This window comes from Furipterus horrens, unplaced genomic scaffold (genome assembly GCF_987537825.1).
Source record: "Furipterus horrens unplaced genomic scaffold, mFurHor1.1.pri manual_scaffold_2, whole genome shotgun sequence".
Lineage (NCBI taxonomy): Eukaryota > Metazoa > Chordata > Mammalia > Chiroptera > Furipteridae > Furipterus > Furipterus horrens.
The window spans coordinates 119041320-119185498 of NW_028327172.1; the positions used below are offsets into that span (position 1 = coordinate 119041320).

The 144179-nt window shown below is 37.5% G+C and overlaps 1 protein-coding gene and 1 pseudogene across 2 annotated transcripts; one reads left to right on the plus strand and one right to left on the minus strand.

The window, feature by feature from the left end:
• Positions 1-13329: 13329 nt before the first annotated feature.
• Positions 13330-87668, minus strand: SLC39A8 (solute carrier family 39 member 8). Of its 2 annotated transcripts, XM_090266344.1 has the most exons (9): positions 87610-87668; positions 86715-87190; positions 65358-65520; positions 53922-54091; positions 51395-51517; positions 50748-50915; positions 15951-16158; positions 15579-15763; positions 13330-13538 (listed from the first exon to the last, which is right to left on the minus strand). In XM_090266344.1, the coding sequence occupies exons 2-9, from the start codon at positions 86931-86933 to the stop codon at positions 13389-13391; spliced, it is 1386 nt and encodes a 461-aa protein (XP_090122470.1). In that variant the 5' UTR covers positions 86934-87190; positions 87610-87668; the 3' UTR covers positions 13330-13388. The 2 variants fall into 2 exon arrangements, with proteins under 2 accessions (XP_090122470.1, XP_090122469.1); XM_090266343.1 differs by lacking the exon at positions 87610-87668 and having other exon boundaries at positions 86715-87556.
• Positions 63197-64882, plus strand: LOC150019364 (keratin, type II cytoskeletal 8 pseudogene; annotated as a pseudogene).
• Positions 87669-144179: the final 56511 nt, after the last annotated feature.

Sequence of the window (144179 nt, forward strand, 5' to 3'; positions counted from 1 at the left end):
ATGAGGAGACAGAGAAGTATGGCCCAAAAGAGGGAATGGATCAAGGTTCCAGTGGGAGAACTAAGTGATGAGGAGATAGCCAACCTAACAGATGCAGAATTCCAAACACTGGTTATAAAGATGCTCACATGCTTGACAGATATGCTTGAGTATGGCAAATGCATAAGAGAAGAAGTGAAGGCTATGCAAAGTGAAGTGAAGGAAAATCCACACAAAATCAATGGTGAAGGGAAGAAAACCGGGGTTCAAATCAATTATTTGGAACATAAGGAAGAAAAAAACAGTCAACCACTACAGAATGAGGAAACAATAATTGAAAAAAATAAGATGAGGTTTGGGAACCTCTGGGACAACTTTAAATGTCCCAACATCCAAATCATGGGGGTGCCAGAAGGAGAAGAGGACGAGCAAGAAATTGAGAACTTATGTGAAAAAATAATGGAAGGAAATCTTCCCAAATTTTGCAAAGGAAATAGACATAAAAGTACAGGAAACACAGAGGGTCCCGTGCGAGCTGGACCCAGAGGGGACCACGCCAAGACACATCATGATTAAAATGCCGAAGGTGAAAGATAAAAAGAGAATCCTAAAAGCAGCAAGAGAAAAGCAGAGAGTTGCCTACAAATGGGTCCTATAGACTATCAGCTAATTTCTCAAAAGACACTTTGCAGGCAAGAAGGAACTGGCAAGCAGTATTCAATGTGATTAAAATCAAGGAACAACCAAGATTACTCTATCTAGCAAAGCTATCATTTAGAATGGAAGGGCAAATGAAGTGCTTCCCAGATAAGGTAAAACTAAAAGAGTTCATCACCAAGCCATTATTATATGAAATGTCAAAGGGACCTACTTAAGACCAGAATAGGAACAGAATCATAGGTATGGGGATCATTTGGAGGGTTATCAGCTGGGAGGGGGACAGGGGGAAAATGGAGAAATGGTACAGGGACTAAGAAGCATAATTAGTTGGTACAAAATAGACAGCGGGATGTTCAGAATAATATAGGAAAGGGTGAAGCCAAAGAACTTACATGCAACGACCCATGGACATGAACTAAGGGGGGTGGGGTTGCTGGAGGGAAGAGGGGTACTAGGCCGAGGGGAGCAAAGGGGAAAAAATTGAAACTACTGTAACATAATCAATGAAATATACTTTAAAAAAAAAAAAAGAAATGTATTGTCTCACAATTCTCGAGGCTAGAAATCCAATATCAAGTTGTGCCTAGGGGAAGATAGAATCTGTTCCATGCCCCTTTCCCAGCTTCCGGTAGTTTTCTGGCAATCTTTGGCATTTCTTGGCATCTAGAAGCATCCCCACAATCTCTGCCTTCATCTTTTCATGGCATTCTTCTTGTGTGTATATTTGTGCTCAAATTTCACCTTTTTATAAGAACACCAATTATACTGGAATATGAATCCACTCTATTCCAGTACAGCCTTATTTTGTAACTAATTATATAACTGCAATGATCCTAGTTACAAATAAGGTACGAGGGGTTAAAGCTCCAATATATCTTTTGGGGGAAACACACAATTTGACCCATAACAATAGCAAGACAGCTGCTCCAGACATCATATCTAGATACAATGCCCCAAAGAAGTAGAGAATATCTCTTCCTTACTCCTTTTAACTTCTCAGCACACATACTGTCTTGTCTTAGTGGTCAAAATTTTGTCATATGCCTACTCCTAACCAATCACTGGTGAAGGGAATGGAATTGCTAGGATCTGGAGGTGAAATATTCCAGAGAGTGCAATTACAACCTAGACTGATAGACAAGGGGAAGGAACACAACAAGGTGTTATGCGTATCAGTTAGTATGCTCCCCTAAATTTTTCAGTCCTTCAAGTTGGGAGTTCTTTAAGTTTTCTCCTTTTTTCTAATTGCATTTGTTAGCTTTTTGTTTTTTTCTTTTGTTGTTGTTGTTGTTTAGGATAAATGTTCACTGAAGAGAATTGAGAAAATAAAATTTTTTGAATGATTTAAATCCCACCAACTGCAATTTTTTCTTTTAAAACACTGATATAAATATGTTTATTGAAGAAAATTGAAAACAAGTTAATATTTTACACAGAACCAATCTGAAGCAATTTACAACACCACAGATATAACCCTACTAACTAATGCATCATAAAATATGTTTCCCATCTGTATATTTTATACACACATACATCTAGAAGCAAAAGTTGGAATTACAGAATGCATACTCCTAAGTAGCCTTTTTTCAGTTAAATTGTTTACATTCTCTTTATTATTGTAGTAATAATAGTAATCTTATTACCTGGAACACTTCACCTCAAATATGTTTACACGCTACAGTATAAATGATACCAGTGTAATGACACCAAAAGTAACATTCTGGTGATACCAAAATATCATTTGCCATTAACTGCAAAAGTGTTCCATTTCAAGTTAAGTCACAAGAGTGATGTTCTTGGTTGCATCCATGGGAAGGAGAAAAGGTCTGGTCAGAAAGGAATTAAAAATTATTCACTGAAACCAAAGTCAAATTGTCAGATGTTATCTCCTCTGTTAAGTATTGCTTGACTGGTTATCATTTCACCCTAAGGAAAAGTCTTCCACTTGTGCCCAGTGACTATTCGTCTGTGTGTCTGCCCGTCTGCCTGACTGATTGCATGAGCCTCCTGAGGGCAGATGTGGGCTCTGATTGGTTTTTGTATTCTCTGGGCCAGGCTTTAGTTAACATCAAATATATGTTTTATTGAGTTAATTAATGAATTAATTCACAGGAGAACAAGCTCAGGGTTTTTTTCTCATTCCATGCAATTATTCCTTGCAACAGCTTAGTTTATTTTTAAAATAAGTAAAGTTTGAATTGTTAATTTTAAAGTATCATTTGGAATAAAGTGAAATGTAATCATTCCAACACTAACCTGAATATTATGCTTAAGCACTAGTGAAGTATGTGCCGAAAAAAGCCAGGTGTCTGTAAAAATCAAATAACTTGACAACCAGATGATAGTTGCTAAGAGACTGCATTTTTCTGGGAACACATGGTGAATGAAGTATGGCCTAGATTCCTATCCCACATAAAGCATCTTACTTGGAGTTATCTGAAAAGCCTGATTTTGTATGGTTTATCAAGGCATATAACTTACTCCCTTCATTATCCTGCTCCTACTATTTAAATCGTGGGTCTATACATAGAATAGAATATTAATCTCAACACCATTATCTGTTCTGAACAAGTTGTTCAGATTACAGACTGAGGTCCCTTTAGCTCCAAAGCATTTCAGTGGCGTTAAATACCACCCTCTCCCTAAGTCACCACTGAGAAACAACCATCACTCATGATGTACTAACAGAGCTAAACAAAAAATTTAAATATCTACAATGTTTCTGATTATAAAGTGAAATAAAATAAATTGGAAATCATTTGCAAGTTTTGAAAGACTTGTTCACCATTTGTGGAACGTAATGGAGATTTTGCTATACTCTGCCCAAAATAGAAAATTGATCCTAAACCTTGCCAATGGGAGATCCAAAAAGCACTAACTTCAAAAACTAGAAATTGCATTTAAAATGAAGATATCAGTATTTACCTACTGTATGAGTTAGAAAGTTTATTTCAAGTAACAGAGACTCAAATTAAATTATCTAAATCTAAAGAAGAAAGGACTTCAAGAGACATTAGAATAACTTTGATAACTTACAACATTGAAGGGATTTCAGAAAAATCAGAAGTGTACCAAGGAAGTCGGAGACTAGAACCACTGACAGCTGAATATGTCTCTCTCCACCTTATTCTTCAAGCAGATCTTCTACTTTTCCTTGTACCAGACGCGACCACCAGCAGCTCTGGAGTATGTCCAAAAGGCCAAAGCCAGCTCCTCATCTCCAATGTGGGAAGTTCGGTGGAAAGATTATAACTGGACTAGCCTGGGCGGCTTGTCCTGCTTGGGCACAGGAGTGGAGTAGGTGCCATGGGCGACAGGCCCGCCAGAATCACTGAAAGTAGGAGCAGCCAGTTTCTAAGAGGAAGACTGAAGCTGTTACAAAAAGAAGAATGGAAGTCAAAATGCACAGGAAAAATTCATCACTCTAGCCATGCTGGCAATTACTTAATATCACTTTCATCAGTTCGTCACTGCAGTTATAGGGCCACCTAACCCCTACCTTACACAATATCACCTCTGATATTCACTATTCTAAAATTTTTTAAACTTTTTTCACCTTCAAACACCAGGGGATTACTATGACAGTACAGTTGATTTTTCTCACACGTGTTCTATAAAAAGTTTTCACAAAATTCTGAGGTTTAGTTTTTACAACTTAAAAGAATGCATTATATTGAAAGACAGAAAACAAAGGTGGGAAAAAGAGAAAGATGCATATGATATACCTTCCCAAAGTTTCTAAGGTATCTAAAATCAGTGCTTACCAGTTCATAACAATCCCTCCTTCAATCAATAAGAACAACGTTAAGGCTAATAAGTATTTAAAAACCTCAAAGAAAGAACATTGTCTGTTCACAGGTGAGTACTGCAAATAGACTGAGGCTCTCACTCTGTGGTTGCAAGCTGGAGTCCCTGGTTTTCTCACTCAGATATGCCTCAAAATAATTCATAGTGCATTTTAAGTGGAGAAATATGATACATGTACAAGGAACTTTTTTCATAAGGCACAAATTGTTTATTCAGCATCATTTGTAGAAATATATTCACTCTTCCTCCCCTAGAAATCTGTCTTTATTTTTTAAGTGTGATGTTTAAGGAAGTGTTGCCTCACAGAGAGTTGGAATTTTTTATCTGTTCAAAAGATGCTTATCTGCCAGAAATATAATAAGTATACTTCATAGCTAGTCTTTCAAAACATCCTAGATCTTCTTCTCTGTTTGAATTATTACTCATACACATTAATCAAACTCAGCGATTTTGAACTTTTTTCATCTCATGGCGCACATACACTAATTACTAAAATTCTGCGGCACACCAAAAATATATTTTTGTCTATCTGACAAAAAACAGGTATATTTTTGTTTCATTCACACTGGGTAGCTATTGTTGTGTTGGTTGTTATCATTTTTTTATTTTGACATCTAAGGGAAAAGAGGTTCAGTGCCGCTGACTAAACAGTCAGGTATTGCATGTTTTAAAAATTCTTGCACCATGTTGGTTGAAAATCGCTGATCTAACTTAGTTTCATCCTGTTAACCTAAGAACACGTCATGTATGCCTTCTAATTATCTTTCACCCTGCCAACTTTCAGTTTGTTTTCAAATCATACTAATTCCACTCGCACTTACCCACTTTAGTGTCTTACTCTCTCCCCAACATTCACACTCAGTCACCTTCTCTTCCAGGATAAACATTTACTGCTGATCAGTCGCAATCACAGCTGGAAACAAATGCCCCACTCAAACTAGGATAACGTGAGGTATGTTTATTTATTTACAAAAGGTTTACATTAATGTACAGCATAACAATATTTTGGTCAATGACAGACTGCATATAGGACAGTGGTCCTGTAAGATTATAATGGAACTTAAAAACTCCTTTGGCCTAGTGACGCCGTAGCCATGGTAATGTGGTAGCACACCGCCTTTCTGTTTTGTGCAGGCGTCATTCTGTAGATAGTACTGCCTGGGCCCAGGTAAGCTTGTCACAGACATCTCGCCTTTCTGAACCAACGTGACAATTAAACCAATGACCCTTGTGGTTCTTATTACAGTTGCAAGAGGCCCTTTAGCAATAACCATTAGGAGACTTTGATGAAAAAAGGAAAAGTTTATTTCTTTTAAGCCCTGGAACATACAAGGCACACCAATGGACAGACATACAATAGGGCCACAGGTAGAGAGAGAGAGAGAGAGAGAGAGAGAGAGAGAGAGAGAGAACGAGCATGAGAGAGCAGGTCTGGGGTTCTGCTTTTATTTGGGTTGAGGGTGGGGACCTAGGGTTTCATGGGGCCCCTCTTTATCAGTGAATTTAAAATGTATGAGTGGGAATTTAAAGCATGGGAAGAGTTAAAAAAAAAAAAAAAAAAAAAAAGCACCCAAAAGGTCAATTATCAAAATCAAGTAAAAGCTCTAAAACAAAGGAGCCACAGTGAGGGAGGTGTCCTGGCTCTGGATCTAGTGTGTAGCTGGCAATGTGTTTATCTGAGATAAGCCGGCTTGAAAGTGGACACCGCAGCCACCGAAGCTTAAGTCACATGCCTGTACTACCAAAAAAAAAAGCTATCTGTCCCAGCTTACACTATGATTACTCACATGTTTGTGGTGATGCCGGTGTAGGCAAACCTACCGCACTGCTAGTCCTATGGAAGCATAGCTCATGCAAGGACAGTGGTTGGCTGTCCCATCTGGGTTTGTGTAAATGAACTCTGTGATGTTCGCACAACAGCAGTATTACCTATTGTCATATTTCTCAGACATATCCCGGACCAAAGTGGCACAGAACTGTAATTACAAATATGCACGTGGGATTTAGGGAAACCACAGTGTGAAACTAGGGCTAAGAGCAACAGAAATGCCACCACCCCTATGCCAAGGGGTCGGACAGAGTGATTGCCAAAAGCAAGGGAAGGAATCCACAGACCTGTGTTGGTCTAGTGTTTGTTAGACGAAAGATGAACTAGTTAATGAAATTGAGAGAAAGCATTAACAAAATTCAATGGCAATTGGACAGAATAATTGTAGGTCTTTAACGATAAAATGATTAGGATTAGCTGTGTCTTTATTTTTTTACTTCATTTTTCTAGTAATCCCTCTGCCTTCTATTTACTAAAGTTCCAACCTGTGACAGATTGGAAACATCCTTTACTACAAGTAGTGAAAGCCACTCTGCCTGGAAAGGCTTTCTGGAGAGGAGCTGCCCTTTACTTGTGCAACACGGACAGCCCAAGGACACCCAGGGGGAAGACAGTCCAGTGAGGAAACTGAAACCCTATCCTCACTCTCCCCTCTCCCCTGGTCTCCTTTTGAAGTCTCCCATTGGCTAAATCCTTTGATGTACCCACAGGTCAGTCCCCTGGGATAAAAAGCAGGAAATAGATGGGTGGAAAGTGGGTCTCCTTTCTGTACAATAGAAAAGCTCATGTTCCCAACCGCAAGTGCACGAAGTCCCATCATCACAGTCGTGTCATTCTGGTCATACTCCCTGTGCCACATATCACTTTATTGCCTCTGAGCTCCAGATTCGCCCTTCAACACATGCTCTGCCCTAATGAACAGAATTTGTTAAAGTAAGCATCTTGTTGAGCTTTCTCAGTAGAGGGCCCCTGGGACACTGCGGGAGGAAGAGTTTCTCCTGTTTGCAGCTGCTGCCTAGGGTCAGCAGCGTTGGGGCAGGACTACAGTCACACTCTGCCCGAACCATACACGCAAAGACCAGGGCCCCTTTACAAGCTCTCAGCTTCTCAGCTGCAGCCCGGCCTGGTATTAAAAATAGAACCCATTTCGAAGGGTTGTCCTGAGTATTGATTTTAAATTGCGTATCGAATCAGCACATTGCCATGCAGTACTTACATGATGAACCCAAAACAACTTTTGATTTCCTGCCTCACATGCTCGAGGCATGGAGCTGGATAAAACTTGGGCTGGCACAATGACTGTTCTGACACAGACTCTGGGGGAACATAAACTCCCACAATCGCTTTAAGACAAACACAGTCTCAGGTCAATTATTGAAAGTATCCAGTTCAATATATTGATCAGTACTTCAATGTATTTAAATGTAAGATTTTTCTTCCACCTCTCTTACTCGCCCTATGTGTTAACTGTGGCTTCAGGCCCCTGCAGGGTTAAGTGCTTGGATGGAGGAGGTAAAAGGAGGCAGAGAAAAGCTCTTACTTGACTGGTACAGTCAAAATATGGCTTCATGCTGTCTAAACCTTTCTCTTCATAGGGTATATAAATGTCTAATCACTCTGTGTTGTACACCTGAAACTAGTATAATACTGTATGTCAACTATAATGGGATATAAAGTAATTTTTAAATAGCTAATCTTATCAACACTTTTAGGGTTCTTCAGAGGATTTCCTCCCCAATAGTGTATTCTAGTTCTCCAGTTCCCTCACCTGGCTCCATCCTTGGTTTTCCACAAGTCTACTCAATATTGACCTTCTCTGTCCTCAAGATGGCACTCCTCTTACATATGATTTTAAAATTGTTCCAGACCAGATCTCTCACACCCCAAGTGGCTCACATTAGGCCAAAGGAATATTCATGTATCCTTTGTCCCAAGAAACTGAAGGCCAAGCCAAACACAGCAGCAAGTCTCCTCACTTGATCCTCAAAGCCACTTGCCAGCATCCTCCCAGCCTCTGTTTTCTGGAAAGGAGTCAGACCCCGGGCCACCACATCCAGCCCTAACTACAGCGAGGCCCTGCTGAGCACGCTGCGGGCCCACTGGTGGAGCCTGCCGCAAAGTTGAAAATGAGACAGGCTTTAAGAACAGCCTCAGCTTTCTGAGGGAGGAAAGCATTTCTGATCTAAATGCTTCCTGAGACTTTCCCCTATAATTTAAAATGTTATGTCTTTATTTTTCTTTCCCATGACCCTTGATCAGATATCTCTTTGGTGACCACAAGTACGGTCATAAATTATCCACATGTTCCCCTGCCAGGGTTTTGCCACAGACTGGTCTATGCAGTTGTGGGGATAATATGCACAATCACCGAAGTAGAAAGTCAACAGTTACTTAAAGGTTACAACCTCTACCCATTAAAATTGTCCTTTGGCAATCATGCTGTGTCTGGCCAAACTAAATGATGTTGATATTTGATGTCACCAGTAGTCACCATTTTAATTTTATACAAATACCAGATAACAAATATCATTTCTGACCCAAGTTTGCTTATGCTAAATAGCTGTAATGACCTATATTGGTGGACAGGGAATAAATAATTTTTAACATTTATTTTTGCCAACTTCTGCTGATAGTTATATAGTTCTGGATATGAGCCTGATAAGCAGAAGAGTTTTAAAAAGAAAGATCAGAGTCCATAGAAAATGAGGTTTGGATTTGGAGGGAGGGGGATTGTTTTATTTTTCACTTTTCTTAAAATTTAGACCATCCTGGTCATGTGGGTCAGTACAACTAAAATGGTCAAAGTGATACAGCATTAATCTGGAAAATCATGAGAATCCCTGAAAGAAGAGTTCCCTCACCTGGCTGTGTCAGAGCCAGCTAGGAAGTAATTCCCTCAAGTGAACCAGGCACAAACCTGTCTATACCTGAGGTGGCCACTGGTCTACACAATGTCCATTCTTCGCTTCTTAGTAATAGAGCCCTGATTTTACTGGAGCAGTGTAGCCAGATAAAACTATTTCCCAGCTTCTCTTGCAAGGTGGTATGGCCATGTAACTAATTCTGGCCAGTGAATATAACTGGAAATACTGTTTATTACTTCTGAGAAAGCTCCTTTAAGAGTGATGAAGAGTTGGCTGTGAATTTTTGTTTTTTCTATCCCATCTTCCTTCCTATTATGTATAATTTGGACTATAAGGCTAGATCCCTCCAGCAAACACCTTAGAACAAAAAATAATCTTGAAGTCAGAGCCCTAGATGACAGATCAAAGCATCCTGGGTCCCAGTGACCTTGAAACTGCCGGGGCAGCCCTGCTCTGCCTCTGCCATGCTCCTTTCATAGGAAGGAAAGTAAGCCTGATGTGCTTAAGTGCCTGTTATTGCGCAACATCAAATCCTAAACACAGTGATACTGGCATTTTTCTGGCCAGCTCAGACTCCAACAGATTATTTTAATTTTCACACGACTGTAACCACCTCAACAATGCCACCTGGTTGCCAGTGATTGTAGCACATCATTTGGAAATGTTAAAATCGGAGAAAATGCCTGTCATAGAATGAATAGAACAGGTATTTGGAGTTTTTGGTTTATCACATCACATTAGTTTCCCTGAAATTTTACTAGTAAAATCACTGATTATGAGACATGTAGAAGTTGGGGAACCTCCAATATAGGAAGTTAAATGGCCATGAAAGGATACTTTGTGCATATTCGGCACAGAAAGGAAGCTAAGGGAAATGAAATCTAATACAGGTGTTGCCACCCACAGCTGGGGGCAGACAAAGTGTCAGAGAGACAGTAGCTATAGCAACAGCAGTGTTAGGAAATTTATTATTTCGTTAAAAACCTCTTGTACTGTAACGGACCTTAACTGAACAAATTGCCTGGAAATCATGGTAGCCTATTGATAAAAATCAAAGGAAGACCCAAAGGAAGATACCTGTGTTAATTACCTGGTAAACTCATAGTGCTGTTTTGGTTATCTCAATTAATTCCTTTTTTTAAAAAAATTTAAGCTCCTAGTTAAAGAAACTTCTTTAGATATCTTAGATTGGAAACATCCAATTCAGTGAGGCTTTACTAAGCATCTAGAGATAATAAAATGCTATTCTGGAACTGTGAATGGGGAACTCTCTTGTTGGCTACACTAAGCAACTGCTATAGAAATGAACATGGCAGGTTAGACTTGCAAACTGAGCGAACACATATTATCCTGACTTAACTAGCAATGAACTTACACTGGTAAAGGAAAGAAAATAATATTCTAATAAAAGGGAATCCAAATAAATATTTGAGTTAGAATAAGGAACTGGTTCTGGAAGCTTCTGATGAATTATTACCAATGTTAGATATTTCTACCAAGTAAAATGAAATACTAGATAGCCTATAGACACCACTTAAAGTAGACTGAATCTTTTTGTACTTGCTCACTCTTCCCCTGTATTAGAATTACACATCTATGCCCTTTGCCACATGATTTACACACCTCCTACTACAGCGGCCCAGGCTAGAAGACCCCCAGCCTGAAGCTGAGCAACACAGCAAAATCCCAGGCTAGATCAGCTGAACTCTAATCAACAGACCTGTGAAAATGAGAATAACCTGGTGGGAGCCTCCAATTTTTCAGGTAGTAATAGGGGTCTTCTATGTTCTGAATGCTTGTATTCCCCTTACTTCATATGTTGAAATCCTAACCCCAAAGATGATGGTATGAGGTGGAAGCTTTGAGAAGTACCTAGGTCATTAGAGTGAAGCCCTTGTGAATAGGATTAGTGCTCTTAGGAAAGAGGCTCCAAAAAGCTCCCCTGCCCCTTCCACCATGTGCGGACACAGCAAAAAGGCACCATCTACGAACCAGAAAACAGGTTCTCACCAGACACCAAATCTGCTGGTGCCTTGGTTTTGAACATCCACTCTCCAGAGCTGTGAGAAATGAATATCCGTTGTTTATAAGCTTCTCAGCCTGTAGTATTTTGTTACAGCAGCCTGAACAGGCTTAGACAGGATCTAATACACAACTCAAAAAGTGCCAGCAACTATTAAGCATTTTAAAAAAGTTTAATAATGCAAAATAAAAGTATATAACCCAATATGTAATGTCTTAGAATCATTTTTTGGTTTGTCATAGCATATTTAAAGTCTAAAAATTAAAAACTGTTTAACTAGTATAATAAATGCTTCAGTATAAGACATGTTGACTGATAAGAGTTATCTAGAATAATTTAAATTTAATCATGGCTTTCCATTTCCTACCTATTGGAGACTGCAACCATAGTCTCCAATAAGTAGCAGTTTTCTTTCTGGGTTTTGGGCTTTCATGCTGTATTGCCTGTGTTCAACTCATAGTTGAAGAAAATGGCCAAAAGGTCAAAACAGGAGAAAATAACACAAAGTGCCCAGACAGTCCACATATACAATCATCTGTGGCAAATGAAAATTTGTTTTAATATCATGTTGTAAATACTTTCTTAGCCCAGACATACAATCTAAGCTTTGAAAAGCTAAATATTATTTCTTAAAATTGTGTAAACAGATGACATGATAAAAATAGATTCTATGCTTTGAATCTACGGTTTGAATGAACAATTATTATCTTTATAGTTTTTATTTGCTGAATATCCTTGAAAGAAACACAACACCAATTTCCTTTTCATCTCTGTCCCCCATAACACCAAATATATGGAAGTCACTTGAGATACATACTTAAAATTAATAATGAAAGACACAATACATGGTTTCAAAGGTGTTTACTATTTGGTCAAACAGTAATTTTTTCATTGTTAGCCATAAAATGAAATGTACATTCATATACATGTTAAATATTCATCAGATCTGCATTATAGATATGTCACACCATTTTATACTGTGGGAAAATGAAATTCCTGAGATCATTATTGGCTTTTTTAAGTCATTTTCTTCACTGTCAAATCATCTTTCTTAAATGACTTGGGAGTGTGAATTGAGGTTAGGATGTTCAATTTCAGACCAACTTTCTATATCAGTTAAATGAGAAAGCAGGTTCTATCTCTTATAAAAGGTAGAAAAATAACCATGGTGTACAGATTTTTCCCCCCAACATATACCACATAAGAAAAATGTAGACTGAACACAAAAGAAGTCTTTTCTGAATGACTCAATCCCATAAGGAACACGTTTTCCAGATAATCAGTCCTTGACATACAGCAGTAGTCCAGCTGTTGTTCTGCATTTATTCAAAATATCATTTGCTAAATAATTGTGTTCATCTTTAAAAGAAAATTACTTAAAATTATGTTCAATTTCTTTCTACAAACTAGCATAGTCTCCACCTTCACAAAGCAAACACATTGTACATGAAAACTGAGTTGTCAGTCACCAGCTTTACATACTAACCTGCCATTTGTTTGGGGCAAGCACAGCCCAAGTCATACAAAGCCAATCCCATCTCTTGTGAAACTGGGTAGAGTTTACCCTGAGAGATAAAGCATCAGATAAAGTCTAAACATACTAGGACTAGCAAAGCTTTAATGATTTCATAATTCATATTGAATGGTTTTCAAAACAATCCTATAAATACCTAACAAAAGTATAAAACAACAAAAGGTGTGAGCACTCTGTTTTTCCTGGGTTCATGAAGGCCTCGGAATCATTTGTATCTGTGCTGTATACATTTTGGTTTTCTCCTGCATTTTGATGTACTTGCTCATGAAAGCACTAGGACAAAGTAATTAAAAGAAAATCACCCTGAAACCACTTGGACTTCTGATCCTACCATCGAGGTTTAAAAGCTTATGAAACCTAGCTTGTATTTTTTTTCTTGGTTTGGGTATCCAAGTGATTATAGACTGCATGTTTCTTGCTCTGTGGTGATTTTCTAATATGTATGATACATGAAAACATGGGTATTCATCAAAGATCTTGTATATAAGGCTTTTCAGACTGGAACTGATAACCTTTTGAAACATTTTTAATAACAAATAATGGCCTATTTCACAGATCTGAAAGCAATAACAAGATTCATTAACCTATAGTTGAAAAAATTATCTTTTAACTAAACAGGATCAGCTTAAAATCCTTTGGAGATGTTTTTATTTATTAAATGCCTTCTTTAACAACACCATCTTTCATTTACTATTAATCCAATTCAATTTCTCCTGCATACAAAGTAATGAGCAGAATGGCTGTGAATCCAGTTAGCATTCCAGCATTCTGAATCATGAAGAAGGTGAAATCAATTTTTCTTCCAGTTACCTTTTCTCTCAGCATGTCGTTCATCTCTGGAAACTAGAAGGAAGATATATTGTTAGATAACTGTTGCCATCTTGTGGTAAAACATAAAATAGTAATTTACAGCTTTCTGAGGGGGTGGAGGATGGTTAATTTATTTCAAATATTTACATGTTTTAACATAGGTAGCACCATAAGAATACCTGACCTTGTTAGACATAAACAAGCATAAAAGTGTTAAAATAGTGTTCCCCAGGTGAGTTATTTAATTAAATGAGATATAGCTCATTTTATTCTCTCTCTCATTCTCTCTCTCTCTCTCTCTCTCTCTCTCTCTCTCTCTCTCTCTCTCTCTCTCTCTCTCTCTCCCCCCTCCACCTATACAATTCTCTCAGAACCTCAAATGTATCCAGCCTCTTTCCTTCCTCAAATCTTCACACGCACTAAAATTTCTATATGCACTCTTCTGCCTCCAATTTTTCAATGAGTTCAATCTTTCAGGTTTCAACTTAAATCATATTTTCCTAGAAAGACTTCTCTTAGCCCCTTCTAACTTAAATTAGATTCCTTTATTTACATCTCTCATCATATATATTGCTTTACTTTAATTTCACAGATTTTTTATTTGTAATTACTTAGTTGTGTGTGTGGTTTTGCTTGTTTGTTGAATTTTAAGTTCCCCTCTTTGTCAACAGAAAGCCTCTCTTTGTTCACTGTGGTTTCCCCAATTCCCTATCAATTTTCAGGCCTGGTACAGAAATATCAATCCATGGTATGTGAATATATAATTTTTTAGCAATCACTATATGTTTAATTTATGTTCTTTTCAACTTGTGTCCTTTTTCTTGCTCTACCCCTCACAAAATTACTAGGTTTTTAAATAAATTATGCTATGCTCTAGGATTGAAGACTAACAATCTCATTACAGTGAAAGCAATTAAAACCCCAAGTTCTGTACTAAGATCTACCCTTTCTCAGCAGGTAACTCCTACTGAAAAGGTCCCATGCAGAGATCTGTAAATACCACTTTTAAAAACATATTCCAAAATGCTTGCTGCGTATTCAGTGGTGCATTATACAATACCAGCATCCAAAAGGTCTCCACAGTCAACCATGTGCCCAATTTAAGAAAATTGTTACAAGGATGAAATGGGTGAAACCATTCAGAAAAGAGTGAAACTGCTGTTACATATATACAGCATCATTTATCAGTATTATTTCTGCCAACTAAACACTAATAGATTCTGTTCTTATGTCAGAGAAAGGAGAAGTGATGACCCAGCACAGACTAGGAGCCATTAATTCTGTGAAGAAAGATATAAATGCAGTGATGGTTCCAAGGGTCTGCACAGCACCATGAACAGAGCTAGACCGTTATCATTTGTGGCTAAGAATGCAGATAGAGGAAATTAATTTATTAAATTATGTCTGTAATACATATTCAGTTACAAATGCAAAGGAAATATTCTTTGATTTGCATACACTTAGCACCTCTTCATTTTCTAAAAAGCTATCAATGATTCATTTGAAAATGCATATGATCATTAACATTCTCTCTTAAACACACATGAAACACACACACACATGACACAAATAAATACATAGACACAGCCATAGCATAAATATTGATACAAATATATACTGACCCTTGTACATATTTTACAATTTTAATTCACCTATTTTCACTAAAAATATTCTCACTGTTTAGAATTTAGAAATAACAAAATTCTATTCTATTCACAAAACAAGCTCTTCCTCTTCTATTGTGATATCCTCACAAAAGGGAAGAAAAAAAATCCCAAGGGACATACTATAATAGAATACAAGACTTATCCACCACAAGACAAAAAACCTTGGGAAAATATCTCTACTTCAGCAAAAATAATTTCTTTCCTTTTCTATCAATAAGGTCATAGATTAAAGAACCAATGAGAATCCCTTTCAAATTAATATTATTACAAACTACTCAAAAGGAGTTATCTGTTAAACTAGCAATGTTTTAAATTACAACAAAACTTTCACTCTTAGTCAAATTGTAACCCAGGTGTTCATTTATAAGTTTTAAACTAAAACAAGATAAATTTAAAATTTTCTTACCATATCCGCAAGAGAAATATAGAGGAACATGCCTCCAGCAAGTGCAAATATAATATTTGGAGCAAAATTATTGCCCACCAAAATGCCAAAAGCTAGCCCAACATAGCAAGAACATGCAGAAAGGAAATTGAACAGCAAGGCTTGTCGAGTGCTCATTCCTGCATTGAGTAGGATCACAAAGTCTCCTAGAAGAGAAGAAATATCACATGAAGAGGCTTTTCAATTTGGGGATAAGATGAAAGATAATCATCAATGTCTAATAAGGGCTTCTTGACTTGGATGCCATAAGCAGACATTTTAAGTATGTCACCTGAAATGTCTCACTCCACTGAAACCATGAAGAAACTGACTTACATGAGCAGGGCTCCTTACCCAGCTCGTGAGGAAACTCCTCGCACAGGATTGCTATGGAAGTGCTGAGTCCCTGGAGAAGAGACAACGTGCAGGAAGCCCCAATTGCCAGGCCATCGATGAAATTGTGGAGGGCATCACTGAGCGTTATCATCCAGGCAATTGTACCTATTTCTGAGAGTTTGGGCCCCTTCAAACAGGTACATGAGCTTGACTCCTTTTTTTCATGCTGTAAAATAGCAGAAAATCAATCAACAGAATAACCAACATTTCTTGAAAGGCTTAAGAAACTCAGAAAAGCAGGTGTGTTATGTCTTGAGGAAGACGGACAAATGGTATAACAGAAAGTCTTTCATGTTGGATGGGAACCCCTGATCATATGTAACAGAATGAAAAAATTTATGGGAGGGAAAAAAGAAATGAATAGATTGACAGGCTATGAGCAAGACACTTAAAAGACATTTTATTTTACTTTCCTCTTAAAACAATCCTTTGATTTATTGAACAAATGCCTACTACCATCTTCCGGAAATATAGCAGATATTACCCTACAAATCTGATATATTCACACACATTAAAATAAAAAATATTTTTCAAAGACTAAATTTAAAGTCTTTTCCATGTTACAATTTAAATGTGAAATCCACATGTAAAGCATGACGACATCAAAGAACATTTCTCTAGTCTGGCCTACGCCACTATATGACTGTGAGCAAGTTACTGGGCCTCAATTTCTTCAACTGTAAACTGAGGAGAATATATTAAATGATTCATTTATTTTTCCATGACTTATTAAGTTTCCACAGTATTCCAGGTGCTATGCTGGGTGTTTAGGCTGTAACAACGTATTTCCTACCAGCTCTAATTTCAATGATTCTCTTAACAAATTTCATGAAGTGTAATTGAAACAGACTTGCCTTTACACTAACACTTCTTTCCAAATTGAAACAATAACAAAAGTATAAAATCTTATTGGGGCTCTTGGTGAGAACTTAAATTATCATGAAGTTTACAAAATTGTATAAAAATCAAATGACAAATGTCAACTAAAGTGTTTTCCAGAAACTGTAAAAAAATAAATGTAAAAAATAATAAAATGCAAATACATTTTAAGTAGGGAAGCAATTTGCTATTAACTAGAGAATATTTTATTCCTAATTCCCCTCCCGTCAAGCAGCTAATCAACATATTTATTGAACATCTGCAATTTGTGAAGCAGTGTGCTCAATGCTATAGGAAATGCATGGAAGCAGAAAATACAGCTTCTATCTTCAAGAAGTGTTTTTACCTTAGAGAAGCAAAATATAAAATACATGGCTGACTTTTTTAAAAATGTGCACTATATACCTGGCTGAGAGGGACTTTCTTCCAAGCAATCATCTGAGAGATTTTACATGTACTCCAACATCTCTTCATTACTGAAAACACTCTCGGAACTGTTCTTTAAGAATTGACTTCAGATCTTGCAGTACATCCTTTCACTGTTTCATTAATGGCAAATCTTGATCTTTGGGGGATGATTTTTGTAGACACAGCCAAAGTTATTTTGAGCCAATAACTTCTTAAATTTATAGGGAAGGAGGGAGGATTGTTAGTGCTAGTAATAGTAAAGGTAGTAGTAGTCGTCGTAGTAACAGTAGAAATAGTCATAGCAAAGCCATATAGTTTTATTATGTGCCTGACACTGTTCTAAGCACTTAGATATTTAATTCCTTTAGAACAATTCTATGAGTTAAGCACAGCTGTTATCATCATTTTATAGGTGGGGGAAACTAAAGCACAGAAAGGTTAGTTAACTTATCCACACACACAAAGAAAGTAATAGGCTGCTTTTTTTTTTTTTTTTTTTTTTTTTTTAGTAACTATTTCACTACTCAAAGGGATGGTGGACAGTGGGCAGGAATTTCTTGTTTGCAAAGGGACCTGAAAGCAGTTCACAAGGAGAACACCCTCTTCTCGTCAAAAACTATTCTTAAACACTTGAAGCAATGCTGGACTAAATGTTTAATCTAATTTTATTTTAAAAGACAAACCTCATCAGCATTAAAAAAATTCCATCTGGTCTTAAAATGTGGCCTTTTTAGTTTATAATGTAAATTGAGGCAAATTAAAAATTCTAAGAGTTTATTTGAACAAAAATCAATTCAAATATGGCAGCTTCAAACAGGAAGTGGGTAGAGCAATTCACCAACAGGAGCTCGGAAGAGTATTTTATAGAGAAGAGGCAAAAGCAAAGCAAAGCAATTATTGATTGGCTATAACTTACAGCCTAGGTGGTTGTTTGTGACTGTTTGCCCCTAGGTTTCAATTTTGTGCCCTTCAGGCATTTACAGGCTTAGATTTGGGTTTGCTTCCAAAGGCCACCATAGCATTAGAGACACCTCAGTCAAATGACCTTCTTTTTTAATTAATTTAGCCATTAATATATCTTGACTGGACAAACATAGAAACAATTGTGATTTAGTACATAGCTTAGAATAAATGCTCCAGGACAGGAAGCAATTACTATCAATTGAGAAACAAAGGTGGTCATGAAAAAAACATACAGAAAGAGACATTGGCTTTGCAAAAATTTACTGCCAAGAGACACTTAGTAGGACCAGTTGTTCTCATCTTCCAAACTTGGTTTACCTAATCACATATTTATAATTTTTTATTTATTTTCTTTTTCATTTTTCAATTACAGTTTATAATTTCTTTATTTACTTATAATGGCTTAGTCTTGAGTACCTGATATTATATACTATATACAAACTGTATACAAACGCCTTTAATTCTGAAAAATAAATTAATATATCAGGCATGATAATTTTACCTCTAAGTACAAATATTATTAACTCTTTTTACTATGCTTCCTTTTAGCTTTATAAGCTTAGGTCTCAATTGGCACTGTTGGGTAGGTTAACAGTTATACATTTTTAATAGTTTTGTAACAAACAAAAGTAGGCAAACATTCACAAATTGTTCTTTTTTAATTTCTTGGAACCAAGTTATTGAGCAGAGAGAACACTAAATTTAATTCCTTCTAATTAAGTTAGTGAGTATTCGTCTCTTTCCCTGTTTTTATTTTTGTTTGCTGTTGTTATTGTTTGCTAGCTTGCTTCTTTGTTTAGCTTGTATACTGAATGTGAGGCTATTTTTAACCTCAGCCATGATGAGGCAACTCAACTTAGTGAAAAGGCCAAAGGTCTGAAATCCAGAGCTGAATTCTAGCTTGGGTCTGGCAAAAATTACTATGTAATCATCAGCAAAGCTCTGAACATCTCTCACATTAGTTATTAATGAAAATGCAAATCAAAAAAGCTACAGAATAACCAGAATGGAGAGAGAAAGAATATCATGGACCACGGTTATAAGTAGAGGAGAGACTAAGAAGAATCCTAACATAGGTATGGAAGAAGCAAAAAGTGAAAGAAAGAAAATATACTAAGAAATCAAAATGAAGAAAGTAAGAGGGCTTTTTGCAGAACAGTTTATGTTTAAGTAAGGAGGGGAAGCTCAGAAAGAGAAAGAGGGCATGAGGAAAAGAAGAAGAGGAGGACAAGGAGAAAGAGGAGTAGCATGAGATGAGAGGAAGAAAGTAGAAATGGAAGGAGGAGAAAGATAAAAAGGATGACAAAAAGGAGAATAAGAAGGAGATGGTAGAGAAGAATGAGAAGGAGGCAGGGGTGGGAAGATGAGGAAAGAAAAAGAAGGACATGGCTATCCTTCAGTAGAATATAGAGCATATAAATATGGCTTACACCTGCACTAAAATAATATGCAGAGTAGTAGAGATGATGACTATATATTTCTACATGTAAAGATGTCCAAAACATAGTGTTGAGGTAAAAAAAAAAATTATAAAACAGCATGTATATTACCTTTTGGTAAAAAAAATTATTATTATAACTCCATAATGGTCTAAGTGAAAATCTTTTTGGAATGATATATACAAAAATGCTAAGCACAGTTCTCCCTGAGAGACAGTACTGTGGGTAACCCTTGTTTGTATGTTTTTCATCTTTTATTGGTGTCCTGGACTTTTTTCATTTATTACTTATTATTTTAATACTCAACAAAACATTAAAGCCATGGGGTGAGAACCATTAAGGGGAAAAAATGATTTAGTGATGATTCAGGAGTTATTGTCATCAACAAACAAAGTAAAGCTACAGAAGCAGGCTGCCTATAGGTTTGATCTAAATGGAAAAGAGGGTATATTGTCCCACTGAAATGAAGCTTTGTGCAGGGTTAATAGCTGCAAAGGGCACAGTCAGACCTCATTCTGCATTGGGGTAGGTAAGATGAGCCATGATTAATACAACTGTTTTTATGGTTTGTTGTTTATTTGCTTTATCAGTAAGAAGGTAAAAATCAAACAACCATTGCAGGTAAATATCAAATTCCATATTACATGCTAAAAGAACTTTGCAAAGTAACAGGTCTGAAAATGAGGAAAACAAGCCAAAAATGAAAGAAGCCACCCACCAAAAAACACAACCAATGACAGCAAAAGGAAGTTTAAATAACAACAAACAAAAGTAAATATTATATGCAAAAAAAAGTTTATGCCTGTAAAGGATAAATTAATGTCATATAAATACAAATAATTAAATATTTTAAGAGGCTGTAAATAAAGATGGGTGAATTTTAAGGAAAGGAGCACTGAATGCAAGATAGCTGAATGATTAAAGGGTATGGATGTGCTTTGGCATCAAATGTGTGTGATTTTGAGTATTGGCTCTGCTACTTAAGAGCTCTGTGCTCTTCAGAAAGCTACTTGGGTCCTAGCTAATGCACTTAGACAAGAAAAGGAAACAAAAAGTGTATACACACTGGGAAGAAAGAAATATAACCATCTTTGTTGGCAGGTGACAATCTATACAGAAAATCCAAAAGAACTGACAAAAAAGATCCTGGAACAAATAAGCAGTTATAACAAGGTAGTAGCATACAAAATACACAAAAGTTGATTTCTTTCCTATATACCAGCACAAGTGGAATTTGAAAATACCATTTATATTAGCTCCCTCAAAGACAAAATACTTAGGCATAAATTTAACAAAATATATACAAGATCTATATAAGGAAAAACATAAAATTATGAACAAATTAAACGAAAAGTAAATAAATGGAGAGGGATTCTATACTTATGACTTGGAAGACTCAATATCATCAACATGTCTAGTCTTCCTAATTTGATCTATAATTCAATGCAATCCCAATCAAAATCCCATCAAGTTATTTTATGGATATTTTATGATTCTAAAGTGTATACAGAAAGGCAAAAATTCTAGAAGAGCCAACACAACAAAGTAACAAAGTTGGAGAACCAACACTACCTGGTGTCAACCTATATATAGCTACAGTAATCAAGACAATGTGGTATTGGTGAATTGATAAACAAACAGATCAATGTAACAGAGAGCCCAGAAATAGACTCATATAAATATGGTTAACTGATCTTTGACAAAGAAACAAAGGTGATACACTGGAGAAAAGATAGTGTTTTCAACAACTGGTGTAGGAACAAGTGGACATCTATGCGCATGCACACACACATGCACAATCTAGACACAGACCTCACACCCTTCACAAAAATTAAGTCAGAATGGATCATAGACCTAAATGTAATGCAAAACTATAAAACTCCTGGAAGCTAGCACAAGAAAATCTAGATGACCTTGAGCATGGTGATAACCTTTTAGATACAACACCAAAGGCACAATCCATGGAAGAAACAATTGATAACCTGCACTTCATTAAAATTAAAAACTTCTGCTTTGTAAAATACAATAGCCATAGAATGAGAAGACAAGCCACAGACTGGGAAAAAATATTTGTGAAAGGCACATATGATAAAGGACTGTTAAACAATATATACTAATAACTCTTAAGCTAAACAATAAGAAAACAAACAACCTGATTGAAAAAAATGGGCCAGACATAAATAGACATCCCACAAAAGAAGATATACAAATGGCAAATAAGCATATGAAAATATGCTCCACATTATCATTATATGTCACCAGGACAATTCAAATTAAAACAACAATGTGATAATACCATATACCTATTAGAATGGCTAAAATTGGGAACAATGACAACACCAAATACTGGTGAGGATGTGAAGCACTAGGAACTCTCATTCACTGCTGGTGGGAATGCAGAATGGTACAGCCACTTTGGAATACAGTTTGGCATTTCTTATAAAACTAAATGTACTCTTACCATATGATTTAGTAATTACTCTTTTTGGTATTTAGCCAAAGAATGTGAAAACTTTTATGTAAACAGATGGTTACAGCAGCTTTATTCTTAATTTCCAAAACTTGGAAGCAACCAAGCTGTCCTTCAGTAGATGGATGAATAAGTAAATTATGGTATATCCAGAAAATGAACCATTATTAACCCATTTCTCTCCAAAAAAAGAACTGTCAAGCCATGAAAAGATATGGAGGAACCTTAAATGCATATCACTAAGTGAACAAATACAATCTGAAAGGCTACATACTGGGTGATTCCAACTATAGGACATTCTGAAAAGGCAAAACTGTGGAGACAGTAGAAAGATCAGTGGTCACCAGGAGTTGGGGGAAGAAAGGGATAGAGAGGTGGCACACACGAGAATTTTTAGTGTAGTGAAAATACTCTGTATCAGCAATTTTCAACACTTTTCATCCCATGGCACACATAAACTAATTACTAAAATCCTGCTGCTCACCAAAAAATATATTTTTTGCCGATCTGACAAAAAAATAGGTATAATTTTGATTCATTCACACCAAGCAACTACTGTTGTGTTGGCTGTTGTCATTTTTTTATCTGACAATCTAAGGGAAAAGAGGTCAGTGTCCATGACTAAATAGTCAGGTATTGAATGTTTTAAAAATTCTTGTGTCACACCAATCTGCTACGGCACACCAGCTGAAAATCGCTGCCCTATGTGACACTACAGTGACATGCATATCATTACAAATTTGTCCAAACCCATAGAATTTAAACACTAAGTGTGAACTATAAACTCTGGACTTTGGGTGATTGTGATGTGTCACTGTAGGTTTATCAGTTATATCAAACTCACTGCCGTGGTGGTAGATGTTGATAATGGAAGAGGCTATACACGTGTGAGGGCAAAGTTATATGGGAAATCTTTCTTCTCAATTTTGCTGTGAAACTAAAACTGCTCTTTAAAAAATAAAGTTCTTTAAAAAAAAAGTTACTTGGAATCTGACTTCAGGTTCCTTATCTGTAGAATGGTGAAAATAATACTACCAACTTCATAGAATTGTTGTGATGATTAAGTGAGATGTTTATAAACCAGTAAGTGCTTCATGAATGATAATTACTGTATCATAAAGGTCATGTTACCTAACAAGTACAGATGAACACAGCATTGCTATAAGGAAGAAAAACAAAACTGCCTAAGAGAAAAGTGTGCAAAACAAAAGCTTTCTCATGTATGATCCTTGAATATATATACTGATCAAGCTTATTGGAGGAAAAAAAGAAGAAAAGTATATCTACAGCAAAAAAGAGAGGGAGAGAGAGATTTAGGAAAATAAGAGGGTATAGACTTGTTACAAAGAAAAAGAGAAAAATTTTTAACAAGGATTCTCGAGCTTGGGCATAAATATAATCTTAAAGAAAGCTATTGACTTTCAACTACTGAAGTTCAAGGTGTGTGAAAGTCGGGGAATTAATTAGCCAGAAAGTAAGAAGCATGAAATCTGAGTTAATAAGTTTATATGAATCAGAGAGTTGACTGGATTTAGGAGGAAAGAAACCTTAAAGATGTAAAGTAATATCCTCAGCACTTCACAGTTTACAAAAGCACTTCAAAATGTCAGTGTCTTCGTTTTCTTTTGACCTTTACAACATCCTCATGAGTAAAACAGAACAGATACTGATGTTCTAATTTTAGAGATGAGGAAGATAACAATCCAAGATATGAATGACTTGCTCAAAGTCACAAAGAAGATGTTGGGATTAGGCTACTCATTTATTTACTGAGCACCTATTTTATAACAGGCAGAAGCTGTGCAACGAACTGATGACATAAATATAAATTAAAAAACCTCTATCTTGTTGGAATTCACAGTCCAGAAAGGAACATCCAGGATTCAAGCCTCGGGCCTATGAGAAATAGCTTTCATCTGCCTTCCCAGCACGACTCTCCACCCTGTCGCCTTGTTCTCGGTCCTGAAACTGTCCTGAATGGGCCACCACTACAGGCTCCTTGTCCTCTGGTTTCCATTTGATACTGACCAGTGGGGATCCCTACAGGAAGCTCAGGGGTTCAAAGGATGGAGAAATGACAGTATGTGTTTCTTTGAAATCCCTCTGTGGGATCACCTCAGGCTGTCCATGATTCTCAATTGAAGGCCATGGCTCTTTACAAGACAATTCCCTTCCCAGGTTCTAGCTCACTCACTTGGATCCAGGGGTGGTCCCCACTCTTCCATTATTGGTCGCGGCTTTATGCACTACCCCTGTGGTTCTCTCACACCCCACTCACGCCTTTAAATAAACCTTCTTAAAATTATTCTAATTTGAGTGTCCCATCTGTTTCCTATTAGGATGCTAACAGATATAATCGCTGGTGCTAGAAATAACCATAAGAAAGAGATCCCAAGAAAGTGACATTTAATTAGGCTTTTCATATATTTGAAGTATAGGGAAATAGGAAATTGATTCATCATAGGTGGACTGCATTTTTACTGAAGCCTGAAATATAAAAGGGCTCTGAAAGGTCCAGGCTGCATTGTGAGCTTTCCTGTGTCTTGGTCCTTATAACCCAGAAGACCTACTGGGATTGGAAGAATCTATGGCAGACAGAGATGCTGAAAGGAGGCTTCTGGCAAGCCCCAGCAGAGACTCACAGTGCAGATCCCTAGGATATCAGAGGAAAGCCATGTTTTCATTTGCCACTAACTGTTATTTTTCTCAAAAGCAGTTCCTCACTTGTTTCTGGGATCTTGTAGAGACTTACCTTGTGTCCATGAGGCAGTAAGAGGTTACAAGATCATGCTCGACATGAACTGGATTTTATCTGGTCCAGCAAGCCATAAAATCATTGTTCACAGCAGCATTCCATGATTAAATTGCATATTCCAGATTAGGCCCACACCAGTCGTGAAGACACAAACTGCAATGGCAGGTGTTTCAGGCTCTTGTGGTATCTAAACCTAATGCTTTATCTCTTTTCACTCAAAATGGCAAGACTTCATGGATAGGTCCATGGGGTTGAAATAATTGCCTTTCATTTTCAGTTGAGAGCATATCATTTTACTGTCTTGAAGAAATAATTTAGGAGAAAACTGGGGGGGTTTCAAAAATATGCTACTATTTTGTCAATGGAATTTAAAGTACATACTAATTATTTACAGTTATCTCAATGGACTATTTACATCACTCAAAAATGCCGCCTACTATTACCACAGATGAGAAGAACATGAATGTTCTTGAGCATTTAAGAAGCGAGTTATTGTTTTTTATGAAAAGCCTTTATAATGTACTCCCAGGCCCACACAACTCTCAATGTTACAGAGAAGTCTTAAAGGGAGTCAGGAGGCACCAGAAAATTAGTTAAATTTTAAGGTTAATTAAAGACATTGTTTGCTAGGTTCCTGGAAAGTAGTATTCCAGAAACACAGGAATATGTACATTGCTCAGCATGAAGGCTTTCCAAATGATTCAGAGGAGGAAACAGTGGTAGAGTGTGATGTGGTAGAGGAATGGACCCCAGGCAGCAGCTACTTGTTGTGTACTTACCATTTGACATGAATTATGTCAAAAGAACTTAAATAAAGAAGATCCCACCCATTGTACTACAAATGATTGGTTCACTAGCCCTGCAAGAGATGAGACTGCTCTCTGATTAGCAGAGAAGACCTACAAATGCAAGCCTCCTAAGGCAAGAAGCTTAGGAAAAGTGGTAAAAGGAATGACAGAGAGATGACAAGAGGGATGAGAGAAAGTGCTAACTGCAGCCAAGGTGACAGAACAGGCCATTAGGACAATGGTGAGGTGTTAAGAAATAAGCAATCTGCCAGTAGAGAAGAAAATGGGCAACAGAGAGTTAGAAATAAAAGAATCTCCTCTGTGAAAGGGCAACCAGAACCCCGGTCTATATTTCAATAGTTAAAAAGAAAAACAGAGGCCATCTTTCCTTTGTGTGAAGAGTGAGAGGTTGGAACTATAGGGGATAAGGGCACCAGGACCTCATTGTCTCTTAAAGATGTCACTGTGACTCACTGGAGATTTGATGACCAGCTTAAGAAAAGAAGTTCTATAGTGAGGAATTGAGTATCAGAGACACAGGATACACATGTTGACCACAGAACAGTAATAATGATAATCCCAGGAGTACAACTCATCAGCTATACAAGTCATTTAATCTTCACAACATCCCTGCGTGGTTATTATCCCCATTCTGCAGATGAGGGAACTGAGGCAGAAAGAGGTTTAAGTAACTTGTCCAAAACCATACTTCTAGAAAGGAGCAGAAACAGGATTTGACCTGTGACCTCTAGAGGATGTGGGACTTAATTTTCCTCCTTCTTCACTCCTCTTCACGCAGTATCTAGCACTGCAGGCATTCTGAATATTTGCTGACTGAATAAATGAAGATGTAGTAACAGTAAAAGTACATTTTTCTCTTGTGACACATTCACAAATTATTGTCAAATGAAACATCTATTCTAGTCTTTTCCAATAGCACACATATGGACATTTACACACAAGTTGGGAAGGCTGTGCATAGAAAAATGGTCATTAATCAGTTCCAAATTGTTCTACATCAAAAATACCTCAGAAGTGGTGAAGTGTTTTTGTTGGAGTTTGTTTGTTTGTTTTCTGGACCATTGTTTTGTGACTAAAAGTTGTAGAGCCAAATCAAAAGCTCCAGGAGCACAAGAATTTTTTTTTTCATTTCAGCCCAGAGTGTAACATTAGTAGGTGTTCAATTTTTTTTTTTAAATAAATGTTGAGGAGAGGGGCTTGTTTTGCTGAACTGAATGGAGAAATGGTATGCCAAAACTACATTCTAGTCAACAGAATTCAATAGCACATCAACAACATTTATTCCACTAACTACTAAAGGACAGAAGGTTTTGTTTTAAATGTATATGTATTGGTTTTAGAGAAAGAGGAAAGGAGAGAGAGAGAAACATCGATTTCTCCCATGCACACCCTGACCAAGGATCTAACCTGCAACCTTGGTATAAAGGGCAGAAGATTTTTATCAGCAGCCATCTTGCAATATAAGTTTATGAGGCTGACACATTTCTCAGAAGATTGTTGGAGGAAGAGGGCATAAAAATAAGAATAGAAGCAACAAAGGCAATGAACACTGTTGAGTGCTTACTGTTTGCAAAGCATTCTCCTAAATGCCATGAGATGACTACTTCCAACCTCAGAATCACAGATGAAGTAGTGAGGGCACTAGACGTAAGAACCTGACCAAAACCACACAGCTAGAAATTGAAAAACCAGGACTTGAAACCAGACAATTTGCCTCCTAAGCCCAGGCAATAATAAAAGGCAGAGAGACTGCACAAAAGAACTGACTGTTTTAAGTAAGAAATTCTGCTTTTAGCAGTTTATTGCTATAATAATGAATTATTTTATTGCTGTTGTCAGCCTCCATCTTGGAAGGCACCAGTGACTGAAGTATTAAGAATACACTAAGTTGATATTGTGAGATTTGCTAAAGAAGGGAAATTTTACCCTTTGCAACTGCCTGCAGGAATTTGGAGAGCATTATGTTAAGTGAAGTAAGCCAGTCAGAGAAAGACAAATATCATGTGATTTCACTTATGTGTGGAATCTAATGAACAAAATAAACTAACAAACAAAAGAGAAACAGACTCATAGAGAACAGACTGACAGATGTCATGGGGTGGGGGTGGATGAAAAAGGTAAAAGGATCAAAAAAAAATCTTACAGAGACAACAGTATGGTGATTACCAGAGAGAAATGGGGTGGGGGAAGTAGAAGAGGGTAAAGGAGGAATAAATGGTGATGGATGGAGACTTGAGTTGGGGTGGTGAACACACAGTACAATATACAGATGATGCATTATAGAATTGTACACCTGAAACCTATACAACTTTACCAACCAATGTCTCCCCAATAAATTCAATTTAAAAATAAAGATAAATTGCCCTGGCTAGTGTGGCTCATTTGGTTGGAGTGTCATCCCATAAATCAAAAGGTAGGTTCAGTCCTGGTCAGGGCACTTACGAGTAGTGATGAATCAATGTTTCTCTCACATCGATCTTTCTGTCCCTCTCTTTGTTCCTCCTTCCTCCTCTCTTTAGAATTAATAAGCATGTACTGGGGTGAGGATAAATTTATTTATTTATTTATTTATTTATTTATTTAATTAATTACTGATGGGTGAAAAACATCATTTGGGGGCTTTCAAATCTATTCTGTATAATGTGTTATTTACAGACCACAGCATGGGTAGAACAATAATGTTGTTTTCTTGACTATCCTTTCTTGAGTGTGTTACATTAAAAAAAATGTAATCTTAGAACCAGAGACTTATTTGAGGTTATTGATATTACCTAAATGTTAGATCACAGTAACACTAACTTTGAAGAAAGAGTTCTATCTAGAATTTTCTCCAATGTTATTTTATACCAGTCTGTATTGTGCCCAGCCTATGCTGACCTTCTATCCTAAAACCCACCAAACTCTTTCCCACCCTAAACTTCATGCTGGCTGTTACCTCAGCTGTGACCTTCTTCTCCCTGATCTGTGCATGGATAGCTGCTTCTTTCAGCTCAGATTTCTAGCTTAAATATGTCCCTGACCACCCAAACTAAAGTAGCCACCCAGACATCATCACATCACATTTTAATTCCCTGCACAGTACTTATAACCCTATGATGGTGAACTCTGTGTCCCACTGAAACGAAAAAGTGCCAGAGAGCAGAAAACATCTTCTGTCTAATTCACCACAATATCTCCAGGTTATAGAACAGGGTACCTGACAAGGGAGTGAATGATAGAATGAATAACTGAAAACCATGCTCCTGCCTGGTAATATAGCTTCACTGATTTGACCTATAGACTAGGACGTCATTCAGGACGTGAAATGTTACCACAAATACAAGGCCCAATTTAAGGTTGGCATTCCTGTTTAATTATACAAGTTGCATGACTCAGAAATTTCTGTCAATGTCACAAAAACTACAAAGAATCCAGAGATAATGTGAATTATTTCTGCAAAAGTGATGTCTTCCCAGTAAAGAATTTTTGCGAATTTACTTTCCAAATATAAAACAACTTTTAGATTTGGGTGTTTGTTTTGCAGTCTAGAAAACTATTAATGATGATCTCTCACTTCAGTTTTTCCAATATGTATTTTATAACCTAGTAATAAAAGTAGATGAACCAGAAAGCATCAGACCAGAGATCTGCATGGTTTATTGAACCTTCAAAGATAATCTGTATTGTGCCTTCTCAGCTATTGAATTTTTTCTTTAATCTGCCTTCACTGAGATGCTATAAAGCTTTAATATAGTTATGTTCAATAAGCAACTTGATATTTCTAAGTAGAAATTCAAGAAAATGAAGTTTGTTCTTTTTTTATTTTTAATACTCTTACACTTTATAACAAAAATAAAAAGCAATAATATCCCACCACTTTAAAAATAATTTGGGTGCACATATTAGGCTCCTGCCTTTCCGATAAGAATTCAAATTTTACAATACACCCAAATAAATTGGGCTACTGAGTAACATGGTGAACAAAGTTAAAGAGAGGAGAAAGTCACCACCTAATTAAAATTAATGAGGAATCATTAACTTTATTAGCTTGAGATCCTTAGAAAGGAGCTAAAATCCCCTACCTAAAAAGCAGGCATATAGTAAAATCAAATTTCACCACCCAATCAATGATCTGACCCTAACCTGATGGTACACTTATTAACAGTGAACACTTAATTTGGTCTTCAAATACCTTCAACTACTTTTTATATTTAGTAAGATTATCAGTGAAGTGTGACTAGCTATAAAAGTGATATTTGTGATCTGGACATTTGCTTCAAACATGAAACTGAATACATATGAATATAGAGAAAGATGAATAGGTAAATGTGTGTGTGTGTGTGTGTGTGTGTTACAATCTGCTAAAAGTCTACTACATAGTACAGCAGTGTCAAATTCAAAAAGCATTTTGGCAAGATCACACTTCATTTGCAAGATGTTTTAGCTTTGTGATTTTTCAAATTTAGGATCTTATTTTGAAGTATATAGAATAAATAGAACATATAATAATAGAATATAGTATAAATTCATTCTGCCCTTTCAAGGACTTCTCCTGGGGACCTAAAATTCATTTATTAGGATAAAATACATAATGCTTTGGACAATTTTCCATCATGCAATACACTGAGTAAAAGTTACTCACCAGTTCTTGCATCAGTATTCCCAAACTGCAAGATGTAGCATGTAAAAAATATAGCACCATATAAGTATTTCCAAATGAGCAAATTACATAAATCAAAGAAAAGAAAAAGGCATATTTTGGCAAGTCCAATATTTATGACATGGACATCCTTTATAATGTAACCTTTAAAAAAACTTTGAAAAAACTGATGTGAAAGACACACCAATCATAGAATATGTATTTTCTAATTCTGGTTTGCAACTGAGCTTTTTGCACAATAGAATTAAGCAACTCCTTCTGATATCTGGAATAATTTGCTTGAACCTCTTAATTTTTTCCTCATTTACCAAAGAAAAATGTGTTGGCATTCATTCTCGGTTTTTTTTTAATCAATCACCATGTATGGCACAGTAACACAGCAATTCTTCATTATGCTAATGGGGGAGATTAACTTGACATCAAACCTAATTGAGTAAAATCTCACTAATTCTTCTAAATAAGGATAAGTCCTGCTTGATTAGTGAAAGTAATTTAGTATAGAGTATATTTAGATAAATACACTTTTATTGCTTTTCAGAACTCACACTAACAAAGGGCTCCCACAGTCAGCTTGGGGTACAATGGAGAGCCTTAAGAGAACCTGCCACATTCCATAGATTAGATTAATGTAGCATATCAATTTTATAATAGCAATTTGGTGTTTCTTTAAATAACTTTAAAACTTTAGGTGCATTTTGCCTACCATTTACTTCAAAAGCAAATTTTATAGATGCTGCCAAGATACTCTACAGCTCAGCCTATAAGCAAAACATCATAACAAATTGTAATTTATCAGCTATGACTGGTTAGTAGAGTCAAAATTAACAAGGTTTCAACACATAGGCAACCTTCAACTCAGTACAAATTGTATTTCAAAAGTCATTTATAAGTTAATTGTTAAAAATCAGAACTGATCAGAGCAATGTTGCCCTTAGGAAGTGAGCGTCGCATATATATACGGAAGGGACATCGGCTTGGGACTCAGACCCCAAGAGGGATCTCATCGTAGCTTTGCCATTCATCATCTGTGTGAACTTGAGTGAGATACTTAACTTAATGGAGTCTTAATGTACTCATCTGTAGATTGAATACCTATCTCACAGGCTTTTGTAGGAATTAAACATAATAATAGCTGTATGGCATCTACTACAGTGTTCACTACTCTTACCCCCAGGCATTTCTTTTCTTTTTTCCAAGTATCTCTCTATATCAGAGAGCATTAGCTGGCAGATTGTAGAGGTGCTACAGTAGGTTCACGAATCCCTTTAAATTGTATGCACTCATTGGTTTGTCTGTATATTCTGTTGCAAAAGCCAATGAGCTTCATCAAACAGCTTCCTAAGGGAAGTGATGGAAAGCCAGTGCTCTACAGGGAAACATCCCAATATTTTTCAAAACTATAAAAGGCCAAATGTTTAAAAATAGGGTACTGTTCATCCAATCTTCTTTACCCAGCAATCCTTCAAGATGGGTACAAGTGCCATCTTCTCAAGAGAGCATCCGTGTCCATTCACTTGCATCTCTTCCAGTCCCAGCATGTGCCGCCTCTGTCTCAACCCAGCAACTTGTGTACTCCTCTACTATCAGTACTCTTCAACTATACGATGTTTACATGTTTGTAAGTATCTTTAAGGACTACCAGGTATATGGTAGATGCCTGTCAAATAGATAAGAATTTTTTCCCTCACAAAAATGTATTTATGTTTGGATTTCATTCAAAGTGGCCATGTGACTTGATGAGAAGCATACAAACCACGAAGCAACTTAGCTTTGTTTTAAAAATAATCGGGGGGGGGGTGGATTGATCTAAGTTTAAATAAATCCCCACCTCCCACTTTTCTCATCTGTGAAATGGAGATAATCACACCTCCAATCCAGATTATACATAAATCATTGAGAAGTATTGAGAGTAGTCCCTGCACATGATAGGTACAGCCACCATCATACCACCAACTACCACAATCACTATCATTGCTATTAATTATTCAGAAGTGACAGGTAATAAAAACCTGCCATACTTATTAACGGGTTCCTGTACCAGGCACTGAATATGGTTCAGAGACCAGAAAAAGGAGAATCTGTACAGAGACAGCCTTCCAGGAGGTGTAGTGCAAAATGATGTTTCTGGAACTTTGTACACAGGAGCAGGCTACTTTCATATGTGATCACCCGGCTCCATGAACTCTCCAAAGTTTGCAGACAGGCCAGTCTCTCTATCTGCAATAGTGTGGGACTCTGCCCAGATGGACTGTTGCTCTCTGTGCCTCACATCTGTGCAGACTGATGCCCAAATTCATGGGCTCCAGGCTGCATAGGTCAACATTTGTACCTCTGTAAGTAAGGATACAGGCTTAGAGCTGAGAATACTGTCTTTCTAGTAAGCTGATCTATTATTCTCATTCATCTTATCAAGGGTGGTCCCCTATGTACCGGAGGCCCATATGGTTTCTTCTATTCCAAGCTCAAAACATGATGCAATCTCTTTCCATCTCATCCTCTGGCCATTTTCTTCTGCTTTTCCTTTCTAATGTTCCTGAAGATGACATTGCCTAGTGCAAGGGATTTTGTCCCCCAAAATCTCTTCTAATAAAACTTGACACAGGAAATTTGTTCTGAATAATGAAGGGAAGGCAAATCAATATCAAAATTCAATCCAACTACCTTCCTATCTTTTATTCAAACTTGCCCTTTGGTTTTGTTCTCCCAGACTGTCATGAAAGCCCCTATTCTCCAATATTCTGCAAACCATTCTTTAATATAATTCTTGGCTATAAATTGCTTCTGTGCTGAAGTAATCCATCTATTTTTGAATCTTCAAAATATTCCCCCCACCATATCTTCATAGAAAACCTACTGCATAAAATGCTTTCCTCCTTCCAGTAGATATGTGCTTATAAACCTTACACATCATCCCACAGCTTGGCACCAAGTCTCCTACTTTTTCATGAGTTGTTCAATATGCTGCCATGAAATGTGGCTTTGCCTCCAAACACAGTGTTGCACGGTGATTCTCACTTAATCCCCACTGCTTCTCAGTAATGTAGTGTTTATAGTGTGGTAGTGGTGGTGTTAAGATTCAATATTTACTGTATACCTATGCTTACTCATTACTTTTGAAAGATTTTATTTAATCCTAGAAATAATCTTGACTGCTAGAGATTTTTGCCAACTTACAAAGACAGAGAAATGAGTTTTAGAAAAGTGAAGTAACCGATTACTTGTCAAAGTCAGAATTTAAACTAAGACCTGTGACTTGAGTTCTTTTGAAAAAGAGAATTTGTTCTAATTTTCACGCTACTAATCAATTAACACACTTAATGAATAATACTATAGTTCAGAAATGATGCAACGTTTGTGAGAAAATATATTTATGTATTCATTTAGTCTTTTGCCCTGCTTTAAGATTCCCAATCCTAAAAGTATAAAAATTGTGTATAGATTATCCATACTTGGCAATAGAATAGAAAAAGAAAAAACTCTAATGAAATTTAAAACTGTGAAAAACAGTAAATTCTGAATAATGAAGGTGGTTTCTTAAGCAAATTGAGTATCATTTTTTAAAAGAAAATTGAGGCAAACAACCTACTGAACTTAGAAGCATTCCCATCAAAGTCAGAAATAAGACAAACTCTCGGCTATCACTAATTCTAATCAGCATTATCCAATAAGTTCTTGTCAATGTAATGAGACAAAAAAAAAATAAGAGTTATAACAATTGGAGAAGAATAAAAATGTGCTTATTTGCTCTTTGATATCTACATAGAACATCTAAAAGACTAAGCAAACATAATACAGGAAACAGTAGGAGAGTTTGGCAAAACCGCAGGATACAAAATTTGTATACTAAAATCTGTGTATTCCCACATATCAGTAATAACCAATTAGAAAGTATAGTATGAAAAAATATATTATTTATAATACCTGCAAAGCTACAAAATAGGAATAAATCCAATGGAACAGTTTAAAGAGAGTTATATGGAAAATTAAAAAACAGAGAAAATCTGAAATATTATAAAGATGTCATCTGTCCCTCAATTGATTTGTAAGTTTTATTCAACATCAATAAAAATCCAGAAGATGATACTGATATGGAAGAACAAAGATAATTCTCAATCAAAAAAAAAAGTGAGAAGCCTTGTCTTAAAAGCTCAATGCTTAATTAAAATTATAATAATGAAGGTAGCATGGTTAAGAACACAAATGGCTGTGGCACAGGGCAGGAAGAAAAAAGAAAGCACTGATTCAGACACACTGATATATAGAAACTTGGTAAATGGCAGAGATACAATGATCCATCTAATATGCTTATCTATGCAGGAAAAAAATAAAGCCTTGATCTTTTTCTTATATCGTATTTAAAAATAATTCCACGTGGGAAGTTAAAACTTTAAATTCTGTTAAAAAAATGGAAGACTATCTTCTTTACTTTGGCAAAGGAGAGGTTTCTTAACTGTCAGAGAGTAGAAAGCCTGAAGAAAGATATTGCTATATTGTCTATATATAGTCTACATTAAAATCAAAACTTTTTAAAAACAAAATATATTAAAAACTAAGTGAAAAGAGAAGTCACCAACTCTAAAAATATATTTCAGTCCATTTACTAAGAAAATATTAGGATCCAGAATATATAAAAAAACTCCTACAAATGACAAGGATTCTGCTTGACCAAACTCCAGACAGGCTCCTCTGAGCTTTCCTCTCCTCTACATCTCAGTCTTGGTGCCTACATCCACCCCTTCAGATTCCAGTGATAGCAAGAATCCTGCTAAGGCACTTTAGTAAGAATCTCCTTATCCTTGATATCTGATCATCCTGGCATGCCTTCAGCAATAATCTTATTAAGTTAATTTAGCAAGAATACCCCCTAAACTTGATGTCTCTTCTTAGTAATTTTTTTATCCACTGACCTCCTTATTCTGCTTACTAACTATAAATCCTAAACAGTCTTGCTGTATCCTGAGTTAACTCTAATCTGTGTCCTCTAAAGAGTCAACCCATATTGTTACAGTCTTGATGAAAGTCTTCTTTACCATTTTAACAAGTGTCAGAATGATTTTCCTTTAATACAAATCAATTTAAAAGACAATTAAAAATATATGAAAAGAATTAATATAGAGATACTAAAGTATGCTAGTAATCAGAAATAGGCAAAGACAAATCACAAAAAGATGCTATTTCAAACATTAAAATGGCAATAAATTTTTGAAAGTCTGAAATTTTCAAGTATTGTCACATATGTGGAGATAATGTGAATCTATTCTGCTGTTGGTGAAAGTGTGAATAAACATAGAAAATGGAGTGCAATTTGTGGATATTCAGTATAATCATATATGTGCAGTCTCTATGACTTTTCTAGCTATATAGCGCAACCATTCTCACAGGTTCAGTAGCACCATTAAGTCTTAATGCCTTAAGATATCCATTATACGCTGTAAACTAATGAGTCTCTTGTGCACATAGAATGCATTATCTATTTGTACCATCCTTAAAAAGTAAGAGAAAATAGTCACTTACATTGTTTTCTGTGGGGCTTACTTGTCTCACAAAAATCCAGTTGAGAAAAGATCAATGGTTCCGAATCTGAAACTATCTAAATGTCACCCTCAGGCACTTAGAAATGGGAGGGTAATGGGGCCGTTTTTTGGTTGTCATTAATGACTGGAGTGCTGCTGCTGACAAATAGTACCCTGGGAGCCAGAAATGCTTAATAGACCACAATGCACAGGAAACTTTCACACAAAGAATTGTTCTGCTAGAAATGCCATTAGCACCCACCTTGGCCCCAGACAAACTCTCAAGCACAGGCATGAGGAGCCATGGATAAGAATGTGCACTGTAGCATTGTGACAGCATAAAGCTGGAAAGAAAACAATCATGATCGTCAGAGAAAATGGATAAACAAGTAGTAGTAAGATCACAAGTTAAAATGAATGAAATAGGAATAGAAGTACTCAAATCAAGTTGGAAACTGAGAAGTTTTTGGTAGGTTATCCTGATGTTTCACAAAAGGTTTTTTCCACTGTGAGTAGGGCTCTGTGTGTGGACTTTCAGAGGTTCTTTTTTTCTTTTTCTTTTTTTCTATTTTTTTATTGTTTTTCAATTACAGTTGTCCCATTTTTCGCACATTGCTCCCCTCCACCCAGCCCACCTCTTCTCCCACAATCATATCCCCCTTGTTGTCCATGTTCATGAGTCATTTATACACGTTCCTTGACTAAACCCTTCCCTTACTTATCCCCCTTCTCCCTCCCCCCTCCCCCCTATTGACTGCTATTCTGCTCTTTGTCCTATTTAGTTCGTTTGTTTATGTTCTTCGGGTTCCTGTATTAGGTGATATCATATGTTATTTTTCTTTCTTTGCCTGGCTTATTTCACTAAGCATAATTCTCTCTAGTTCCATCCATGTTGTCACAAATGGCAAGAGCTCCTTCTTTCTTTCTGCTGCATAATATTCCATTGTGTAAATGTACCACGATTTCTTAATCCACTCATCTACAGATGGGCACTTAGGCTGTTTCCAGCACTTAGCTATTGTAAACAGCGCTGCTATGAACATAGGGATGGATAAGTTCTTTTGAATTGGGGCTTCAGGACTTTTTGGGTATAATCCTAGTAGTGGAATCACTGGTTCAAAAGGCAGTTCCATTTTTATTTTTTCTGAGGTAATTCCATACTGTTTTCCATAGTGGCTGCAACAGTCTGCATTCCCACCAACAGTGCAGTAGGGTTCCTGTTTCTCCACATCCTTGCCAGCACTTGTTGTTTGTTGATTTGTTGATGATGGCCATTCTGACAGGTGTAAAGTGGTATCTCATTGTGGTTTTTATTTGCATCTCTCTGATGGCTAGTGATGTTGAGCATTCTTTCATATGCCTATGGACCCTCTGCATATCCTCCTTGGAGAAGTGTTTGTTCAGGTCTTTTGCTCATTTTTTAATTGGGTTGTCTGTCTTCTTGGTGTTGAGATGTGTAAGTTCTTTATATATTTTGGAGATTAGTCCCTTGTCTGAGATATCATTGGCAAATATGTTTTCCCATATGGTTGGTTTCCTTTTCATCTTGCTAATGTTTTCTTTTGTTGAGCAGAAGCTCTTTAGTTTGATGTAGTCCCATTTGTTTATTTTTTCCTTTATTTCCCTTGCCTTAGGAGATGTATCGGTGAAAATATTGCTACGTGGGATATCTGAAATTTTCCTGCCTATGTTTTCCTCTAGGGTTTTTATGGTGTCACATCTTACTTTTAAGTCTTTGATCCATCTTGAGTTTATTCTGGTGTGTGGTGTAAGTTGGTGGTCTAGTTTCATTTTTTTGCATGTCCCTGTCCAGTTCTCCCAGCACCATTTGTTGAAGAGGCTCTTCTCACTCCATTTTATGCTCCTTCCTGCTTTGTCAAATATTAGTTTACCATATAGGCCTGGGTTTATTTTTGGGCTCTCTATTCTGTTCCATTGATCTATATGTCTGTTCTTATGCCAGGACCAGACTGTTTTGATCACAGTGGCTTTGTAGTATAGTTTGATGTCTGGTATTGCAATTCCTCCTGCTGTGTCCTTCTGTCTCAGGATTGCTTTGGCTATTCAGGATCTTTTTTGGTTCCATATAAATTTTTGAAGTATTTGTTCTAGGTCTGTAAAATATGTCATTGGTATTTTAATAGGGATTGTGTTGAATCTCTAAATTGTTTTGGGTAGTATGGACATTTTAATGATGTTGATTCTTCCCATTCATGAACATGGTATTTGCTTCCATTTATTTGTACCTTCCTTAATTTCTTTCTTCAGTGTTACGTAGATTTCTGAGTACAGGTCTTTCATCTCTTTGGTTAAGTTTATTCATGGATACATTATTTTTCTTGTTGCTTTAGTAAGTGGGATTTTTTTTTTTTTTTAGTTTCTATCTCTGATATTTTATTGATGGTGTACAGAAATGCCTTATATTTCTCTATATTTATTTTGTACCCTGCTATTTTGCCATATTTGTTTATTATGTGGAGTAGTTTTTTAGTGGAGTCTATAGGGTTTTCTATGTATACTATCATGTCATCTGCAAATAATGATAGTTTTACTTCCTTTTTCCCAATATGGATGCCTTTTATTTCTTTTTCTTGTCTGATTGCTGTGGCTAGGACTTCCAACACTATGTTGAATAGGAGTGGAGAGAATGGACATCTTTGTCTTGTTCCTGATTTCAGGGGGAATGCTTTCAGTTTTTGTCCATTGAGTATGATATTGGCTTCAGGTCTCATATATAGCCTTAATTATGTTGAGGTATGCTCCCTTTATTCTCATTTTGCTGAGTGTTCTCATCATAAATGGGTGTTGCATTTTATCAAATGATTTTTCTGCATCTATTGATACGATCATGTGATTTTTGTCTTTAATTTTGTTTAGGTGGTGTATTATATTTATTGATTTGCGAATATTAAACCATCCTTGCATCCCTGGGATGAATCCCACTTGATTGTGGTGTATGATCTTTGTAATGTGTTGCTGGATCTGGTTTGCCAATATTTTGTTGAGGATTTTTAGCATCTATGTTCATCAGTGATATTGGCCTGCAGTTTTCTTTCTTTGTTGTGTCTTGACCTTCTTTTGGAATTAGGGTAATACTGGCTTCATAGAACGATATTGGGATTTTTCCCTCTTCTTGAATTTTTTGGAATAGTTTGAGAAAGGTAGGAGTTAGTTCTTCCCTACATGTTTTGTAAAATTCACCCGTGAAGCCATCCAGTCCAGGACTTTTGTTTGTCAGGAGATTTTTGATTACGGTTTCAATTTCATTCTTTGTTATTGGTCTGTTCGGGTTTTCTTCTTCTTGATTCAGTTTTAGAAGATTATACGTTTCTAGAAATTTGTCCATTTCATCTAGGTTGCCAAATTTCTTGCCATATGGTTGTTTGCATTAATTTCTTACAATCATTTGAATTTCTGTGGTATCAGTCATGATTTCTCCTCTTTCATTTCTGATTTTGTTTATTTGGGTCTTCTCTCTTTTTTTCTTGATGAGCCTGGTTAGAGGCTTGTCGATTTTGTTTATTTTTTTTAAGAACCAACTCCTACTTTTGTTGATCTTTTGAATTGTTTGTTTAGTCTCTATGTCATTTAATTCTGCTCTAATCTTCATTTCCTTCCTTCTACTAGCCCTGGGTTCTGTTTGTTGTTGTTGTTCTAGTTCTTGTAGCTGTAGGGTTAGATTTTTTTATTTGAGATTCTTCTATCATTTTAAGGTAGGCCTGTATTGCTATGAACTTTCCTCTCAACTTGTTTTGCTGTGTCCCATAGGTTTGGGGCTGTTATGTGTTCATTATCATTAGTGTCCAGAAAATTTTTGATTTCTTCCCTGATGTCATTGTTAACCCATTCATTATTTAATATCATGTTATTCATTCTCCATGCATTTGGATGTCTTTGATTTTTTCTCTTGAGGTTGATTTCTAGTTTCAAGGCATTATGGTCTGAAAAGATGCTTGATACAATTTCAATTTTCTTGAATTTGTTGAGGCTTGTTTTGTGTCCTATCATGTGGTCTATCTTTGAAAATGTCCCATATGCATTTGAAAAGAATGTCTATTTTGCTTCTTTCGGGTGGAAAGTTCTATATATATCGATTAAGTCCATGTGGTTTAGTGTGTTGTTCAATGCCTGTATATCCTTGGTGTTTCTTTGCTTCGATGATCTATCTATTGTTGATAATGGAGTGTTGAAGTCACCTACTATGAGTGTGTTGTTGTTAATATGCTTCTTGTGGTCTTCTAGTTTTGCTTTATGTATTTGGGTGCTCCTATGTTGGGTGCATATATGTTTATCAGTGTTATATCTTCTTGATGGATTGTTCCTTTAAGTATTATGAAATGTCCTTCTTTGTCTCTTTTTATTGCCCTTGCTTTGAAACCCATTTTGTCTGCTATGAGGACTGCTACCCCAGCTTTTTTTTCATGTCTGTTTGCTTGCAATACTTTTTCCATCCCTTCACTTTCAGTCTGTGTAAATCTTTTATTTTGAAGTGTGTTTCTTGTAGACAGCACATATGTGGGTCATGTTTTCATATTCATTCTGCTACTCTATGTCTTTTAATTGGAGCATTTAATCCATTTTCATTTAAGGTTATTACTGACAGGTATTTATTCATTTCCCTTTGTACCTGTGTTCCTCTCCATCTCTCTTTTTCTTCTTTTTCTTACAGCATTCCCTTTAGCATCTCTACAGTGCTGGTTTGGTGGAGATGTATTCTTTTAGTCTTCCTTTGTCTGAGAAACTCCTTATTTCACTTTCCATTTTGAATGAGAGCCTTGCTGGGTAGAGTAGTTTTGGTTGTAGGCTTTTGTTTTTCATTGCTTGAAATATTTTCGACCATTCCCTTCTGGCTTGTAGTGTTTCTGTTGAGAAATTGGTTGATAGCTTTCTCAGAGCTCCCTTGTGTGTTATTTGCTGTTTTTCTCTTGCTGCTTTTAGGATTCTCACTTTGTCTTTGAATGTTGCCATTTTAATTATGATGTGCCTTGGAGTGGGCCTCTTTGAGAGTTCATCTTCATTGGGCCCCTCTGTGCTTCCTGGACTTGCATGACTTTTTCTCTCAACAGGTTAGGAAAATTTTCTGTCATTACTTTTTCAAACAGGTCTTCTATCCCTTGCTCCTCCTCTTCTCCTTCTTGTATCCCTATGATTCTAATGTTGTTTAGTCTCATGTTGTCCTGCAGTTCTCTTAAACTATCTTCTTTCTTTTTCAATCTTTTTTCATTTTGTTGTATTGTCTGGGAATTTTTTTCTATATTGTCCTCCAACTTACTGATCTGATCCTCTGCTTCGTTTAGCCTGCTTTTGATTGATTCTACTGTGTTCTTCAATTCATAAATTGTATTCTTCATTTCTCCCTGGTTCGTGTTAGTAGTTTCTATGTCATTTTTTATGCTGGTGTAGTTCTCTGTAAGTTCCTTGTAGCTTCCCTGAAATTCTTTGTACTTTCCGTGGAATTCCTTGTAATCTCCCTGGAGTTTGTTGTAGTTTTCTTTGAGATTGTCAAGTACATAGAGCTTCTTTATCACCATTCTTTTGAATTCCATGTCTGATAGTTGGCTTATGTCTATTCCATCTATCTCTCTTTCTGGTGATTCCTTTCATTGGGAGGTTGTTTCTGTGTCTTCCCATGTTGGATTCTTTTTGTTTGTTTTTGTTTATTAGATTTGTCTGCTTTGATTTCCCACCTTTGTGGTGTGAAATTCTTTATAGAAGACCTGGGGGATTCAGTGGTGCAGTCTCTTTGATCTCCTGAACCTGACGCTCTTGGGATGCCCTTTATGCCATTTGTTTATGTTGTCTGGTTGTATTTCAGTTACTCTTTGGTGGATCCTTCCCTCTGGCTAGTTGATTGAGGGTCACTCTGCCCACCTTGTCTTGAGTTCTTTTGTGGAGATGCTGTTAAAACATAAACACACAACACAGGCAAGAAACCCATGCCCTCAAAAATATCCCCCACCCACAATCCCACTATCGGCAGCAAATGAACCAGTATTAATATAAATGTAGAGAGGTTAAGACTATTACACTATAGGAGAAACAGATAAGAGTTGTTTTAAATGAAAGAAAGATGATTTTTGAGAGGGGAGATGATAGAATAATAATAGTAGCAAGTAGGGTCAAGGCTATGTGAGACAGTAAGTAATATTTACATTGTACGTTAAAAAAGAGAGGGAAGAATGAAGAATAAAGTGAAAAGTGGAAGTGTATAGTATTAGGTTTAAATAGCAGTTATATGCTATATGTTTAGTGTGAAACGGAGGCTAAACAAAACAGACAAACAAACTAACAAACAAAAATTAAAGAAGAAGGATAGGAGGGAGAGAAGGTAGGAAACAGATTAAAGAAAGAGTTAAAAAAGAAAGAAAAAATACAATAAAATAAATAGGAAGAGTAAAAGGGGAAGAAAACAAAAGGGAAGAGAAATAAAAGAGAAGACAAAAAGAAAAAAGAAAAAAAGAAAGAGTTTTTAGTCAATTCACCCTTTGTGCAGTTTTTTTTTTCTGGATCCACACCTGGTCAAAATTCCATGAGTTTCAAATCTTTTCTGGCTGGCTGGCTGTGAGGAGATCTGTCTGGTTTCTGTGGCTGCTTTTCTCTCACTCATGGGCCTGCTGCTACTTTCTGCTGTGAGCCACACTGAGTTGGGTCTCTCCCCCACTTGTCCTGCGGCACCCTCCAGCAATCCTCAGGCTTCTCTAGCAATGTTGTTTTACTGGCAAACCAGTGCGCATGTCCCTAGTCCCTGCCTTGGGTCCTGTCTTCACTCCTGCTCCCAAGAAGTCTCTGTGCTCCAAGCCACAGCACCAGCTGCATCCATCCCTGGCTGGCAGTGTCTCACTGTTCGCCTGTGCGCACTGCTTGCCTGCCTGGGGTCCCCACTGAGTCTGCATTTCCACCACAGCTCTCCTGTATGGGTCCTTCTCCTCGGCTTAGTTCTGCTCCTTTTTGTTTAGTGGTGCCATGATGCATGTGCCTGGGGCACAGGGTTGCCAGCCCAGATTTTCCAGCCCATGGGGGTCCCCACCTAGAATCAGTTCATACAGCTTCCCACAGTCCAGGCCACTCACTGTCCTCCCGCACTTCCGGCTATTTCAAGGAAACCTTCCCATTGTCTCCTTCTGGGATTCCGCTGGTCCCAGTGCCTATGGCAAGCGGCAGTTTCCAAGCAGATACCAGCCAATGAGCCACTCTACAGCTTCCCCTTTGGGGTGCGGTGCAGCAGCATCACTGGGCTGGGGGGACCAGCGACAGGGCTGCGGGGCCCAGCGACTCCCCTTGAGAGCGCGGGCGAGCCTTCTGCCCTTTCCACTCCGCTCCCACACTTCCTTTCCTGTTCACACTATCCGAAATCCGCACTCACTCACTCATCTCCATGTTTGTACTCCAAGCCTTTCCACAATGGGAGCAAGCAGGTAACACTACTACCTAGTCCATTGCCATTTTGGGACCTCTTCAAAGGTTCTTTGACAAGCAATATGTGGGATAGGAAATGGTCAAGATTTCACTTCAGTTTCTAGGGAAACTGAGAGGATATCTCTTAGAATGTCTTGTCTTTAAATGTTTCTTCTTTATTTTTTATTTCAAGATATTCATTTATTCAACAGAAATTAGATTGAGGAGAGGGCTATATGCAGAAGGAAAAGAAAACCCTAAAAGTCTAGAAGTTATATCCAGAAGTCAAATTTAGTAACATTTCAATTATGTTTGCATGGTCCTGAAAGTACATATCAATGACTTAAAATTATAAACTCCGCAAAAATATTAAACATTTAAATGTTTACCAGACAGTTAATGAAAGTGATCCCTTTTCATTAGGATATCGTAGCAGTCCCTAACTGACCCTTAACAGATTAAATAGTACAGATTTGGGTATCTTTCAAAGCACTTTTATAAACATTATCATTTTTGATTCTCCCAGATAGCCTACTAATTGGTAGTAAAGACGTTCTTTCTTTATAAAGTTCTCTTGTCAATGGCAAAGCCACCAGCTTCACTACATAAGATCAGAAATGTCCCGGCTGGCCAAGTGATTGGCTAATTTAAGGAGTAACAACAGATAACCCTAGGTCCCTCCTCACATGGGGTATCAACTAAAATACTTTTGCCAAACTTACATACCTGTTACAGGGTTCATCTGGGAAAGCAAAAGTAGTTCTTAATGGAGGATTTCCCTTTTTTGGAAGTTGCTTTGACTACTTCAAACCTCTCCATTTTAATTATAACTTATTTAGATTGCATGTACTATCTTTAGTGCTGTGTCTTTATCCACTGGTGTTCTATCTTGTCTTTCAAATTATGATTTTTACATTTGTATCACTATATTTTTCATCTTTATAATAATCTATGTAAATTTCTATACCCAGGTTTAAAAATTAATGGCACTAACTACAACCTTTAGTTCAACATTAAGAGGTTACATGCACCCCAATTATTTCAATAATATGACAATCAAATGTCTTTCATTCATAATTGAAGTGTTATTATTTTAATGCCCTTTCCTAAAATGAACCAGATGTATCAAAGTGTGACAGATATGACTGGGCTTCCAAGTGCATAGCTGAACAACTGCGTTAGAGAATCTGTGGGGCAAAAACTGACGATATCATTCAAATGGCAAATTAAATTAGACTTTAAATTTTCATTCCATTAATTGGGAGTAAATCTTTCTAGTTCTCTTAGTCTGTCTGACAGAGATCATTGGCAGGCTTGCAAGTATTTATGCTCAGAAGATTTTTATTACCAAATGGCCTTTAAGTTTTAAGAATCAAACCTAGGAAAAGTACTCAAATTGTAAAAAAGATAAATAATGGAGATGAGAATGCATGAAATTCTATATGTTTTATCCTCTCATTGTGTTTCTCTTTTCCAGAAGAAAAATACAAATAGAGTCAAAAGCCTTTACGATTTAGTACAAAAAGCCTTCTTCTAAATAATGATCTGTAAGTAATTAAGCATGTTGATTTAGAAGTTATTCCCAGAGTAATGAAAGTTAAAGTGACAGGATTTGATAGATTACTGTGATTAAAAAACTAAGAAAAGAGAAAAATATTGGTGAACAGAAGAGGGAGGGAAATATATAGTTATCTTATACATACAATGGTTCAGACACATTGTTAGTTGACCCATAACAAGTTATTTAATTTTCACATAAATTCATTAATTTAAAGACTTTTTTCCTTGTCATTTAACAGATGAGCAAAGGTGAGGAGATGTTCATTAATTTTCCCCAAGTCACACAACAAATATTTTATTACCGAAATGTGAACTCCGAAGCCCTTCCTACCTCCTCTATACCCACCAGCCCAGCAAAGAAAAAGAAAAAGAACAAGAAAAAAAAAAATGGCAAGGAGATTCAGAGCAAGCACCAAGAAAGCTAAAATGGCAGTGGGAGGACAGCACTGCATCACAGAAACCAGCTAATGAGCAATTCCAAGAGGGAGGAAGTGGCTTTCTGTGACAAATCTGCCTTTAAATTCCTGGTATTTAGTCAATAATAGACAGACAAGTATGTTCTATACTACAGGAATGAGTCAGAAAAAAAATAATGAGTGCTAAGAATATAGTATGCTGCTTAGAAAAATCACTTGTATCATTCTAGAAAATAGGTAGGTTTTAAAAAATTATACACATTTAATATTGGAGGACATGATGAAGAGGAGAAAGCATGTAAAGACTAGTCAGTGAGTGGAAATAATAGGCAGTGTATTGCAGGGTAATGTTTAACCACATGGACCTTGGAACCAGGATGAGTTTAAATCTTAACTCTGTACGTGGGTGATCTTGGCTAAATTACTTAACTTCTCTATACATTAGCTTCCATATCTTTAAGATGGAAATAATAACTGTGCTTACCTCACAGGGCTGTATGATAGGAGTAAATGAGTTAATATATGCAGAGCAATTAAAACAATGTCTGACACATAGTCTTATTTCAGGATTAGCCAGTCTTTGGAAAGTTGGACCATAAAGAGTGTAGGGAAGGAGAAAGTTTGAGAAATCTTGGAGATTATAGAGTCCAGAAAAAAAGAATAAGGTAGAAAAGGCTAGAGCATGTTTGTAGACATGGGGAGAAGGAGAGATTCAGAAAAAATAAAGAAAAACCAAAAGAGGCCATGGGAAAGATGAGCTCATTTGGAGGAACTGGCCTTAAAAGAGAGGAAGGATGCAAGTTCTGACAAAAGGGAAGGTGGAGAGCAGATGAGGGCAGAGAGCAGGTTTGCAAGAAGTAACAGATGAGGTGAGACAGCAAAGGCTTGATTCCAAATAATGATCTCAGTCTCTTCATTAGAGGAGGAAAAGGGAGAAGGAAGAATTTGGGGGAATAATAAAAATTTTTAGAAAAATTATTCTTGAAAATATTGTACAGCTAAAATCCATGAAGTGTGGGCTAATTCAAGTGGACTCAAGTACTAAATTTTATGACTTTCGCAACATGCAGACCAGAGCCAGATAAAATGGCCTGTAACAAGCAAGGAAGCACAGCAGTGGATCTGGTGAGAGCAAATTTCACTGCCAACCAAGCTGTACCCAGAATTCCTCCTTCTGATTGTCTAGGAACACCGTCTGTTTCTAATTAAACCAGTTTTTCTGTGAGCAGTAGTCAATCAAAACCAACGAAAACCACTTCTTATATAATTTTATTACCTGTATAGTTTTCAATTTTAACTAATTGTTAAAGTAACTACATACCAGAAAATAACTGATTTTTGTTTTTAGATCTTGTGATGTTAAAAATCTATGTGATTTAAAATAATAAACAGCTTTTTGGTGAAATATGGCAAGCTAGACATGCATATTTTTCTCTAGTCCCTCCTGAAACTCCATGAAATAAAAGAATAAGAAAGCCATAAAGTCACAAGGACAGAAGAAATGGACGATGAAATGACAGCACTGAGATATATATTTTAGAAGATAAAAACAGAAGGGTGAGTTTTAACTGACTTCACAGAGGAAAAAATTCAACAAGAAGCAAAGTGATGCTGGCTCAGAACCCCCAAAACATTGAGGGATTGAAGGTACCAAGTCCCTCTGAAGTTGGCAGGTAAAGAGTAAAACTAAAAATAAGGGAATTACTTATAAACTTATTTAGGAAACAATTAGAATCCCAGACCCTGCTCGCAAGACAATGCAGCAAGGCAAACATCCCAAATGGTAATTAGAGATTTACCTTTTGGGGACATTGAGCCAGACAGATCCTCAATTCAAGGACAGAAAGCACAAATGAATGGGGAAGTGAAGTACAGTGCTGAAGTCAGATATCCATGCTGTTCCAGCCCCCTCTCCTTGCCCCCTACATCCCCATATGGGCAGCCAGGAATACTGCCACTGTTCCCAGCTGTAGGCAAGAATAAAAAAAAAATAAAACAACCACCCAAGAGAAAAGACTGAATCACAAGCCTCACACATATACACAGGGCTTCTGATCAGTTTTTTGTATCTCATACTTTTAAAAAAGTGCTTTACACTTTTCAGTATAATATTATATAATATTTCATTTATATTATGGAAGAGCCAGAAGTTTGTCTGTTCTGTCCCATTAATACATTCCCAGTACTTAGCATAGTGCCAAGTACACATTATATGCTCTGTAAATATTTGATGAATGAATTAAGAGACTCAAGAACATCAAAAATGTTATCTTTATATTTGTAGAGTATCACTATCACTTCCAGTCAGCTATGTCTTCCAAACATCACCATACTTTGTAGCTAAATTCCACTTCGTTGCACCTCAATTTTAAACATAAAATTTACAATGGTCAATTTCTTAAAATGATTGATATAATTTTTCTTCTATTAGGGAAAATAGGTGGTTTACATCACTTTATATTTATTTGCATCTATTCTTAAATGGAAGCACAAGAGGTTTTCATTTAGAAAATGAGACAGATTACAGAGGCCAGGAGAAATGAGGTAGGCCCGCCCTCTAGTGGGCTTGAAGAGCTGAAACACTCCCCGAAATATCTAACATTCCTAAGGAAATAACTAATAAATACTTATATGTGGAATACAAAGAACAAAATAAATGAACAAATGAAATAGAAACAGACTCATAGATACAGTTGGGAGTGGGGTAAAAAGGTGAAGGAATTAAGAAGCACAAATTGGTAGTTACAAAATAGTCACAGAGATGCAGAGTACAGCAGAGGAAATATAGTGAAAATATTGTATTAACTATGTATGGTGCCAGGTGGGTACATGAAATATCAGGGGAACACTCTGTAAAGTATATGATTGTCTCACCACTGTGCTGCACACCTGAAACTAATACAAAATAATATTGAATGTAAACAGTAATTGAAAAAACATTTTTAAGAAAACCACCAATAAACCGTCCTTCCAAAGCTGTAGATTCAGGGAAAAGACACCACCGGCTGCACAGATACTGAAATCACTTCTCCTAATGACTATACAGCAATAAGTCATAGAAAGAATGGAAAAAGCAGCAGGTGTCATAGGTTGAGATGTGAAATATTACTTAGTGGCAATAACTGAGTAACTGTGCTCCCTTCCTCCCTCATAACTGCCTTCTTATTTACCACCCCTCATTACCTCCACTGTTCCTGAAAATGTGCATGTTCCTGCATGTGTGTACCATGCCCCACATGGATTGCAGTGCCTAACATTCATTGGGTCTGCAGCTTGGGTTCTATGGAAGTTTCAGATTATTTGTAGAAACATTTGGAAGTTATAGTCCAGTTAACAAACTGTTCAATAAAATATTTTCTATCCTTATACTATGCTTGCATGGCAACAAAATTTTTTACAAATGTGTTTTAAGCTATAATTTTATATGATTGAATATAAAAAATACCATAGGCAACTAAATGTAAATATGATTGTATATCTGAGCATTTTGTGATGAACCAGAATTGTTTAAATTACTATTAATAGTGACATCCCTAAGTCACACATTTTAATCTTCTGCAACAATATTTTTGTTCTTCCTACATTTTAGCAAAATCAAGAACCATGCTGTTATAATCTAAATTGTCACACAATTTGTGTTCTATTGACAGCAATGTCTAATCAGACTACTTTTTGTAAGTACTTGTAGATAGTTTCATATTTTTTTTCAATTTGGAAAAACTTCATTGTGTTGAAGCAATAGCAACAGCAATCATAAAAGAAAATCTTAAGGCAATACTTGGACTCAGAAATTAACCATAATTTTTACATCTCATGTTCAATTATTGTAATTGGATCACCTGAGTTAAATTACTTGTATCATGTAAAATATTAGAAAATATTTGAGGCAGACATGCTACATCTGCCTCCACAACAAGAAGGAATACAACTACCTCAAAACTAGAAGCAACCAGAAGTTCCTAAAAATCAAACTGCATGGAAGTCCAGCAAACAAAGATATAAAGAAGAAATACTAATCCAGACAGGTAGGAGGGGCGGAGCTAGAGTAGAGAGGATGCGGTGTGGTGGCAGCAGCAGTGGCGGCAGCGGCAGACCGACAGAAAGAGCAGTCACACGTTTTAAAAAGTCAGGAGGGACACCTGAGAAGCATTCCCAGCTCCTCACCGGACCTCGCAGCTCACAGTCCCAGCACCAAGGAAAATCAAGCCTCATTGCTTCTGACTGTGCAGACCAGTGGGGGTTGGGGTGGAGACAGAAACTGCCAGTCTCCCAGCAGAGTCTGCTTGTTTAAAGGACCCCCATGGTCCTAGAACATCCACAGACCCACCCACTCTGGGAACGACAGCCAGCGCAGCAGCTAGAGGGGTGCCAGTCCAGTGTGGAAGTGGGAGAGGTGACTGGAAAAGGGGCGAGTGCTGGGCAGGCGGCATTGTCCCCTCTCGGACCCCTGCCCCACATACAGCACCACAACGTGGTGAAACAGGTTGCCCTGTATTGACGAATCCCTAAGGCTCCACCCCTCACAACATAATAGGAACAACAGTTCTTCCTGGGATGCAGAGGCAAACAAACACAGGAGCCTGTCAAGATGACAAGACAGAGGAGTATGGCCCAAAAGGTTCCAGTGGGAGAACTAAGTGACAAGGAGATAGCCAACCTAACAGATGAGGAGATACACAACTTAACAGATGAAGAATTCAAAACACTGGTGATAAAGATGCTCACAGGCTTGACAGATATGCTTAAGTATGGCAAACACATAAGAGAAGAAGTGAAGGCTATGCTAAGTGAAATGAAGGAAAATCCACACAAAACCAATGGTGAAGGGAAGGAAACCGGGGTTCAAATCAATGATTTGGAACATAAGGAAGAAAAAAACAGTCAACCAGTGCAGAATGAGGAAGCAAGAATTGACAAAAGCGAGGAAGAAACTGAAATATTTCTAGTACTAAGAAAACAAACCCTACTTGGAATAGTTGTTATAAAAAGTAAATGAGATAAAGTAGTTAAGTGCCTAGCATGTAACCTGGCAGATAGTACTTGTTCAAGCAATGATGCCTGTTAACAGTATTTAGAAAATGGGAGTACAATTCTAAGTCAGTTAATTAAGAAATGTAATTTTGATAGCTTACAAATCTTCTTCTTTTTTTACATTTTAAAAATCACTCAAAGGAATTATTTGGTGTTGGATTATGAAAGAATTGCAAAAGAAGGGAGGTGCTCTGATTAATTTTGCTACATATAATTGTATAAATCTAAATGACTCTTAATAGTTTAAACACCCTCAGAGAATAGTAAGGCGTCAGATACAGTAACCCACAATTTCTTGCTTAACTTACTTGGTTAGAGTAAACATAGAGAGAAAAAGTAGAAAAAAATGCAGATTTACATTTAACTTTTCCCACGTATATAGAAGTAAGTCTGACCCATTTAAGTGTACAAAATACTGACTTGGCAATCCTCAGATAGTGTAGCGTATCAAGTTAGTAAAAAAATGGAATTACCATACCTGTAGAGAGACCACACTGACATTATCAAAATGGATGTGTCCATTAGGCTCTGTGACAGCTGTGTTTGCATAGCATGTCACACCATTGATGGCAGGTAACGTTTTGGGTTGAGGAGTTTTTTCTTGAGAAGGACCAAAGTCATTATTACTAAAGTGGGTATGATCATTCTACATGGAAAAATTAAAAAAGCAAAAAGAGGTTATAAGAAGGAAAAAGATGACTCCTACAGACAAGTAAAACAGAGTTTAGTGCTTTTTATCTATGAGAAAAACATTATGCCTATTCTGTGTGTACTCTAATCATTTTAGATTTATAAATTTTTCTCCCTTTAAATGCATCCTCATTTATTATCTATTGTTTATGTTTATTCATGTCAGGGTACATATAACTTCTTATTTTGTTGAATATGAATGAAATACATCTGTTACTCAATGTTAAGTTGTTAGGACTTACTCCAAATTCTACAATATAAATCAAGTGTTTCCCTTATACTTAATGTATTGACTCTTTTCTTTGTCCTTGGATTCACAAATCTAACATATGAACAATTCATGGAATTCTAAAAATAAAATTCCTTCCTTTATTTGCCCATATAAAGTACCTTTGGCAAGTAAAATATCAAAAGCTTTAAATAAAGTCCATTTACCTGACCATATGTCTTTAATAACATCTTAAGTATTCTTTCAAAAAAAAAAAGCAGGTAAAAGCCACCAAACACAGCAACTGCCTTCTCAACATAGTTGTCAATTTTGGGATCAAATCCAAATGCCTGGAGAGAAAAAGAAAAAGGAAATTCAAGTAATATAACTTTATTTCTAGAAAATAATACTAAAATCTCTCCATATCCAATTTTCACTGAAGTTCTACATCCATCTTCATATCCAGGTAATATTGGGAACTTACCTGCCAAAATTACAAAACAAAAACTCTGAAATTCCAGTAAGCCAAATGTAAAAGATGTCTTAGAAATCTCCTAACCAGAGGATACCTGGTAAACGAAACTCCGAGGATCTTATTGTTACTGAACTATAACACCTACAGCAATAAAGACCTTGAAAGAGGAAACTTTAGTAGTAAAGAAGCAGCAGTGAATGCCACATTTGTAAGATAATATTAGATCTAAGTAATGAAGATAAATGAGACTATTTACTTTCTCTAAAAGTAATATATTTGTCTATCATATCCAGAGTCAGATTTTTAAAGCAAAATGGCAAGCCACTTGGATTACTGTTTGCCCAAGAGAGATTCTCTTGAACCTAGTGGATCCTGTTAAGTCCTAAAGAGATTAAGTAAGTGAAAAATGGGGCCCAAGAATAAACAAGAGAAGATTTAAGATACCAGGTCTTTGTGCACATACACACACACACACACACACACACACACACACACAATGATGAGAATGAGAATTCATTGTTTAGAGGACATATGATAATAGCTGGAGTTTGAAATTATAAAGAGTAAAGACATTCCTAACAGACAAGAAACAAAACTTAAAATAAACAAAATAAGAGGAGAAAGCTTTACAGCATTCTAGACATTGTAAATCTTCCCTCTGAACAGCAACCTAGAAGAAAGGGTGCCCAGATTTTTGTTCTGTGTCTGTCTCTGGGTAGAGAGAGCTTACAGCCCCATCTTCATTTAAGCGACTTCACTATGCTTTTTATCTGGAGAAAAAAAAATGGCACAAAAATACCTACTTTATATATGTATCACAGAGGTTATGAAAATAAAATGAAGTAACAAGACTTTTTCCAAGAAAAAGAAATAACTATCTATGGAAATTTAAGGTAATATTACAAAGACAGATTCTTTAGTTAGCACTTATATAATTCTGTGATCACATCCAAGATCCCTTAATTTTCACAGACAGGCAAAAGAAAATCCACTAGTGCTGTTGAGGAAATTTCTTATTTTCCTAAGAAATTTTTTATGTACCACTACATTTTCAATAAAATGGAAAACCTCAAAATCATAAATGTGAATCTCCAGTACACACACTATATTGGTTTTTAAAAATTTAATTTAACCCACAAATCAGCTGAGTTAACATATACACATATAATATAATGTTATATTAATGTTACATGTATAATATTACATATAAAATTTTTAAATCAGAAAATCTTTGCTGTCATCCTAGTTTTGTTAGTAGCTCATTGTATGACTATAATCAAGTCATGCAATCCCCCTGAATTTTTTTCATCTCTACAGCTGAGATGACCTTCCTAGTTTCTTTCTAGATATAATAATAACAACAACAATAATAAATCTATGGCTCTAAAAAGTTATGCCCCCAATTTCACATATAACTGTGAAAACTAAAAGATGCTTTAGGTATAATTTTCTAAAAATTATGAGATGAGGGTAATACCTTGAACTACTATTTTTCTCTTTGCTTGGGGCTCACCTGCCGACCTTTTTTGTATACATTGAGGATGAGGGGAAATACTATCCATATGTTTATATTTCTCCAGCTCCCCTTTGTGGCTTCTGCCCCTTTGTCTCTTTCTCTTTCCCCTCTCTTTCCTCTCAATTATTCTCCTTCTTCTTTCTCCCTCCCTTACATGGTCATAATATAGATTTAAAATAAAACATACACAATATTTGTTGATTAACTGAATAGTGTGCTATAGTCAATGTCAGATCAATAATACACTTTATTAAAGGAAACAAGAGCTGCCGTTTATTCATTGGCCCTCAACTGATCTTTTTCCAGAGTCAAAAAAAAGTGGGGGGATCTGTCAACCACACTCTTATCCTTTAGTCTGCAATGGCTATAGTAAATATGTAAGGGAATTTTGTGGTAGGCCTTCAGTAAAGTTGACATTGCATGCTCTTTAGAAATAAATAAATAAATAATAAAAGTATGTAGAGAAATGAAATTTTCCAAATGCAAGATAGAATGAATCTTTAAGGTCCTCAGAGGTATCCCAGAGCTGTCTGAGCATATCCTGGTGGCTGGCCCCCTGGAATATTAATTCTATCTCTGACACTGGCATTCCCTGAAGCTTGAGGCAAGCTTTTCATTCACTGTGATTCAGCTCTCTTTTATCCAAAACACTATACACCATACCATAAAATTCTGTGAGAATCATAGAGGTTTAAAATGTACAAAGTGCTAAAACATTTGAAAGAAAAAATTACTCAAAGAAACAGATAGCTAACACTCTTACCTCTGGAATTAGTTGGAAGACTGCATTTGAAAATAGAGTCCCAATAGCCAGCCCCACAAAATAGGTCAAAATCTTGGGGAAATAAGATTTCTTTATCAACGGAGTCAAAATCAATCCAAGGAGAGATGCCAGATTAATAATTGTCACTGACAGGAATCCATATCCCCAAACTGTGAATCAGAAGGAAAGAGGAGAGATTAATCAGAGAAAAGGAGCCAAATGAACTCTTAACTCTACATTAAACTCAAAAGAAATTTATTCTTTAAAAGCTTGAAACAGATATGTTCTTTTAAACAAAATCACCTCAATGAAAAGTATATAGAAAATTGGGACTACATAGCTAAGAAATACCAATAGAAACACTGTGTATGCTTTCATTAGTCCTAAGCTATCATTACAGGATGGAAGAATTGTGTAGCTTGCAGAGAATTTAAATATTAACTAGAATAGAGATAATCTGAGTTCCACAGGCTCTACACCACCTAGTTTTTGTTGTTGTTGTTGTTGTTGTTGGTTTCTTTTCATTATTTATTTGTTTGTTTGTTTGTTTGTAGAGAGAGGGGAAAGGAGAAAGAGAGGGAGAGAAACATCACTGTGTAGTTGCCTCTCACTCGTGCCCCCAACTGGGGACCTGATGTGCAACCTAGTCATGTGCCCTGAGTGGGAATCGAACCAGCGACACTTGGCTCTCAGGCTGACGCTCAATCCACTGAGCCACAGCAGCCAGGGCTTTACACCGCCTAGTTTTATCTATTGGTTCACAGCTTAGTTAAAACAGCCTTTCAGAAGAATATAGAGGCAGTGTGAGTTTCAAGCAAAAGGTATGGTAGGTGGGTGGTGGTGGGTTAACTTTAATGTAACCATAGCTGTTGACATCGAGCTTGTCCTAATCACTTGTCTGCAAGCACCAGTAGGTAGCCCCTCCTTGGGGAAGACAGTACTTCAGTCCTGCAGCTGAGGACTCAACTGGACTCAGCCCAGTGCAGGGAGCACTGGGGAAAGAAAGACACGGGGGAAGGAGAGAGCATCTGCATTGTGTAACGCCCTGCTGGGCCCAAATTATGGCAAGACTATCCTGTACAGTAGAGACCCTGGTAACAAAAGGCAGTGGTGCATCTTTCATCTTTTATACCCAGGGCCTGAAACCCAAAAGGTGCTTAATGAATGTTGCTTAGGATGAAATGAATGAATGTCATCCTAAGCTCTACAGCAAAAGGCAGGTGTGACCTATTGTCTTTGAGCCTCAATTTCCCCAGTTATCCTAAAGGACTGGTTTTTTCAAGACATAATGGGAATGCAAGTGAAACGTATTGTGAGCACAAGACAGTCACAATGGCAGTGCAGGCTGACATAAAAATGGTCCTGAACTACGCGACATGTGGCTTTGCCTGTGGCCCACACACACTGTGAACAAAGACAATGTGAAATCGATTAGAAAGCTGGCTCTACATTGTCTCTTTTTGTTCAGAAACCATTTTTAAAAGTTTGGCCACTTTTGTCATGGACACGATCAGCTGAGTACCAGAGTAACACGAAGTCTAGTGAGTATTGCCATGTCCCAGGCACTGTGCTGACTAACTAATTCATTTGCTCCTCACAAAACCTATGAGGTAATAAGTACTACTATTACCTCCTTCATACAGTTGAGGAAACCAAAGCATACAGAGTTCAAATGAGTTGCCCATGTCATGCAAATAGAAAGTCATGCAGATTTCAACCCTAGACAGTCTGTCTCCAGGGCCTGTAGTTTTTAACAATATGCTTCATTAGTCCTGCAGAGGTAAGTTAATTTTTAAAGAGTTCATGGGGCTGAACAAAACTAAAAATTTTATAATATGGTTTATTAATATAAGACTGTTCACCATTATTCTAGTTCAAGCAATTCCATCTACAAATAAACAATCTTAGCAAACGTTTATGGTGTCTAGGATGTGAACCACAATTCCTGCCAACAGACAGCTTGGATCTTTTGCTTGGGCAGCTGAGAAATGTGAGGACACACCCATACGCAAAGAAAGATAAGGCATCCTGTGCTGAGTACTGAATGAAAAGAACAAATAATAAATGTTACTACGTCACCACAAGAATCATCACAGACTAGCCATGACTTCATCTTCTCTACTTTCTATCAGTTCAAGACTCCTGATTATGCCCTACAAAGTCATCTCATTGGACTACAAAGATCCACATCATTCCCATTTATTATCTTATCACCTAAAACAACACTACTTACTCTCCTCAGACTTTTCATGTAGAGAAAGTTCTCAAACCCACATCTTCTCTATAATATATCAATGTGTAATTTCCCTTAACATAAATAGCCTTCTATCCCATCACTAGCCTACATGCACTCATTCATTCAACCAATATTTATAACCTCATTGGGTAGACAGGATACATATATGTTGAAACTAAACTAAAAATTCAAAAAAGTTTTTGAGTACTGAAGAGAGGCAAAGCCACATACACATGTTAAATTCATCACCTTCCCCTAAAAAGATCCTTCTCCACTACTCTTGTCCACTATCTTCATAAATAACAGAAATGTTAGGATCAATTTCAATTGCTCACTCTCCACCAGACAACACCATACATGGATGATGACCAACCGCCATCAATTCTGCTTGAGATCTCTCTCACTCCAGCTTCTCCATCCTCATTACCTATGCCTTGATTTCAGGCCCTCACATCTCTTGCTCCCTTCCTCCCCAATTGACATGGCCTTGTTATTCTAAAACACAACTCCGATCATCTCATGGCCTTATGTGAAATTGTCCTACATCACCTGACTCCCATACAGCCACACCAGTGTCATATAGCCCCCTTCTCAACATGGCCTTTATGCAGACACAGTATTTTCCAAAAACAGAATTACCTTTACTTGTGGTTCTCTATCTGGAAATATCTTTCCATCTTCTTCATGGCTCTCCAGGCCAACTCACAGATCTCCTCTATGAAGCTTTCCAAAGCTCTTTGATTGAAGGTAATTGGGCCACTTTACTATTTCTTGTGTGCTACGGTAATTTTATCACATATATATCTGTCTGTATCATATAACTTATGAGATTTTCAAGGAAGGGGCTACATTACATTCATCTTCAGTGCCTAGAATGTTGCTCAGCAAAGAGCACATATTTCTTGATAAATGAATTAATGAAGTTCATATTTCGAGGTGCAGCTCAGAACTCTGTCAAAAAATACCAATTCATCTGCTTATCCAATCTTTCTAACTTTCCTTAATATTGAGCACATTTATCAGAACCCCTTGGAGAACTTTGGAAGTGTGAATCATCACTTTTCTAGGCACACTGCTTCATTTTCCCTTCTTTCATTGTTAGGACATTATTCGACGGGGGTGGGAGGAATCAATCATCTATTCAGCTGAGGCATCAAAGGATAGGTTAGTATAAAACCATTCCTTGGACCTCTCCCTAGACATGTAGGATTTCCTCTAATAGTACGTTTCACAATTTCTCCTTCTTAGTGAACTCAGAAAATTTTTAATAAATTTTCAAGGAATAATGGTCAATAGTTACCATTTATTAAATGCCAACTGTGTTAAAATTCTTCTGAAAACCTCACCTGTTTTAAGTCATTTAACTCTCCTATTTCATAGATTTTTAACAGAAATAACAAGGAATAACAAAATCAGTTATCACAGTCCCTAGAATATAGTTAACTTTTCAATAAGTGTTATCATTATTTTCCAAAAACTAGTAAGTAGACCATCATATAAACTTTAGTTCATTTAATTCATTGCTATATAATGGAAGAACAACAGACTGGGAGTTAGAAGCCCTGGGCTTTCATCTTTCCTCGGGTATTGTACCTAGAGAAAGCCATTGACTCAGTGGAGCTTAAGGCATGTCATCGGTTGTACTGTGTAGTTGGACTATGTGATGTCCAGGGATGCTACAAGTAAAATTATATTACTCTTAACTAATATTTGAATCAAACAATATTCTGTGACCTCATCAGAAAATAAGGCAATTTTGGACCATTAGATTATTGCTAAAACTTAATTTATCTCCTAGAGAATTTAATTTACCATCCTTTTATTGCACTCATCAATATGAGTGAATAAAGCAACTGAAAGGCAATTTCAAATTCACAAAACATGTTGTCTCTAATAAATGAGACTGATATTTGACCACTGAAACATCAGTGTGATGTGTTCATAAAATCCTGTCTCATGACTCCTTTGGATTACTTTTGATTTTTTTCATTCTCCTGAATAAACTCGGTATTTACTCTATATTAAATGAACAGTTATATCAAGAATCCAGTGCATTTCATTATTTAAAAAATATGTATTTCTCTGTAGGAAAGGAATGGGCTTACACAGGCCAGGGAATAAGGTGAATCTTTGAAAACATGTATGAGAAGAGTGAAGACATATTCTTCCTGCTCTGTGCCAGGCATTGTTCTGGGCACTGGCATATGTTAACTCATTTGATACCCCCAACAATTCTATAAAGAAGGTACTATTTTTTATAGATGAGGTAATTGAGGCACAAAGACATTAAATTAGTTGCTCAACTTCACACAGCCTCACTAAAACAAAACAATTAAGATATTACACCAAAAACAGGCAATATATTACCAAATCAAATATCCTATATTAGTAATAACAAGTACTCTACTAATTTCCTTAATTCTCCAGAAATGGTTCTCTGTCTCCTCCACCCCATCCCACCCACTTTAGCCCCATTTCAATTAATAAGATAATGTGCACCCTAGGAAGTATCCTTCTCTTTGGGGAGTCCTCTGTCCAAATACCTGGTGCCTCTCTGATCTTGTAAGATGAAACTGTTCATTTTTCCATATTATGACTTTGCAGTGTTGACCCTCGAATTCTCACTTCCTGTTTCCGCTTCCCTGTTCCTACCTCCTCATTCCTGAGATGAGAGTAAACCTGAGAATTGCAGTTAAGAACACTTTTGAATATCAGTAATTAACCTGCACAGAGAAGACGATTTGCTTTTTCTGAAGCCTCACCTCTTGTACTCAGAATTATGCATGTTACATATATTTCATTGAACAGACATATAGAACCTAACTACATTCCAGATAGCATTTTAAATGCTTTATGAACATTAAGTTATTTAATACTCAGGGAAACCCTAGGAAAAAGGTACTATTTTAGATAAGAAAGCTGAAGCAAAAAGACATAAATCAAGTCATGTGCCCACCATACCTAAAAAATTACAGAGCTGAAATGTGAGCCCAGGGCTGATTTCAGAATCCATGCTTTTACTATGCTATCCTATTAGAAAATATTAGTACATAAAGCATTTACTGAACATACTATTGAATGTAAACTGCAAACTGCATTAAAGTTAAACAGACTTATAGAAATACAAACACACTCCCATTTAATATATATTCTATTAAAAATATCTGCTTGAACAATTAGCTCTAAAATCATTATTATTTACTAATATGATAATTATATTGACAAAGTATATTGGTAGTTTCCATCCTTTGCATATGTAAATATAGAAGATAAAGGAGAACATGGGTTCTGAAGCCAAGACAGCCTGGGTTTGAATCAGGCTCTATCACAGGGGAACAATTTTTAACATAGTTCCCTGTTGAGTCTGATTTTTCAGCTGTTTTAGACTTAAATAGGCATGTTGATTTCAAAACTGCATTTAGTTTTCTTCTATCACACCAAGTTTTTCCTGCCACTCTAGGCTGGATCAAGCCTGGCTCGAGGGAAGCACTAGTGCTCTCCTACTGGCTGAGAGCAAACCTCCCTCAAGTGGGGAGGGGTGGGGGGATGACCTTGGAGACCAGAGACAGGTTCATACTGGTCTAAGCTATTCAGTTACACATGAGACAGTGTGGTGAGAGGTTGTGTTCTGCTCTATAATAGTGAATCGTATTCCAAAGTGTAGTCCAAGTTCCTGTCTGTATACAAGGAGTTAGCAGAATTTATTTTTTTATTTACATACATACTTATTTCCTTTCCTTCAGATCATGTCTGCGTCTCCTACTTCTCGTCATAAGTGCCTAAAAACCCTGATTCATTTTGTTATATCTGTGGCAGTTTCACCATCCCCAAAGGATAAACATTAGCGTGTTTGTCAGGCAAGCCTATTTCACATATTTTAAAGTAAAACTTGGTGATCAAGATAAGTTTTGGGCCCCTCACAAGGTGTGCAAGCAGTGTGTCAAGAGTTTACGGATGTGGATGAAGGGAACACGTGATAAATTGCCATTTGGTATACCTATGGTTTGGCGAGAGCCCAGAGATCATTCAAGTGACTGCTACTTTAATATAGTGAAAATGTCAGGATAGAACAAGAGAAATAAATGTAAACTAGAGTATCCTAGCCTACCATCAGCTATATGCCCAGTGCCTCAGTCAGCTGAAATCCCAGTGCCAGTTTTCATTGAACTACCCTCTTTTGAAAAACAGGAGTCTGGTGAAGAACTAAGTGAGAGCAACGATGAAGATTTTGAAATTGAAGATGACTCAGTTTGTAAGGGATTTGATCAGTATGAGTTGAATGATTTGGCACGAGATTTGGGACTATCCAAAAAGGCTTCAGAACTCCTAGCATCAAGACTGCACGAGAAAAACTTGCTTGAAAAATGAGTGAAGGTATCCTACTTTCAATCAAGAGAAAGTGCATTTCTGCAGTACTTTCAAAGTGATGGTGGCTTTGTGTATTGCCATAACATACAGGGTTTAATGGAGGAATTGGAAATTCCAATCTATAATGCAACTGAATGGTGACTGTTCATTGATAGCTCAAAGCGGAGCTTGAAGTGTTCCTCCTCCACAATGGCAATTTATTTGGTGCAGTCCCAGTTGGCCATTCAGTTTGTTTTTGTGAAGAATAGGAAGATATAAAGAGAGTCATTGATCTGTTGCAATATCGCAAGCACAATTGGATCATCTGTGTTGACTTTAAAATGGTCTGCTTCCTTCTTAGTCAGCAATGCAGATACACCAAGTATCCCTGTTTTCTGCATATGTGGGACAGCAGAGCTCATGAGAAGCATTGGGTGGAGTCGAATTGGCCTCCAAGATCTGACCTCAAACCTGGCGATGCAAACATTCTACATGAGCCACTTGTTGACAGAAGGAACATTATATTCCCACCTCTGCACATAAAACTGGGTCTCATGAAGCAGTTTGTTAAAGCTTTGCCGACTAAAGGAGATTGTTTCAAGTATCTCATTTTGGCATTTCCTAGCCTGTCATTTGAAAAGATAAAATACCTTTATATATGTTTGGTAGCAGAACTTTACTACTTGCACACAATTTGACTTAAAGTAACAATATATAGCCTTTATGTGAATAAAATAACTCTAAATAAACAGTACATTCAGGTAATTTTTTCTTTATTTTCCTTTGTATGTACATTTTGTATGATTTGGGGGACAAAGGGAGGGTACTCTGTACCTTAAAAAGTTGATGTGATAGAAAAAAAACTGAGGTCATTTTTGGATTCAGATGCCAAAAGTTAGTTAAAAACAAGTGTCAGATCTAACTCAATGAAAACTGTGTTCCCCAGTGTTATGTTCAAGTTGTGTCCTCCTGAGCAAAGGACTTGAAACTCTCTGTGCCTCAGTTTCCTTAGCTATAAAATAGGAATAGCAATGCCTACATTATACAGGTATATGAAGATTAAATTAGTTAACCTGCATAAAGCACTTAGAACAATACCTGCAATATAGTAAGTGCTACATAAGAGTTGACTATTATTGTTACTTTTGTCATTGTTATTGTTATTCCTGTTATTCACATGAAGATATTAAAGTATTCATATATACAAAAGGAATCTAAAAGTAAGTACAACAAGCATTTTCTTTATCAAGATTTCCCTTTTATTCTTCTCTATTATACTTAGTTACGCTCATTCAGACCAGTGGCTTCAACTACCGTCTTTAAAATAAATGATGTATGTCCAGCCTTGACCTATTCTCTGAGCTCCACATGTGTGCATGCCGCTGCCTACTGGACACAACCGCTGTTGGTCTACATCCATGTCTCAAACTGACCATGTCAAAAATCATTCTCTTGATCCTCATCACTGGCTTCTTCTAATGACAAACTGCTCCTCCCCAGTCTTCTCCATCTCAGAAAATGGCTCAGCCATCTACCCACAAGGACTCAACCCTTGACTCATCGTTCCCTCCCCCACATCCAATCCAGAGGCACGCCACTTTAGCACAGCCTCTGAAATCCATCCTGAATCTCATTATTTCTCCTCACTCCTACTCCTTCCACCTTAGTCCGAGTCCCCATCATCCTGAACACCAACCCCTGGCAACAGCCTCCTAACCAACCAATCTCCATGTTTCTACTCTTCCTCCATTACTATCTATCGTTCAGACTACAGGGAGGATTGTCTTTTATGCATCCAAATAAAATCATGTTACTCTCCTGTTTAGAACCCCACAATGTCTTCATACCACATTCAAAATAAAATCCAGTCAGCTTACTGTCCACAACAAGGCCCCTGGCTCTTTCAGGATGTCATTCTTTCTGTCCTCCCTCTTGCTACTATGCTCCAGAAACACACAGGCATTCTTGCTGTTCCTTACACATTCCCAAACACTTGTCCAAGCCTATGATGATAGTTCCCTCGAGTTCGAATGCTCTTCCCCCAGAGAAGATCTTGCCATGGTCCTCTCCCTCATCCTTAGTCAGGACTCTGTGCAACAGTAATCTCATCAGAAAGGCCTCCCTTTATTCACCTAAATTCACACTCACTCACCCTGTCCTTCTATTGTAACCTGCTGAAACCTACTTTATTTTCTTCAAAGTATTTATCCCTCTGATTCCTCTTATTTATTTGCTTGTTTGTAAAAATGTTTGTTACGTTTCTTCTCCACTACCTCATAAACCCTAAGAGAGCCGGGGACTTTTGTTCTTGCTCACAAATGAATCTTTAGTACATAAAACAATGTTTCTCATGTCATTCAATAAAGATTTATTGCATGAACAAATAAACAATTAGAATATCCATGTGGGGCAGAAAAACAATTTAAGAAAACCAAGAAATGGCACATAGCTAACAAAAAGACCTCCTGAACAATTAATTGGTTTATCTCATTTGTGAAAGAAATCTTCAAGTTTAAGTATGTAAACTATATTATATAGTAAACAGATGTTTGTTCTCTTATTTTTAAAAAAAGTTTTTCAGTATCTATGGCGATAGAATTATAGGCACTTAAAACAGTTGCTGACGTTTTCTTTCACTTATAAAAATTACAATGGTAGCTTTTTGGCTCCTTCTTGAACCTCTGTCTGGTTTGGCCTTCTTGCCTCCACTCCGGCCTCCACCATGTCCACAAGGATGACCCAGAAGACCACCTACAAAGTGTCCACCTCTGGCCCCCGGGCCTTCAGCAGCCGCTCATACTCGAGTGGGCCCAGCATCAGCTCCTCGGCCTTTTCCCGGGTGGGCAGCGCCTACCGGGTTGGCCTGGGCGCCAACATGAATCTGGCTGGAGGTTTCGGCGGAGCGGGGAATATAGGGTCCATCAAAGCCGTCCAAGTGAACCAGAGCCTGCTCAGCCCCCTGAAGCTGGAGGTGGACCCCAACATCCAGGCTGTGCACAACCAGGAGAAGGAGCAGATCAAGACCCTCAACAACAAGTTTGCTTCCTTTATCGATAAGGTGCGGAGCCTGGAGCAGCAGAATAAGATTCTGGAGACCAAGTGGACTCTTCTGCAGCAGCAGAAGACGACTCGCAGTAACATGGACAATATGTTCGAGAACTACATCAACAACCTTAGGCGGCAGCTGGAAACACTGTCCCAGGAGAAACTGAGATTGGAGGCGGAGTTTGGCAACATGCAGGGCATGGTGGAGGACTTGAAGAATAAGTATGAGGATGAGATCAACAAGCGCACAGAGATGGAGAATGAATTTGTCCTCATCAAGAAGGATGTGGATGTAGCTTACATGAACAAGGTAGAGCTGGAGTCCCGCCTGGAAGGACTGACCGATGAGATCAACTTCTACAGGCAGCTGTATGAAGAGGAGATTCGTGAGCTGCAGTCCCAGATCTCCGACACGTCCGTGGTGCTGTCCATGGACAACAGCCGCTCCCTGGACCTGGACAGCATCATTGCCAAGGTCAAGGCCCAGTACGAGGAGATTGCCAACCGCAGCCGGGCTGAGGCTGAGACCATGTACCAGATCAAGTATGAAGAGCTGCAGACATTGGCTGGGAAGCATGGGGATGACCTGCGTCGCACCAAGACGGAGATTTCTGAGATGAATCGGACCATCAGCCGCATCCAGGCTGAGATTGATGGCCTCAAAGGCCAGAGGGCTGCCCTGGAGGCCTCCATTGCTGACGCCGAGCAGCGTGGTGAGCTGGCCGTCAAGGATGCTCAGGCCAAGGTGGCTGAGCTGGAAGCTGCTCTGAGAACCGCGAAGCAGGACATGGCCCGGCAGCTGCGTGAATACCAGGAGCTCATGAACATCAAGCTGGCCCTGGACGTGGAGATCGCCACCTACCGCAAGCTGCTGGAGGGCGAGGAGAGCCGGCTGGAGTCTGGGATGCAGAACATGAGTATCCATACCAAGACCACCAGTGGCTACTCAGGTGCGCTGAGCCCAGTTTATAGCAACCTCAACTACGGCATCGGCTTCCAGGCCAGCTTGGGCTCTGGCGGGAGCTCTGGCTCCTTCAGCCGCACCAGCTCCAGCTCCTCCAAGACGGTGGTTGTGAAGAAGATTGAGACCCGCGATGGAAAGCTGGTGTCTGAGTCATCTGATGTCCTGCCCAAGTGAATGAGTGCTGCTGACGAGCTCCGAGCTGCTGCTGTGCAGGGGGGCGGAGGGCACAGGAGGCCCACCTGAAGCTCAGCCCCACCCAGTCCTCAGCTCGCCCTTGGGGTGGGGGAGTTTACTGCCTTTTCCCCATGTCCCTGACTAGAGGCCAAATCAAGTGTTTTCCTTTTTCCCCAAAATAAAGTCTCACCTGGCTCTGCCAAAAAAAAAAAAAATTACAATGGTAATAACTCAGTACTTTAAGATTTAATCTAGAGACACACTAGTTTTCTTATTCCTTTACTGACACTTATAAATAAACTAACAGGCTTTTGAATAATATTGTAAGCACACTTTAATGGAAATTAACTGATCAATTTTGAACCAGATAGTTAATACATAATCCAATGTGCACAACATAAAACATGTGCTTAAAACCAGGAATTTGGTTTTATAAAGTTATTAAGTGGTACCAAGTGTAATTGACTCCCCAAATAGAAAAGCACAAATTAGGAAGCTCAAATGAGTTCTAATTATTCTTATTATAAATACGTCCAGAATATAAGTACTTTACCAAGAGATTCTACATAGATGAATCAAAGCAATAAAGCAGAAAAAGAAGCATGTTAACTTCATTTCAAACTAGCCCATGGTCTTTTCAAACAAATGGGAGAACAAGCTTCCAACATACCTTCGGAAAGACTTGGTCTGGTTTTGTGCGTGGACTGCTCATCACAAGGGTGAAAGTTCAGTTGCTGCAGGACTGCTGGGCAGATGATAGAGAAGTTCGAGCTACTTATCTGGGTAGCATTTGAAAAGCCATGAAGGGAAAAGATTTGTTCAGCTGACAAACACTGAAATAGAAGAAACAAAGGAAACATATATGTGTTAATATAGTAAAATCACTCAAGCGAAGACACTATAAAGTGACACAGAATATTTCATGTAGACACACAGCAATAACCCACTACAAAAATGTATAGACCCCTAAAATTGTACAATAGCCCATACTTCCTTAAGCCTAGAAACCAGGAAAATAGCGAAAAAACTTTCTTGATCAACAGTCTACCTATATCTAGCCAGCCTAAAAGGTAAAAACTGGTTCGGGGATTCCTAAGGAACAAAACCAAAAGGGCTTTAGATGATTCAATATTCTCCACCCTCCCTCTATTTTTTTTTCTTTAGCTTAAATGGATATTTTGTATGAGCTAGTAAAGTGGCTCTCTATAACATTTCTTGGAGACAAACACCAGGCTCCCTTACAGTTTCACGGTTAAGAGATTCATCCATCCTCCTAGAAAGGAATAAATAATCCCAACACATAAATGTTGTCTTAAAATATGTCTTTGGTACAAATGGTTGTTTACTAAAGCACGTATTATACTCAATAATAGCAGGTAGCTTTTCTATATTATACAAAGTTTTAAAAAGTGATGTACTGTTTAGAAATTTATTAACTATAAATGAGAAATAGAATTGTCATTAGAAAAGAATTCTCTGCAAAAAATAATAAATTTTTAAAGGTATCATTTTACTCTTGGGTAGAATTTAACTGTAAACTACTTTCCACATACATTATTAATAGGTATATAAAATAAATTAAATGTTTTACTATTGCTAATGAAAGTTATAAGAATTGCAGAGTATGAAAAACATCCACTGACTCAAATAGAAGAGTCTGTCTTTAATAAGTACAACTGAGAGCATTGCTTTGCGTATTTCAGCCAATATTTAAACCCCACTGAGACTTTAGCTTTGTATAATACAATGGACTCGATTGTGTCTTCCTAAAGTTCATATATTGAAGCCCAGACACCCAGTGTGATGATTTTTGGAGATTGAGCCTTTGTAAGATAATTAGGGTTAAATAAAATCATAAGAGTGGGTCCCTGCTCCAATCACTTTAGTGGAGTTATATGAAGAGACACCAGAGAGCTTGCTTGCTCTCTCCCTCTCTCCACCGCATGAGGACAAAGCAAGAAAACAGTCATCTACAATCCAAAAGATAGCCCTAATCTGATACCAATCCTCTACCAGTCTCCAGAACTGTGAGAATCTTCTGTTGTTTAAGCCATCCAGTCTATAGAATTTTGTTATAGCAGCCCATACCCACTGATACTCTATGAATGATATTGAAAACTCAAATAGTTTTTGCTAACTGTTTGACTATAAGTGCTATAATTTTCTTCACAACAAAAACAATGAACCTAAAAATGTAAGATTTTGATAATAGGAGATCATTACTGATTTTGAAGAAGAGATGTAAAAACGTCAAATACACTAAGATGTTTGGAGTTGTCAAAAGCTAAGAGTACAAATGACATAAAGAAAATACACATTTAGACCTCTTTTTTTTAAATGTCTAATGATGTGCCTGCATTGTTTCTTATTCAACTGATGCTCTCCTTTGGGTTATGGCAATGACAGCTGTGTGCTATTCCTAGAAAAGGGTACAGTACACTCAATGTTTTAACAGACTTTTTTTTGGTGAGAATAGGGGATAATAAACTAATGATGGAAGATGGTTGCTTGATAGCCAACTAGGGGAGGGAAAGTGGTTATTGCTTATTCATTACCATGAAACCACACTGGAGCATAATTGCAAGGTTCAAAAATTACAGAGTCCATGTGATCCAGCTGCCCACTGCATGATTCAAGGAATAAATGGGTGTAGTAGTACAAACACAAAGCAGCATTGTGTCCCTGCAAGGAAGTCTTAACCTACTTGGACTTCAAGTTCCTATAACTATAAAATAAGAGGAAAGGGGGAAGCTGCTGATAGGTACTTTACAAAGCCTTCTCAAAATTAATATTCTAAGATTTCCTAAAACTTGATATCTGTTAAACAGTTCTTTTCAGACTCCAATTGTGACCTGTTAGCAAGTCAGGAAGTTCGCTTACAGTCAGCATTTTGTAAGGAAGTAAAAAGCAATATAATAGAAATTACAGAATGTATCACACATAACTAGGATAAGTATTGCTTAATCAAATTTTATATAAGCCACACGTTACATATACCATGTACTTGTACACAGGGTCACAATGCAAGGTTTATCTTTTATGAGCTGGGTGAAAAGGGTGAAGGGATTAGGAAGTACAAATTAGCAAGTACAAAATAGTCAGAGGGATGTAAAGTACAGCACAGGGAATACAGTCAATAATATTGTCATAACTATGTATGGTGTCACAGGACACTGAGCCTCTTAGGGAGATCACTGTAAGTTATGTAAATGTCTAACCATTTTGCTGTATACCTGAAACTAATATACTATTGAATGTCAACTATAAGTGAAAATTTTAATTCTTTTAAATTTCAAAAAAAAATTTTTACTGTGAATGCTATAAAATGTTTGAAAGTCACTACCCTTAATGATGCCAAAATTGCCTGTTGTATATTCTTAAAGACACTCTCCTACATACAATTAGGAAAAGAAAGATAATCAAAGCAATGGATAATCAGGATTGTAAGATAGCTTACGGTCTTGATGAGCTGTGCAGCATCTGTGTGGAAATTTTGTTAGGGCAGGTACTCATGGATAAAAACACTTTTACAGTGGCAATAGCTCAATTCCAAGAAAAGACCAAGTAGGTGGAGAGATGACAAAACTCCAGACCTTGCCTTATGATATGAGAATGGGTATAGCTATCTACCAGCAAGTAGAATACAAAAAAATGTATACAGCAGTCAATTTTTGCTTTAGATAACTTTGATTTGATTTTATTGTTTTCTTTTTATCTTTTCACTCCCTTCACCTATTTCTCCTACTCTCTGATTCCTGCCTCTGGCAACCACCAGTCTGCTCTCTAGATATATGAAGTTGGTTTTGTTGTATTTGTTTTGTTTTAAAGTCTACATATTAGCAAGATCATATGGTATTTGTCATTTTCTGTCTTATTTCACTAAGCATAATGGATGTTAAATCTTACCATGTTATCACAAACGGTTAGATTTCAGTCTTCTTTATGACGGAGATTTATTCCATTGTATATATGTACCGCATCTTCTTTATCCATTCGTCCATCAGTGGACACTTAAGTTGCTTCCACATCTTGACTGCAGTGAACATGGAGGTGAATATATCTTTTCAAGTTAGTGTTTTTGCTTTCTTCAGATAAATATCCAGAAGTGGAATTGCTGGATAATATTGTAGTTGTATTCTTAATTTTTTGAGGAACCTCCATACTGTTTCTATAGTGGCTACACTAATTGACATTCCACAGTGCACAAGCATTCCCTTTCATCCACATCCTCACCAACACTTGTTATTTCTTGTCTTTCTGGTAATAGCCACTATGTGAGGTGACATCTCACTGTGGTTTTGATTTGCATTTCCTGATGGTTAAAGATTTGAATACCTTTCCATGTGCCTGTTAGCCGTGTGTATGTCTTCTTTGGAAAATATCTACTCAAATCTTCTGCCCATTTTTTAATCGGATTGTTTGGTTCTTTTTGTGGTCGACTTGTATGAGTTTTTCTCCCATTGAGTAGGTTGCTTTTTTATTTTGTTGATGGTGTCCTTTGCTGTGCAGAAGCTCTTTGGTTTGACGTAGTTTCTTTCTTTTCTTTTTCTTTTTTTTTAATTTTTTTTCTGTTGTTATTTTTGCTTTTGGTCTCATTAGATTCAAAAAATTATTGCCAAAACCTATGTCGAGGAGCTTACTACCTATGTTTTCTCCTAGGAGTTTTATGGTTTCAACTCTTAACATTAAATATGCAATCCATTTTGAGTTAATTTTTGTATATGGTGTATGATAGTGGTCAACTTTCACTCTTTTGCATATAGCTGTCCAGTTTTCCCAACACCGTTTATTAAAGAGAGTGTCCTATCCCCATTGTATATTCTTGGCTCCTTCATTATAAATTAATTGACTATATATCCATGGTTTTATTGCCAATGGAAGTGGGGTCATTGCGGTGTCACAAGGAAAGCATTCCAGGAGACCCACAAGGGAGGATGAGGTCCAGTGATAAGATTTATTTGTCGGCACCAGACACAAGATCAAAGAAGTTCCCCTGGGTTTCCATTGTCCCTCTCCGTCTTCCCAGCCATGAAAAAATTCTAATCTTGCCTTCATCAGGACAAAGATAGGACCAGTGTCCAGAGATTCTGTGCCATGCCAAGGCTAGTCCATATTAAAGTTTTGTCCAGCCCAGCCTTCATCATCATCCTGCTTGCTTAGCTTGTTTTCTGAGCTGCGCTTTGACTGGGGCCCATGTTTGGAGTCCACATGGCCACCGGGGCCACAGGCATCTACTGATCACACATGGCTGCTATAGAAAGAATGCACAAACAGCAAGGCAAGAGAGAAAGAAAAAGGGCTCTTTGTTAGCTGGGATTATGTTATCTCAGGCTTGGGAAGGACCAGGCACTTTTTCAAAATAACCAATCAACTTTCTGAGTTTTCACAGGCTTCTGAAGGGTCCAGCCCCTAACCAATCTATTCCTGAGATCCTCTGGAGTTTTGTCTCTCATCCAATCCAATCCCTTTCCCAAGCTAGAAGGACAGGCCTCAATGGTTGTCAGTTTGGCTCATACTGCTTATGTGCTTACCTCCCCCTTTAGTTTTCTATCCCTTCCCCCAGTCATCTGAGGGGAAGGATAAGTGGTTTCCAGGTAAGTGTGCAAAGCTGTAATTTCTTACAGAAGAAACTAGGCTTATGCTCCCTAGTTAATTCTGCTTAAGATCTGATTCCTTTTGTTCCCTTCCTTTAATAATATTTAGCTATCTATGCTAACAGTTCTATTTGTAGGCTATTTTTGTTCCATTGACACATGCATCTATTTTTATGCCAATATCATAATGTTTCAATTACTATAGCTTTGTAATATAGTCTGAAATCAGTGAGTGTGGTGCCTCCAGCTTTGTTCTTCTTTCTCAAAATTGTTTTGGCTACTCAATATTGTTAAAATGTTATGTTCATACTACCCAAAGCAATCTATAGATTCAATGCCCTATTAAAATTTTAATGGCATTTTCACTGAACTGTAAAAATTAATCCTAAAAGTTGTATGAAACCACAAAAAAAACTGATTCTTTCAAGCCACACACACGCAATATCTTTGCATTTATTTGTGTCTTCTTCAATTTCTTTCGTTAATGTCTTGTAGTTTTCAATATATGGATATTTCATCTCCTCGGTTAAATTTATTTCTAGGTATTTATTCTTTTTCATGTAATTGTAAATAGAATTGTTATTTTAACTTCTCTTTCTGATAGTTTGTTAGTAGTGCATAGAAATGCAACAGATTTTTGTGTACTGATATTTATTATGCTTTGATTTAACAAAGCTGAACCTGAAACAAAGAAAGCAGTTGTCTAAGAAAGGGCAGTGACTCCAAGAGGAGGGACAAACAGGATGAGGGCCTGAGTTGTGAGGGCAACAACAAAACCAGTAAAACCACTAAGGAAGTTCAAACATTCTCCCAAACATAGCCCTTCACCTCCAAAACAAACATGAATAAAATTTTAAGCTAGTAGGATCCACCAGACTCCTCTGAAAACAACTCAGAGTGATTGATTAGCCAGAATAGTGTGTGCCTTAAAAAAAAATTTTTTTTAACTTCATGAGCTTTCAACTTCTCCTTCCAATTTACATACTGAGCTTTTCTTCTCTCTGTTTTTATAACACTGCTATTCTCAAGAGGGCCCCTTGATGTTTGCTGTGGCATCTTGAGCTTTGTGCTATCAAGCAAACTCCAACTATCAGCTGCCCTAATGTTCAGTGGGTTGACTTTTTCTTAAAGACATTTTCTTAATTTTAAGTTAAATTACTATTTTTTTAGTTTCTTGCCACATTAAGGTGACTTAATTGGGCCATATATACACAACAACCAAAGTAAAGTAGTAGAAGAGGTGAGGGGGTTTATACACATATCATAAACAAGACTTCAAATTATATTCAAAATCATTTTAGCAAATAGTTCCGTAAATGTGTGTGTGTGTGTGTGTGTGTGTGTGTGTGTGTGTGTGTGTGCATGCTTCTTTCCATCCTCTTTCTTCCTCACCTATTCTGACTAGTCAAAAGTTGGGTTTGTGATTTTTTTGTTTGTTTGCTTTCTTCTTTTCCAGACATATTTTTGTGGGAATGAAGGAGGCTGGTACAGGGAGGGAAGGGAGGGATGAAAGTTGAATAATTAGGGCAAGTTCCTAACTCAACATTTTATACAGTTGAAATTTGCTTATAACAAATGCCAAGGAGATAAGCAAGGTTTAAAAGTGCATACCTTAGATAATGACACAGACTCTCTACCTGACTAAACTTTAGTCAGTCTCTCTAAGCCCTCTAAGCCTCAGCCTTGTATCTGTTCCTGCGGGGGGCCTACATTGCCCTGTTTTAGCAAGAATCCTGCTAGTCAGTTTAGAGAGAATCCCCCATCCTTGATATCTGATCAGCCTGGCCTGCTGTCAGCAAAAATCCTGTTAGGTCTGTTTAACCAAATTCCCCCTTACCTCTGAGGTTTCCTCTTAGTAATTTTCCATGCATTGCCTACACCCTGCTTCTGGGCTATAAATCTCTACTTGTCCTTGTTGTATTCAGAACTGAGCTTCATTCTATACTGAGGCCCCTTTCCCCTTATTGCAACATGTAGTTCTTAAATAAAATTTGTTTTTATTGCTTTAATTACTGTTAGGCTCTGGTTTTCTTTAACAATACCAAGCACAATAAGCATGGAATTATACTTCATATCACATAAATTCTTTCAACAAATATTCATTGAATCATAAAAGTCAGGGTATAATATTGAGGGGAGAAGTGGAAAGTGGGGGAAGCCAGAGGATGATACCAAGAACAAAATACAGTGGTCCTCCCTTATCCACAGGGGATACGCTCCAAGACCCCCGGCAGATGTCTAAATCCTCAGATAATACCGAACCCTATAGATACTATGTTTTTTTCATACATACACAACTATGATAAAGTTTAATTTATAAATTAGGCACAGTAGTAGATTAACAACTAATAATAAAATAGAACAATTTAAAACAGTACATTGCAATAAAAGTTATGTGAATGTGGTCTCTTCCAGCAAACTAGCATGAATTTCTTTTTTCTTCTTCACAGTTTTGCAGAGAAGAGATTCATTCTTACCATAGATCTTAGCAACCTCAGCATACAATTCTTTTTCTTCTCTTACTAAGTTGAAAATCTTTATCTTTTCATTTAAAGGAAGCTCTCTACAGCTCTTGGCATATCTGAACTGCTGGCATCACTGCTCTTGCACTTTGGGGCCATTAGTAAGTAAAATAGAAGTTACTTGGACACAGGTACATTGATACCATGCCAGTTGATCTGATAATCAAGAAGTCTACTAAGTGAATAATGGACAGGGAGCATATAAAGCATAGGTATGCTGGACAAAATGAAGTGAACCAAGGTTTTGCCATCTCCAAAACAGTGCCTTTCAGTATATTGATTTTATGCTGGTTATTAAGAAATAAAAGACTCAGAAAGAACCTTTGAGCCCCCCCCCCTTTTCCTGCCAAAGAGGTTCAGATAGAAAGGCCTGCTCCAGGAAGGGACTCAGGATGTTCACCTTAGCCATATTTGAATTGAGTCTGGTGCATGGCAGAGCTACCGGTAAAGTCTGATGGCTGCGTCAGCCCCTGGGTCCCAATGTCTCTGGGTGGCCTGGCAGGAATTTGCCTACTATGTGTGTGCCATTCTTCTTCAATTACCTGTGAATTAACCATTTTCACTTTTAACTTCTAAGATCTAGTTCCACCTTTTCTCTTTGTCCAAAATGACATACGTACCCAGCTTTTCCCCCACTGTCTTTTGAATTTTATGTTTATGTGAATTCCCTGTGTGTACATATGAAAATTTTATTTTCTCCTGTTAATCTGCTGTATGTTGTTTGAATTATTAGTCCAGCCAGACGAACTCAGAAAGTGGGAGTAAAAGTATATTTTTAGCCCCCACAAAAGGGATGATTCATGTCTACGGCAGGATGGAGTGGGATGGGAGAAGATTTCATTATGCTACTCAGAATGGCACACAATCCAAAACTTATAAATTGTTTATTTCTGGAATTTTCCATTTACCTTTTCTGGACCCCAGTTGACAATGGGTAACTGACACAGCAGTTAGGTGGGGACTGCTGTAGTACAAAGATAATACCTTCCATCAAGAAACCTAAATAATTGTGGCAGAAACAAATCAGATGCAACAACAGCTATAAAACCGGAGAGTAAGAGATGAATTCACAAAAGACATAATGATGAAGAACTTTGAGAGCTCATGTAAGGAAGACGCAGCATTCAGGGGAAATCATCAAAAACGACTCTGAGGTTAGAACTCTGGGAAAGTGGAAAGAGGATGTTGTTCCTGGTGTGATTACGGAACCCAGGAGGAGAAACACATGAAGAATGGTGGTCAGTTTAGTTTTAGACATTTTAGGTTGCAATGCCTGTGGGACACCAAATGAAAATGATGAGTGAAATTTCTCTGAGAAAGGTAGAGGCCAGGCATAAGGATGTGGCTTTCTTCTGTAAGGAGATAACAGCTGAGTGGGAGTGGAGGATATCGTCAGGATAGGATATAGAAAGAAGAGAAAAGATTTGGGAATACCTATACAGATGGGGAAAAAGGAAGTTTACAGTGTAAGTGAAACAGAGTTTATTCTTGTATTATTACTTATTAAGTATTGGATTATTTTTCGTATGAATAACTGTTAGCCCACATTTGCCGCATCCTGTATAATTTGTACAAAAGCAAGGAAAGGGAGCCAGAGAATGAGCCAGAGTGAGATAAGCCCAAAACATAAGAAATAACCTAAGCCGGTAAAATGTAGGCAATGATTATGGTTTTTGCCTGTCTGAGACCAATCCGCATCACCCACCAGCAGACCCCCTTAGTACATGGGAGCCTTGTATGTGATTTAATGGGGCTGCCCAAGGAACAAATGACCCAGACCTGTCCTCTCTCTGGTAGAGCTATTGAAGAAGTCTTTCCACTAGGATTGCTATGAGTCTGGGGTCTCCTTAGCCCATTTTTCTTTACCACGTCAGAGAAGGTGCACTGTAAGTAGAGGAAAGGCAGGTTTCCAATTCCATCACTAATTCCCTGGATACAGCTGTGCTTAAAGCTGGTTCTGCCCTTGAGTCTTCTGTTAGTTACTTGAGCCAATGAACTCCCTTTTTGACTTAAGCTAGCTAATTAAAGCTGTTTCCTTCACATTCAAATGAAAAAGTCTTGATTAATATATAACGTATTTAAGAGACATTTTAAAGCTAACAAATGCATCAAGCAGAACCCATGAAAAAACAAAAAGATAAATTTTTCCAATGTTTAAACCTTCTCCATTCTTCTTCCTTTTCTCAACACATGAGTTGTTTTCCCTACTTGGCTGTCTTGTCAAATGTCATCCATTAAATAATACAGAACAATAGGGCTATCTGATCCTGTGACCATTATGCCAATGTCTTCACACCACACCAGAAATGAAACATCATCCCATTCCAAAGTCACCCCAGAAGTGGTTTCAGATTCTGTTTTGCCATGTACTGTGCTGCTGTGGAAGTTAAGCAGTTCATGCTCCCAATAAGGACACTGCTGGGTGTGGCTGTGCTCTCTTCTGTGGAGGTACGAGGAAGGAGAAAATGCACCCTATGATGCATTTAGACTTGATAACAATCAAAATTGGAATAAAACAGCAAATCCAGTCAGTTTTCTAGGTTGCCAAGTAACTGAGCCACACATGAAATTATATTCCAAAGCCTATAGCCAGAGGAAGAAATGGGGTTGAAATCCAAGTCAGAAAGAGCCCCATCTACCCTCTTTCCTTTAGTGACTTCTCTACCCTGTTCTGTTACATCTGTTGTTTTTCAGCAAGGACCACAACTACCTTCTGGAATTTGCCATCCTTCCCCATACCTCAGGTAACTGATGGGCCTCCCATACTTTGAAGAAGAATCTATTCAAAGTCTTTATCTATTTTGCTGTCATAGAAGCCAGTTCCACTTCACCCTCACTCTCATTCATTTATTCATTCCTCAAACACAACTTGCTCACATCTTCTCTGGGCCAATAGTCTGATAGGTACAAGACTAAGACATAGTTCCATCTTCAATTAGCTCACCATTCAGTAGATAAAACATAGAGATACAAAACTGATAACTATAATATACAATGTGGTAAGTAAAATAATGAAAATATGTATAAGGTATTGTGAAGGAAAAGGGAAGAGGTCAAGGGAGGCTTTCTGAAGGAGGAGATACATGTGTTGGATCTTAACTAAAATGTTAGTTCAGTGCTTCTGATGGCTAAAGAGATGAAGCATAAGCCACAAAAACTAAGGCTGAAATCAGTAATGCAAGTACGTATGTGATTACTTGACAAATAAATTTTATAAAAAATAGTTAAAAGAATTCTGGGAAGCACACAAAAGCTATATGCTTAATACACACACACACACACACACACACACACACACACACACACACATATATAATCTCTTTTAATCCCCACATCAATTACTAAAGTACATTTTAGGAAAAAATTAGGATGAAGAAATCATATCTTATAAAAAGGTAAATTGTTCAAGATGAAACAACTTGTAAGTATTAAGGCAGAAATCAAAGCAGTGTCATCTTACGTTATCTGACTTCTAAGCCACTATACTTGCTGCTTTAGTCCTGTATTTTGATAGGTTGAACAATGAAAAGAACACAAATAGTGAAAGAGAGAACCATTTAGACCCTGGCAAGAAATGTAGTTGTTGCCCCTAATAGTGACTTGAGTCAGACAGTCAAATTACTCTTAGGCCATATTTATTAACCCACCCAAAGAGAAACCTCAAAAACAATCAAACATCAGTCAATTCAACCATCAGTCAAATTTCCTCACGATGGTGAGAATTAAAGAAATGCAAGATGGTTGTGATTCTTTGCCCCTCAATAAGCCCTCCTGTCCATCACCAGACAGAAATAGTAGACAGACACAACCACCACATTCAAGCAGCAGACAGCCTGACACGACCTTGCGCAACACCCTCTGCCACAAGCCCATGGCCGCTGACATTGCTGTGAAGAAGCCCAAAACAGGATCATCAGACTTACAGTATTTGAGTGTGTGCCATCTCGAATACTTTTCTTCCCTATTACTGTTTTAACCCCAGTGTTTTTGAAGCTCAAGCAGAAAAGCCAGCTTGTTGATTGATCCACCTGAGCTACTATCACATGAGATCAGTATGACTGGCCATGGATTGTTAGGGATGTATTAAGGAGAGGAAAAGGTAAAAATCCAAAATAATTATTTAATGAGAAAGAAACCTCTGTAATCCTGGAGAGCATATCTACCTTAGAATTTACTAATGCTAATACTAATAATATAATACCGTGTGCCTGGCACACAGTAAGACTCAGTAAATACTTATTAGATGAATTGATGAGTAAATGAATGAATGAACCCTTCAACTGGTCTTGAAAGTATTTTTCAAAATCAATTGCAAAACCAGTTTAAGATCATAGTAGTAACCTAAACAAAATTATGAAAAAGTAAAAGTAGTTAAGTGCAAAAAGTGAAGTCTGTACACATAAATAAGAGTGTTTCAAACATGGAATTGGCCAAAGATCACAAGAGAACAATTTAAATATTTAAATTTTAGAAGTTTAACATTTGAGAGGCCACTTCTGACCCTGAGACAGGTGAGTAGTCCCATTAATTCACCCATTTGGGGGTGCGTGAACAATGTCATGAAACTGGGGCTTTAAATGCTTCACACTGGCAACAGGCGCATACAAAGCAGGAGTGACTGAAGACATCACTTTGAGGTTTATACAAAATGGAATCTCCTAAACTCAGTAACAAGGAAATACAAATCTCCTTGATATTGCTCAATATACCTATACACCGAGTCACCTTCTGTTTTACCAAACTTCCCTTGAACGTTTTCACTCTTAACTTTCTCTTCAAAGTTTACTCATTATTACTTTACCAAGATAAAGCATAATTTTCTAAGGTTTGAGCAAAGAACATTCTGAAAAGATGATCTCCATACTTAACAGGTGGCTAATCACGTGATCCCAACACCATTTCCCGAGACTCATTTTTCCTTTAGGTTTCTAATGCTGTTTACTGAAGTCACTATGGTACTGGTCAATTTTTACCCACAAGGCACAGACGCACAGGTGCGCGTGCACACACACACATGCACACACACATTCACTCTCAAAACTCTTCCTTAAGAGCAGACAAAAGTGCCTTCCCAAGATATTATTTAAAGAGAAAGATGCCATTGTTAAGAGAAAAGGGATTATTATGAAACAATATGGACAGAATGACACCACTACTATAAGTAAGGTTAAATAAAATCTGGAGATCTGTGCTTTAAAATGTTAATGGTATTCATCTCTGGGTGATAAAATTATGGGTGACTTCTATTTTTTCCATTCTGTTCCTCTATATTTGCCAAAGTTTTAGAGAGTACATACATATTCTTGTTTCAATTAGAAAAATAAAGTTAAATAATCAGAAGGGAGGGTTAAATATCATGGAGGAAGGGTTAAATCTCTTATCTTGGTTCATCCAAACACAATAAAGACAAGTTGAAATTACTGTTTAATTTTACTAAAGAAAACAAAAAAATTTAAACTATTATACACTTTTTAAAAGAGGTGTACAAAGCTTTGTGACTTTACCATAGCTGTTGACAAGTTTCTCAGCCTTATTCCATTCCACATTCAGTTTCTCAAGGCCCTCTCACCCCTAAAAGCATGACATGGTGTCAGAGCGCCACAGTCTGGACTCTTGATTTCCCAACCCTGACCTGCCCCCAGGTGGCAAAGGCCACCCTCCTTTCTGTCACCTTGTCCTGTTTGTTGCCAAGACCAAAAGGCCTTTTCAGTCTTGCTGCTCACTGAGGGGCCCAACTCAGTGCCACTGGGGATAGGTGTGGAAGGCGTGCCACTTCAATGCAGGGCGGGGGCAGATGCCACCAGAAGTGAGCTCATCCTTCAGAGCCATCTCATCCCTGCACACAAGGAACTGCCTGTCCATCACAGGCCCAGCTTCTAAATGACTGTACAATTCTGTGGCTTCAAAAAACTGGTATCACTTCTACCTTGACATGTAGGCACTTGGACAACAGAGGAGGCATTTGGCTTTTTGGAAAATAGACCAGCCCCTCCATGGGATGATAGTCTTAAGTATGAGGAGCAACAGCGTAAAGAACATAGGTTTTGTTTCACTCTGTTTAATTTTTTTTAAGTTTTTTAATTTTTAAGTTGCATTTTCAATTACAGTTTACATTCAATAGTATTTTGAATTAGTTTCAGGTGTACAGCATAGTGATTAGACAATCACATACTTTACAAAGTGCTACCTCACCCTCAATAAATCTAGTACCCATCTTACACTATACATAGTTGTTACAATATTATTGACTATATTTCCTGGGCTGTACTTGGCATCCCCGTGATTATTTTGTAACTACCAACCTGTACTTCTTAAACCCTTAACCTTTTCCACCAGACTGCCAAATCCCTCTCCCCTCTGGCAACCACTAGTCTGTTCTCTGTCTCTGTCTCTATGAGTTTGTTTCTTTGTTTTGTTTTTTTCCTAAGGCTCCAAATTCAAGCCCTGCTTTCTCAAAAGGAGCATAGGTTTTGAAGTCCTGTCACCCTGGAGTGGAATCCTCACTCTGCTGCTTCTGAGCTACGACTTTGCATGAGGTCTGTAACCTAGCTGAGACTGGGTTTCCCCATGGGAAATCTGTGAGGTCAGAAGTGTTCATTGGGGTGGTGTATAAGAAAGCACTGAGCACAATGCCTGGCACATGATCAGTACACCATCAACGTTAGCTATCATTCCTGTCAGGCCAGGACCGGCTTCCTCTGCTAATGTTAAGGCCCTTCCCAGAACATTTACTTATAAGGCATTCATCCCAAGATTAGAAACAGAACCAGTGTTTAGTTTTTCTCATTAATATGTGTAGGTATAGAATATACCTAGATTCCGAGGTGCCTGCTCCTAAAGAAAACTGTAGTGCAACATGATTTGATATACAAACTCAATTACCTGGGTCAATAACATACATCCATTAACAAATGGGTCTGTGTGTCTCCTTGCAAGTATATGTACACTCTCTCCAGTGTTACACAGTCAGCAATTGAGCTCTTCACAGGCATGTTAAAGGAAGATGTACACCCTACACTGCCAGAAGAGAGAGAATTTCATTGGCAGAACCCTTTTAGAATAATAGTGAGAACAGGACTAAATGTTATAACACTAGACATGGTGTTTCTCTCATATCTGAAGTCTATGCATAGATGCAAGAACAAGTTGATTAATATGCCTTTCTCCAGGAAAACTTCAGGAGCTCAGAATTAGGAAAGCTATTGTTGCCAAAATATTTTCTCTGAAAAAAAATTCTTCGTATGAAAAAGAATAAAAGAAAAATTTATTCTATAAAAGAGAATTCATGTAATTCACAGGAAAATCCATCTTGTCACTAGTAGTAGAAATACATTTGGAACAGGCAAATGTTCAATCAATAAATATTTTTAAAACTGAACCAGAAAGGCAGAATTCTACAAAAGGAGGATTGACTGATTTGTCACTCTTCCATGAGGCATTTCCCAAACAGATCCCTTAACCTTCTAAACTAGCAGCACCTACTATCAATAGTATTCATTGAACAATTTATCACATACAGCCTCGTGAGATGTTTTATAGTATTTGTTTCCGTGACTATTTAACTACAGCAGTTATGCGCTGCATACTTTTCTCAAATTACCATTTTATTTTTTAATTAAATTATAAGCTCTCTGAGCACAAGGACCCATCATCATCAGTGTATTTTCTATAGTCAGCACTGTTTCCTTAATGTGACTAAGCAACGGAACTGGATAAACAGCTGATGATTAGTAACCTCTACCCATATTTCAAAATCTGAGATAATAGTTGTTCTGGCTACAGAGAGTGTAATTTTCTAGCCTGTAATTCAAAAAATCCACTATAGTACATGTTTGGGATTGCCTGAGGTTCTACCACTTGTTGTGTGACTGTAGTCAAGTTAGTTAACCTCTTCGTATCTCATTTTTCTCAGGTGCAAAATGAAGGTAATTATGGTACAATTATCATAACATTGTTTTTGAGTATCCAATATGATAATACAAATAAACTGGCTTAAAAAGTTATTTTACATAGAAAAAGACCAATAATCTCTTGCTATAATTATTTATGTTATGTATGAAGAGACCAGGTGACTCCTAGGTAGTAGGTAAAGGTGTAAGCTTGGAAGTTAGATGTGGCAAGAATGAAGAACATTTTCCTATACAGATCCCAATCATCCTGACATGGAGGCAAACTGAGCTTCTGACATCTGTTTAGATATAGGTTGGAACAAAACCAGCTCCATCTATGGATCCCAGATTTCATTTAATTTTTAAGTTCCATGCTGAGACCTTTGACCAACCACACTATCCTTAGCAAGCATATCAAAGCTTTCTGGTTGATGATGTTCTGTGTTCCTTAAAATGCAGCCATACATATTTTTGTTAGTAACACCTGAAATGGCATAACAACCAAAATAATATCAAACTGGTAATAGTGTCGATTATAAGCAATCATCTATCATAATACCACCAAGAGGTACTGGCCCTGGCACTATAGCATTCTTGTCAATTATTCGTACCCCAGTTATACTGTTAAAAAAAAAAAAGTACTGTAGCAGGTGTCTGTTAGTGAAAAATAATTTGCACAGACTATTGGGTCATCTTTGCTGCTCCAACTCAATCTTCCCCTAAGTAAATTGCCCTATAATAAATTCTGTTATATTCCATGGAGTGGCCTGCTTTGTTTTTTTTTTGTTTGAAGGTACCTTCTCCTTATGGTGGCCGTTACACCTTTTCTCCACCATCAGACAACATCCTAGTCAAATGATTTACGAGTATCCCTCGTTTTCCCAAAACATCTTGGAATCAATGATTGCACTGTGCACAGTCAACTTAAATGAGAATGATATAAGATCAGAACAGAGCCATTGTTTTTGAAGGAAAAGTGATGGAGACCTAAGGGCAACCTCACCTTTATGTCCCACCTTTATGTCCCATTCTTCCAGTTTCTCATCTGAACAAGAGATCTGGAAGGCATTCCTAGATTTACCCCCACCCTTTCGCAGAACATAAAAGACTGAAAAAGAACAAATGCTCTTTCTCTGCTCTGTTCACGGTCAGTGCTTCCCCAAACCTCCATCACTAATGCACTATTACCCCACCCCAGGAAAAAGTACAGTAGATAACAAGCACACAATGTATGTGTAATCACACACACACACACACACACACACACACATACATGCACACCTTCCATTTGCTACATACCATTAACTTGGCCATCCATTGAAACAAGCTAAGGGTTACCTCATTGCTTCCCTCTCTGGCATCACTGGGCCTGAAGCTGATGAAGAAGGTCTAACAATAGTTAAATGACCACAGCAGGGAAAAGATTGAAGCAGAAAATATTTATCTTGAGGCTCTTTTGCCTACTCTTCACCCATGCCTGCCCTTCCTGGAGAAGACAGAGCCTTTATGCTACCTCCTGACTGTCTCCAGATTCAAGTAATCATTACCTCTCACTCATGCAAACACTGCGGTTTTTCCCTTAGCTCCCATCCTAATCCACTCTAACACTTTTCATATTCTCATGAAGATAAATTTTCTGAAAACAGTGGTCTGATCTCATTCCATTTTTGTTTGTCATTCTTTGATAAGACATATCATTCTATCATGCATTATAGTTATATATGCCTATGCCATACCTCTCCCAATAAACTGTAAAGCTATGTGACAGCCCAAATTATCTTACTCATATTAAGCAATCTTCACTCATGCATTCAAAAAGTATATAATGAATACAGTATTCCCTCACTAATCGCGGGTATTACGTTCTAGACAACCCCCATCCCCCGCGATAGGTGAAAATCCGCAAAGTAGGAACCTTACATTTATTTTAGTATTTGTATATATTTTAAGGCTTTATAAACTCTTCCCACACACTTATAAACCATTCCCAGTCCCTTATTAACCTTTCCCACTCCCTTATTAACCTTTTCCACACTTTTATAAACACTAATTATGTTCTTAAACATATTCTACACTCTTAAGCCTATGTAACTTTAACAACATACATTTACAGTACTGCAAAATCCTGCGATATAGTGAAAAATCCACGATAAATAAATATAATATTTTTTTTAAATCCCCCAATACAGTGAGGCTGCGATAAGTGCACGGCAATATAGAGAGGGACTACTGTACATGTTAGGTACCAGGCAAGACACTAGCCCCTAGAGAGAAAAGTTAAGTCATTTCCTTCAATTTGTTTAAATCATAGTGGGAGGTAAGGAAGTGTGGAGGTTGCAGCCATATAAACAAAAAATCGTAATACATACTAAATTATTTACATATTATAATTACAACAGATAATATGTTAGAACCGCAAAGGCATTCATTCATATAGGATCACAGAGAAAGGGCTCTTACTAAACCCTTGAGCAGACCAATAAAGGTTTTCCAGAAAACCTTTAGACTTTATTGGTAATGTCTAAACCAATACATGAAGCATAAGCAGGTGTACGTGGAAAACCAGAAACTATAGGCAGTCCATTAAGACTGGAGTAGTGGCAAAGGACAAGGTTTGAGAAATATACAGGGACCAGGTCATGAAAGGGTAAGCTACATTAAAGTGTTTGAGGTTTATCTTGAAGGAATTTAATTGTTTTACTAAAATGAGTGATATGATCAGATTTGTACTTTAAAATGACCACTCCTATTACAGTACAGTAGTCATTCAAAATATTTGTTAAACACAGGAATAGCTAAGTGTCATTAGCATAATAAAATACTTTGCAGTTATTCAAAAAGAGAGAAAAAAACAGGTTATCAGTACTGACTGTGATGCCCTGGAAGGGTTTTATGGAGAAGTAGGGGCAAAAGAAAGTTGGGAAATTTAAAATGCAGGATTTTGAAAGAAGGGCAATTAAAGGAAGAGAAGAGCATTCCAGTTGGAAACATAGAGTGCAAGGAAGATAATAAGCTAAGAAGTGATTGAGAAAAATATAAGGTGTATTCACAGAAGAGTAAATAGTTTTGCTTATGAGTGCTAGGTCTGTATAGGTAGACTGCTCAGGGTCAACCTTGAGGTGCAGGACCTTGAATGCCAGCCTCAAGATCTAGACTTCTCCAGCACAGCAGCTTTGAAAGAAGAGAGGCGCATTCTAAGTATTGCTTTAGAGAGATTGAATATGAATTAAAAGAGGTTTACAAAAAAGGTTCAGTCAAGCAAGTGGAAATGAAAAAAAGATGCAAGAAATATGCTGCGAGATATGTATTGAAAGAAAAAGGAGAGTTAAGAGAGAGAAGCAAAGTGTGAAGTTGCATGATGGTGTGAAACAAAGATTGCCTCACAGACCAACCTACCACAGCCAGTCCCAGGCCTCCAACACCCCACTAACGCTCCCTGGCAGGCTGATTTATGCAAATCAGCTTAGTATGATAATTTAGAGAATGAGGATCTCCTTTTTTATTGAGCTATTTAATCAGCAATCAGCATCAACAGTAAAAACTTGGAGTGAAGTGTTTTGAAGAGGAAATGAAAAGAAAAGAACACTTGAAGAGAAAGGAACATCTGAATAAACAAGCACTGAAGCCATTTTTAAATCCCCTAAATTAATCACCCAATGAATGCATTCAGTTGGGGCTTCTCTGATCAGACTTACACCCTGTCGCCTCCCAGACCCAGTGGACTAAAAGAGCTCCCTCCTCTCACTGTTTGACTCACCTCTTCTACCTGCTCTTTATACCCTCATAACCATGAAGCAAAACAATAAACTCAATTGTTCCATTGTCACCAGTTTGAACTTAGGTCACTTTGATCTCCCAAAGCAACAAGTTAATTTAATACTACTTAGGAATACCTTTAAAATATTAGAAAATCTTCCAAATTCTCTAACAAACCTTCAGAGTACGGTATCCTATGACCTGAGAAAAGCTGACCTAAGAAATATTACAACCCTCATCCAAAGGAACAATGTCATTTGTAAATAGATCTCAGAAAAGAGTCAATAAATTCCTTATTCATAGAACTAAGTTCTATTTTCTCGGCTTTTTTTAAAGTCAGAAAATCAAGCTTCTCACAATAGGTCCATACATTGCTTATTCTACTTTGTTACAGGTGAGGAAACGCAAGTTGTATTTTTTAAGATATGCAGGTATTAATGGCCCTAAATTTTGCTCCAAATTGGGTGGTTCCTAACAGCAGATTAATAGATTCTTTTGGAATCTATTTCATTTTTATTGTCATTTTGTTTGATGATTATTGTTTTCATCAGGACTTTTTAGAACATCAGATTGCTGTTTGTCAGGCCTGGTTAAATAATAAATTGTCCTTGGCTTCCCTTTGTTTCCAAATTAATTATGGGCTTCTTCCTATCTCTTTCGGATGCCCACAGAGGTCACAATAAGTGCATTTAAATATGCAAACATGGGAATGAAAAGCAAGGTGTCAACATACATCTAATTTATTGATTGAGGAATGCTACTTACAAAAGGAGAAACGTGTTGCTCATAAACTTAAGCAATTTACCTAAATAATTTACACATATTTTCCAGTGTTTTTGCCAAGGAGTGGCTCAAGGAAGGGTCTTTCGTCTCTTTATAATTACTCAACACCTCCAGACACTGCGAGATAAGGAGATAACTTAAGTCAAAACAATATGTGGGCTACAGATATGCAGCTGCAAGTCAAGTCCCAGCTTCTTTCCCAGCATATGACCACTCCTACCTAGAAAAACCTTAGTCAGCTCAGCTGTTTCCCCCGCTTGAAGAGACTGCAACTAAACAGAAAATACTTAGGTAGTTGTTTCCTTTTCCCAAATATCAATATAACATGGGGGAATTTCAGTTTTGCCAACCTTCTTCTTAGACATTAAATCAAATGTTTAAAAATCACACTAGAGCTAAAACTACAGTTTATTAAAGAACCTCTTACATGAAACACAAAACCCTCCCTTCTAGTTAAAGGGCGTCATCCTCTGATACTCCACGGCATCACAAGTTCTTCTTCTTGAGTACAGTATGTTTTAATGGAGGTGAGATACTTCTAGCAAAAAGAATGTCCACCTATCTGTAATGTGCTTAGCAAGGAGTCCATCTCATTCAAGTTTCCTTAACTCTAATCTAAGATCAGATATATCAGGAGATGCTAAAGTTCCAAAAGTGGAGTACATATAGTATACAGCACTTCCCAAACATCTGGGACCACAAGCTCTTTTTTAACACAAACTAAGATAGGCCAGAAGTGACGAACAATATGGAAAATAGTGCATACTGCTATTCATCATCAGTTCTCTGGAACAAGAACAGAAGCGGGGAAAAAAATCAAGGCATTGATTAACATTTTCAAAAAGTGGGGAGGAGTTTGGGGAAGATGCAGAAAGCACACGTTGCCTACTCCAGAATTTTAAGAAAAAATATGTCTTATGTAAGTAACGATCTATAATATCCGTTTTGAAATTTATTAACAGGTATAATCTTCACTGCCCTGTGTACATAAGTCCCTTTGGGTCCAAATACCTCGTGTAACGTACACAGGAAACGCAGAACCACATTATTGCTACTTGGCAGCTATTATTCACCAAGCAACTGTTGAGAAGGACGGCATGTGAGCCGCTCGTTATTTCTGCTGGGAAGATTTAAGTACGCCATTCTTACCTTAAAAAAAAAAAAAAAAACTTTCTCTTCAGGTGCTTCCCGCCTTAACTACTTTAGAAACTTTTCTATAAAGTCGTATATTCTCAAGCGTGTCTGATGGCTCAGCTCATCAAGCATAAAGCTGCAATTTCTGGCTCCCTCAACCCCCACCAGCCCTTTAACCCCGGCTAAGGAGCCTGGTCTGGTGGAAATCAGGTGCCACCAGCCACCGCCTCATACTTGAAAGACATAACTAAATCGTTTCCCCCGCACTTTTCCCCGGTAAACAGCGTTCGGGTACAAACGGACGTCTAGGGACTGCGCAGCACTGCAGAGCCGCGGGCCGGCGCCGTACCTGGTTGAAGTGCAGCTGCGCCGGCTGAGGGGCGCCCTCCGCCCTGGCGGCTCCCAGCTGCTGGAGCAGGCGCCCGAGCTGCGCCGCGGACAGGCTTCGATTCGCGCCGAAGACGCTCAGCACATCCTCGCTGAAGGCGAGCTCGGGCCCTGCCGCCGCCCCTCCGAGGCCCGCCGCTGCCAACAGCAAGATCCCGGCCACGGCCTGGCCGGGGGCCATCCTGGCCGGAGCTGTCCCTTGCGGGCCCAAAGCGGGCTGAGGCGCACGGGGACGCGCCGGGTGCACCGGCGTTGGTGCCCAAGGGCGCGCGGGTCAGGCTTCAAAGCCCGTCCGAGTCAGCGGTGGCACGGCGCGCCCGTGGTCCTCCGGCGCCTTCGAAAGAGCAGCAGCCGGCGACCTGCGGAGCATTGAAGTAGCGGTGCAGCCGGGGGTGGGGGAGCGATAGGCAGAGCGGGCTCCCGGTCCTTCTGGAGAGCCTGAGATAAAGAGGACAAAGGGAGACAGATAAAGGCCACTGGGTCACCAGCCGCCCGGACCCGGGAGCACGGCGTGGCCGGAGCCCTCGAACGCCAGGCCGGGCATGGGGCCAACTGCCCCGTAGCCGGGTTTGCAAACGTCCCAGGATTTGCTTCCAGTGTGGTAACACAGGCTCCTCCCGGACAGAAAGCCCTACACCACCGCCAGTTCTTAAGACCTGAAACTGCACTCTCTGTGGAACCCCATCACTTCTTCCTGTCTTTCTGCCGAACTCCCTCAAAGCGAACTTAAGAGGTATGAGACTTGCAGTCCCTTTCGGCGTCTTGGGATTTGCGCTTCTAAACGGGACCTTCCCTATCCCTGATCTTTGCTCTAAGCAAGCGAGTAGGAAGGACTAGGTTAGCCTGTGACCTCTCACCTTGCCTGTCTGCCTGTTTGTTTCTGTCCCGCCCTGCACCCTTTCAGATAAGAAGAGGATGACCCTGTCCCCGCCTCTGCAGCACGTGGTGACACACTCCCCCACTCCTGAACTCCCGCGCGCGTCCACGCCGGGGCGCCGAGCCGCTGGCCTTTCCTCTTCTATTCCGCGCATTCCCAGCCTCAGCCCCGCCAACTCTCCATCCCTCCACACACACACACACACACACACACACACACACACACACACACACACACCACCACCACCACCACCCAAGGGTGTTACCTTAATAACACCTCCATGTCGGTGTCCCCTAGCCTCCTTTCTGCTTCTTTCTGTGGTCTCTTTGTTACCTTGATGAAAACAGCTTCCTGGAATAGTCTGGAACTCCTTGCACTATGTAAGGTATTAGCAGGGTTTTTTTTTTTTTTTTTTTTTTTTTTTTGTCGTCTTAAACTCAAAAGAGAAAAAGGAAACGAAATCTGTAGCGCGGTGGTAGACTCACTGAGCCAGCATTGCCCAAACCGGCCCTTCCTGACGCCGCACGGGATATCCGCAGATTAAAATGAATGTTTGTTCAGATGAGGATCCAAGAAAAGCTGATTTAGGTATGAAGTCAACAAGTTTGTGTCAAGTGAATGTGGTGTTTGGGATCAAAGGTTGTGTCTGGTGGAAGTAATTCTCCAGAAATAAAGTGAAACCATGATTCACTGTTACATGCCTAAGAACAATAAGAATCCAAAGTGTTCTTGCCTTTCATGGGTTAAGTTCACAACCTCCTAAAACACGTCCATTTTAAAAAAACAAACAAACAACAACAACAAAACTACTAAATCCAAACAAAGGCAAGGAGATGGGGAAGAAGAAGGAATCTGATCTCCTATGAATATTTAGATAAATCCCATAAGACAGAGACAGGGGAGAAAATTCAAGAAGGATGAGGATCCAGTTGGACCAACTGAAGGGCTGCCACATGGAGAAGGTTTATTGTGTTCTAACTACAGCAGGCAGAAGGCAGCAGGAACAGGGCAAACTCACCAAGGGGAAGGTTTCTGCAGGGTATCAGCACAACTGCTTTGGGGAGCAGTAATTTCCCATTTTTGAAAGCGATTCAAACTGAGGCCTATGTTCTCTCCCTCCTTGGAGGGAGAACAGCGAAATTACTTTGATGATGTGTCCCTTCCAATTATAAATCTGTATATTTGTTATTTTATGGAATTACATTGATGCAAAAAGGGCAATTATGTCATTCAAGAGCCAGAAGTAAGTTCATGTCACCTTTAAGCTCTTGAATTACACACCTAATAGGACTCTTCAAGATTTTTATTGGAAATATCATAATAACTATGTATGGTGCCTGGTGGGTACTTGAAATATTAAGGGAAACACTTTGTAAAGTATATGATTGTGTAACCACTATGCTGTACACCTGAATCTAATAATACAAAATAATACTGAATGAAAACTGTAATCAAAAATAAAAATATTAAAAGAAGTTATTTTCCAACTTAATTGTAAAAAAAAAAAATGTTTGGAAAGTGGAGCATTATACTGCTCACTTAGTGATGCCCAGAGCACAAGTAGCATACTAAGAACTCTGACAAGTCCTACAACAATAAAATCTCCTTATCTTTCTTTAATCCAGAATTTCAAATTTTTGTTTTCAGGAATCAAGCCAGAAAATCAGATGTTTGCTGAGCCAACTGATGAGGGCAGACCTACTTCAGCAACATGGTGCTGGACGCAAAGCCCTAAGAAAATGTTTGGTGTTACCATGAGCAAAGACAAATTACTTTCTCAAAACAATAACAAGGGTAGTAAGGGCTTTGACATGAGAAAATGCACATTTCAGTGCCTGTGGTGTGGAACCGGAAGTATGCAAAAACATTTATGAAACTTTAAAAAAATGTAAATTAGATTATGGAATAATATATTCTTTATGTTTCTTGGGGACAAGGATTTGATATTTATTTATGTAATATAGTTTGTTTACAAAATTGAGATTATTTAACTACATAGTAAACGTTATTGATTTTCAAAAAAATTTACTGGATTCTTAAATATAGTTTGTTGCTTGTTTTTTGTTTTGATCTCAGTGACTCAAGGTGATTCTTGGTAATTAATGAAAGCTCTAGATCAGCGATTTTCAACCTTATTTATCTCATGGCACACATAAACTAATTATCAAAATTCTTCAGCAATCTGACAAAAAAAATGTTATAATTTTGATTCATTCACACCCAACAGCTATTGTTGTGCTGGCTGTTGTCATTTTGGGGGGAGGGAGGATTTTTCTTTCTTTCTGATCCTTTTCCAAGGATATGTTTTTATTGATTTTAGAGAGAAAGGAAGGAAGAGAGAGTGACAGAGAAAAACATCGGTCGGTTGGATAGAACCCTCAACCTAGGTATGTGTTCTGACCAGGGATCAAACCTGCAGCCCTTTGGTGCACTGGACAATGCTCCAACCAACTGAGCCACCTGATCAGGGCCTTTTATTTTTTAATTGAATTTATTGGAGTGACATTGGTTAATAAAATTATATAGGTTTCAGGTCTACACTTCTATAATACATCATCTGTATATTGTATTGTATGTTCACCACCCCAAGTCAAGTCTCCTTTCATCACCATTTATCCATCCTTACCTCCTTCTGCTTCCTCCATCTCCCCTCCCTCTAGCAATCACCATACTGTTGTCTGTGGGTTGTCATTTTTTATTTCACAATCTAAGGGAAAAGAGGTCGTATCCATGACTAAACAGTCAGGTAATGCCTGTTGTAAAAATTCTGTGGCACACCAATGTGCCATGCACACCTGTTGAAAATGGCTGCTCTAGATGTTTCACCTACACCCAACAAGTTGTTCATTCCCAGCTTGAACAGTAACATTGATAACGCTGGATTTTTAACAAATGTGGGGGGGTTTTAAAAAAATTTTATTTATCAACCGTTCGCATCTGTGTATGCACATTTTGCCAACCCGTGAACCCCATGAGACAATAAACAGGAAAGTAAGTAATAATCAACCTGCTTGGGAACCTTACCAAAGAGTTAAAGTAATGTGAACATGCAATTAAGAGGAACTATTCAAAACTCTACCTACTAATGTTGATGTAAGAAAAGGTCAAACCAATAAATAATTTTTAGTTCATTTAAGCCAAAACTTACAGCAATTCCCAGGAAACAAGATATTAATTGCTCTGGAATGTAACAGTTTTGCAATTCCTTTTATGCATTTGAAATCAAGGAGGAAATGTTAAGGAAGATTACAAGGAGGTGGGAGAAAGCAAGGTAGGGATGAGATTACTGAATAGTTACGATTATGCAAACTCTTGAAGGTGGTCATGTTTTAAAAGGAGGAGTCTTAAGAAAAGAGGCATCAAGGGTGTGTTAACCTAGACACACAGAAATAATGGACAGGGCTTGCTTAAGGCAAATAAGCCTTTTTCTAAAGAAGTTACAGGCCTGGCCTTAGCCAAGTGTCTGTTGGTTGGACCAAGACCTTGACTTCCCACGATGACCTGCCCAATTAGGGATTTATGATCTTCCATAGAACCCTTTTTTCGTCCACACTAATAAATTATTGTTGTTAGTAACTACCAAATTGCTAAGGCTAATTTCCAGATATTCCACTCTAATAAAATATGGTCACCAAAGTACTCTTCAGACAATGTTTTAGGACCCAAATATGGCATCTTGTTAGCAATCTCACTACTAAAGAAAAAGACTTCCAATTTAAAATATAAGGTGAATATGTACAGGCTATCTTTTTTCTCAGAAATTTTTCTTAAAGGTCAAATAATTTTAAATGATAATAATGAAGAGAACACTGGCCAGCATGTTGAAAAATAGCCTTTCTCTTTCCATGTCACCTGGGAAACTAGGGAAACTCATGTGACTTATCCAGAATGCAATTCCCTCATCTATAAAAGAAGAAAATTGGATGAGAAGAACAAATATCCACTTCAGCCTTTTTATTTCTAAATGTCTAATTTGGTAGTGATTTATCAAATAAAAACATGAAACAATCAGAACAGAAATGAAAGTTCAATCCTCCAATGGAAAGGGCATTTAATGTCAAATGTTACTTTTTCTAACAGCTTCAAATGTTTCTCAGTCCCAGTCTTTTACTATTGCAAACAAGGAGCAAATTCGCCTCTTTAAACTTCCTCATGCCTTCCTTTCCTATGGGAGGATTAATAAGCAAAACTAAGAGATGGCATGTCCCTTTCCTTCTTCCCCCTTTTTTCTCCTTTTCTACCTTCTAGTCCTAAAACCATTAGGTGGAGCATAGCACAATAAATGTATATGTGCAGAGGGCAGTCATAGTGACCCAATGAGGGGTGTTGGAGCCTACACCAGGAAATAAGGGTATCTAGTAAGAAGAAAACTTAGTCTGGGCAGTTAGAACCCAAGTAGGGTGGCAAAGGTGTCCAGAGTGCAGAGGGAACATGGAAAATCACCCCTGCATCTCTAATGATGTAAGAGTGTGCATGTGCACCCCAGTACAGAATGTCAGCCCCCAGCTGTGAAAAGGGGAGCATACTTCCCCACATGGTTTGTGAAAGCTCAAATTGGAGGAGGAGGGAGACCACGCAAAGCAATGGCCTTGCTGTGGAGCAAAGACTGGAGGGCATCCATGGGTCAAGAGTGAAGAGAGAGTCTGGTGTGGACAGTCAGAGCCTGGGTGGGTGAGGAAGGCACCCCTGCTTGGTGGCGGCCCTGCGCAGAATGTCAGAGGTGGACAAGGGTGAGAAGGGAGGCCCTGCTGAGGTACCGGAGCCTGTGCAGTGAGGTGGGCATCTGACATGTGGTGTGACAGCGTGAGTTAAATAGGAACTACACTTTTGGTCATTCGGTTTCTGGCACATCGCTAAAACCCTTGGAATTTCCTGCGTTAAAAAAGGGTAATGCTAATGAGGTGACTTTTGGACAGACCAGAGGATGGGAGCTGGTTGCCAGGAGCCATGTAATTATAGAGTTGGAAATTTCAGTCACTCTCCCACCCCGCAACACCCTTCCACCCCTGACCTCTGAAAGGAAGAAGAGGCTGGAAGTTGAATTATTCACCAATGGCAAATGAGTTAATCAGCCATGCCTAACCCAAAAGGACTGCTTCTGGAGTGCTTCTGGGTTAGTGAACACATGGAGATTTATGGAGAGCAGTCAGAGAAAGCACGGACGCTCTGTGTCTCTTCCCCATGCTTGCCCTCAGCATCTCTCCCATCTGGTCGGTCCTCAGTCATATCTCTAATCTATAGCCATCAGTCAGAAGTATAAGTGACAACTTGGACTTTGTGACTGGCATTTGAAAGGAGAGCCATTCTTTCTTGGAAGACTGAGCCCTTCAACTGGGATCTGAGGCTATATCCAGATAGGTAGTGTCAGACTAGAGTTCAGTTGTAGGACACCCAGCTGGTGTGTGATACTTGCTTTAAGCATGTGGAAACCTCCCCATATATTGAAATTTTGGTGCAGAATAATAAAGTATCAGGAGCCAAGAGGAGAAGTGGGGAATCAGGAGATGACATCAAAATAGAAGATGAGTTATACATAGGGAATTCTTTAAATAAGCAAATGTATTATAGACAATAGTGGTCAGTTTTCACACTTTGGGGGAAGGTTGTTGCAAACATGAAGAGGGAGAAAACTAGAATGAGTTCAAGGTGTTAAGTTAGAATTGGAGATATCAGTGTAAAATCATGGTTTTCTGTATATAAACAGAGGAAAATAAATACAGTTGTAAATAATCCCCAATGCTGTCCACTGGGAGGGCCTGAGCATACTACGGCCCTGAGCTTGGCTTCTAAAAACTATTCTCTACTAATAAAAACCAGCACTTCTTAGAGAAAGGGTCAGTCCCAGGACTGGGCAGAAAAAGAAACAAGATGAACCTGGAAACTCTTATGCCCGAAAACAAGGAAGTGGTCAAAGAGTGCGGGAAATATATGTTCAAGTATTCCAGAATAATGAATGGGGCATCTGAGCAGCTACTTACTCTCAAATGGTTCAGAGGAAAAGTCTTTGTCCTGTGCATCTTTTCTGTAAGTTTGTAATTGCTTCAATATTTTTAAAATGAGACATTGAGGAGTAATAAGGAAAGGAGAAACTTCTGGCAACAAATTACATAGAAATTAAAAATAAGCTTTTGCTAAAATGCCAACTTGATAATACTCAGTGAAATTAACTTACTCATTACATATTTTTAACCTCTGGATCACAGTCCATGCAGTCTGGAAGTACTAGTGTAGAACAGATGAATTTTATTTTCTATTAAATAGCTTGTAGTTGAGGTTAAACAGAAGTTAGATGGTTACTACAGTGGAGATTTTAAAGGTTGCAGTGGAGAGAAATAGGAGCACCTATGCCGGCAGAAGATGCTGAGCAGATAATCAGCAGAGCAGTTAATCCTTGAGCTTGAAGGATAAGTAGAATTTTGACAGAAAGACAGGGAGTAGAAACACATTCCAGGAGAAAGAAATGCAAAATATAAAACCCTGGGAGACCTCAAAGAACAAGAACTACAAGAGGGTCTTTGGAGCTGCAGAGTCTGGAGAAGAAATGCAGAACTGACAGAATCAGGAAAAATCTCAAAGTTCCAATGTGTCAGAGATGTCTCTTATCTAATGATGCTCCAGAAGATTCTTTATGGTCATCTGTGGCAAAAATATCCTTGGTGAATTTAAACCTCCTTTTTCCTGTATTACAAATACCAAATTATATTTGTTCCTTATTATTATAAACATGCCATATATAAAATTCTCAAATACAAGCAAGATGGTGACTCATTCCAAATCACACGTCTATTCAGCCATCAATGCCACAAACAGTGTGGGTAGAAATCAGATTTGTGTAAGTCTACCCTGAACTTAATTCCTAATATACAAAATGGTGATTAAAGTAATATCTGTTCAATCTACGTCACCAAATAACTGAAAATCAAATGTGATAAAGTATGTGAGAACTTTATAACCTTGTAGAGCAGAATGACAGTATTATAAGCTAAAATGGCAGGGTAATGTGACCAGTGTAATCGGCCTAGTGAACTGCCATTGAGAAATGGACAAGAGCAACCAAAAATACCCTGGAACAAAGACTACTTTATACCTAACAACATTGTTGAGGTTGTTTTCCAGGAAATTAAAGCACTAATCAGAAATGGAAAGAACCACAGATACCATCGAGTCTAATCTAGTCATTTTGGAGTAAGGAAAGGGAAGCTCAGGGAGTTAAATGACATGATCAAGTACTCATTTGAACTGAAACATAGGCCCAAATCTGCTTCTTTCAAATAAACCACCAAAAGTAATAACAAGTCAATGTTTTGAGAACAATAACAGCTTGCAACTTTTACTGGATTGAGAAAATGAAACTGACAACTATACTAGCCCATGTTCTTCTTAGGCCTTTTTCCTTCTTTCTCTTTAGTTCTCTTCTAATGGACCCATATCTCCGGGTCTTCTGCTCCCACTCAGTTCAGCTCACCCATCAAGCCTCACCATGGTTTCTGTGCTTTATAATTCCATACATTTTTAAACATATTCTTAGAACTTTTGGAAAATTTATATGTCTAACATGGAAAGATGTTAAATAAATTAATGAAAAAAAGAAATAACAGAGTATGTTGCAAAACTACATAAACGTGTGTGTGCGCGCGCGCATGCGCACACACAAGCGCATGCACACACACAAGCGCATGCACTTAACATTAACAAAGGTCTGGGGGCATATGCACCAAGCTGTTTACATTGTTTCCCTCCTAAGGAGTAGGTTTGGGGAACAAGAAATTCAAAAGGAAGAATAACACCTTTCTCTAGAGAGAATTAGAAAAACGTATGTTTTTCTTTACACATTCCTTTGGCATTAGAAATTTTCAAAAGGTGTGTCTTTTATAATCAAAGGAATAAAAAAAGTTATCAAAATGTGAATGGTCCTGGAAGTTCGGGAGGCTCTAAAATGGGGAGTTAGATCAGTCAGTATCTCCATGAGCCCAATGAAGACAATCCTAAACAAGAGACAAGAAGCTTCCATGCTGTGTGTCCGCACGATTCTGTATCACAGAAAGCTAATAAAAGTAGCACAGATATATAAGAATAGCCCAGAAAGGCATCTAGCCCCTCTCACTCTGTGAATCTTGACTAGCCAGAGGCTTTGATGGCAAATGGGATAAGTGGAGCAACAAGCATTAACAATTCTCCCTAAAAGGGCACTTGCCTATCTCAACTCTCCCAACACTTGAGGATCAGAGTCCCAAAGCTCGAGTGAAATTGACCTGCTGGGAAATATAATCAGGTGAGGACAATTAACAGTTTTGTTTTCAAGCTAAGAGCCTAGTACAAAGCCTAGCCTTAGGCAAATTTATAGAATGAAATTATGACAAGGAGCTCTTCTCAGGGTTCTCAACCCTTTAGTACCCTGGACCCACACCTCTTCCCTTGCCCGCCCTTCTTGCTGTCACTTCTTTCATTGTTGAAACTTAAAAAGTAAACAGAGCAAGTGTTTTCTCTTCAGGTCGTGCAGGATTAAGAGTTGAAATCACATTAAGAATTCTCTTAAAAATGGAACTATCATGACAATATAATCTATAAAATGTAATTTAAAAAATAATAATAATAATAATTTTTTAAAAGAATTCTCTTGACCAGCTTCACTTCTAGATGTTTTTCCAGAGACTCATTCACACCACATTCTTGCTGCCAAAGTAGTCCCAAAATTATGAAACATTTGTCCGTGACCCTTGCTGAAGTAAGGAAGCCCTGTTAGAAAGAGCTGCTCCATCTGTAAGGCATGCCCCATAGACTACTCCCATCCAAGGTCTGCTGGCAGCACAGTAGTGAGGAAAAAACAGTGGAGTAAGAATCAGAAGACTTGATTTTCATTCTAACTGAAACCATGGCAACGGTTTTGTCATCTTTATAGTTTCAGTCCTTTAGCTCTTTTGTTTATCTCATGGGGTTATGATGGAAGTTCGGTGAGAGAACACAAATTAAAGCATTTCATAAACTTCAAAGCCAAAGAAAACTAAAATTTCAAACTAGTCAAACCAGACTGAAATGTCATTTTGAGCATGATTTACAGCATTGGGACACTACTTGTCTGTCGGACACACATAACATCAAACAGGCAAGGTAGCCATGCCTCTCTGCATGAGAAAATGACTTCTCTTTTGGGCCAAACATGGTTCAGAAAGCCCACTTTAGAATAAGCTAATTTCTTTCTTTCTTTTTAAAATTTGGATGGAATTCGTCATTTTGTAGAAACTTGAACATTTTCTAGTTCTATTTCTCGTTTGGATGCCTTTGTTTGGTGTGTTTCAGGAGGAAAATTATTCTTGGCACACACACATGAAAAACAAAGCTTTGGTACCTGTGCCTTTAACACATAAATGCAAGCCATCCTAATGTAAAAGTCTTAATGGAGATAAATGTACTTGGAGCAAATTATGACTTACCTAAAAATAATACAAAAGCAGGATAGATATTATAGTGAAAGAAAATGATTTGAATACACAGGAAACTTACTTTCCCCAAATAACACGTCCCAATACATTAAGAACTATAAGGAAGTGTTCAACTTGTATTTGTGATAGAAGAAAAATTCCTTAGACATGAAGTCTGATGCCACTGAGAAAGTAACAGATTTGCAAATGTCCGGGGTTTTTTATGTTCCAAGCACAATCTCTAGAAATTCCTCATTTGAGGGATGTGTATTTCTGAAATTTCTGGACAACTGATGATCCTTGGGTGTCTTATAGGAACCCCGCAACTTAATTCTCAATTCAGGTTACCCAAACCATGTCTGTTCTTTTTTGTAAGCAAAAAATATATTTTCCCTTGCAGTTTGAGGACTAAATTAGATATGGAAAAAAATTCCTATGAAAAGAATCCCAAGTATTTACTCAGACAAAAGCACCATGGGCCTTTTCAAGGTTTATACAAGCAGGAAAAAGTGGGTGCTTTATTCAAAAGTTTCATAACTGTCACCTAGATTTCTCTCATATAAAAGAAGAAAGAATTGCTATAATGAAATTAATTCCAGGAAAGTACTGAATACAGATGGATTCCTTTTTAATCTTTTACTATCTATCATTTGCAAATTTGAGGAGAGGAGAAAAGAAGGAAGGTTGGAGTTGGTCTATAATAGTATGAGTTTGATACTACGAGTTTCTTATATTAAGTTCTTACTTCCTTTGACATTTTCAATTAGTTTTATTTTTTTAAATGGAATTGAATCTCCAAACTGTAATTCCAACTCTTTTATTTTCAAACTAACAGCAGTTGTTCCTTAAACACAGTTTACATTATTTTTAATATCATAGGAATATGTTGCTGATAGTGTCTTAATTTTTTTTTAATGAGCTTGAATCTGTTTTTGTAAGAAATGCACTTAGAGAAAATAACTGAACATGCAAAAACACCACCTCTGATCATACATGGATGGTGGAGATGTGAAAACATTTTTTCTGATTTTTAAAAATATTTTCTAAAGCTTCTAGAAAAATGATTTCACAATTAAGATTTTACTGTTAATCTTAAGATAGCAACAAAAACAACATTTTTAAAACGTTACGGAGTTAATTAGAATTAAATATAAACACTTCATTGAAAAGCCAGTGTTAAGAGTGTGGTGAAATTTCCCATTTTGGATTTCATGTCTGTGTGATTTCTTTTAATTTGAGGAAAGACCCCTACTTTCTCCTTGTCTACGAGGTTAATTACAGGGTTACATTAAGAACAAGAACTGAGTCTGAAAATTCAATATTTAGCAGAGAACAATGCCTTAAGGCCAGAATTTTTATGCTTCCTAAAACTTTCCAACTGTAATTGTACTCTCCCACATGTAAAGGAAAAGGCAGACTAAAACCTTAAAATCCAAAATATTCCATAGGAATAATAATTACTACAGAGAGTTTTAATGTAAATATGACTATCTAAATGTTAAAACATCCAAATAAAACTAAAAGTTTGATCTAAAATAATCTAAAATATTTTCTTTTAAATAACTTCTCTAAATTGTTTCTTCCTACTTAATTCACTAAAAGTCTACACAAATTTTTACCAATATTATATTCAAGTGTTCAATCTTTATAATGCAAAGTTATCTCTATTAGATCACTGCCTATTTTATTCTTCATCAATTTTTACTTCCAAGATTTTAATTTTTGAAGAACTCAGAAAAATCTTGGAATAAACTTGGAAACAAAGTAAATTTGTCATCCAGGTAATTTAGACAGAACGTTGAAGTTGATAAGCCTTAGTTTCCTTTCTACTCCTTTATCTTGAAAGAGGTTCTTAATGCCCCATCTTGGCCAAGGCTAGAGAGGAAGCTTAGCAAAATGACTGGGATTAGAAATGGAAGAGGGATGCATAGCATTAGTGTCTGTATGCACTGTGTCTGGGCTCGACTATAGATACAACACCAAAGAATGGAGTTGGGTGCTGTCAGAAACCAGATCACATGAAAACCTTTTCTAGAATAAGTTCAGAGGTGCCTGGTTTTTAAGATAATTAGAGACTATTTAGATTACTGTCATTTTTACGCTTCTATGCTACTGCTGACACTATAGAATTCAATGTGTATGACTATAGTTCCAATTTCATTGACAAAAATAATATCAGCAATTACTCTCTCTAATCTATGGCTGGAATGAAGACATAATCACTGTGAGTCAGTTTGGTCAATGGGGCAGATCTAGTCAAAGCCTACAATAAGGTAACAGCTTTTTCACTGTATCATCCAGATTAATGTGTAGTTGAATAAATACCATCATTTCCTTACCGATGTTATTTTCTTCATATAACTTTTGTTTCAATTATTATGTGACATTTTAATTCTAGTATATGAACATTTAGAAAATTAACTCATTGCCTTAACCAAACAATAACGCTTTGCATATAATTTATATTCTTAAATATTATGAGTAAATTTAAATAAAAGATTAAATCCAGAAAAGTAAATTGGTTTTGTATGTTGACTCATTTATAACAAACACCAACATTAAAGAGCAATATACATTTCAAATTTGTAATCTTCTCTGATGTAAGTATTGATAAGCATGACAAAGACCTCTGTCTATTAACAAAATGATCTACGTTTGAGAAACAAACACAAAAAGAGACAATGCTTTCTGATTGGGCTGCTGGCCAGGAAACAAGGATAAAAAACAAAGAAACATCAGTGTTTGATCAGCTGGTGAACTTGGTCATGGCAAACCCAAGAGTGCTATTTACAGTGAGTTTCTACTTGCAACTCTTTCACAGCTGTTCAAGTGGGTCTTGTTTTGGGGTTTTGGAGGAGAATGGGGGACATTTCTTTCCTTCTTTCTTTTTTGCCTGGATTCTTCTAACAGCTAATTATTATCTGAAACACGTGATTATAAAAATGACACGATGTTCCCTCACATCAATGTTTCTCTCTCTCCCTTCCTCTCTCTAAGAAAGCAATGAGGAAAATGTCCTCAGGTGAGGATTAAAAAAAAAAGAAAATATCTTTGTCATATGTGGTAAGGATTAAAGTAGATAATGCAGTGAAAGTGTCTCATAAAGGGATGTGTGTGTGCATGAGTGTGTTTCAAGCACTGCACTGTACTTTCACATATTCCCACTTTCTTTTCCAATATGTGCCACAATTCCCTAAAACAATACTAATTGTGATGATGACATTGATCTGAATTTTAAATCAGAAACATTTGTTTCTTTTTCACTGATGAAATATAAACACTCAGAGGAGAATTTTTTTCCATCATCAAGTCTATAGCCCACCCTTATTTGAACTCTTAAATTCTGTCTTCTTTCCTGTTATTGCAAATAAACTTATCAAGCTTTTTTCTAAGACCAGTTCTCCACTGGTACAATGCATCTCTCTTGCTCATTCAAGGTCTTTGTTCCCATGATTATACCTTCTCTCTCTTACTATATCACCAGCTTCTCCCTCTGCACTAGATCATTCCCATGAACAGAAAACATTATCTATTATCATGTAAAAGTTTCTTTCACCCAACATATCTCTCAAGCTATCACTCTATTTGTTATAGGTTCAGTTGTGTCCCTCAAAAGGAGACACATTAAAGCCTAACCCTCAGTAACTCAGAATATGACCTGGTTTGGAAATAATGGCGTTGTAGATAGAATTAGTTAAGATGAGACCATAGGGTAGGCCTCTGATCCAATGTGACTAGTGTCTGTTCAAGAAAATGGACTTTTGAAGACAGAGACATACAGGGAGAAGGTCATGGGACAGAAATTAGAGTTGTACAGCTCCAAGTCAAGGAATGCCAAAGACTGATGGCAAAGCACCAGAAACCAGGATTCCCCTAAAAGTTTCCTAAGTAGTATGGCCCTACCAACAATTTGATTTCAGACGTCAAGCCTCCAGAACTGTGAGACAGTATGTATTTGTTGCTCTAAACCACCAAGTATATGGCACTTAGGTTCCAGTGAGGGAAACAGACAACAACCACATTAAGAAATAAACGTATAATTTTTTTTTCAAGAAGTCAACAGTAACTGATAGAGGTTTTGGGCTTTGCAAGTATACATTATCACTAATATTTTACCCTAAGGTAAACTGAAATGTCTTTATTTTATATTATACCTTCCAACACTGTTAACAGACATGAATCTTCATATTCATCATGTGCATTAAGGAAAGGAGGTTTTAACTTTTATCCTACAGATTTGGAAATTAAGTTGATACATGTAATGTGTAAGTTGGTAAATAATAAAATGCAAACTAGGACAAAAATTTTCACTATAATATTAGTTTAATTTTCACTAAAATCCTCCATCACTATCCTTACCTTATAATTTCATTGACATTTCAGATTATTTTCTTAATTATGTTAAATGAGAAAAATAATTTCTCCTGAATAATAAGGCAATTTACAGATGAGGAATTTGAAATTGGAGATATTATGCAAATAAGTGTAATAAACACTTCTTATTCAGTTAAATACTCTGAAGACAAGCAGAAAGTTAGCAAATGACTTGATAAAAAGAAAAAATTAAAAAGAATGTTAAACATTTTCATAAAATGCATTATCTAAAATGTTAATGGTACTATGATCACATTAGTCTATTGAGGCTGACCTGCCCATGTTTGGGCACCAGATGAGGCTGATCTGCCTCCAACGCCCTGACTTGGTTGGAAACTTCTCTGTCCAACAGAGGTTTCATGACCTCGATGGAACAAACTTATCCAGGACACTGTAATTTGTTTGGGGAAGGGGAAAGGAGGTGGCTGTTCCCTCTAGCGGAGAAAGCAGAAGACCTCTGTTCCTCATGCTTTTTATTGAGAAGGGAATGCATAGGAGATACAAGGTCAAAATTCATAAACCATCAATAGCTTTTAGGTGCCTGGATTACAGCTGACAGTTACAGATTAAAAGTATCAATATAAAGGGCACAGTGACCAATCTGTGTCAGGGTCTATTAAACATCTTGACGCCACACTGGCATTCAGTGCAAGGTTTTATACATTCCTTGCTAGAGACTGTTTATAGTTAACTAAGAGATAAGAAAAGCAGAGCAAGCTCTAAAGCATAATAAACATTCTTTAAATCCAATTCCCATGGAAACCTTCTGAGTGGCCTTTGGTCCTGTTTGCCCCAGCTTCCAGTTTTCTGAGACTTAGAGGCTTCCCAGGGAAGGAGAAGCCTGGTTCACGGCTTGGGCTACAATTCCTGAAACCACAAGGAGCAGTTCCCCACAGTCTATCTTGTGATATTTCCTGGTAATCAGCTATCGATGTCCACATAAAACTTGTCTTTCCAGTAGCTCAACAGAAAGATAAGGCAGCAAATTAAAGATATGAAATGTTGCTAACTGAAGGTATCAGAGATATGTTGTTACACTTCCTTTAGAGACCTTCATAGTGAAAGAACACTGGACATTTTATGCAAGCCATTTTCTGGAAATAGAATAACATGACAATAACATTTTAATCATCCATGTATATATACAATAACAATAATTTTATGAATATTGTGTTTCATATTTTCACTAAACCCATCTTTTTAAAATGTCGATGTGCTGATTTTATGAAGAAAATCAACTCAAGAAATTTCAAGGACAAAAGTGATATTGGTTTAACTTAAAAATTATTCATAAAAATGTATTTTGCATGCTATTTTATAAAATCTTACTTTAACCCATAGTTTAAGTCGAACTATCTTCTCTGTCTCCCAAAACCCTGCCTTCAAAGCTACTACTCCTTCCTTTCCCATCATTTCCTCCTTCCATCCTCGTCAAATGGAAAAAGTAGCTCTACACTTACCCAAGGCCAGTCCTATACCTGAAATATAAACTTTTTCTCTTTTTCCACTTCAGGCGTGCTCACCAGTTTTCTCCTCTCTCTCTCTCTCCTGCACCATTCCCACCCCTGTGGCTTCTTCCCAACAACACCCATTCCCATCCACCTACTCCACAATCACCTGATGCTGCTACACTATCTCATTTTCCTTTTCTCAGCCAAAGTTTACACCTTCTTTACAAGGAACAACAAGGCCCTACAGCCTCATGATTGCCCTCTCTGTGAGGTATCTCAGTAGCATTGGTTTCAGCTGACCATGCTCTTCTTCTTGCAACAGCCCTGCCCTTATCTTCCATGAAGCCACACTGATGGTTTTCCATATAGTCTTCTCTATGCTCCCTATCCGTCTGTTTTTGTAATGCTAGGTGTTAGTCACGTTAAATGTTGGTGTCTCTCCAAATTCTATTCTAGGCTCTCTTTTCCTCATTTTACATATATTTCTTGAAAGCTTATTCCCTTTGTGTCAATTACTACCTGCTCTGGGCTGACTCTGTTCTCTCAAAACTCATATAAGGAAGTTCTAACCCCTAGTACCTCAGAATGTGACTAACTTTGGAGATAAAGTCTTTAAAGAGGTAATTAAGTTAAAATGAGGTCATATGGGAGAGCCTAATCCAATATAACTGATGTCCTTATAAGAAGAGGAGATTGGGGCACAAAAAGACACAGAGGACTGACCATGTGAAGACACAGGGAGAAAACAAACAAGGAGAGGAGCCTCACAAGAATTCATTCCTGTTGACACCTTGGTCTTGGATATCTGGCCTCCAGAACTGTGAGAAATAAATGTCTGTTGTTTCGGTCATGAATCTGTGGGATTTTGTTATGGCAGCACACACAGACTAACACACAACATTTAATTAGGCTACAACCCCTAAACTCATTACAGTAGTGTCAGCTCTAACCACCTGATAATATCTCACTATCTAGCAAATCTCACCACATGGGTGTCGCAAAAATATTTCAAGAATTCAACATATGTCGCACATCCAGCTGCCTGAGCCAGAAACCTGGTCCTCCCTGTAGACCCAACTTGTACTCTATGTCAAACCCCCTCAGCCCACCTCCAAGTCCAGTTTCACCTCAAGTAATTCTCTCAGATTTTCTGCCTCAGGGTTTTCTCCAAAGTTCTAAGAACTTGTTCAGCAGCTCTCAAGAGCAGAGGAGTTAACATTCCTGAGGCAACCGCAAATCAAAGAGAGACTAGTCTGGGAATGAAGGCCCAGTCTCCAGTCTTCCAGAGGGACACTTCTGAGGTGCTTTCAACCTGATTCCTCAGAGGATCCCTACAATATTTTTCCCTAATGGTTTATAACAATGAACAGCTCAGAAATTGGCTTTTCTCCTTCCTTAAAATGGCTTTTCTCCTTTCCTGACTCACTCTCTCCATTCCCACATTCTTACCTCCTGGGGTCACCTCTAAACTAAATCTCCCAAACCCCAGTCCTTACCTCAGACTTGCTTGTAGGGGGAACCCACACGTACATAGTCAATGTCATTGTCTTTATCTTTTACCCATTTTAACTGGTAATCAATTATTATTCTACCATGACCTTCAAATTTGTCTACTCTTTTCAAGTTCACTACCCCTATCCTGAATTCAGGCCACCATCAACACTTACCTGGATAATGCTACAGTGTTCTTCTAACTGATCTCCTTGCCTGTGAGTTGTCTCTCACCAAATTGCTCTCCACAAGGAAGTCAGTGTTTGCTTTCTAAATGAGCTGTCTGATCCTACTCACCAACTCATTAAAACCTTCAAATATTCCTCATTGTTTTAGGCATAATGTCCTTAACATGATTTGCAAGGTCTTTCAGACATAGTTTTCCTCCCCAACCTCATCTTTTACTTCTCACTTGATAGACTAGTCATATTAAGCCACTTTCAGGTCTCTGACCAGCCACACATTCTCTCACCTCAGAGACTTTGCACAAATTTCACAAATGAAGTAAAAATTGTTAATAATATTATTAAAGATTTTTAACAGCAAAAACACTGGCAAACAAGTTTTCAAATCACATAGAGTTGAAGCAAAACAAAAGGAAGATTAAGAAATAGAAACTATAAAAATCTAGGACAAAAATTCTATGTTCAGAAATCTTTGATATCATTGTGTGGTAACCATGGATATATGCCTACTCAGATTTTTTTAAAACCCATTACCTAGAAAGCAATTTTTAAAGTTTGTAATATAAAGAAGGAATTTTCAAATGGAAAAATTAAGTCAATCCCATAAATTAGTGAATTTTTAAATCACTTTTTAATCAGATGGTTATAATTTTTACCTCATTCAATGGAACAATAAGATACTGAACAGGATTAACCTATGAGTAAGGCTGAGATACAAGTAAAATCTGTTCCAGGCCTTTAACTCAATGATTTCCCAGTCTGACAGAGCTCTTTCCCCTCTCCCCGCCTTCACCCCGAGGCCTTGCTCTAAACCTGAAGCTTCCTATGTCTGCCCACTGCCCTGGTGAACTGCCCTTCACAGCTCCACCCAGCTAAACAATGCATGGCCACTGCCGCTCCCTGCTCCTCCACTTGGTGGAACGCAGACAAACACCCGCACTCAAGTGCATGATTGGGAATTTCAGGTCAACTAAAGTGGAGAGGTTTGTTTCCTGGGTCATCTACAAGAATATGTGGAGGCATAGCCTAGATGAATCTCACTGACTGCTCTGGCTAAGTGGTTCCTGCTCAAGAATCCTGAAGAAGTGCTTCCTAGCAGGGAACCTGTCATCAGGGTGTCAGTGCCACCAGGTAAAAGTTTTTTCCAGCATAATCCAGAAAGTGGTGCTCTGCCCAAGACAAGCTTTAATCTTCACCAGCCTCTTAGCAACAGTATGCCATCATTCTCAAGAGCATATCACTCCATCACTGAAAAACTCTTGAGTTGAAGAGATATTGTCATCACTGACGCTACGAGAAAATCACTACAGTAATCAGTTCCTTAAAAGCACAGCATTCCTGAAAACTTAAATGAAAAAAATAATGAAGGAAAACTTCTCAAATTTGGCGAAGGAAATAGACATACAAGTCCAGGAAGCACAGAGAGTCCCAAACAAGCTAGCCCCAAGGAGGCCCACACCGAGACACAGCCTCATTAAAATGCCAAAGGTTCAAGATAAAGAGAGAATCTTAAAAGCAGCAAGAGAAGATAGTTAACCTACAAAGCGGTTCCTATAAGACTCTCAGCTGACTTCTCAGAAAAAACTCTGGAGGCAAGAAGGGACTGGCAAGAAATATTCAATGTGATGAAAAAACAAGGAGCTACAACCAAGATGACTCTATCCAGCAAAGCTATCATTTAGAATGGAAGCGTGGATGAAGTGCTTCCCAGACAAGGTAGAGCCAAAGAAGTTCATCATCCCAAGCCATTACTCTAGGAAATGTCAAAGAAAAAGAAGGTTAAAAAAAAAAAAAAGCACAGCATTCCTTTGGTTATATTCTCAGAAGTGGGATTGCTGGGTCAAAAGGCAGATGGATCTCATTTTTAATTTTTTGAGGAAACTCCATACTGTTTTCCACAGTGGCTGCACCAATCTGCTTTCCCACCAACAGTGCAGAAGGGTTCTCCTTCTCCACATCCTATCCACTTATTTGTATCTTTTTCAATTTCTTTCTTCAGTGTATTATAATTTTCCAAGTACAGGTCTTTTACATCCTGGGTTAGGTTTATTCCTAAATTTTTTTTGTTTGTTGGTTTGTTATTGTTGCAATTGTGAATGGGATTGTTTTCTTAATTTCCCTGTTAGTTTGTTATTGGCATATAAAAATGCAACTGATTTCTGGATATTAATTTTGTATCCTGCTACTTTGCTAAATTCATTTATCAGTCCTAATAATTTCTTGGTAGAATATTTGGGATTCTGTATGTATAATATCATGTCATCTGCAAATAAAGACAGTTCGAAAGAACATAATTATGCACCCCTATGTTCATTGCAGCATTATTTTCAATTGACATAATATAGAAGAAGCCCAAATGTCCATCCGTAGATGAGTGAATAAAACAATTATGGGACATTTATACAATGGAATACTATTCAGCTGTAAAAAAGAAGAAATTTTACCCTTTGCGATAGTAAGGATAGATCTGGAGAACATTGCGCTAAGTGAAATAAGCCAGGCAGAGAAAGACAAATACCATATGATTTCATTCATATTTGGAATCTAATAAAGAAACTGAACTAAGAAGCAAAATAGAGGCAGACTCATAGATAACAGGATAACAGCTAAGCGGCTGGAGGGAGGGTAAGGTGTGAAGGGACTGAGCAAAAAGGAAAAGGATCCATGGACGTGGACAACAGTGTTGTGATTGCAAGGGGGCTGGGCATTATAAGGGGACTAAATTGTAATGGAAAGAACAGAGTAAAAAGTATTGAATTAAAGACTGCCTGCAAAAAAAAAAAAAAAAGCGCTGCATTTAAGACTGCACAATTCCTTTCATCCTCAATTTAGCAGACAATAATTTTCACCATAAATAAGCTCTGTCAGGATTCTAAGGAGCAGCTAATGAAATCATACAAATTTCAAAAATACAATTTTGTGATTTATTCAACAAATGTTTTTGGAGTGCTTGTTATGTGCCTGCCAGGCACTCCTCTATGTACTAAAGGATCATTAGTGAACAGACTAACATCCTTGCCTTCTTAGAGTTCATATTTCAGTAGGAGTAGAATGAAAAACACATATCGTGCATTTTTAAAAACACTTATACAATGAATCACTCACTGTGTAATTATTAACTATCATCTCCCCAAAGAATTAAATTTAAATATTTGAAAATATGTACACACAATTTTACATGGGAAAAAACTAGGAAACAAAATATTTTATATTATATACATGACATATATGTATAACTATGTATGCATGATTTCCAAATTTATAAAAATAAATTAATTGAGACATATACAGACATAGATATAGCTTCCAGACAGTCATAACTAGATACAGATTTAGGGGGCGAAAATTTAAATACACACTAACAGTTAGTAGTGCTATCTTTGAAGCAAGATTACTAACAATATTTACTTTCTTTTTTAAGGTTTTTGTACTTTCCACAATTCTATAATGAATATCCTTTCAAGAATAGCAAAAGAATACTACATTATATATTTTTTAATGTAAAAAAATGGCTAAGATGAAACTTTATTCATAATTGCTGACAGTTGAAGACATCCAAGAGGTCCTTCAATAGGTGAGTGGATAAGCAAACTGACAATGAAATATTATTTAGTGATTTAAAAGTAATGAGCTATCAAGCTATGAAAGACATGGAAGAAATTTAAATACATATTGATAAGTAAGAGAGGCCAATCTTAAAAGGCTACATACTATATGACTACAACTATATGATATTCTCATGAGGATAAAACTATGGAAACAGTAAAAAGATCGGTAGTTGTCAGGGGTTTGGGTAAAGGAAAGGATGAACAGGCAAAGCAAGGAGGATTTTTAGTGCAATAAAATTATATTGGATGATGCTGTATTGGTGAGTATATGTCATTATATACATTATCAAAACCCATAGAATGTGCAACACAAAGAGTGAACCCTAATGTAAACTATGGACTTTAATTAATAATAGTATATTAATATTGGCTCATCAGTTGTACTACACCCTAAGGCAAGATGTTAATAATAGGGAAAGCTGGGGAAATGGGAGGGAGCTTATGGAAATTCTCTGTACTTTTCATTCATTTCTCTGTAAACCTAAAATTGCTCTAAAATAAATTTATTAATTTTTATAAGAAATAGCCTAAGATGAACTCTAACTTTTTGAACTTCTTGTGATATAGAATTCAAACCACTATACAAAACAGTGGCTCCCAGATCTTGGAACCTCAAAGACCAGTAAAATTTCCCAGATTCAGAAAGAGACAAAGCATTTTTCAATTTTTCTTTGTGGAATAAATATGTGTGTGTGTGTGTGTGTGTGTGTGTGTGTGTGTGTATACATGTAAACACACATATACCCACTCACTCTCCCCACAACACTCTCTGAAGTAAAGGAAGGGCATTTTAGCACCAGAAACGTAAAAGCATTACCTTAAGAAAAATTCCCATAAAGGCAATAAGCTTGGTCTTATGAAAAATCATTTCACTAAGCCTTTATGAATACCTGTACCTCATGGGGTGGGACTCACTGGTATGTAGCCTAGTATTTTACCGAGCTACAATCCAGGAATGGAGAAGGATGTGTTACAAAAGTCAGGACTCTTCAGCCTTGTCTTCCGGAAGTCGCAGAGTCAATCCCCTGAAGTAAGCCATTCTTGAGCCATTGGCCAATTGCATGTGCTACACTCTTCTTTGTTACTTATCATTATTGTGGAATCATATGAAATGGGAAAATGCTAACGTTGCATAGACAGTGAATTAGTCATCCAACATGCTCATTTTATTTGTTGATGTCCTTGAAGTTCTCCCACCTGTTCCAGTGAAACAGAACCGGAGGAGTAGATTCACAGACCAGATCCCCCGGTAAATGCTTTAGAGTATGCTTCACTGCAGAATCAATGAGGTGATGACAGGGTACTGCCAGCAGAGGCAGGGGTTGTTACTAACCAACGATTTCCAATAGGTACTCACTGATCCTCAATGAGGAGAAGCTCAGAACTTCCAGATCCAGCACTGGGGTCCACTGGTTCCTCTGCAGATGCTCACCTCTGCCCCAGGCCCACAGCATGGCCAGGTGTGGCTTCGACAGCATTTGCTGCTGCCTCTGAGAGGGGCACAGAGAGCAGGGCATTTGTGTTGAAGGGCAGGGACCAGAACCACCTGTTAGTCAGGCGTTGTTGTCCCTCAGTGGGAACCCCTGGGCTAAGGCAAGGCTTTAATGGCAAAGTCACAGAAGATGGGAGCGGGTGCACACATACCCTTCCCTTCTTCAGTCTCAGGCAGATAAGAACAAGTCCACCTTCTCCTCTCACACTCTCCCCAGAGATTAGAAATAAAGACTTTGAACTTTGTGTTGGGCTTCTACTCTGGCACTTGAGTGATTATTATTCTGGGAAGAAAGCAGTGTGGCCATATCTTTTTATCTGACTGCTTCTCTGTAAATTGACAAAGAGAAAACAGTGAACTCCTCCAGTTATTCCACGTCCACAGAATTCCAAATAAAGGAAAAGATTTAGGTACAATTTTTGACGATGAAGTTGCAAATAATGTGTAATGCCTCTATTTATTAAATAAGAGAAAATTCGTTGTTCTTTTAAGGCTATTGGTTTTATGTAACTAATAAGAGAGGTCAAGGGTATAATAAAATGTAATGCATATATTATGTTGCATATAACTTTTTTTTATTTCCCTCACTGAGTGCTGTTTGCGTTAACACCTCAAAGTGATCTGGAGAAATAACACTGCAGTGTTAGTGACAGCTCATCCCAGACAAAATCATGCAGGCCCAGAACATACCAACACAGCGATGGAATTCAAGCCGGCCACCTGACACGCTCACCTTAAGCGAGGAGGACCTTCTCCACGCACACAAACTTAAGCATGTGCTGTTTACCCCATGTGATGTTTTTTCAATCAATAGAACACTGATTGCCTGACTCTTCAATCCTTCTGACAATACTATTGATGACTGTTGAACCAATTTTCTTAATTCTCCATGTATTGATTTGTTTGGACAGATTACTGTTAGCAACAAAAGGCAAAAGACCCATACTAGGCCATTTGCCTAACTCTGAGAGCCAGAGTCACTATCATTATGGCCCATTGACACACATCTTGCTTAAAAGAGGTAACACCACACTGTCCCTCACTTCCAGATAGTTCCAGATCACTCCCTTTCCTGTCTTCCATCATCTGTACTGATCTTATCTATACAGTTAACAAATGATGCGTGCCTGCTCTGTTTACCAATCTTGGTGTAACCTGCTTTCCTCCTCATCCAGAGAATAAACTGCCAAGGTCTTTTCTTAGAAGTAATATTAATTTTCTTTCTCACCTGTTGTAGTGACCTCTAGGTAAAATGGCAAAGGTAAAATTTCTTTCTTAGCACCTTTCTTGTTTTTGTTCTCTTTCAGGCACACATTTCAGACTTCCACATTTTCCCTAGTCTCCCCTCTAACAACACAACTTGCTTTCCAGAAAAATTAGTACATCATTCACTCTAAGGTATAATATTAGCAAAGTTGATCCCCTTTCCAAAGATGTTTGTTAACAGAGAGCCAAAATCTTGATTTCCAGTGCTAGAAATACAACATCAGTAAAAGGTCTTAGGAAATGATACTTTTTGGTATGCTTTAAATCAGACCCCTTACGACAAGTTTCAAATTGGGGAAACGTACTTAGTGGGTTAACACCATGTTATTTTGAAGTAAAATAGAAAAGAAAGAAATAGAAACATCAAGGCAAGAATTAGTTCCATTATACATATATATGTATACACATGTACTTATATATGGAATACACAAACACCTTTTTTATAGTGATCATCATGAAAAGTTTGAATGACTTCCCCATTGCTTCTAAGTCAAGTCACCAAATTCTTTTGATTCTTCTTGTATAACTTCACTAACTTCCATCCCCACTTTTTAATTCCTACCACTTATCAACATAAATCAGACTTTTCATTTCAATTCCAAAATTCTGCAAAAATCACAAAGTCTATGAAACGGTAGTCTCTTTCATTCTTCTGCATATCGAGAGTTTCTGAAGCACAGTTTCCCTCTTCAAACTCATTCTTTAACTCTCACAATTTATAAGACAAAAATCTGCACTTCTTAGCCTGGCCCTCCACCATTGAGTCCACTTTTACCTTGTCGATCAATAGTAGCTCCTGCAGTTACTAGACTTGCCTCCAGACACTCCAGAGCAGGTTGAGCTTCACCATAATGATATAATCAAAAAAGCCCAGGCTGAAAGACACTTTATGTTAAATGGCCCAAATTGTTCAACTGTAAGGCAAACCGAGTATCCATGTGGTACATATACACAATGGAATACTATTGAGCCATTAAAAATAATGATATATTACCTTTTGAGGCAGCATGGATGGACCTAGAGGATATCATGCAAAGTGTAATAGGTCAGAAAAAGACAAATATCGTGTGATTTCACTTATCTGCGGAGTCTAAAGAACAAAATAAACAACAACAAGAAATAGGTTCATAGATACAGAGAATAGATTCATGGTTGCCAGAGAAGAGAGGGCTTGGGGGAGGGGATGAAAAAGTGAAAGTATTAAGAAGTACAAATCAGTAGTTACGAAGTATTCATGGGGTATAAAGTACAGCACAAGGAATATAGTGAATATTATTGAAATAACTATGTAGGGGGTTAGGCAGGCACTAAAATTTTCAGGGGGATGCACTTTGTAAAGTATATGATTGCCTAACCACTGTGCTGTACACCTGGAACTAATACAAAGTAATGTTGATTTTGAAATGTAATTGATAATTTTTTTTTTAATTTTAAAGAATGGAATGGAGGATAAGCTTGTAAAAGCCAGATCCAATTTTTAAATTGGCAAAGTCAACTATAGTATCTAATAAAACATACTCACATGATAGAAATAATAAGAAGGAAGTTATTAGCATAAAAGTCAGGGTAGTGTTTACCTTTGGAGAGAGACCTCAACCTGATTGGGCTGGACACCTAGGAGGGCTTCAGAAATGGCTGGCAAAACTTTATATTTGGGACTGGGCGGTAGTTAAGAGCATGTTCGTCTTGTTATAATTCAAAGTCATACAATTCTTTTGTGTGGTTTTTCTTGATTTGTATTTTATTTCACAATAAAAAAGAAAAACATCTAAGTCTTGTGATTTAAAAATCAAGAACTAATACAGTTTTGCTTGATACCTCATCACTCACATGGAAAACACCTCAGAGGCTCACAGGAATATTTTTTCCATGTGATTTACAGGTATTACCTCCTCTGAAATGAAGAGCTCTTTCCTGTAAGTAGAACTTGGGTTTTAAATCTCTCCCATATCTCCAAAGTACACAGCTGCAGCTGGCCCCATGGTTATCACATTCTGAGTCAGATATCAGCTTTACCAGCAATTAAAAATCGTACAAGTCCTCTACAGAAATACAACCTACACATAAATTCTGGCTGCAGGTTATGATAATATACTGGCTTCCTGGCTTTTTTTCCTGTCCCTTAACCATCTTCTCCTCATAGCAACCAAAATGATTGGTTTTAAAAGCCAAATAAGAGTGGTATGTGCACTTCAGGAAAAGGTCAGCTAGCTTCCTGTAAAACAAAACACACCTAGTTTATGACCCATCATTTCTACTCCCAGGTATCTGCCTAAGAGAAACAAAAAGTATATTTTTACAAAAAGATTTGTACAAGAATTCTCATCACAGCTTTCACTGTAACTGTCACACACTGCTAACAGCCCAGATGCTCACTGATAAAGTGGATAAACTATGGTACATTTATATAATGGAATACTACTCCACAATAAAAAGGGACAAGTTACTGATACATGCAACACATGGGTGAATTTCAGAAAAAGTATCTTGACTAAAAAACACTTTACACAAAAGAGCAAATACTGTATGAATAGTATATTTATAGGAAGCTTTACAATGGGCTTCATTAATCTATGGTGGGAACAAATGAGTATAGTAGTTGCCTTTGGGGCAGTGATTATGATTCTCTACCTGGAAAAAGCACAAGGTTTCTGGTGTGATGGTTATGGTCTATATTTCAGTAGGGTTTGATTTGCACAAGTGAAAATATTTGTAGAATGTCAGTAATTTATGCATTTCATGTTATGTAAATTTTTCATCAAAATAAAAAGAACGACCAAAAACTTTAGGTAACAATATGCATATTGAATTAATTAGAGGTAAATGTACTAGGGTCTATAAATCATGAACTGCAAAAAAATATGATAGTTACTGGATGAACAGGTGAATAAGTATATGATCAAATAAGTCTGGTAAAATGGTAATAGTCGAATCTATTTGTGACCATACAGGTGTTCACTGTAAATTCTCCCAACTTTGTTGTATGTTTGAAATTATCATAATAAAGTGTTGGGCAGGGGGACAAAATGAGATCACCTCTTTACTTATTTAGAAACCTAAGGAAGAGTCCCATCTCATGTAGAGTAAAACACAAACTCCTCGTGCATGGTCTACAAGAGCCTATACAATCTGAGCTCTACCTCTCTCTCTCTGTTTTCATGCAATGTCACTCCAGCGCTCTGTCATTCTGCCCCAGTGACCTTCGCCTCCTGTCTGTTCTTTAAGTAAATATCAAGCTTCTTTGTACTCCTCCCCCAGATTTGCTCATTGCTGCTCTTTCTTAGTTCACTCTCAGCTCAGCTATAACCTCAGAAAGATCTTTTCTTGCCCACCAATCAATGCTAACATGCCAAACATTCCTGCTTTCACACTATCCCATCAGCCTGATTTATTTTCTGCATACCATTTACTTTCACTGAAATTATTTACTCAGTTAGAACTGCCTAAGGTCTAGTATCCATTTCAATACAGGTTTCCAGACACATAGCTGATATCCCCAGAGAAATATTAGCTAATTGCCTACATTACTAATTACATAAGGAATACAACCAGTATTAAAGAAAAAAAATCAAAATGAAAAGAACATACCACAAGAAGAAAATTTAAAAGTAAAAAAAATACAGTTCCTCAATGACAACCAGGAGAATATTAATAAAATGAATGGAGAAAAAAGATTGTCAAAGTTGACTATAATTGAACTAAGACACAATAAATTGAATAAATAGAATAAATAAGATGGATACTACTAAAGAATAAATCAATAAGCTGAAAGATAAATTGAAAGACTTTCTAGAAAGTATCAAAGAAGGGAAAAAAGAATAAACATAAAACAAATCAAAGAGACATGGGAAACAGAAGTAGAAATGCCAACATCTTGAAAACAGAATCACAGAAGGAGAGAAAATAACAATTGCAGATGAGAAACTATTCCTCTACGAAAACAGATTTCAGGTTCTATGAGAAGACTTTTTTTTTATTTTTTAAATATGCCTATTGATTTTAGAGACAGAAGAAGGTAGAGAGAGAGAGAAATATTGATTGGTTGTCTCCTGGACACTCCTTGATGAGGGATTGAACCCACAACCTATGTATGTGCACTGCCCAGGAATTGAATCCCCAGCTTTTTGGTGTATGGGACAATGCTCCAACCAACTGAGCCACACTGGTCAGGGCAGAGAAGACATTTTAGAAGATGTGAATAAATGAAAAAATATTTTATTCTATTGGATGAGACAACTTAATTTTATAAAGCTGTCAATTTTCATTAAATTAATCTCTAATTTCAAAATTATGCCAATAAAAATACCAACCATATTTTATTAGGGACTCCTTGAAGTAATTCTAAGATTTATATGGAAAAATAAACACCCCCAAATAATTAAAGCAACTTTGAAAAAAAGAGTAAATGGGATGATCTTCTTGCCAGATATTAAAATGTGTTATCATGGAGAAAATATACACTATTGTGCAAGAATAGAAAGTGAAACAATGTATCAGACTAGACAACTCAGTAACAGTTCATTATTAACATGGGAATTTATTAATAAATATGTGACTAAAACACCACAAATCAAGAATGACAGGAAGAACTATTGCAGTGGACATCAGTGGAAAAGTGAGTCACTGTGTAGATAGAAGATCTAACACCATGTGCAACATGAAATCACAAGTGGATTAAAGGCCCAGAAGTGAATTTAAAAATGGGCACACATTAGAGAGGCTAATATGGGAAAGTATCTTCATGAACAAGAGAAAGTGCTTCTTAAGTAAAATTCCAATAGTACAAACCATAAGGTAAACTTTGATTAATTTGATTAAGTCAAAAGTAAAGATGTCTTTCCAATAAATGACAATGTTGATAGAGTAAGCAAGTGAAAGGCAGATTAAAAGAAATATATGAAATTTACAAGGCTCTAACATCTGGAATAAAAAAGGATTCTTTCAAAAACAAAAAGAAAGCAAGGCTTAAGTTATGAACAGGCAATTCACAGAAGAAATCAAATTCATTACTAGTTAGATAAATTCAAATTAAACCAATGATTTTCACTTTATATACATTATATTGTCAAAAACTAGCAAGCAGAATAATGCTAAGTTTTGGCAGGGATGTAGTGATAGAAGAATCCCCATTCTCTACTAGCAGGTGTGCAAACTGGTACAATCTTTCTGAAGAAAAATCTGACAATCAACGATCTGTAGGGAACATATTCAGGAATGCTTATCACAGCACTGTTTGTCATAAAAAGAGACTGAAGATAATCTCACAATTTTTCTCCAGGGGAACTGAGAAGTATGATGTGACAGATGCACAGTAAAGAATGTTGCACAATATTTAGAAGGACCATGTTATTTACACAATTACATGGATAGATCTTACAACAAAAAAGCTCAGTTAAAAAAAGAACAGAGGAAGAATGAGATGAAATCTACAAGACAATAGAATTTCTATAATTTTTCTTTTAAAATGAACATAAAACAACCATACTTATTTAGCCAAACAAACAAATAAATGAATCAGGTCCACAAATAACATCTGTGGGGCCTGGAACAAGAAGGTATATTTATGTATATAAAGACTTTAAAGTTATAAATCAGGCCAATAAATTGTTAAGTAAAATGTTTTATCCTTTTAGTTTGACAAATATATCTCCTTAATGATAACATTTATAAACATGTAAATATATGACAAAAAGTTGACAAAATGTCAATGACAAAACTGAATTTAGTTATTATTGCACATGGTTGGTTGTTCAGTTATGGGACAACAATATTTGGCTCGGTAATTATTGAACTACAGACTAACCCTTGGCTACCATGTGCAACTGTTGCAACTAACATGCTAATTCACAAATCCTCCTGAACCACACTTGAACACAAAAGTGTTGGACACAAAGAGAAATCAAGAAAATATTTATCACTTAAAATGATACTTAATTTTGCCAGAATCTATGACATTCATACCATCTGAAAGCAAAGATTTGACAAGGTAATTTATCTTTTCTTGTACCTAAGTGTTTGCATTGTTCAAATCCTCCCTGCGATGCAGCCATTGTCTGCTCTGATGCTGGCAGCAGCACATGCACAAACCTCCCACACATTTGGACCCAAAAGATACTGAGGAGTTCTACTCAGGGGGAGCTGAGTTTAGAAGTCTGAATGTAGAGGGTTGCAGGTTGTTCTGTGCCAGTCCTGAGCACTGAACGGAGATGCCCAGTATTTTTTAATAAATTTGTTTTTGTGATATTCAGGTCTCTCTGAAGTGAAGTCTAGCCCAAAGGCCAAGAGTCAAAGAATAGCATCAATTGGATACCAAATAAATATGTTAATAGAGTTATGAGAGACAGTCAAACAGAACTAAAGGGGTTAAAACAGAATATATAGGTTAGAGAAGAATAGATAGAGATAGACAGATAGATAGATAGATGGATGATAGATAGACAAGAGGGGGACATAATAGAATAATAATGATGTTATGCCACGAGTCTAAATGTGTGATTAATTTAAACTTCTCTACTTGTGGTCCACAAAAGAGAAGGAAAAAATGAGTAAAGAATGAACCAAGTACTGTTTGGATTTTGAGTTGGTTTTTTGGTAACATTTTTCTGACAAAATTCCAAAAGATAGCTACATCACACCCTTCCCAGTTTGATCACACAGCGTGATCTGAATCTTGACATTTTTCCAGAAATATTTAAGTGCCTCATCAGTTTTCCTGAGTACATTTTCTTCATTCTTTGATATTCAAATCAATCTCTTTTGAAGCACCAATTATCATCTGGGTAGATTTTTGTTGTCTTCTGTTGCTAACTGGTTTAATTGTTCCTTATGTTCTTTTTCCAATGAAGAGTTCAGCAGTTCTTCAACACTGTGTCCCACACTGCATGTAATCCTACTTTTTTTGTAAGATTTGGAATTTCACTTTGCAATTGATTTACATTTTATTGTGCCATCTAAAAATTAGTAAGGGGAAGATGGAGAAGACACACAAAGCATAAAAATCTCTAGCAGTGTTAATAAAAAGGGAAGCATAAGTGGAGATTAATTTTGTAAATAGAAGTTCATTAGTAAATACTTCAAGAACTTTTGGCTTCTCTCTGCAAATCTGTAACTTTACTTTGGGGACTTTCTTAATGAAAACTTAGATAACAATCAAGGACTCCCAACATGGTTATCTCAACTCTTTTAACTGGCCCAGATGACAGAATGTTGACTTGTGACTCTACCTGAGAAACAAATGTATTAATCTCCCTTAATATATGTATAGTTTATTATTAAATAATTGCAACTCTTTTTCAATATTGTTAGATCTGACAGTGCAAAGAGTTGGGATGTTTTAAGTAAGATTGCCATAAGAAATACGAAAGGAAGAATTTCCAAGGACAACACAGTCTAGAAAGAACAGGAGTGTCAGGGAAATAGATCATATTGACTGTATGCTCAAAAAGAAACTTTCAGTTAACCTGCTCATACACATTGGATACAGGTTGTTTGCAGCATATTCAAATGAAAATAAAAAGAATATCTATTAGAACTGAAAAAATTAAATAATCAAACAAACATAAAAGTTTCCAATTGGCACAATTCTGGATATTTTAAAAATCTTTGAACTCATACATGTTTTACAAAAATGTGTCATTGTAATTCTGCCTTCCTTTGACCTTAATCAACTCTTTCTACTGTCCTATTTCACTTTGGTCAGGTATTTATAAATTTACTATTACTAAAATCTTAATTATTTAGCAGCTTACTATTTAAACAGTTGGGTTTCTTGAGCTCCTTTGACTTTTCTTCTCTTTCTCTGTATATTGGGCAAGTCTTTCCTGAGGTTCAGGAGGATACAAAGAAGCAGAAACATTAATCACTTAATTTTAGGAATTCTAGTAGAAGTTATATGGGAAGAAAAATGTATGTTATTGTATCAGTCTGGGTTCTCCAAAGAAACAAAATGAATAAAAGATCATATATATAGATACGTAGATACTTATATCTACGTATCTATATCTATGTATCTATATATATTTATATCTACCTATCTATATCTGTCTTTCTATGTATCTATTTATATCTACATATTCTACAGATACATATCTAGAAGAAGGGAGAGAGAGAGAGAGATTTTAAGGAATTGGCTCACAATTTTGTGGAGGCTGGCAAATCCAAAATCTGCAGAGTAGGCTTTCAGATTGGAGTCCTGAAAAAGAGTTGCAGTTTAAGCCTTTACCTCATCTCAAGGTGTCTCCCCACAGATATTTATTAACTAGGATGAAAAAGCAAGTTTACAATAGAAAAACCAGGCAGATACATCCTGATACAGTGATCATTATTAACTCTATCAGTAATGGTACAAATGCCATAGTGTGTCGCTGACTGGATACATGGGGAAGCTCTGTGATACTCTTCAAAAAATGCAAAACCTGACCTTAAATCATGAGGCTTCAGTGGACAAATTCAAATTGATAAACATTCTACAAAATTATGTGCAAAAACATCAAGGCCTTAAAGTAAAGAAAATATTCAGGAAATGTTCTAGATTGAAGTAGACTGGAAAGATTTAACAACCCAATACAATGCATGACCCTGAATAAGATCCTTTAGCTATGAAAGGCGTTATTACAATAACAGAAAACTTAAATGGGGTGTCTGGGCAAAAGATATATGGGTGTTCTTTGTAATATTCTCACAACTTTTCTGCAAGTTTAAAATTATTTCAAAATTAAGATAGATAAATAGATAATGATAGGCAGTTCTTCACACTGTTTTAACTTGCTTATGCGTGCAATATTTCTGTACATGATTAGTACTGAATAAATTTGTCTACTTAAGGAGCATTTTAAAGCTTAAAATAAAGAAATTAATAAGTGACATTTTAATATGAATTTTTCATATTTTAAAAGTAATATATAGTTTTACAGAAAATACAGATATACATAAAGAAGAAAATAAGAATCACCAAACCTCTCTCTCCCCACCCCACCCACATTCCGCAGAATGTTAAATTGGAAGTCGCTACTAAAAGCCCAAGGTAAAAAAGATATCAGATATAAAACTGAGTTACGAGACAGACCACCAAGATGCAGATTTCAAGGGAAACAAATGAAATTACACATGCAGCACTTGGCTTCCTTCCTGAATCAAAAAGTGTAGCGTCTAAGAGATATCTGTGAGAAGGAGTGTTTTGTAGGGAGCTCTTCAGCCAAGAGGCCGCAGTGAGCCCAGATGCCAGGGCCGGTGCTCAGAACCCTGAACGGCATCACTCACTAGAGCTTCAGGCATGTCGAAGGCCCACAAACTAATTACAAGCTGTAGTTATATCCCCAATACCAAATCCCTGGATTTAGTATCGTCTTTAACTGAAGAGCATGTCTGGGCCAACCTCAAATATGGTAACAGCTTCATAGTCACAGCTATTCAGACACCCAGTGTTTCCTGAATTCAACCTCTATGTTGCCTCCCTACAGAGGTAAATCACTCGCCGTCTGGTGTGGGACTTTTCTTTTTTTGTTCTTGTTGTTGTCTTATCTCTTTCTTTTAGTTTTTGTAGTGGTGGTGCAACAGAGGGAAGAGAGACGTGTAAAACAAACTGACTTAGCAGGGCTAACAGACCACCAGCAGAACTCAGAGCTAGGTCCCAGATTAATGTACCAGGTAGATGTGTGCAGTAGCTTGTACTTGACAATATTTTGCCAGCACCCTGGCTATCTTTGCTTGTGAGCTGTTTTTATCCATTAGATGTAATCCCTGAAAGAAGCAAAGAAAGAAGCAAGAGTGGTTATTGAAAACTTCTTTAGGAAGGTTCAGATTCCAATTCACTGGTGTAAATTCCTGGCAAATATTTAACTACATAACCACCTAAAACTAGGACCCATCACCTGCCTTGCTTTTCTTTGACTATTGTCTTTTTTTTCCTAGTTTGAAACTATAGTTCAAAGTTCTCTTCAAAGAGAGTATCAGTCAACACAGAACCTCAGAGTTGTCAGAGCTAGACTATTAGATGGATATGGTCAAAGGCCCTTCAGAGATTAGATACAGATCATTCTTATTGGATTCCTAAGTCACCACTGACCCTGAGGAATCTTGCCTTATTACCAGTGCACTAGAAAGTGTGTCCTTTCTTCAAATCAAAAGTCTTGCTAAACCATAAGACTCTGGTCTGCAAGTTTATAGTCTTTGAGATGAAACTTTTATCTCACACCAGCCTACTGAGCCCTTGTCCTGTGACACTCACTTTATTCTGAAATCCTCACATCAGCCACTTTCTGCCTCCTCCTGAACCCCACTAAAGAGGCCCCTGGACTGTCTCCTTATAAACTGGCCATGGTGCCACTTCCCATTTTAAGTATGTGTTTTCCCCTAACCCCCCAATGTTAGGTCTCCTCTTAAATCTATGCCCAAAGTACAATAATAAAAAATAAAAAAACCTTATTGCTCCTTAAAGAAATCAAAATTAAATGACCCAGAGCAACACATCTTTTTCATGATGAATCACTGTGGTACTATACCAGCATGTGCCTTTTATTACACACACACACACACACACACACAAGTATACTTTGGAGAAGGAAATAATTGTGATATGAGCAGAGTTTTGGCACTTGAAGTAAATAGCAAGGAGACTACATTTGAAAAATGCCTAATGCACGCCACCTTTACAAATGGTTCACTCATGCGTCAGTCCTGTGATAGCACTATGTGACAGCAGTGTTATCAAGGCCTGGGGTACAGTCAAACAAGAACAGTCTGTCGAGTCCAACAGGACTGGCTTAGCCACTTGCTCATTATGATTTCAGGTGTGTTATATAACCACTTTGTACTCATTTCCTCCTCTATTATGTAAAACCAGTTCTTAGTTTATAAGGTTGTTTGAAGAACAAAAATAATAAACTTCAAACATCTGGCTCATGCCCAGTAAAGTGTAGCTATTATTATTGTCTGCATTTTACAAAGAAGGAAACTGAGGCTTAAAAGAATGTAAACCAAGGCCACATGATTCCTTAATTTAAAATACAGTTAATCAATGTTCAGTCACCTTTTGATTGATATGCCTGTGCTTGATTTTGCTTTTTTGAAAAACAGTGTTCCAAATATGATGTTTCAAGGTACAGAACAGACCACAGTCCAGGAAAAATACTCTCTAGGTTAGGAGACAGTTGTCTTTGATACCTCTAATTTCTCATCACTTTCTTCCATTCTCCTCTCTCCTGGAGCCAAAACACCTTTCACAGACACAAATTTGGTAGCTCAATTATCAGTATAGTACTTTGCTCTTAGTCAGTTCATCTCCCTAGAGTCTCAAGTCTTCTACACTGTTATTTTAAACCCATCACTGGATAGAGATAAGGATAAGTATTTTCCATTGAACAAAATATCACTCTAGTAAAAGAATTAATATATACCTAACAGTGGGTTAGGTCTGGGGAGATCAAGCCTCTGGTCTTTGAGTAAAACAGTACTTACTGAAAGTCTTGTGATAAAGGGCTTTCTATCCTTTCATAAACTGGTTCTTTCTTCTTGTTAGTGGTTTTTTTATTTTTGTTTGTTTTTTTCTTCAGCTATCTCAGTTTTGAGAAATGTAATATATATTTACTGGAAAAGCCTGAACCATATTCAGAACTTTTGCAAGCCTCAAAATACTTAGTTTATCTGGGATGTGGAGTTTCCTCTATTGCTTAATTATCTTTTCAAATTCCTTAGATATCTACAAATCTGAAACCGATGGTTAATTTATTTTTTTCAGTCCAAAGTGCCAAAAAAAAATTCTTTTTCATGTCTTGGAAAATTCAAGCTTCCCTATACTTTAGGCCAGGTCAACCCATAATTAATACCCTACACCCATGCTTTATGGGAGTCCATGGCCTGCCCACCTGCTCTACCAGATGAGATCCTGCTTCCTCCTCCAGTGTAAACTATGACATCTACCTTTCCCAAACACAAAAGGCATCACTTAGGGAAAAAAAAATAACTTAAACCTGATTTTATTTAGTGAAAAATTAACATAAAAGAGCCACAGATTTTAGTATAGATTCCAACTGGGGAACAGATGTGGCAATAAAAATACAAAAAAATGTCACAAGTGCCCCTTGTCCTCACAGTGCTCAATGCTCATCCGTTTCCCTCTCTGCCAGCCCTCTATCTCAAGTATCAAATAGACTCATAGAGCACAAGATTCACACAAGTAAAGTGAGCTGCCCAAGATCAAGTAAGTAGATAGCTGAAGAATAACAATTTTAACCCTGATTGGTCTAACTTCAAATCTTATATTTTTCCATAACACACTGATGAAAATTGGGGATGAAAAGAAACAAGAAGTCAACACTGTGTCTAGACATGCTCAGAACCATGTAGCTCCAAAGTCTGAGTAGAAACTGCTGGTTACTTACAAGACTTCAGTGAAGTAGCTACTCTCTTCTTATGTCCTTATGTATTAGATCTGGACCCTGGAGATATAAAAACTTCACCCATCCCTCAGTCAATGATTACAATAAGGAAGAAGAATAGCTCCACAGTGGAGGTGAATCTTAAAAATGAGTCAACACTGCCCTGGCCACGTGGCTCAGTTGGTTGGAGAGTCACCCCGTACACCAAAAGGCTGTGAGTTCAATCCCCAGTCTCTCTCTCTCTCTCTCTCTCTCTCTCTCTCTCTCTCTCTCTCTCTCTCTCTCTCTCTCCCCCCCCCCCCTTCCTTTCTCTCTCTCTCTCTCTCAAACCAATAAACATATCCTTGGGTGAGGATTTTTTTAAAAACGAGTCAACATCTACCAAACAATTGGGGAAAGAACATTTCAGAAATAGCACCTTCAGTTGACAAAGCACTTTCTGAATATCACTGCATTTAGTACCAAAAATGTAAAAGAAAATAAAACCACTTGAGAAATAGGTAGAGCTGTCATCATTATGCCCATTTTAAACATTATGAAACTGAGGATCAGGTAGGCTGAGTTAGCAAACTTTCCATCCTCACAACACATTTAGGCAGTCGTGTACTTGAAACATATTGGAGAAGAAAACGTTTGTGTGTGTGCCTACAGTGCTAAAAATGATTAAAGGGGACAATTTGGGTGATACAAATTTTATTTAACACTTCAAGAAGTAGGCAGTCTCCAATGCCCAGAATTCAGAAAGCTCCGAAATGGGATAGAAGGCAGGAAGCTTTTATAAGATGAGAATAAGGAATAGAAAATGTATAAGGAACAAAGAAATAAGTATAGAGCCCAGAGTTTGCTTGGCATTTGGGGATTGGTTGACTAGATATACTGTATTTCTGGTCAAGTGAACTGCTTGCAGGGAATGCAAGTTATCTAAGTTTTGTTGTGCTGACTTGGCAACCCAGACAGGAGTGGCTTCATCTTGGGCCTAGAAATTTATTTCAACCTAGAGCTTAGAAGGGTGTTATGCGTTAAGCTGATAGGACTGGTGTTTCTATAAGAGAGAGAAAGACACCAGGGATGCATGGCACAGGGAAAATGTCACATGAAGATACAAAAATCCAGCCATCGATGAACCAGGAAGAGAGAGGCTTTCACTAGAAACCAACCCTGACAATACCTTGATCTTGGACTTTCAGCCCCCATAATTGTGAGAAAATAAATATCTGTTGTTGAGCCACCCAATCTGTGGTATTTTGTTATGGTCACCCTAGCAGACTAAGATACTGTCTAGCAGTAACCAAAGCTAGCCTAAGATGTGGAGTGTCAGATCAATTATTGTTACATAATCCAAAGAGAAATCAGGGCATAACAATGTGATTGCCCTTGGCCTTGCATTTAAGGCTTGGTACTATTCCTAGAGTTTATGCCATAACTTTGGAAAGCAACTGATGAGGAAAATTGAACTCAGATATTTAATTTGCATTTATTGAGCTCCCACAATGAGCTAGATGCAGGGAATGCAGAGTATAATTGAACAAGATATACCTGTAAACAAAGAAATGTGATGCCAGACAAGAGAGGCTATAATGAAGGCAGAGGTGATAGAACATGGAATTGAAGCCAGCTTAATCTGTCCTTGAATTCCAGCTCTGCTATTTACTTTAACATTATGAACTGGAGCAAATCACCTAGCCTCTTCCTCCAAACCTAGATTTTTTTCAGCTATAACAGGAGTTTTATACATACATTCCACAAAACTATTGTGAGAATACATGAGTTCTTTTATGCAAAGCAATTTTAAAGTATTCAGAGGTCTGTCCTGGAAAAGGCCAGCCATTGTTAACAAAACAACAGCATTTTGCGTGACATCATTGTAACCTGGCAGCCAAGGAGAGTGGACTGGAATGTGCATGTGTGAACAGTGATGACTTCACAGTACTAGCCACTGGGGGTGGTAGACACTGTTGAGTGAGTGTGTGTATTTTGTAGCCATAGCATTCAAAATGACTGAGCTGGTAGAGCAACGAATCTGCATCAAGTTTTGCTTTAACCATGAACATTCCTCAAAGGAAACTATTCAGATGATTCAGAAGGCTTTCAGAGATGATGCAATGAGTGCAACGTAAATGAAAGTGTGGCACAAATGCCTCAAAGATGGTTGAGAATCTGTTGAAAGTGATCCACATTCTGGAAGGCCTTCAACAAGCAGAACACCTGAGAATGTTGAGCGTTTATGGACTGCAGTCAACAAAGATTAGCTACTGACAGTGTGAGAACTACAAGTAGAAGTTAATTTGAGATTCCAAAAACTATTGTGTCCCAAATTTTGACACAAGATCTTGGCATGAAACGTGTCGTGGCAAAATTTATTCTGCAGCTTCTGCTGCCAGAGCAGAGGGAACATCATGCTACAGTTGCTAATGACTTGATTCAAACCACTTACAACAAACCAGATTTCTTCAAGAAGGTCATAACCAGAGATGAATTATGGGTCTATGGCTATGATCCAGAAATTAAGACTCAGTCATTCCAATGGAAGTTACCTGGTTCTCCATGACCGAAGAAGTCGCAGCAAAGTTGCAGCAAGATCAAGACCACATTAACTGTGTGTTTTTATTTCTTTCATTGGGAAGGTGTTGTCCATCATGAATATGCCCTTCCAGACCAAACAATTAATAAGGAGTACTTCCTCAATGTTCTTCGTTGGTTGAGAGATACAATACAATGAAAATGACCACAGCTATGGGCCACTGGTGATTGGCAACTTCATCACGACAAAGCACCCACTCTGGCATCACGTCTCCTGCAGAATTTTTTGGTGAAACATCAAATCACCCAAGTGACTCAATATAGCCCAGATTTGGTGTCCTGCAACTTCTGGCTTTTCCCAAAACTAAAATCACCTTTGAAAGGAAAGAGATTTCAGGGCATTGATGAGATTTAGGAAAATACGACAGGGCAGCTGATGACAATACCAACAAAGGACTTTGCAGTGTTTTCAATAGTGGAAGACACACTGGGAGAATTGTGTGAGGTCTTCATGTGCCTACTTTGAAAGGGACTGAGGTGTCATTGTCTTATGTGCAATGTTTCATGTATCTTGTATCGTCTTCAATAAATGCCTCTATTGTCCAGATTAATTTGGCTGGATACTTTCTGGACACACCTCATATGACACATAGTAGATCCTCAAAAAAGTATGTATTGTAATTATGTACAAGGTCTGTTGAGGGAAAGCATAAAAGGACTATAATTTTAACATGGAAATATCAAAGAGGTCTTCCCAGAGAAAGTAATATTTTATCTGAATCTTGAAAATTAATAAAAGTTTACATGGATGATGGAAAATATATTTGATAATGCCGATACAGGCAATAGCAAGAGTAAAGGTAATAAAAAGACATTAAAAACCACATTGCAAATTCAAGGAATTGTATTTAATTCAACATAGTTGACCTAGAAGTTGAAGAGATAGTGAATTAGTATATGCTACAGACTGTTTATGACAGAGACACGAAGCAGCAGTGATTTAAATTTCATAGTTTTTCCTCTTTCACATAAGTCTGAGCAAGTATGATACCTCTGCTATGTAAACTCATCAAGTCTCCAGTTCCTTTTATCTTTGTCTTCATCCACATAGTCCAAGGTAGCTAATCATCACCTGCACATTCAGTCAGTGGGAAAAAAGACTTAGGAAAGAGGTGGTAATTCCCATTCCTTTTAAGAACAGAAGACTGAAATTGCACACATATACTCCACTTGCATCCTCCTAACTAAAAATGAATCACATGGACACACCAAGCTGCAATGGAGTCGAGAAGATACGAGCAGTGTTGAGATGCCATTTTTTAGGCCAACATCTTACAGATTTTTACACTTTTGTTCTGAAACTGCAGAGTTCACTGTAAGATCTTTGTTTGATCAATAGTATTTCTGATGAGATTGGCTCCCTTCAAAACACCACATAGTGCCCCAAATTACTGGTTCCTCCAAAACTGACTGGAACTGGACTCTGATCTGTGCACTCAGCAGTCTGTCCCTATGTGCTCTCCAATCTCAGGCTCACTGCCAGGGCAGGAGCACTGTATCTCATTTGAACTTGAGTGAGAGGAGAAATTTCCAGATTGGGTGTCTGAGCGGAAATGGATTCCCCATTGAAGAGAAACACAATACCATGATATTGCCTGAGTGACCCTTTCAAAGTTCTCCTTGAGTCAGGAGTTTATTGTGTGACAGTTTTATATCTACTCTATGGGAATTGCAATTATAACTTTAAACTTATGAAGTATGTTAAAATAGATAATTTACATGTGTCATAATTAATTTATAAAACTACCTGACTAAACTGGGAGCAGCTGATAAGGGGGAAAAATCATTATTTTCAAAATCAAAAAGGGATTTTGTCCATAAAGAGATGAATTAGATTTCATCAAATAAAACCAAGAATCCAAAAGATATAAAGCTAAATATAGAAACAACTAAATTCATTATTTATCAATAAAATGCCCCTAAACTCTTTAATTTGGGAAAGAAATTCAATTAATAAATAAAAGAATTGTCCCAATTTAATTATTATTTAAAATATCACCCACTGATATTGAAGTAAGTGATTGAGCCTAATGCTAATAAGTTCATTAATTAAAGAAATATTTAATACAGTATATTTATTTAAAACCCAGTGCCTAGTAATTGGTGCCACGAGAAGTAATAGAAAAAAAAGTATATAATTGTTTTTCTCTTCTATATACCATGAAGATTCTGTTGTTTTTTTTTTATTATAGAACTTACAATGTAGGCCTATCTGCCTAACTCAGTGATTCTTAATATGTTTGCCCTCAGGAACGACCTTGAAAGCTCTAAAATATGTATGTGTATATATATCACTTCCCAGGTCACACTCTAGTACATGAGAAGGACTTCCTGAAAGTGGAGCCAGCAAGCCAGGTGATTCTCACATGCAGCCACAGTTGGAAAAAGCTGCCCTAAGTGAACTATGAGATCTTTTAGAGAAAAGACGATGTTATGTTCATCCCTAAGTTCATCACAGTACGTGACACACAGATACTCAAATGTTCAATTAGTGGATAGGTGGATGGATAAACAGATGGATGATCAGAGGGATGAAAAGCTAGTGTTTCCTGCCCTGGAGGTACTTATTATCAGGTAAGAAAAATACAGCTTGTACACTGCTGAGTAGATACAAAGCAGTAGAGGTTGTGTGATTGCCACTGTATTTCACAACAGAGATTCTGATCTAAAAGAAAGCCCAGTTAAATACATGTAATGGAGCACTTGCATTTGTAAACCAAACAGGGAAGGCTTCAATTACATTGCTGATTAACACCTAATGTTAAAAAAGAAGGAAGGAGTCATCACATTGATTGTATCACTTAAAAGGGATAAAACAAAAATGCTATTCACAATGAAGGAGTGCAAAGACTAAATCTGGAAGTGAACCTCAGGGCTCCCTTAGGCCGTGACCCAATGTCACCTTCTCTAGAACAGATTAATGGTTTCATGGTGACTTTCCTCCTTGTTAGGATTATTTAGAGGTCAGCTGGCCGTTATACTCTCTTCTAATCTACAAGCAGTGCTTTCATTCAGCTATATAATCTGGCCTTTGGATATGAATCCTTCCAGGGCACTAAGCCAGCATCACTCAACCTAACTCCAGCACACCCCAGTAAGTGTCCCTTATCATCTAAACTAAGCTCAGGTCCTTTGATACCAAACACTGCTCACAAGCGACTGTGCAAATTAAATGACTCATCTTAAACAATTGCAGTATATATAATTAATATATATTCCCAATGTAAATTAAATGAATAAATAAACAATGGAAACAAGTGACATTGGGACAAAAGCTTCTCTTCAGGTCAGCTTGTGCGTTTATGTTTAGTGCGAAAAGATTAAAATTGTATCATTTTCTTGGGGAAGAAGTTATTAGAACAATTTGAAATATTTTTATCATAAAACTGTATAACATGTCCATTCAAAAACCTCTTTAAACAACAGAAAAACAAAAAGTGATATTCAACCAAATGTATTGGGCAAATGAAATCCAGGCACAGAAATGGAAATGTAGGTTTAAAGTTAAAACTAAAGTGCTATTATCTCCCATGATGCCAAGATTATGTATTCTGTGTTTTTCAAGTCCTGGTACGTGGTGTATCATGTTTCTAGAGTCCTCTCTTTCTTGCAAATGAGACCAATATGGGAAGTGCTCTAACCCCTCCTGACTCCTGACTGGCAAGAACCAAGAGGGAGGGCCAGAAGCCACATAGGACATCACCCTTGGTTCAAGCATCAATGACAGAAAGGCTGACAACTGACCTTCCTTTTATCTTTGTCTTCACATGTGTCAACACTTGCCCAGGCACTCACAGAACTTTGGTCAAAAACTAACACTCCTTATCTATTTGACATTTAGCCACTCCAAGGGACTAATCTTTGCTGGTCCTCTTCCTTATTCACCAACTCTTAGTCTTTGCTGACATTTTTCTCCTCATTCCTCAAATATTTGTTTAATATTCTGTTAATTTATCTCTTTTCTGGCCTCCAAAAATGGATATGTAGTCCATCTTTTCTTCCTTTTTAGATTCAGATCAAATTCTCGAACTGCCTTCTGCTCATCTTCACTTGAATAACCATGTATCCAAAACAAAACTTAGAGTGTCATCTTACAAAATCTGCTCCTTTTCCTTTTTTTCATCCTAGATTCATAATCTTACCATTGCCAAGTGTTCCACGAAACTCTACTACAGAACTAACCTCCACTTTCTGCCCCCTCTTTCCATCTCTTCACTTGGACTCTAATCAGTTCTAATCTAGGTTAATGCATTAGTCTCCCAACTGATCTACTATTTTCCCCACTCTTACGACCATCATCCTGGGTTTACCTTCTTAAATAATAACGAATCTGATTCTGCCCCAACCTTGCTGATAAATTTTTGCTGACTCTCCCTTGTCTACAGGATTAAGTTCAAACTTTATCAGAAGAGCCATACAAGGCTTCCCACTATGACCCCAAACTACGTCCCTAATTTCACTTGCTGATATGCCTTACTACACTCTCAGATGAATTTCTCTTTATCTCCCAAACTGATCACACCCTTTCTATTTTTTGCTTGTGTTGTACCCTCTGTCCAAAATGTCTGATCTTCCTCACTCTTCCTTCACTCCAACTTGGAAAACTTCTAATTTTCCATTTAAAAAAAAAATAGATCAAATGTCACCTGGCTAGAAAGGATTCCCTAATTTTCTCAGGGTCTAAACCACCCCATATTTGACCAAGCCTGTCACAAAACCCTAAGAGTGCAGGAGACATCCTACTAGAATAAGTTCCTTGCAAACCAATAGGAACCGTACCTAACTGGCTCAGCATTGCATCCCCAGCATCTAACATTTTTCCCAACATATAGTCACTGTTCAGTTTATATGTATTTTAATGAATGAGGCTCTTGCCCTCAGGCTTTAGAGAACAGAGACAAAAAACATGGTTGAGACAGGATGTTAAGGGGAGGGAAAATGTTAAAGAAACTAAAATCCAAGTTAGTTATTAAGACAAAAAAATCTAGGTGGAGGGGAAAACTGGGTTTGAAGTCTATTAAAGACACATCCTGGAGAAGGTTCAAAGGCTCAGGTGCAGACAGAGAGGAAGTAGTTATAGGTGCTAATCACGGGTAAACACCCAGGCAGGTAGATCTCCCCGCTTTGAGATCAAATGGTTCATTTACAAGGAATGCCTTGTGTTGCAATTTATCTGTTTGCATGCCTGAAATACACACCAGACTGTGTGTTCTTTGAAGGCAAGACACTATGTTCGTCTTTATATCTGAGCACCACCGGTACTGTGTGCCCACAACCTATCATGGTTTTACTATAAACTTCTTGCTGCATCATAAAACCTTAGGTATAATTAATTGGTAGTTCACTATTGGAACCACCGATGGAGGCAGGCTTGAAGATACAGAATCCAACAGTATCATTGTGTTGGGTGAGATCACAGAAATCCCAATCATTTGTGAGTCTGAGAAGCTTGCTTTTCTCAACTTTATTTTTAGGGCAGTGACCCCTGAACTTTGTGACGAGGCCTATTTCTAATCAGTCCCAGTACATTTTCCACCTTCAAAGGAGCTGATGAACAGCTCAAGCTAAATAAAGTACATAATGAAAAAAATTCTTGCCATGATTTAGTCAATGCCCTCTCAGTAAGGCTGACTTTGGCACTTTTCATCTCTAAGAATATGGGCCTGCCTGGTTAGACTTAGAATGTAATCAGGTCTATTTTAAAAAGAGCAACACAAAATGATTGACATATTAGCTTTTCTGTATTCCACCTAGATGCAATTCAAATATGAGCTTCTCAGATATATTTCACATGAGGACTCCTAGGAAGTGGCCACAAATTCTGTACCTGTCCTCTCATCAAGAGGTGAAGTCCACATGTTCATCCCTTGAATTTGAGCAGGCCTGTGATTCCTTTGACTGATGATAGGGTCGTCGTCGTCAGCAGCCGTCCGTCTCGAGAGACGATGGTGTAGCTTCTTAAGAGTCTATCTGCACCGCCGAGAATGGTTGTGCAGTCCGACTCGGGGGTGACACGGTATCTGTCTCCTCCCGTGTTGAATCGACATCTTGCGATGACGCTGGAGTGTCCTCTCCAGTGGAGCTGAAGCTACAGAGCCTGGGCAGGGTGATATGGAGGGTCTGCTGTTGCCCATGCAGCAGACCCCCCCTCTCTTCGCAGCTGAAGGATCCAAGGGAAAGACGGAGTCAATACAGCTTGGCTTCAGGTGCGCCGCAGGAGTTGCCGGTGTTGACTACAACGTCAAACCGCCTTAGGGACTCCGGCTCCGGATTTTCTGTCGGGGTTTACTCCCTTAGCCTTTCCCCTGAAGAGGTATGCCGCAAGGCAGCGGAGGTTTTTTGGAGTCAGAGTTTTCCTTCTCTGATGTGCCCTGACTGTAAGATCGAACCAGCAACACTTAGCTCGCAGGCCGACGCTCAATCCGCTGAGCCAAACCAGCCAGGGGTTGATGATAGGGTACATAGGAGGAAATCCCATGTGATTTCTAAGGTGAGATCATAAAAGCATCATGCAGTTTCTTCTGCCTTGCTCACCCTCGGAACCACCCACACCACCACCGAAGTGTGACTAACCATGCTGTGAGGGGCACAGACAGAACCTCCATAGACAATCCTAGTAGAGCCAGTTCTTCAGCCATCTCAGCCTAAGAGAGATGTTTAAGTGAAGAGGCTGTCTTGGAAGTGGATTTCCAGCACCAGTCTCTGAAGTCACTCCCAGCTATTTAAATCATCCTGAGATCCCAGAGCCATCTCTGCTATGCTCCTTCCAAGTTTCTTACCGCACCCCATTTTAGAGCCCAGCCTACTATAGCTCAGTCCATGAGAAAAAAAGCATCAAAGTCCAGGTAAATTGAAAGAATGGAGAAGAAGAATTCAAGACCCATGGGATTTCACATGTATATATATGATTGTGAATGAATGAACAAGAACCCAGGAGTTACGGAGTGGGGGGTAAGTAGGAGTAAGAAAAATTATTTATCACCCACTATTTTCTTTATCTTTCTACTATTTCATTAATTGTACTAAACTCACATTACCTTTGCAATTTTTTCATAGAAATTAAAGGAGGAGAGTTGTTTGTTTTTTAAGCCTTAGCCCATGCCAACTTTCCTTTTCTTTCATCCTTCCCCCTTCCCTCCCACTCTACCATGGTGACATGTCTTGATCTATTCCTAGAATTCTACATGCCACACCTCATGAGTTAGAATTTGAAATGTTAAATGAAGAAGAGGTAAGGTCATTGGTGGAGGTGAGGAGGCATTTTTAAGTGACTGAGGTATGTTTCTTTATACACAAGTTCACTCACTTAGAGCTCTAATACATGAAATTTTGGTCCACAGCTAGTGAGTACAAATTTAGAAGGCCTCTGAGTACTTATTTTAATTATCTACCTTTCTCAGGCAGCTCTTTGTAAAATTCTAACATTTACAGTTTCTCAATAACTTGTTAACAGATACCCAGTTAATGACAACCTCGTTGAGGATATCAGAAGCTGAAAGAAACCAATTTCAACTTTATAACCCAAGTCCAATTCCTCTTTCAAGGAAACTAAAAAGAGAACTATTCTGTAATAGTTCAGGATAGGCTCAACAAACAATATTCCTACCATGTCAGGAAATGTTTACTTAAGGTTAGTTATCTACAAACATAAATTCACATTTTGGGCGGACATCCTCCAAGGTTTAATTGGTTTATAACTAACAACTCTAAATAACATGTCAACTATTTTTATTACTATGGGGTACATTTCACAAGTAATTTTCCCCAGAAGGTTCACTAGGAAGCTCTCAAACTTAGATATTTCACAAGTATATTTTTTAAATTTGTTATGGATAATTCTGCTTTGAAAATTTTCCAGGGTAAAACTGCCAAAGCCATGGTCTACAGCGTAGACCTTTGGAACCTTGTCTATTGATTTGCTCTATCCTGGAGCAGACCCAGAATTGTTTTCTGAGAAAAATCTTTATATTGTCTACAATGTTCCCCAAGCCTCCTCCATGCAGAAGTGGGCCAATGCCTACTCCAGACAAAGTCCATCAAGACAAAGTCTAGGTTAAGCTCCATAAAATTCATAAGGGACATTCACTTTTTTTTTCTCTTTGCTCATTTGATTTTTTAAACATATTCTTTTTGAAGTATATGAGTTCTAAAAATACATGTACTTCAATCAATAACAGCAAATAATTACTCCCAGGCATTAGTCAGATGATAAAATGCCTGTCACTGGCCTGCTTTATCAGGTGTCAAAGTACAAGAAGTAATATTCATAAAGGACTATTTAAAGGGTATAGAGTCCACCCAGCCCAATAAATAATTTAGATTTTTATCCCTGAATCAATCTGAACATTAAGAAAGTTTCTTTCATTGTTTTGCTTTATTTTTTTTCTTTTTGTGCTACCAGCTTATAGAGAATTACATTTAGTAACTTGCAGTTTGACCTTATGCCCTCAACTTACTTTACTGTTGGAAATAGTTACACAAAACTAGTTATTTTGATTTTAAGAATGTTGTTACTAATATTGTTTATTCCATGATTCTGTGTCCTTCTCTTAAGCATTCCATGTCCTATTCTTCAGCATCTAAAATGCTAAATATGAGGATAAATTTTCCTCAAATTTTATAACCAGAAAAATATTGGCTTCTGCAGTTGCATCTGCACTTATTGTTTTAATTATTTATTAATAATTTATTGTATTATTTTTTTATTTGTTTTATCTGCATTGTTGTTATTATTACATCAACAGCATGACTCTTTATTAATGATATTGTCTTTTTGGTTCTGGCTAATCAGAAGTTTGGAACTGAATAGAAATAAGTAGTTCTCTTTTAACAGTTGTAGAAGACCTTCTGGCACACATTTCTGTGTATTATTAATTTTTCCTCCATTATATGTCACCATTCTAAATTTCTTTCCTCTGTAAATAAATGTCTTTAATTTTTATGATATACTGTGCATGACTTAATAAGATCTCAAATCTTTGTTAAAACAAAGTAAGTTATAATTTAATAAATGTTCATAATCCAATGATAAGGAAGCTTTCTAGGTATATACACATTGGGTAGAATTTGGTTAAGAGGCAGAAGAGACAATGCTGACAAAAACTACTGCTGGGTTGACCATAATAGAAATCTCTAAATAAATGGAGAAGTACTAAAGCCATGGTCTGATTTATATGAAAACAATAATATATAGTATCTTAATATTAAAGAGAACCAATGTACAGTTTCAGGGAAATGTATCTACTGAAACATTTTTTCTGAACAGTAATTGCTTTAAAAAAAAAAAAGCCCTGAAAACTCTGAGATTGTCTTATTCTGAATTGTTAAATTCCATCAGCAGAACTGTGACAAAGAAACATTGATCCTAAATGAAGCTCTAATTATTATAAAAGGTAGAAGTGGAGATATATAATTGAATTGCAAATTATACTCACACTGAAATTCAGATATTCAGAGAAAGTGAATTTCAATTATTTTGCCTCACTTTAAAGAGGTCTTTTTGTCTAGTGCCAGCCACTGATAGAGATGGGGGGAAAACAACTGTTATCTTTATTCGGTTTAAAATATCAGATTTCAGTTGGTGTCTAGTCAGAAAAACAGAAAAAACATCAGATATTTTCAAACGTGGAGAGTTAATATTGGGCATCGGTCGCAGGACGGCTGACAGGGCAAACAGGTAATGCTGACAGTGCGGACATCAGAAACAGAAGTGAGCAACTGCGAACAGTTTCAGCCAATCAGAGATATATGTGTCTCTTCATACATACAGAGAGAAGGCACACAGATATTTTCCAAACTGTTAACACAGCTGCCTTTAATTTTTTAGTCTCTTGGTCCTGTCTCCTTTTATCACTCTATCAACACCTCCTTGTTAGAAACTTAAAATGTTTTTATTTAAAATAATGAAGTGTTTTACTTGTGTATACAAATGTATATTATACAATACTAGAAATATTAATGAAATAATAGTTTGCTGACTTCTGATATTACTATAGAAGACAAAAATATCTCACTACATTTATTTATACAGAGGATTAATGAACCTTTGAGGGTTTATGTTTAAAAACCTGATTTTTTTTCTCTATTGTGAAAAGAATAAAAGAAGGCCATTTCTCTAACTTTTGTTAAAAGCTCACAAAACTTCTACATATTACATTAAATAGATTATTCCTTATGACCATACCAGGATATTCCTTAGTTTGGATTAAAAATGAAAAAAAGAGTCTTAGTCCTTATAAATGCATACTTTTCCATTGAACAAAGGGCAGAACCGCCTCTTTGACATCAGAGGATGGGAAGATTTTTTAGATCCATGATCATTGTGGTATCCTTGAAATAGTCCCAACTCTACGTAAGGAAAAGAGGTACCAATTAAGATTTATTCTACCTTGGACCTTATCATAAAAACAAAACCTGCCAAAAAAAAAAAATCCACCAAACTTTCCATATATGTACATAATTTCAGTTGTGTAAAACTGGCAGTTAAACAATCTTTTCTGAAATTCTAGAAGAAAACAATGAAAAGGAAAACAAGTGACAACAAATGCTTCTTGCTGTTACTGAACAGGGACCAGGCCCAGAGCAGGTCTGGCTCAGGCCAGCCTATAGAGTGCAGGTTCTTGACTTCCTGTAGGAGAGATTTCACAGCATAAGTTCAGCGATTTTGAGAGTATGTTTCCTAAAGCTGGTGATGGTGAAACAAAGGAAGGGCTTGCAGTAGAAGAAGCAACAGTGGAGAGCCAAGGGGGTGCTCTGCTTTGGCTCTCTAGAAAAGTTACAGGAAACGAGTGAGCCAAGGCAGGGCTGCTAAGCTTGTTGGGAAGTCAGAGAAAAGGGGCCCTTGGAGATAGGATCAGGGGGTAACCCCAGAATGAGCTGTTGCTGCCCACTTCTCCCTTGGTTGGAGACTCTTAAAGTTTAGGAGGAAGTTAAAAAGTCCATGCCCAGGAAGTTGTTATCGCTCTTCTGCAGGTTAGAACTTTAGGGGAGGATTTCAGCAGAGTATTTCTATAGCTTTCCAGGTGCATTTTTAATATGCTGATGCATCAAAACGAGCATATTCGGGGTGGGGGGGCTGGTTCAGATTATTCTTTGGTCTGCTTTATTGTTTTGCTTTTATCTTGGGTTTGGTGGGCTTTTCAGGGTTTTTGTTATTTGTCCCTCTGACTTCATCTGTCCTTGGGTTTACCTTGCACAAAAGACATTCCTTGGGTCTCTGTCTTCAATCTCCTCAACCAGGGTGATTTAGGCTATGTATTCTCTGGTTAGGGAGGAAGTAGAAACCATTTATTCTTAAGTGTTCTTGGTTGGAAAAGATAAGGTCTTGCAGTTCACTAGCTGGCTATAAGTTGTTCAAATGTTTTGCCCTTGTTTAATTTTCTTGTCTCAATTGCCCTACTCCACTTGCCCAAGTCTTTTCCTAGCTTCTTAGTATCCTGTCACATTGCAATATAACAATAAAAATCCAACACAACCAACTTTTAACAATACTAAATTAATAGCAAGGAGGCAAACATCATCTTCTTTTTTTAACACATTGATTTTAAAAGCCATTTAACTTTATATAATAACAAAATGCCACAGAATGAGATACTGTATAAACTGGAACTTCAGGAAAACATGCAATTATAAAGGAGTGAAGGTATTTATTACTAGGTGGCTGAGATATAATTTTAAGGATAAAATCAGCCTCAAAGAATAAATAACAGAATAGCAAAGCTTTAATGAGTGCATCTTTTGTCATGTCTCCTTAAACAAGACGTAGTAAGTTTGTAATGCTAAAAATACCAGTTGACTATACTACTATAATTATTTATGAGCCATTGTAATGACATATATGGTCAAACCAAAAAAATAATTTGTAATTAAGTACTTATGGATTAAATATGATTCATTAATCAAGGCATTATAGAAATGTGCATATTTTATTTCAGAGTAAGAAACCCTTCTATCCTTGTTAAAACTTTCCCACTGTTACTTTCAGTATGTTAATTCAAAAATAAATAATTCTACAATAAGATGAAAAGATAATCAAAGAGTCTATATCAATTATTTTTCCACAAGGTTAAAGACGATGATGAAAAATAAGAGGCCATTAAAATTATACTTTTAAAGAATATTTAATGATACAATGTCTAAAAATAAGTAGAACCTAATATTTTGATCCACTTTTACTAAAAATATTTCTATATATGTAGTATATATGACGTGTATTTGTATACTCACACATACATATACACATGCATATATCTATAAGAAAATATACCAAGATATGTACAGTGTACATCTCTGATTATAGGAATTATTAGTAAATTTTATTTTTTTGTTTTTAGTTTCTGCATTTTTTGATATTCTAACAGGAACATAAGATATTTTCTAAATGAGGGGAGAAATTGTTTAAAAATAACTCAGTGAAACTTCAGAACAATATCAATAAATGGTATAGAACAGACTTCTGTAGAAGATAGAGTCACCTTAGACTTCAGCCAGTGGTATTTTCTCAATGAGTTTCCAAAAACTTTATTGTAAAATTTCACTTTTATAGTGTGTACCCTAACATTTTAGGTTTTAGTTGCACTGATTGTGTGACCTCATTCAACCCACCTGATAACCCTTGTCTTAGTTTTTGCCTCTCAAAGTGACATATTTGTGTTGCCTAATTTCTCCAGTACTTAAGCGATGCCACATCTTGTGCACTTAAAGATATATTTAAATGTTTCCATTAACAAGACACCCCATATTACAATATTTTGTATATTTCTTGACACCACAGTTTAGTAAAATTTAAATTGGAAGTAAAAGCAGTTAAGTGTCTAGGGAAAGAACCCATCATATAATATCAAACTGGCTAAGATTTTTAAGCTTAGATAGCTATTTATGCCTAATTCTGGATTAATCTCTCTGGAGCGGTGTGATAACAACACATCACAGCTGCATTCTATTTAAGCTTTTCACATCACTTAAATATAAATTATTTCATTTGATCCTCATAATAACCCTGTAGGATGACTAAGACAAAGATTATAATCCCCATTTTTCAGATGGGAAAACTGATCTATGTGGTAATTAAATCTCTGTAATCCAAATTAAAGGAGTGACTTAAGCTATCAAATTAAAGCAGAAGACTATATATATATATATGTATATATATATATAATATTTATTGAGCAGCTTTCATCATTACAGTTTTTGTTTCTGTTGAAGCTAAAAGGCAGCCTAAATTCTATCCAAATGGTTAGCTTCCTATCTAGTAATAGATCATGCAGAAGCTTGATTTTCATATACTATAAAATGATGTTGAACTACTTAATCAGAAGTCATAACATGAAGAATAATGAATAGATTCAGGACAAATTTTATTTGACCTGCAGAATCTTTACTCACAGAAAATTTTACATTAAAAAGCCAGAGATTTCTATCTTCTCTTGAAATCGGGGGGGGGGGGGGTTAGGTGCGTGGGAATGGTACACTTGATGGTACACTTGACCCACATTTGTCCATGGTAGCAATCAAATGGTGCTGAGTAGGGGCTTCCGCCTTCTGCCAGGGCATGTACTTCTCAATTTCCCATGCTCAATACTACTGCCTAAAGTACTTCATTTACAGTTGCATTATTGCTTGAATCCTGTATATACCTGACTTGATGACCCCTGTTTAGTATCACCTATTTTAGCTCATCCTCCCATTCGCTTATTAATTTTATTCAACAAACATTTATTGAACAAACCTTATTCATACATTTTGCAAGGTATTTAAAAGGGGGGCTAAAGCATAGCCTTAGAGCTCAACAATCTCATATTTTGGTGGGGACACAGATACATACACAGATTATTACTACATAGATGCCTCAAGGCTCAGTCTTTGGACCTATTCTCTTTTTTCATTCAACCCCTTGGTACTTTCCCTCAGTCTCATGTCTTCAAAAACCATCTACATTCTGATATGTATCTCTGGTCTGGGCCGCTCCTGCGAATTCCAGTCTCATCTAACCAGATGCCTAATCAATAACTTAATTTGGAAATCTAATAGTCACTCAAATTACTTATGTCCCAAACTAGATCGTGATTTTAGCCCATGAAGCTTCAGTCTTTCCTGTCTCCATGAATGACAATACTCTTCGTGTAGTTGCTGAAACCAAAACCTTGTCGTCATCTTCATTTCTTCCCTTGCTCATCTATTCCATTAGCAAATCATGTTAGCACAGAAAAGAAGACCTACAAATCTTCATGATGTGACACCTGAGAATGACAGCAAGAGGAACACATAAAGGGCCCATTTTAAACTTCTCTCAGGAAGACAAAGTACACTGGTTCCTAGGGCCCTATTTCACTGAGGCCAGCACAGCAAGGAGATCAGAAATCAGTGCAGCAAGGGGGAATCAAGGCCCCACCCAGCCTCAGCTCTCACACAGAGTTGCTGTCAACACCGAGCAGGACAAAGCTTACCTTCTTACACAGATGAGTCCCTCCCTTGAAACAGACAGCTAGTTCAACATTGGAAATAAGCTGGGACAGACCAAGACAGGTGGTGCAGGGGCAGGGGGAACACACCCACAACTTTCCCAGAAGGCTGAACAGTGCCTCCCAGGGGAGACCCAAGGGTCCCACTGTCTCAAACACTACAGAAACTCCCTCTAGAGACAAGTAAAGGTGATACAGAAGTTGAACAACTGCTACCAGAAGTTGAACAACCCACCCTGGGACCTTGAGCTGATAAAAACCCAGAGACAGATCCAGAATAGAAGTCAGAAGGCGAACGCCAAACTACTGAGATGAATTTCACCTCATTCTTCTTCAGAATTTATGCTTGTTTCTTTTTTCTTTCTTCCACACAGCCTTTTAATATTTCTTCTTTTTCTTCAGTTGTATTCAAACTAATTATTGCCTTTTTTAATTCTTTTATTTAGATTTTATATTATTTTTATTTTATTGTTTTTTCTAATCGCACATTGTATGTTTCCCTTGTCTTACTTCACTTTGCCTCCTTGCAGCCCTTTCTTATTTTCACTGTAAATTTTATTTTCGCCCATGCTGTGCCTTGTTCCTAGTCCTTACTCTTACTATTTCTCCTCCCTCTATCCTCTCAAAAGCATTCTTCCGTCCTTTAGTCAGCTCATATTCTGTTTTCCCCTCTTATAATATTCTTATTTCCTTTTCATCTTTACAAATTGTGACTTTTTTGGAATGGATATTATGGTTATTGATGTTCTCCAACAGTATTCCTATTTGTTCATTATTTTTTAATTTCAAATCTCATAGGTTACTCTCACCCTGTCTTACTCTGTTTTGCCTTCCTCCTACCTTTGCTTATTTGAGTTAGGAATTTTTTTCCCCTCTCTTAGTCTGGATTCTATTCCTCACTCTTATTATTTTTCCTCCCCTTTTCCTCTCAAAATCATTTTTCTTTACTGTATACATCTCATATTCTCTTTTCTCTATTGTATAGTACTTTTATTCTCTTCCCACCTTTATTAATCTTGGCTCAGCTGTCATAGTTATTGATCCTGTTGTGATTTTTCTGCAATTTTATTACCTTTGGTTCATTACAATTTTAATTTTATTTCAAACTTTATAATATATTCTTCCTTTTTCTTACTTCATTTTGCCATCATTCTTTCATTTTACTTATGTTTTAAATTTTATTTTCTCCCTTTCTTTTCCTTGTTTCAACTCCCTACCATTTTTTTTTCAGATTTAATGTGTTTTATTGATTAAAATATTACATTTGTGCCAATTTCCCTTCCCTCTGCTCCCCTCCACCCGGTGGCCCCCCTCCCTCCAGTTGTCCCCCCCTTTTAGATTATGTCCATTAGTTGTGCATACAGTTCCTCCCAACCTCTCTCCGTCTATTCCATTCCCTCCTACCTTGATCCCCAATTCCTATATCATCTCCCTCCCTTTCCCCATTCCCCCTCCCTGTTGACCTCCCCCCAATATGCTTCCCGTACCCACAGTTCCTTTTCCACTCTCGTTGCCTGTTTAGTTTGCCTTTGTTTCATCTCCTTAGCTTCTGTTTTTTAAACCAGTCCCTTTAACATCTCATATAACAGTGGTTTGGATTTAATGAACTCTTTCAGTTTTATTTTGTCCTGGAAACACTTTCTCTGTCCTTCTATTCTGAATGACAATTTCGCTGGATAGAGTATTCGTGGTTGTAGGTTTTGGATTTTCATTACTTTGAATATTTCTTGCCAGTCCCTTCTTGCCTGTAGGGTTTCCCTTGAGAAGTCTGCTGATAGTCTGATTGGGACCCCTTTGTACATAATTCTTTTCTTCTCTCTTGCTGCTTTTAAGATTCTCTCTTTATCTTTAATTTTTGACATTTTGATTATAATGTGTCTTGGAGTGGTTCTCCCTGGGTCCAGTCTCTTGGGAACTCTCCTTGCTTCCTGGACCTGCAAGTTTATTCCCTTCCCCAAGTCTGGGAAGTTCTCCTTTATTATATTTTCACTCAATTTTTCAAGTTCTAGTTCATCTTCCTCATTCTCTGGCAAACCAATGATTCTTATATTGGGCCTTTTATAGCTGTCCCAGAGGTTTCTGATCCTCTCATTGTTGCTTCCCATTTCCTCTCGCTGCATTGGTTGACTGCTTGTTCCTTCTCCATATTCCAGTTTGTTGAAATGAACTCTGGATTTTTGTTCCTCACCATCTGTCTCGTATGCGGTTTTGTTCCTTTCGTTATGAAATTTTTTCGCTTCTTTCTTATCTTTTCCTGCTCTTTTGTGAATTCTGTAAGCCACCTGATAACAATGGCCCAGAACTGAGCCTCTGACAGGTTTCTTATCTGTTCATCTGTCAGGTTCTCTATCTGCTGCCTGGTGAGCTGTGTCACCGGTATTTCTATAGTTGGCTGCCACATTTTGACAGATGCGTTTTGTTTTCTTGGGCCGGCTGTAGGGGGCAGTGCCTGTGTACGCGTCACAAATCAGCGACTGGCGCCTGTCTGCGACCTATTTCGCAGCCCTGTGGTGCTTTCTTTCTTTGGGGGCGGGGGTCCAAAATGGATTCACACAGTTATTCAGCTAGGAGACCGGGATCCGTCCTCCCGCCCCCCTGGGCCTCACTGTTCAAGGCGATGCGGTGGCCGCTCTCCCCAGCGCTGGGGTCGCGCACTGCCAGGGGCTTGACTGCCGCCAGGATTTTTTCGCGCCGCCGCGCCGCTCAGCAAACAGCTTTGCCCTCTTTAACTCTTACCTGCCCGAATGGCACCGCTGGTTTATAACTTCATATGTTGGGCTTCCGTGTAGTTTTATTTTCTGGAATTTCTAGTTATCCTTTGTTTTGAAGTAGTTGTATTCCTCTCTAGTTGTAGAGGGAGACTTAGCGTGTCCGTCTAAGCCTCCATCTTGGCCGGAAGTCCTCAACTCCCTACCATTTTTATTGCTCCTCCCTCTTCCCACTGAAAATCATTTTCCTCTCCTTTAGTAATCACATATTCCCTTTTTCTTATCTTAAAAAATTATTAATCTCTCTCCAACTTCATTAATATTTGCTCAATTGCTATTGATATTGCTGATGTAGTGGGGGTTTATTTATGCTGGCATGGGTTTGGTTTTCTGGGTAGTATTGCTTTGTAAACCAGCACCTGTAAAACAGCATACAAGACATGGCAGGGGTTGTGACTCCCAGTCAGCCAGCTGGAGGGGAGAATCCACCAATGAGTGAATCACCAACAATCCAAGCATGATAAAAGAGACCACATAAACTGAATAAAGGTCATCCCTTGAGCATCCAGATCAGGAGATCAAAGAGATGGCAACACTGAGTCCACTAGAACTCCTACCACAGAAGGCCATTCATGAAGACAGGGACACAAAGCAGAGCAACCTGATACACAAAAGCAAACAAAATGAGTCACCCCAAATTAGGAGACAAAGAAATAACTCCCAATCAAAGGGAAAGGAGGAATCCCCAGAAAAAAAAAAAGAGCTAAATGAAATTGAGGCAAACAATCTATCAGACATAGGATTCAAAAAAATGGTTATAAGGATGCTCAAGGATTCAGTGAGAACTATGAGGAACTTAGTGCAAACTATAGCAGCATGAGAAAGGACATAGAAACTATGAACAAGGCTCAGTAAGAAATGAAGAATACAATATCTGAAATAAAAAAAATGCACTAGAAGGAATTAAAAGCAGGCTAGATGAAGAAGAAGACTGAATCAGTGAGATGGAAGACAAGATAGAAAGAAATACTCAGTCAGAGCAACAAAAGAAAAAAAGACTCAAAAGAACAAGGTTAGTTTAAGGGAGCTTCAGAACATGAGATGAAACAGCATTCACAGCATAGGAATATCAGAAGGAGAAGA

Coding starts and splice junctions, on each gene's coding strand:
- SLC39A8 (XM_090266344.1), bottom strand. CDS start 86,933: ATGGCCCCCGGCCAGGCCGTGGCCGGGATCTTGCTGTTGGCAGCGGCG. Junction 65,521..86,714: donor CGCAGCTGCACTTCAACCAG/GTACGGCGCCGG, acceptor CTTCTATTTCAG/TGTTTGTCAGCTGAACAAAT. Junction 13,539..15,578: donor ATATTTCTCTTGCGGATATG/GTAAGAAAATTT, acceptor TCTTCCTTCTAG/TTTCCAGAGATGAACGACAT.